We start from the raw sequence: 144,179 nt of genomic DNA, 5'->3' as shown, positions 1-144,179 counted from the left end.
CCAAGCCAAATGAGCCAATCAACCAATTAAGTTCACTCATTAGTGATGTTAATAGACTTGTTGAGCAGAGAGAGTCACAGCAATAACATGCTGATTGGATTAGACTTATTTGCAAGGAGACAAAAAAAAGTGGGAGGCTAGATTTGAATCACTATGTGGAACAAACTGAGGAGAGTGATGACATTAACAATCTGATATGTTGATTATGTTGTATAAATATAATGATAATAGTTAGCCTTTAAAGGAAAGCTCCATCAAATGGTAAGACTTGATTATTTTCTTGTTGAGAAATGACAATGTTTATTTTCTGTAACATAATGACAAACGTCTCTTAACTTTAAGGATTTATTTCAATGCAAACAATCATTCTTTCTAAAATAAAAACAAGACCCATCACCAATTGGAATATCCTCCCGCGATTAATTAAAATATCAAATAAGTTAGAAGTCGGGATAATGTCAGCCCAATTTCATAATAGAAATCCATCCATAAGACAGCTTATTATCTTCTGCAAAATTTTTTTCCCTAATTTGGACGCCTTGCCCTAAATTTTTATCCAAATAATTTTAGCCACCCTTGGGTTAGTACAGCTATAATGCATATCCCAGCAAAAATATGCTTTCAATATTATCAATACTCATTAAATCAAAGCCATTTTAAGAATGCTGTAAGAGCTTGATATTCTGTGATTACAGCTAACATTTCTACAATTACTTTTTGGTAACCACATCCAAGAACAGACACAAAAAATTTCCATGGTAAACAAATCAGAAAAAGTGCATACTGCACTCTTGTACAAGGGTGTATACTACACAATGTCTTTCTTTTTATATAATCTATAACAATAAGCCAGACATGATGCTTACTTACAAGGTATTTACATCATATTATACTCATGTTTGTACAGGAATATTAGTACATAATGCACCCACACTACATTATCTACTGATATCAGTGAATTATATATAAAACATCACTATAATCTTAGGGCAAACATGCAAAAAACATAATGCAACCATGTTATTTACATTTGAGTACTATTGCTGAGCAGTAGGTATGGCTTTAATATTGCTGAATGATGAGTCATAGCATATGCTATTTATGACCTGACCAATATAATAGACAATGCTTAGCCAATCAGAAGTTGGCATCACAGGCTAATCAAGAAGGCTGCAACCTAGTACTGATGTTGCATTACCCACTTTCTCACTATGTAGCTACTGTCAGCTACTGTCAAATCCCTACTTTCTCCATTTCAGTCAATAATGGTCAAGTAGGCATAGTCAGTCACACAGCACAATATGATCACATGATTGTTACTGTTGTATGGTTTTTACTTTGCAATATAAAGCACCTTGAGATGACTGTTTATTGTGATTTGGCACTACATAAATAAAATTGAAATGAACTGAGTTAGGCTAAACCAATCAAGACCGAGAAAAAGGCTGCATATCATTAGCATATATTATCAAAGCTTTGGCAGCCTGAAATCGTTCACATTGCTTATGCTCCACTTCAGATAACTACAGCCAAAATGTACAAAAGGTACTAAACATCCAGGAACATGAATATAGTGTTGCATACCATTGAAATACACATATGGCAAATTTCATGGCTCAACTACATGTGGTTTTGGAGTCTCCAGACCCAAAAGGTGAAACCTCAGGGATAGATTCCCAGATGGACAGATGCCCAGACGGATGGACAGACGCATGACTACAGTGTTGCACATCAGAGTAAAGAACACATATGCAAAATTTTATGGCTCCTTTTTAGAGTCTTTAGACCGGAAAGGTAAAACCTCACAGATGATGGACGGACAGACAGATGGTATGACAACAATATTCTCTTTATATTGCGCCGGGGGATAACAAAATAAAGTCATTTTATACCTAAACCTAACCAAACCTTAACCATAATGTGTCATTATAATTTTAAATTTCAGCAACTTTACACCAAAAAATTCGCTCCACTGATGACAGATACTGCAGCTCCAAAAATGCTTCTAAAATGCCATTACAAATGATGTTATGTCATTTCAAATGAATCCACTAAACGTCCAGAGTCTAACTTAAAAAGAAAATACAAGAGCAGTTAATTTCCCTTACAATTAATTCATTGTAATGCAATTTGGCTAATTTATATTTTATAACAGGTTAGCTAAAGCCTAAACTGTGGATAAAAGATGGCATAACCTCAGGGTGTGATTTGTCATGTGAGTGACCAATCACTAGCCTACAATCAGGTCCATAAGCATTTGGAAAATGACAGATTTTTAGCTTAGCTGTTTCAAAGAAAACATTGAGATAATTTCATAGCTGTAGCATTGGCAGCAGTGTCTGTAGGATGTTCTAATTCACATCATAGATACATCTATTAAAATTCTCAGACAAGTCTGAATCTTGGTACTCTTGATCTGAGGGTAAAGGTCAGAAGTCTAATTTTCTGAAGATCTTGTGAACAGTAACTAAAGGACAATCACACCTAGGATATTCAAATTTACACCATAAATGCATAATGTTCAATTTCCCAAACTTGTTCACCGGCTATTATAAAAGCACTTTGACCGCCACTCCCACCCTTCCCCTTCCCCCCATTACAAATCAAAAACAGCCAAGTGTTGGCACCCACTCAGCAGTGCTCTTGTTAAAAAGGAGGAATGATCTGGCCAGCTCAGCAATACCGAATGACCACAGAAGACAACTAAATACTGATTACAGAATTCTTTCCTATTGAAGAAAAAACAATGAATGTATATACAGAGGATTTATAACAAGGTTACCCTGGTTACACTCAAGAACAAATTAGACTAAACTTTGTCAGAAAGCATCTAAAAGTTCAGGAAAAAAAAATCTTTTAACAGAAGAAACCAAGATTATCTTGTACCATAATTATGGGAAGAGAAATTCAGAGAAGATAAGGAACACCTCACGAGCCAAAGCATACCGCATCATCTGTCAAACATATTGAAGACAATGTTATGGCTTGTTCCCCTATTGTTCTGTTTCACAGATTACTATGCAAGTTGTCATATGACTCAATAGAAGGTGAAAAAAAATGTCAGTCTAGTCTTTTTGTCTGGACACGATGAAGTGTCAGAAACACTGTATGGGCTATCATCAGATATACTCGACCAATTCTTGTACCGGACACTAAATTTAGGCCCTAATAGCCTATGACTTTTGAGTGAGGCAGTTTTTGTACTAGTATTAAAGCCACAAGCAATCATTTGTATAGCTTACATTACCCTACCAGTGTTTAAATTTTTCTGTTGTATATATCAAGAATGCTTATGCACGCTGTTTTGTTTGTGGTTCTGATGGAGATCTTTCTGTTAAAAAGGAGTTCCTCCTCTTCAATTTTGCCCAGTGCTGCACAGAAAATCCCAGTGATCAATCATTGAGGTTCTTTCTAATATTGTGTTTTGCTTGTATATCTAATATTGTATATTGTGCTTAGAGTATAAAGAACCTTGAAAAACCTGTTGCTGTGAATAAATAAAATTAAACTGAAGAGACTGAGAGAGAGAGAGAGAGAGAGAGAGAGCGCGAGAAAGAGAGAGAGAGAGAGCGAGAGAGAGAGAGAGAAAACAGAAAAAAAAAATCCTAACACAAGTATTATGAAACTTATGTGTAAGTTCAATAAAGAAGATCTGCAATCACTCATCTGCTTTCCTGGGGTTCAACTACAAGTTTATTCTTCACATTACTTACATTTTCACATGCCTATAAACTCAAAGCTGTTATCATTGCTCTAGTCCAATCATCTTTCTGCCCGCTTTCTTCAAGGCAATCAGCCTTCACTCTGCGTACTTTAAATCTCACCACGTATCTGTCATTCTCACTTGCAGACTCATTGGTGCAACCCCTCCCCTCTCCATCTCCACCTCACCCAAATCACTTAGTGCTCTGTCCAAGTCCATGGGCAAACTATCTAACATTTGTCTTGTTGTTTAATGCAGAACTGTCCACAAGATTTACATCATTAACAAACTAATTCTAACTATAATCTAACCTTTCCTAACCTTGACCGTGCCACATTTGTCATAAGCTAATATTGTTGACCCAAAGACTTAGAAAAGTGATTTCATTAGCTTCTTATTTCGTGGGAAATAATTTTTCTTTTCAGTAGCAATTAAAATATCACATAGAGCATTACATAATCATAATCCATAATCCCATTGATATGTTATCTATGGGATTATGGATGCCGTCTATGTTGTAGTCTCTGAGCTTTTGGTGAACAGAGAAGACACACTTTGAAACTTTTAACAACTAGAGGACAGTTACTAATGACTGGCTAAACTTTGGGGTCAAAGGTCAACTCTGATCTTCTTTGACCCCCAGAACCAAAACCCTGACCCTTGTTTGTCAAAAGACACTTGAATGCTACAAACATACGGTTTGTATGTTAATATTTCCAAGACCCTCAGCCACATTGTCAGACCCCTGTTATTGACCATCCATCAGCATTAAAACTTGACTGCTTTTTTTCCACTTTCCATCTTCGCGGAGGCTGGGCGGTTCAACATAAATCAATTAGTTCAGTTGATAAAATGACAAATCAAATTCACAGGCCTCATTGTGCAGTTGAATGATATGAATGAGAGAAATAAAGATAATGTTATGAACTCTGATTGTATGCTAATTTCTGGCATAAATCATGTTTGTGAACAAAGCTAAGGGACAGAAAGAGGCTACTATGACAAGGTGACAGAGGGTGGTAGAGGGGTGTTACTATGCAAAGAAAATAATCCATCCATATCTCCAAATTCTCTGGTTCATCTTTATCAGGATGAATGTTTAGAAAAATTAATATAAAGATATTATTCCACTAAAATGTGAATAATAAGACACAATGAAAACTGATGGTGGGAGTTATTTCTGTCTGTAAATATGCCTTCATTTTCATTCCACTCACAATCTGCTATTAAAAAAAATGGCTCAAAAAACAAATCCACACTAAAACAAAAGCTGCCATATGTAGGTGGAAATGGGGCCGATCAATATTTATGGTATGAAGATATAACACAAATGTCAGATCAGCTTGTGATTTCAAGAATTGAATTACTAGAAATTATAATGTTTTTGTTACATTTTTAATGCAGTTATAAAATACCACCCACTTCCTTCACTTTATCAACAAAGCTCTTAAAACTCCCTTACATAAAATGCTTTAACATGAACTAATAATTTGCACAGTAGTGTAGTGATTTGCATTGCTTCCTCGCAGCAAGAGGTTTCTGTGCATGTGTGTGTTTGTCGTTCTTGTTTGGCTTAAAAAAAATTACTTTGGTTTTAATTTTAACTTGGGAAAATATGGAAGCATTAAAATATCACTTTATTCAGTGCACTTAGTCAGTGCCTATGTGGTATCACAGTCACCTGGTTATATAAATCTTTTTTTTATGTAAGCTCAACTAATTTAGTTGGAATAGATAGATGGTAGACTGTGGAGAATTGAAAAAGAATCTTGGCAAACCTGGCCTAATTTTTGTACTCTCAAAAAGATATTTTCAGCTATAAAATTTCAATATATTTAGGACAAAATGTCACTCAAATGTCTAACAGAATGAAATGATCATATTTATATTGAAGAGGTCAGTGGAAGATGTCACAGTGTTATGACATTCTGCAAAAACACTTTTCTCGTCATTATGCAGCATCACAGTGAGGAACAGAAGAAGAGATTTCTGATGAAATTTCTGAATCAGTCTTGAAGATATTGATTCAGTATCAAGTTGAAGATGTGTGTGAGAGGTATGCATGTCTTGCAGTTTGTAGCCTCTTTGCTGTGACTGTTGTATTTGAAGCACTGCAATGGCTACAGTTGTCTTCTACTAGAATCAGCTTTATGGAAAGTATAGCAATATATATTTGAAATGAATGGAAATGGATGTAAAATGTAATTTAATTGGATGGTAGTGTATACAAACCCGCAGCAGCTCTAGTTTTTAAAAGTTTGTTAGTGGCCTTTTAACATTAAGTTGAGTTAGTGTGAGTCATAGTTTTATTTTCAAAATGCTGTCAAGCAAAAGTGATAGTACTGAAGATGCCACAGCATAGCCATAGAACTTTCCTTCGCCCACTCATTCAGTGTCATATATAATAACTGAAACAATTTAGGTTTTAGGGTGGATTTTGTATTCTTTAACATTTCTTTAACACACAGGTCTGCCATGTGCTGTGTTAAAGAACAGTCGAGTTAACAAACACATATTTTGCTTGTAAGCTAAGTATAGACATGAAAACATGCATATTTATTCTCCACCCACCGTTTACCTTTAATTCACTGCCTCAGATTACTGGAGGCCTACACCAAACTAAATGTCAATTTCAAGACACAAAAATGCGTGGATGCTCCTGTGCAACCATACAAACAACCGTGCACGCACACACACACACACACACAAACACACGCACACATACACAGAGTGGTGGGTGGGAAAGGAAATCCCCTCAGCATATTTGTTACCTTCAGCTATGAGTGTGTGTCTGACATTAAAGTAATCGGTTCAGCAGCATCTGGTCCAAGCTCGGGATTTTCCTTTCTATTCATCAACATTACTGAACACTGAACATTTATTAAGATGTCATTTTGTGAAATGAGTAAATCTAAAATTACATTTAATACTGACAGTTAAAGTGCAAATTAAAATAAGCTGTGCTTTAAATGTAATCTTTTAAGATACAAAATTTTTCCTCTATAACATGTATATATTGTACATATAGCATCTACCAGAAGCTCTAAAATAATAAACAAGAATGATCTGGAGGGGGTTTTCAGAAGATGACAGTAGAAGAAACTGGCCTGAGCTTGACCTGTTTCAGATGAAGTGACAAAGTTAAGAATGAATGTAAAAATTAATAGGTAACTGATAATGTTTTATCGTGTGTGTGTGTGCACGCGCGTGTGTGCGTGCATGCATCCATGTGTGTGTGTGTGGACTGCAATCATTCTTCCTTCAAAAAAATCCTTCTGTATATAAGGCTGCACAAGCCGCCCTAAAAAAAATAAAAATAAGCAGATCTGGGATCACTTATGCTGTATTGATCCTCCATCAATAAAGTCCTGACACACAGAACATTTAAGCCAGCTCTTGTTCCTTGTAACCCATTAGTTTACTGGTATTGATTTTGTCCTGACATTAAAATGCTTCTCTCTGTCTTCTTCTGTCCCTCTTGTTACCAGGAAATAAACCTTTGAATATCTACACTTTGTATTTCAGTCTTTTTAGATCCTTTCATTATGTGTTTTGGGACATTTTGGCTTTCTCTTGTTTTTTAGTTTATTGATTATGGTTCTGTATTCTAGTTTTTTTCAGGTTTTAGTTCTCATCTACTTCTGTTCTTGGTTTCAGTCTGGTTTGTGTTATTCCCTTATTCCTTAAATCTCTGTTTATTCCTGCCTCCCTCCGTGTCCGGCTGAGTCTTCATCTGTGTTTGTGGTTCGGTCAACTTAATCTTGTCTCACCGTTCCGTCGTTCTCGTCCTGTTTCACTATGGCAGCTGTTCTTCTATGCAGTTTAACTCTTCCCAAGTCATTATGTTATTCTCAGCTGTGTTCCCCCCCTTTTCCCCATCTTCTCGTTATCCTGTGTTTGTTTTATTCTCTCCGTCTTTTTCTTGTTTGTCGTGTTCTTGTTTTTACTAGAAGATCCCGGTTTTTGCATAATTTACTCCTGACCTGCATTTCTTTGTGTTTTGTAAAAGCCCAGCAATAAAACTGCATTTTGGGCCTACATCCTTCCTGTCACACAGCCCATCCTTTGACAGATAGTATTTATATATGCATTTCACATTATCTTTTATATAGTGTTTTGATGCATTTTCATGCCTCGTATGTTATGTTATATTAATTAATAAATGCTCTTTTATTAGCAAGCGTACACACTAAAAAAAACTTGTCACATTCATCTTAAAAACACAAAAGTAAACAGAGTGCAAACAATGGAGACCTTCCTAGTGAAGTTTCTGGTAACCATCTGCTTAACTTTCCTTTTTGATAAAGCTTATAGTTTGGACTAGATCAGGTGACCCTGAGCCGTTCTTTATTTATGCTGCAATAGGACTCGGCTGTGATAGGCTGGCAGCCTGTCCAGGGTGTACCGCACCTCTTGCCCTGTGACAGCTGGGATAGGCTCCTCTACTCTCCTAGGAACTGCAAGCAATCTGAGAACAGTAGTCTGAGAACAAACTGCTCTGTTGGGGTGACATGGTACTATGAAACCTAAGGTGCAGCTTGATTATTCAAGACTGTGGATGTGAGAAGAAGGATTTTACATTCAATTCTGGATTTAACAGGGAGCCAGTGAAGAGAAGCCAATATGAAAGAAATATGCTCTCTCATTCTAATCACTGTCAGTACTCTTGCTTCAGACTCCCCATTTACATGAACAAAGTGGAGTCTATTGGATAAATATGATTCAAACTACTATAGTGCAGTACCTTTTATTACAGAAGTTAATACTGTAATAAAATATTATGGTCGAGAATATCGAACACTGCACTGACGTCTAGCAAGACAAGCACAGAGATGAGTCCACTGTCAGAGGCCATAAGAAAATAATTTGTAACCTTCACTAATGCTCTTTCTGTACTGTGATGAATTCTGAAACCTGACTCTTCAACTCCTCTGCAGATGATCAGTTAGCTTTTCTATGACCACTCTTTCAAGAATTTTTGAGGCAAAAGGAAGGTTGAAGATTGCTCTATAATTAGCTAAGACCTAGCTGTGGGTCAAGTGGTGAATTATTTTTTTATTAATGCTTTAATTACCGCCATCTTAAAAGCCTGTGGTACATAGCCAGTTAATAAACATTGAGACTGAGTTATAGCAGGGAGTTAAGCACTTCTAATTTGAAGCTTTCTTTTTCAGAGGAGCCACAGTTTCCAGAGTCATGCAAAGTCAGGATGTAAAACTATTGATGAGATAATCTACCTCCATGAGAGCAGAGTTTAGGTAGCTGCTCTTCACTGTGTTGGCACCTGGCATTGAATAGGATAATAATGGAAGAATTACATCCTTAAACTTAGTTACAGCACTTTCAGAAAGACATCTGCTATGATGAAATGTATTCCCCACTTCTTTGTAATCCACTAAAGTAAATATAAATGTTATTAAGAAATGATCAGAAAAAAGAGGGCTTTCAGAGAATACTGTTAAGTCTTCAGTTTCTATGCCATATGTCAGAGCAAGATCCAGAGTGTGATTAAAGTGGTGGGTGGGCTCATTTACATTTTGAGAGAGGCCAACTGAATCTAATGGTTGGCTCTATGTGTTTGCTCTGTGATGAACCAATGACCTGTCCAGGGTGTAACCCCATCGATCACACTGTCAGCAGGGATAGGCTCCAGCATCTCCCACAACTCCTACAGCAGTTGTAAGAGATGCAACTTAAAAGCAGCAACTTTAATTTTATTTTGGGGAAATACAAAAGGTCGCACAGAGTCAAATCTGGCAAGTGGGGTGGGTTAGGGATAATTTTGTTGGTGTGGCAAAAACTTAAAGAAAAGAAAATACCCCTGCCTTTTACAATGTTCAGGTACAAAATATTATACTGGCAAAAACTGTTCCAAAAGTGAATTTGATACAGTTACATGTGTGGCCAGTGTTCCAACACAGGGAACTGTAGCTATACCTCACAAGCATGTGTCTTAATGTCTTAAATTCTGACAAATTTTCCTTCACCAAAATTTCAGTTTTGGTGAACAAAATTATAGTATTTGGTCTGTTACTTAGCACTAATTAGAAAGTATTTGTGTCTGTGCATTGCACCTATAAAATTTATGAATGCAGGTGGTTATACTTTAAGCATTAGCTTATAACTTTGCACTCTGCCCTCTCATCTTACTTCTGGCTCCAAAAAATTAATATGGCAGCAGCCAAAAGCTAATGTTGAAGCTTCAAAATACAGAGTCTGAAACCAGTGGTGACTGTCAAGGTGGCAATATCTATCTGTTATATGTGTTTTTTCTATGGTGATATTGCACATTGCAACCACAAAATTAAAACTCAGCATCTTTTCCTGGCCATTCAGGCCTCCAAAACACAGCACACAGATTGCAAACAGATGATTTAGCTAATTAATGTAACACCCATTCCAAAAAAGCTTCTAAATGAAAATAATTTAGAAGTACTGATTCATTTGAAAGAGGGGGGAAAGACCTGAGAGCCTCTGGTATCTGTACGTGGAACCAGCGGAGTATCAGGGCATTTACAGGAAGCTGAGTTACTCTGGCTGTTCACATTAAATTATATATGACTGACTGAGTCTCCCTCTCAAGTCAGAGGCATCACCAGCACTGGTAGAGGATTATTTGAAACAATGTGTGTTCAATAACTGAGTCATAGATCAACAACTCTGTTGACCCAACACATGTATGGCAGCTTCATATTGACCTGTAAACGCTGACTATCTGACTCAATGTCTTATTTAATGCAAATAAACAGTAATGTGAGTGAGTTAATGGAGCTTATCAGTGATGCACAACCACAGGGACGAAAAAAGTCGAAGTACAAAATTGCAGTATGAACATGTGAATTGCAAACAGCCCTCTTCTGTGCACGCACGCACGCACACACACACACACACACACAGAAGGAGAGAGAGAATGGGGAGTATAATGGTACATTGGAAGAATTTTATGTATTATGACCTAATGCATCACGCATAAAGAGGCTCTCCACTTCTGGTCACGCTTCCCCTCTTTTCTTTCCTCTCCACACCTTTTTTTCTCCTCTTTCATATCATCATTTTTCCTCATTTCCACTCCTCTCCATTTCTTCTACATTTCAATTCTCCCTTATCCTCTCCTCTCCTACACTTTTCCCTTCCGCTTCTTTGTTTTCCCTCCTACTTTGCTGTTCTCCTCTTTTTGTCTCCTTTTCTCTCCTGCCCTTCATCTCATTTTCCATCTCTTCCCTTGTCCTGTTTACCTCTACTCTCCCATTTTTTTATCTGTTCATCTCTCTCTTCATCTCTCACTCATCCTCTTTTCAATTTTCCTCTCCTCACCTTTCCTGCTTACTTTTCCGGCTTTTTCATAGCTCATGTTCTTCACTTCTTCTCCTTTTCTGACATTTTTGATTGCTCCTCTTTAGCACTCCTCTCTGTTTTTTCCTCTTTGCTTTTCTACCCACTCCTGTTTTCTTCTAATTTCATCTCTTCACATACTTGTTTTTACATTTATCACCCTTTCACATCTCATCTCTACTCTGATATTTGGTGCACTTTCTTTCTTTATTGTAGGGTCTCAAACTCACAATACAAAGCGCCTTGAGGCGACTGTCGTTATTTGGCGCTATATAAATAAAATTGAATTGAATTGAAGTGAAATTTCTTTCTTTCTCTTCACCGTATTTCCTCTCCTGCTCTCCGCAATTTTTCATCTCTTCCTCAATTTTTTCTCTCGCTCCTAATTACACTTTTCCTTTTCCCTTAACCCTTCACCTTAATACCTCTTCTGATCTGATCCCCTTTCATCTTTACTCAAGATGATTTTTATTTCTCATCTTTTTAAATATAACTCCCACACACTGACAGATCAAAACTTTGTGACTTAATAAGTGTATCAGTGGTAAGCAAGACAGTGTTCAAGAACTATATTTAAATTGTTGTGGAAATTTTCCTTAAACGCACTTCTTACCCCTTCCAGGTGTGCAGAAATTTATGAATTGGTTATCATTTTCCCCTGCAATCTTGCCTTAATTCATTGTCTCATTTTCTTGATTTCCTCCTCCTTCGCTCTTTCTTTCCATATCTTTCTCATACCTCTCCCCCTTTTCAAGCAGTTGCTCCTCTCTTTTCCTTTTTCTCCCATTTCCTTCTTTCTTTCAGTGTGGCTCTGTGGTGTAGTGGGTTACACATTTGAAAGGGTGGTGGTTCAATTCCATGATGATTGATGATGATTTGTTGACAATCCATCAGGAATGGCATCTGGTGTAAAATCAAACATGTGCAGCTGCCTGTTATGGAATGGGAGAGCAGCTGAAAATAGCCTGCCTTCCTTCTTTCAGTGTTTTTCTGCTTTTTTCCATTTCATCACACACTTGCATTTTTCCTTTGGCTTTTCCTCCTGTTGTTTGTTTTCCCGGTCTCTCTTTTGTCTCTTCATTCTTTTCACTCTTGTCACCTTCTTTTTTATTCATACTTCCTTGATGTGTTTCATCTTCTTTTTTGGCTACTTTCCTTTTATTTCTCCTTGCTTCCTTTTTTCCTACCTTTGTTCCTTGCCCCACCCACTGTACATCTAACACTTTGCTGTAATAAATGAATGACCTTTGACCTTCAATCTTCTTGATGCCCACGTCTTAAAACAAGTCTACCTTCAATTGCCAGTGTTGATGCTAACACACACACACACACACACACACACACACACACACACACACACACACACACACACACACACACACACACACACACACACAAAATCATACACAGAAAAAGTCCAAAAAGTTCACTTTTAATAACCGCTGCTGCTGTTGTAATATGTAATCTAGGCCTACCAACCCCCTTGCCAAGCACACACACACACACATCTCGGTCATGAGTGATTACATTATGTCTGCTCACTAATGATGCTGGCGGGTCTCGTGTTTCCTCCTGAATAAAATTGATAGGAAATCGTACCTGCCCCAACACTTTAACGCTGTTAAAGCAGCGTAGGAGCAGCTCATCTGCTCCCTGCTTTCATTTAGCTGGGGATGGGTTTGTGGGGGGTGGGCAGCAGAGGAGGTGGGGTAGACATCATTATCAGGTGTTATTATCAGATTGCCAATGTGTGTAGTTTAGATAACAGAGCAGAAAACGGGGGGTTGGGCTGGGGGATGGGGGGCTCCTAATGTTGTGACAACAGAGTAGGAGTGAATTAGACAGGGCTCTAACCTCCAGGCTGATAATAGCGCTCATAATTGAATGCCACTCAGTTGTACAGACACTAGTTAAACAACCAGCCCTGTCACAGAAAAGGAGAGATTTCTTCATCAATACAAATATATAGAGACATAATGTGATAGCAATCGCAACATTTCTAAACCTTTATTTTTACTTTATTTTTTATTTTACTTTAAGTCTAGGGTACTATTGTACATACAAATAACATTTAGAATGCTATATAAACTCATGTAACATATTGATTCTGTATGTTGACCCCCTTCTTCTTCTTCTTTTTTTTAAATATTATAAGGAAACAATTTAAAAACCATTAAATGTGTTAACATTAAAACTGGCCTGAGTCAAATGAATGAAACAATAGCAAGAAACAAGCAGCGACATAGGCACCACAGAAATGACTAAAGTGCATTCATGAGATGGTGATTTCAATTCTGTGCTTAGAAGGTGCTTACTAATGAACAGAAATTATAACCTTAGAATTTGGCTGTATATACTTCTGCACAGCTTGACACTGTTGGGGAGTAATTAACTAATTAAACTAGTTAAGGCAAACCAATTAAACTTAACTTGTGCAGTCACTTCCTCGTAGTTACATTTGTATAGTGATTCAAGTAATTAATTTTTTACTACACCTTTTGTGTAGTTAATTACTGAAACTGCAATGAATATGAAGTAAAAATGAAAAACAGCTTTATCAACTGTCAGTTAGTGTCAGTTAGTCATAGTGTTGATTATTTCTTTTTATCTCATCCATTCGGAGAAGTTGATGAATTACTCCTACATGAATCTAGTTTGTGGAAGGCAGCTGTCTGACTGATGGACTGCATCCAACCAAACTTTATTTCCCATCAGTGCTGCATACTATTTTATTTTTATTATAAAACAGTGGCCACCACCACCACCACACACACACACACTTCTTTCACTATGTAACAAGACAAATTGGACATTAAAATACTGTTTTCTGCTGCTTGTCTTTTATTCTTTTGGATATGCTGACAGCCTCTACATGGATGCATTAATCTTTCTGCACTCCTCCTGGATGAAGAATTGTAAAATATTATTACAGGTATAGTTAAAGAAATATCTACTTTCCATCCATCCATCCATCCATCCATCCATCCATCCATCCATCCATCCATCCATCCATCCATCCATCCATCCATTCTCTTATCCTTTTCAGGGTTGCATGAGGCTGGAGTCTATCCCAGCTATCATAGGGTAAGAGGCAGGGAACGCTCCATACAGGTCGCCGGCCTGCCGCAGGGCCAACACAGAGAGCCAGACAACCATTCACGCTCATGGGCAGTTAACCTAACCCCACTAACCGCATGTCTTTGGACTGTGGGAGGAAATAAGAGTACCCAGAAAAAACCCACGCAGACTCAGGGCAAATATGCAGACTCCTCACAGAAAGGCCCCAGCCAAGGTGGATTCACACCTAGGCCTTCTTGCTGTGAGGCAACAGTGCTAACCACCTGTAGTGTCTATAATTATTTACTATTAACTGACAATGAGGTCTGCTAAAGGAATTTTTAGAACCATTTTTTTAGCAACAGAATTAATAAAATACTATGAAAACAATTCACTATGCATTAAACTGTATTACTGGCAAATTCAACACAAATTATCAGTACTAAAAATAATTATTCTGCAGGAAAATGCTCCCTGTCAGTGTTATACTCGTTATACAGTATTAAGCCTACTGCTTAAGATGTTTAAGGCTGAGAGCATTTCAAACATTTCATCTGTTTAATCTACAGTAATGCATCATGTTTTATAAAATCATATACTTGTAGCAGCTGTCCTGTGAGGACCACATGTTGCTGAAAAACAGATGTTAATGAACTCAGATAAACAACCCTACATTTTGATTTTAAAGAAAGTTTAAAAAAAAATATTAATAACAAAAAAGCTAAATTAAAGGGTTTGAGCTCTGTGCAATATGATTAACTGTCAAGCTCCACAGGGGAATTAAAATATTAATTAAAAATGAAGGTGGTGTGTTGGCAGAACAACTGGTTAAACTTTGCACGTTTGGTCCACAAAGTGATTTCCAGAGACACTAATCTGAAAGTGCTGGTTGAGCCTGTATCTGTTCCACCGCTGTTTTATTAAGTTGGATTTGACATCTCTAGTCCATTATCAAGGCTTTCCTTGCTAAAGTGCTAAAGGAATTGTTGAACAGTTTTTTCAAACTCCTTTTCTGCATCACACATGTTGGACAAGATGGTTAGTTAGAGGAAAATGCATCTGTTATGATGATAAATCACAGAAGTGCATCTATTTGCTAATTGCAGCTTGTTCTCCATACAAAGCATCATTCGTAACTGATCTCACAGCAGTAAAAGCAGAGCCAGTATCAGCTTTACTAGCCTGCTAATCTCCCATCAGTATCCCGTCAAAGACCAGAGGTTTATCCACAATGAGCACGCGCAAACAACCAGAGAAATCTGGTTTTTCAGCTTGACAAGGTCCAGCCACTCTTAAAAGCAGACAGACATATCCATGACACACTACAGTTTCCAATGGGATCGAAGGCAAGTGGCCCTTCCTGCAACAATAACTAATTGTGGTCACAAGATGAGAGTGACGTAAAGGATTGATGCAAACAGGCCGGACGCTTTGTGACAGAACACTGTTTAAAAAGAAACAAGAGAGACGGCGTTCACTTTGGTACGTTTTAATTGCAGCAGTAGGAGCAGAGGCAAGAATGCTTTAATTGATCTCTCTAAACATCACACACAATTTTGTCAACCTCGCTGATAGATTGTACACTGTCACCACAGCATCCAGTGGGGAGCAATTGTGCTCAGGTGCATCCGGAGTCCACAATACCCCCCCCCCCCCCAAAGAAACAGGGTTAGTCTATAAAATTAGTTTGGTATTAGTCTGTTGATTTGCATGAACACAGTGATCTGCAATGGCTGTTTCAGCCAACTCCTGCTAAACTGCTATAAAATTAGAGAGAGAATCTCAATAAAATGAGTCCTTATGAACTTGGTGACAGGACCAGGCTCAGTGGGGGGCGGTCATCATGAATGGTTGGAAGAAGTAAGAAAAGGGCACAGAGATGCTACAAACAACAAACAGAACAAAACACAAAACAAGGGATCACAAATATGTTTGTCACTTTATTGTGTCAAAATTTAAATTAAGGTATTACCACATATCAAGTTGCAAAGCCCTTGTGTAATTTTAGAATACAATTATTTTTTTTCAATTATGATCTAAAATTTATATTACAAGGAATATACTCTTTTCCTTTAATGTGGTATTTTCTAGTAAAACTTATTCAGTACTGACTTCTGGAGCACTACTTTTGCTCATAAATAAATCTCCACACATGCTTTTCACATCACTGTCTTTTTCTGTTGCAATTAAGTAACTTTTTTTTTTTTGTCTTGTGTAAATCTTATCCAGGACGCCAAATCAAGAAAAACAAATCACCCTGCACCTGTGTCTTGTCATTAAGGAACCACAATTATACCATTTATTGGATTTCAGTGCCACAGGAGGACGAATCAAAAACCACAACAGTGGCATTAAGCAGAACTCGATCCAGCTGTCTTTATGCTCTTTAGCAAGTTTTAATTGGTGGGGAACAGGAGAGAGGAGCGCGGCAAAAACATCATTATAGCTGAAACTACCACAACAGGGTATTGCTGAGATTTAATTACACTAGGCTATTGTTTAATTTGCCTCTCAATGCTTCAATTAAACAAAAAAGGGAATGTGAGGGTTCAGGTTTCAGGCTCATCTGGGCAGGAGAGGAGAGAGTTTCCCCAGTGAAGTTCAAATAACATCACACAGTGGAGATCAAATGGATTTGTCATCGTTTGACTAATGACAGGAAAGAGGAATAAACCCGATTAGAAAATCATCAAGAATCCCTCTGTCTCTGCTGATCATCTTTGTGTGTGTTGTGTTTCTGCTGTAGAGAGGCCTCGGAGCCCATGCTGATGTATTTACTGTTTTATTGAATGGTGCAAATGATGTGATCTGAGGTTGATGGGAGCCAAATATAGCAAAATCTCTCCCTCACTTCATAAGAAGGGAATGTAAAGAAACTCTAACCATTTCCCTTATTAGTTTTGTAGTTATTCAATCTCTATCCCCTTTTCTTGTGAATAATACCCTTTAATCTGCATCCAAAGGAACATTTAGGATGTAAATTCATTCAGGGAGTAATAGAGAAACTTTTAGCACCATGAAGTGAAAGATTTTAAGACTCCAGCTCAGGGTCACTTTACAAATTTTCTTTGTTTTCTTTACTCAGAGAATTTGTATTGTCCATCCATCCATTTCCATGTTCATGTGGGGCTGAAGTATATCCCAGCTGTCATAGGGCAAGAGGCAGGGTACACCCCTGTTCAGATAATTTGTATTGTGTCATTTTTAAAGACTGGAGAGCCAAGACAATATGACCACCCCTGCAGAGAGTCCTTTTGTTCATTCCCAGGCCGCCAACACAACTCTGACCCTCCAAAGCCAGGCTCGCAAGACATCAAGACAACACATTCACACTCCTGACTTGTCACCTACAAATGCAGGTGCTTTGTCAGGATCCTTTCACACTACATTTTAATACACTGAGCACTCCTTTAATGTTTTTAAAATGCACTTTAATGCACTCAATCACACTGTAGCTAAGAGTAGCATGGTGACACAGTGGTTAGCACTGTTGCCTCACAGCAAGTGCATTCTGGGTTTGACTCTCCTGGTATGGTAGGATCTTTACGTGTATCCCACAGTCTAAAGATATGTGTGGTGGGGTATGGTTTAGAGCTCGGTTGCAGGGGAAGGGTCGGGCAGCGGGTTCAGGGTGTGGTGTCAGGTGAGGTTGGTGGGTCAGCTGACTGGGCTGAGGACGATACTGAGTGTTCTTTTCTACATGGTATAGGCTGGGAAAGAGAGAGGAGAGGACGTGGAGTACGAGTGGGCAGAAAAATCCACAAGGTGTAAAAAGAAATAAAAATAAAGCCTGAAGTTAACAACGCATATTGTGTCTGTGAGGTGTGTGAGGATCGAGTACGGACATTCTGTCATAACATACATGGTAGGTTAACTGGTGATTATAAATTGGCAGTGGATCTTCAATTTAATTTAATTTAAATAGTGCTAAATCACAAAAAACAGTTGCCTTAAGGCATTCTTTATTGTCAGGTAAACACCATACAATAATTACAGAGAAAGACAGAATAAAGCTCTGTATGAATACATAGATAAACGGGTCTTGTAGTCCTAAGTGCTTTGATTTACCTGGGGTCAACCATCCAATGATATGGATCGTGTGCAAGGGAGGTGAAAAAGAGAGTGAAGGCTGGGGGAAGTGGGTGGAGATGACTCTCGGGGTGAGTTGTGACAGATGGATAGCAACAAGAGTGACAGGGGAGGTCAGCTGGATGGTAGTGAGACCTTCTGTATGGGTTGAAAATGGTGACCCTAACAAAAAGACAGGAGGCAAAGCTGGAGTTGTCAGAGTTGAAGATTTTAACATTTTCACTGGGAGTGACCAGGATGGACAGGATTTAAAATGAGGACAGCTCAGCTCAGCAGTTGGAGCTGCCAAGCAGGAGGAAAAGAGGATGACCACAGAGGAGGTTCATGGAGGTTATGAGAGCAGATATCTAATAACTTGCTGAGTGTTGGTGTTGACAGAAGAGGATGCTTGGGATAGGGTGAGATGGAGGCAAATGATTCACTGTGGCAACCCCTAAAGGAAGTAGCCAAAAGAAGAAGTAGTAGTCTTAAGTGCTTGGGTTTGTAAGACTAGAAAATTCCAGCATCTTTGAATTTGAGTTAGTTTAAACTCTGTTAAAGGTTAAGCTTTAAGTCAGACTTTGGTCTTTCACAGAGGAGATTGTTATTACAGTCCTTGTTAGTCTGTTGCCACATAAACGGTAATCTAAGCTGTAAATAAGCAGGAGTCAGGAGACTCCTGAATTAGTCACAAAACAACTTGTCTTGCTCGGGCTGTGCAATTAATGGAATTTTGATTTTGATTTTGGCTCCAAACAATCACAAAAACAGTGAAATCAACAAAAAACAATTCTTAGAATTAGGTAGGGACAGTAGGGACATGTGCCTACCAAATATCAAATAACAGCCATTATGTCCTGATCAGTCACAGGGCATGATTAGCAAGGGATGGTAGGGAGATGCCCCTGCCAATAGTGGCTGTAATTAGCTGGACCCCAATTCGACACCTCCCACCCAGAAGCCGGTTTGACTCACATCATCCCTACCAATGTTAATAACAAAGCTTTTGAAAACATGCACAGCATCTGTTAGTATGTTGTGGCAGTCACTAAAATGGGAGCAAAGTTATTTTATTTATAACTTGGTCCTATTTCTTCCTAGTATTATTAGTCGTGATAACTGGCATTACCTTTCTATTTATTTATCTATTTAGTTATTTGTGTTTAATTATTTATATTGCAATTTATTTATATATTCTGTATTTTATTTATATGTTTATATTTTATTTTCAATCTAGTATTTATTTTCAAGAGATTATAGAAGTGCACTAGATTTCAAGGTATTCACTGTTGTTTAAGTGCAATAACTGCAGTGTGTTTTCAAGGTCAGTGAGTAATCCTGTTAAATAATTGTGGTTTCAATATTGACCAAAATAATCGTGATTATGATTTTTTCCATAATCGAGCAGTCCTTTGTCTTTCTGTACTGTGTGTTTGTACAGCACCTTTACTTGCTTAAGAGTTCAAGATAAAATCTGTCATTTTCAGATTTTCTGTGTTTTTTTGAAGCTTGAAAGTCCATCAGTCTTTTTGGATATCCTTGACAAATGTCTCTGAAGGATCAACAACAATGTTGTGGTACCAGAGTATGGAAGTGGCCAAGTTATTGGCAACCAAGGTCTTCCTCCCCACACTCCAAGCCCTGTCACCATTATCCGACCCATTAATAATTCTGCCTTCTAATATATGAATTTCTCTTTCCAGCTCCTCAAAGTGGTATATTGTTGACAGAAAATCCTGATTTGCATTTTTCCAGCTTCCCACCATTGAGCTAACCTGCCAAAGTCCTTTTTCTTTAGTTTCCAGTGAACACAGAAATCAGAAAAAGACTGAATCAGCTGCACATTAACTGTGCATACAACGCTTTTAACAGGATTTTCTTCAAGAGAGCAGAATCTCTGCCTATATGTCTCAGGATTAATATCACATGTATAAAGAATGGCTGCCTTAACCTTATCATAATCGTATCATCCTCCTCCTTCTGTTTAGCCTCTCTGGCCTCCTGCTGCCCCATATGTGACCGAAGAGGAGAGATCAGGTCTGATATTGTCAGCTCCTTACCTTGACCCTCAGGGCTATTTACCCTTCCAGAAGCTCCATTTTCCTCCTGGTCTCCATCAGTTCCTCCTTCTTAACCCATCTGCTGGCTTTGTACATCTCCTCAGACTGCTTTCACACTCCTTCCTCCTCTCTGCATGGTTCTTTAGAAACTGAAGAAAAAAAATGGTGGAACAAAACAACAACATGTTTTTAACAGTTTGATCCCACTCCTGACACTACAGTACTTATGGACCAAGCAGCCAGGAACATATAGGCACAGATATAATTTACAAACTGTGGGTTTTATTTTACCCAGTAACAGCCAAATAAATTATATAAACAAATACAAACTCATAAAAATATGCTATTTTATATGATTATAAGAAATCAACTAAACAAAACTTTACACAAAAGATATGCTTAACAAAATAACAGAACTCAACCAACTAACCTGCTCAAATGAGAGCACAACCTATATAGTAACTGAGTGAACCATTTTAAATGCCACAGGGGAAGCCAGACAGACAATAACTATATTTAAAACACAAAAAAGAAACCACCCCCACCCCTCCCCCCAGTGTGGTCCATTTGACTGCCCTCTGCACTTAAACCAGCTCCACCCTCAGGCCCCTCGTTTGCTCACACCAGGAAGAACTGGAGCAGCAGACAGGTAACTCAAGAAAACAGAAAAAAGAATTACCGCAACTTATAAGTCACTGACAACCCAATGTAAATCAATTATACACACATTACTTTAAATGTAACCACCCCTGCATGTCATAATACAGTATAATGGATTAACCACATTTAACTTTACTATTCAACTTCAGTAATTACAAACTAATGAGATGGGAGCATAAAACCCTACTATATTTAATTTATATAAATATGAATAAATAGCCTTGCAACTGTGTGGTTGTAGACAGCCATCATACTGACTGTGTGGCATATGTGGAAGATGAGGACCCAAATGCATGCCTCAGAGGCAGGCAGTTGTGAATGAACAAAAAGTGAGCCTTTATTGTGGCCGAGAACATGAACTAATAAACATGTCAAGGTGAATACAGAAACTAAAGCAAACCTTAACTGGGAGGAACAACTAACCAGGGAATATGAAGAGCACTGACAAGAGACAAGGGGAAGACTGAGACGATATATATTCACAGAGCGAACGAGGGGAGAAGAACAGGTGAACAGAATGACACTGAGACAAGATACAGAGGAACTGTTATGCTTTTGGTGGAGATAAGAACTATAGTGATGGGAGACAACATTTTTAGGGCACCTGTACTTGCTAGGCCTTAAAGGTGCCATACTGAGAGAGGCCAGTGAAGATGACAAAAATGCCTACATTGAATTGATACAGTTTTTGGAAAGCAAGTCTTTCACTCATTATGAGAGAAGCAGCAGATGATGGAAGCGCTGGAAGTACTGAAAGGTAACTGTGAGTGATTAGTCTTTAGTCTTTCTCTACAGAAAGCCACCAATGAGAGTGTTACAGACTCTATTATTATTCGTGCAGTGGAAGCTATTACTGCACTGAGAAAACCCAAAGAGGCTTTAAGTGATGGGCTGTTGATGGCTGTGATTCTGAAAGGTTTGCCCGAGTCATTTAAACCATCTGCAGTCCACATAACACAGAATGACAGGAAGATAACTTTTGGAGAGTTTAAAACCAAGTCAAGGAGCTACAAGAGCACAGAAAAATTCAACGCCAGTTCAACCGATGACAGTGTGATGAAGGTGAGTATCCCAGCAGGGAGGGAAGGTAAAGTAATGTTAATCTGCTATAATTTCAACCAAAAAGGGCATAAGGCCCGAGAATGCATGGGCAAGCGCAGCGGGCAGACAATTGTGTAACTTTTGAAAGAGGTGCACTCATAAAGATTAAATTGTAGATGACAAAATAGGGACAATGCAAATCAAGCACCCTGAAGACAACAAATATGCAGTCAAAATAAGGTTTGTGGACTGAAACAAAGCAGGCTACTGGTTGATCCAACAGCAACATCATGCATAAGAATAAGTTTAAGGAGGTTAATAAGGATTTGAGGTTACAAGAGCACTTTCTGGAGCTGGTTGATGGGGCGAGAACAAGCACTATTGCATTGAAGAGAGGTGCATCAGAGCCATACCTGAGAGACAGCAAGGGTCATCAGGCAAAAGCACCATTGAAAAAAGCACTGTACATGCCATTGTTTCCACAGGAGATCTTCTTTATCAAAGCAGCAACAGCCAGCAGAGCTTCAGTCAGTTTCTGAGAGGGGTGCAACCAACTCATTCATAAGAAGGTACAATCTTCAGCATCAAAGTGTATGACAGATTTTACTATCTGAACATTATTTGTAATGAAAATAATGATAGGTGTCATGCTTGTGACATTCAGACATGGCATGAAATTCTTGGTCACCACAACTAAGATGATGTCTCAAAGCTAAAGAATGCAAATCAAAGGTAAGATTGATAAATCGAGTAGTATGCACAAAAGGATATTTATTCAGTGTAGAAAAAGCGAGCCTGATGAAAGAGAAAAATCAGTACTTGATTAACTGACACTGATTTTTTTCTTGTCCTGTTGAGCCAGAGGAAAAAGATGGATTCAAATACACTACAACATTTACTGATAATTACTTGGAAGGAATGTTTGTGTACTATCTTTAGCCAAAAAAACCTGAAAACTTAACCCAGTAGTTTTTAATGTCTAATTAATTGAAATATTGGTTATGGTTAGGTATTTAAAGGTAAAAAATGATGGTAACCCCTAGAAAAGATCAAAACTAAGTTGACCACAATGTTGTCTTAAACTAAGGTGTGTCCTGTAATTAGCATCATATGTGTCTTCTAACTTGTAATCACTCAGTCTGCCTATATAAGGGGTGAAAAGTAATCACTGTGCTGTTTGGTATGGTGAACCACACTGAAGCTGAGGAGAGAGCTGTCTCAGGAGATGAAAAACACAATTATTGAGAAGATGTTAAAGGTAAAGGCTATAAGACCATCCCCAAGCAGCTTCATGTTTCTGTGACTACAGTTGCACATATTCAGAAGTTTAAGGTCTACGGGACTATAGCCAACCTCGCTGGATGTGGAAGACATCTGAGGAGGACACCACTGTTGAAAGCAAATCATAAAAAAGTGACACTGGAATTTCCCAAAATGTAGACTGACAAACCACAAAGCTTCTGGGAGAATGTCCTTTGGACAGATAAGGCAAAACTGGAGCCTTCATATCAGTTCTATGTTCACAGAAGCAAAAATGAAACATACAAAAACAACACTGTACCTACTGTGAAACATGGAGGAGGCCTGGTAAAGTTCTCAGGCTGCTTTGCCTCATCTGGTGTCTTGAATCTGTGCAGGTTATGAAGAGGTCTGAAGACTATCAAGCCATTCTGGAGTGAAATGTACTGCCAGTGTCAGAAACCTTTGCCTCAGTCACAGGTCAAAGGTTTTCTAACACGCTAATGAGCCAAACACAGCTAAAACACCCAGGAATGGCTAAGAACAAAACACTGGACTATTCTGAAGTGGCCTTCTATGAGTCCGGATCTCAATCCAATAGAACATCTGTGAAAGGAGCTGAAACATGCAGTCTGGAAAAGACACCCTTCAATCCTGAGACAGCTGGAGCAGTTTGCACACGAGGAGTCGGCCAGAATACCTGTTGGCAGGTGAAGAAGTCTCATTGAGAGTTACAGAAATTGCTCAATTGCAGTGATTGCCACAAAAGGTTCTGCAACAAAATATTTTGTTTTTTTTTTAAATAATTGAACCATAATTCAAAAGCAATGTCTGATTTTAATTAGATAATTTTCAGTAAATCTTTATTTTTTTCTATTACTTTTGTCAGTTATTTCAGTTATTCAGTGGGTTTTTCTTTCTTCAATGAAGGGGTACCAACAATTTTGTCCACGTCTGTAATGTGACTCGTGGGTCCCTGGCATGAAAGTCAAGACAACTTACTCCTCCACCTCCCTTTAAATCTCTAAATGCAGACTTTTTCCTCACCTTTTATTAAGTACATAAGAGAAATTTTCTGTTCGGAGACACAAAATAATATTGGGACATTTGTGTTCAGCAACACAAATTAAAGGGCTATATCACTAACTGCCATGAAACCAGGTTGCACAAACAGTACTCAAATTTGTGTGTTTTTACTTTCCTCAGGGCAAATGATATTCAGAACATTCATTATCTGAGCCGGAGCCCTGCTTTTTTCCCACTGTCCATAATTCTAAAACTGCTTTGCTGGTAACTACTGTTGCACCTTCCCTGTAGTCCTTATGTGACATTCTGGACTAGTAGCTTACTCATGTAGATGAAACTGATGTTATTTTCTTATATGATTCTGATTATGAATAAAAACAGACATTGTTACTCTAACAGACATGGCCATCATTTCTGATGTGTTGTCACTCCTGTTTTGCATCTTTCAAAGAACAGTGACACCCTGCGATGGATGACCTCAGTGTGTCTGTGACGAGACAGAATGGGACTTTCCTCATCTCTGAGCGACTAAGATTCTAATTTCTAAGATCAGCTTCAATAAACTCACATGAAAACAAAGGGAAAGCCATACTGAAGAAGGTTTTGGTAGCTGATATTAAATGGATGGAATGGTCTTACTCTGCCATAATTATAAATCACTTTCTTCAGTAGATGTATGTTTCACTGTCACAACTGTATCTTAATGATCTGATAAAGACACCTAGACCTCTCTCTACCTCATCTGGGGAAACAACAAGATATAAACTCTCAAGCATAAATGAACAACAAAACAAATTAGTAAATTTTAGCAAATTTTTGGCAAATTACATTGTGTAATTATTTATTTAAGCAGTATATGAAAAAAAGAATTACATCCTTACTAGCTCTATAGGTCTGTAGCTCTGGAGGTAGAGCAGGTCATCGACTATTTGGAAGGTTGGTAGTTCTGTGGGTGTTGGACTCCGTCAGGGCTGCCCTTTGTCACCGATTCTGTTCATAATTTTTATGGACAGAATTTCTAGGCGTAGCCAGGTGGCGGAAGGCTTCTTCCTTGGTGGCCTCAGAGTCTCATCTCTGCTTTTTGCAGATGATGCGGTTCTGTTGGCTTCATCAGGGGGGGGCCTCCAGCTCGCAGTGGAATGGTTCGCAGCCGAGTGTGAAGCGGCTGGCATGAGAATCAGTACCTCTAAGTCTGAGGCCATGGTCCTCAGCCGGAAAAGGGTGGAGTGCCATCTCCGGCTCAGGAACGAGTTCTTGCCTCAAGTGGAGGAGTTCAAGTATCTCGGGGTCTTGTTCACGAGTGATGGGAGGAGGGAACGGGAGATCGACAGGCGGATCGGGGCTGCTTCTGCAGTGATGCGGACGCTGCACCGGTCCGTCGTGGTGAAGAGGTGAAAAGCGAAGCTCTCGATTTACCGGTCGATCTATGTTCCTACCCTCACCTATGGTCACGAGCTTTGGGTAGTGACCGAAAGAATAAGATCCCGAATACAAGCGGCAGAAATGAGTTTCCTTTGAAGGGTGGCTGGCCTCTCCCTTAGAGATAAGGTGAGGAGTGCGGCCATCCGGGAGGGGCTCAGAGTAGAGCCGCTGCTCCTCCACATCGAAAGGAGCCAGTTGAGGTGGCTCGGGCATCTGATTAGGATGCCTCCTGGCCGCCTCCTGGGTGAGGTGTTCCGGGCATGTCCCACCGGGAAGAGGCCCCGTGGTAGACCCAGGACACGCTGGAGAGATTATGTATCTCGGCTGGCCTGGGAACGCCTTGGGGTCCCTCCGGATGAGCTGGAGGAAGTGGCTGGGGAGAGGGAAGCCTGGGCTTCTCTGCTTAGGCTTCCGCCCCCGCGACCCGGCCCCGGATAAGCGGAAGAAAATGGATGGATGGATAGTTCGATCCCTGGCTGCTCCAGTCTGCATGTTGAAGTATCCTTGGGCAAGATACTGAGCCTCCCAGTGCATTTGTCAGAGTGAGACTGTGTGTGTGAGACTGTTAGATAGAAAGGGCTTGTGTGAATGAGACATTCTGTATAAAGTGCTTTGAGTGATAATGTAGAGTGGAAAAGTGCTATATAAGAACCAGTCCATTTACAGGTTGTTCTTAATTTTTCACACACTACTTCCTCATTATGGCTTAGTTTTTGTTTGTTTTGGAGTTTGTTAGTTTTTTTAAATTTTGATAAATAATGACACATTATGACACATGACACACATGCCATGATTTTTTGGGGTTTGTTGTGATACCTGAAACATCAGAATTCAAAGCTTTCCTGACTTCCTATGACTGTATATATACACTAGATTGCCAGTATTTGCTCATCTGCCTTCACACACATATGAACTTGAATAATATCCTGTCCTTAATTCATACGGTTCTGAGAAGACTTTCCACAAGGTTTAGGAGTGTGTTTATGGGAATTTTTAACCATTCTTCCAGAAGTGCATTTGTGAGGTCAAACACACAGAGGCTCACAGTCTCCACTCTAATTCATCCCAAAGGCATTCTATTGGATTGAGGTCAGGACTCTGTGTAGGCCAGTCAAGTTCTTCCACATCAACCCTTTGCATTGCACTTGATGATGTAAGGCTTGGATGAGGCTGCTTGGCCATGGAAACCCATTCCATGAAGCTCACTATATACTGTTCTTGAGATAATCTGAAGGCCAACTGGGTCAGTTCCATGCTTTTTAAAACATGCAGCTTTAAGTTCTATTTTGAAAAGGCCTGATTTGGACCCTACTGAGCTAAGCAATTACAGGCCAATATCAAAATTGCCTTTTCTTGCTAAAGTTGTGGAGAAGTTAGTGGCTGGGCAGCAGACTATTTTCTTGATAAGTAAAAATAGCCTAGATAAGTTTCAGTCTGGTTTCTGCAAGATGCACTCTACTGACACTGCCTTGTTAAAAGTCTAATGATATATTGATTGCTATAAACTCTGGTCAGTGCAGTGTATTGATTCTATTGGATCTGTCATCAGCTTTTGACACAGTTGACCACAATATTCTGTTACATCAACTGCAGAATGAGATAGGAATTTCTGGAACTGTTCTTAAGTGGTTTTCTTCCTATCTGAGTAACAGAACCTTTTCATGTTTGCAAATAACATAATGTCCAAAGTCACTCCCTTGTTGCATGGTGTTCCTCAGGGTTCAGTCCTAGGCCCCATTTTGTTCCTTTTATACATCAGCCCCTTGGTAAGATTATCAGTGGCTTTAATAAGACGTCTTACCATTTGTATGCTGATGACATTCAACTGTTTGCTCCCTCAGTGACTCAGAATTACACAAGCTTGCTGACTTACTAATTGTGTGTCTTGCATTAAGGACTGGCTAGCTAACAGCTGCCTTCAGTTAAATTCTAGTAAGACTGAAACCTTGATCATTGCTCCTGAACAGAAAGTTCCTTGGATCAAACAGCACCTTGATTCTCTGGGCTCCTCTTCCCAGCCCAGCCTCAGAAACCTTGGTGTTCTGTTTGACCAGTCAATTTCTAGTGACAGACATTCAATGTTATCCAAATCTGACCTGGAGATGATTATTCACACTTTTATTTTCTCTCGTTTACATTACTGTAACTCTCTTTTTAATTGTTTTAAGAAATCTGCTGTCCTCATCTCCAGAAGGGCGCACATCACTCCAGTTTTATCCTCTCTACATTGGCTACCTGTCAAATTTAGAATTGATTTTAAAATTTTAGTCTTGACTTTTAGAGCTTTTAATGGACAGGCGCACACACACACACACACCCCACCACCAATTACATCACTGAACCATTGATCCCTTTTTCTTAAGGCCTTTGGTCCTCTCCCCAGAATGTCCTGATGGTCCCGGTTTAAAACTCAGGGTGACCTGTCCTTTTAGGTAGTAGCCCCCAGGTTATGGAATGCCTTGCCCTGTCTCTCCATGTGGCTGACTCTGTTGATTCCTTTAAAAATAGATTAGGACACTTTTATTCAGACAAGCTTTTAGTTAAATATTCTACTTATTGTTTTTATCAGCTGTTTGTATCTCTTTTACTTATCTGTGAAAGGTGCTACATTAATAAAGTTTACTTACTCACTTACTTACACATGAAATTTGGAGGTCTGTAGTGATTGACTCTGCAGAAATTTGGCGACCTCTGTACACTACGTATGCTCCTCAGCATCCGCTGACCCCCACTCTAATTTTACCACTTCATGTCTGAGTTGCTGCCATTCCCAATTGCTTCCACTTTGTTAGAATACCACTAACAGCTGACTGTGGAATATTTAGTAGCGAGGGAATTTCACGACTGGACTTGTTGCATAGGTGGCATCCTATCACAGTTCCAAGCTGGAATTCACCGAGCTCCTGAGAGCAACCAAATCTCACATACTGTATGGTTATAGAAGCAGTCTGCATGCCTAGGTGCATGATTTTATACACCTGTGGCCATGTAAATGATTAGAACACCTGAATTCAATGATTTTTGATAGGTGAGTATATACTTCTGGCAATGTAGTGTACCTTCCTATTCAGACAAGGAAAGACTCACCACAAAAAAATAAGTAATGAATGGACCTTATGTCATGAATATGACATGTAAGGAGTCATTGTAGACAGATGTGATGCAATAACAGAATTATAATATGGAGAAACTGTATGCTACTTAGTTTGAACAAAAATGATATCAACTACATGGTTAGCCGCGCTGCAGATTGTATGTGATTTTTAGTAAATGAGATAAAAGTAGGCAGCACAGTGGCGCAGTGGTTAGCACTGCAGTCTCCCAATTAGAATAACATCTGGAAGGCCTGGGTTCGATTCCACCTTGGCCCAGGCCTCTCTCTCTCTCTGTGTGGAGTTTGCATGTTCTCCCCGTGCTTGCGTGGGTTTCCTCCCACAGTCCAAAGACATGCACTTACTGGGGTTAGGTTAATTGGCTACTCTAAATTGCCCATAGGTGTGAATGAGAGCATGAATGTGAGTGTGAAAGGTTGTTTGTGTCTCTGTGTTAGCCCTGTGACAGGCTGGTGACCTGTTCAGGGTGTACCCTGCCTTTCGCCCTATGACAGCTGGGATAGGCTCCCCCCGCAACCCTGAACAGGATAAGTGGAAGCGAATGGATGGAGATAAAAGTGCTTCGTGTGCGGTTTAAACCTTGGCTGTATTAGGTAGCTATGTTGACAACTAGCTGCTTGATGAAATGTGCTTGAAAACTCAGCGTAATGCTTCTCATCCGCCTCTCTGCTTCTTCTGTCTCAGCCAGTAGCTGACTGAGTTCCTGCTACAGCAGAAAAGTACAGACCAGGCTATTATGGCTGACATGTCATCATTGCTGTCTTGTCCTGTCCAGACAAACAAAGACAGAGGATCTGGTTGAAGAGCTCAGACACCAACAGTGTCCTGTCTCTCTCAGCAGGGCCTCAGGATGCAGTAGAGAGCAGGAGCTACATTCAGTCCTATTCACAGTGGCAGCCTGTTGATGGAAAGCCTGTTAATGTTCAACCACAGACAGGAACTGATGCAGTTTTTCTGCCAGGGAATGTTGCACCCCTCTGCCTCTGTTTCATTTGTATATTCATCATTTGGTAATTAAAGTGGGTAGAAGATCTGAATAGCATAAAAAGGAATATTCTATCAATATTCTATATGAAAATACACATTTGACCCTACTCTTTGTGCCTGTTATATAAATGATAAATGAACTGGCATTTAAAGGAGACTTTTCTTGTCTTCCAGACCACTCAGAGCATTTTTAATACATTTTGGTGTCTCATATTAATGCATCATATTGTTTTTCAAGTTTTACAGGCAAGGGCAACCTATGACCCAGGAAGAATTTTTGTAATTTCCAAGGATAAGCGGAAAAAATTGCTGAAGAAATTAACCAATTACTGTTTCATTTAAAAAGGAATAACTATGCAATTTACAAGAAGGTCTGACTCTTTGGAAGAAATTAGCTTGGCTCAAGACTTTTGCACAGTACTATAGGTCTGTGTACAAACAGACCTGTCTATAAAAGATTATTAATGGCACTGAATTCAATTCAGTTGAACTGGAGCCTGATCTGTTTACCGGAGTCAAAATTATTTATTGTCAACTTTGACATTTTCCCACTTTCTTCTAAAATTTTAAAGTGGGTATCACAGTTGTGCTTATTTTTTACAATAACTATCCAGAACATTAATTACTATATATTAACAAAATGAAAATTTTATGGTATGTACCAAGCTACTAGATCTATAGATAACATCATCATCATAGATATCATTATACATCAATAAAATTTTGTGAATCAGGAAATAATAAATACAATAATAACATTTTTGATAGGCTGGGCTGGTTATCACTAATAAACAATTTGGGGTATTACTGTGTGTGGCTTTGCAGAACGTAACATAATGGCACTTCGTAGGACACATCACATTGTAACACAAGGACACCCCTTTAGTAGCACTTTTCGGTCTGAAAGGAGTCCGTAAACTTCTGAAATAGAAGCCATGAGACTGTGAGCATAAGCCCTCTACTGCTGTTGTCTTTAATGTGGGCTGCAGTACCTTGGTAACTAAGAAAATGTCTGAAAAGCTTTCTGTAGATGAGAGAAGCCTCCCTTTTAACATGTGTTTAAGAGTGATTAGGAGGATTGTGTCATGTGTCATGGGCCTCATAAACTGAACTGATACAGCACATTTTCAGCATACAGCCTGCACTCCCATTGATGTGCCAGTACTAATGTATAGAACCACAGGTAGACATCCATCTCCCATGTGACAGTCAGTACAGTCCACCCAGCCTCCTCACAGCTGGTAGCTCCGCATGATCTGTTACCCCCTACTGCTCCTTACGTCCTCTCTAAGAAGCGATTTGTCCATCCACTCCTGCCAAACTACACGGTGGTCCAGAGCAAGATACTGTTTCTCAAGATATTCTCAAGATATCAAGATATCTATGGTTTGCAGAGGATAATTCATGTCTAGTGTTACACTAAACTATCACACTATTACTGTCAGCTTAACATGGACTTCAGTACTCTTAGTTTACTGTAGCTTCACTGTGTGGCTCTGGTGATGGTAGCGTTGGTTACCACAGTCCAAATTTGCTGTTAAATGTATTTCAGACATATTACTGTGCGCGTGCGCGCGCGTGTGTGTGTGTGTGTGTGTGTGTGTGTGTGTGTCTCACCAGTGTACTCTTTTACCCCCAGCTGTTTCTTTTGTCCTCAGCCCCCTGTGACTGCTATTCCCCAGGCCTTACATAGTAAATACAAACAGCTCATTTTCTGTGTGTCATTATGCCAGTTTAACTGTTGTTCCTAAAATGTTTTATTAGTTTGAATGAGCATGCTTTAGCATCATTAATGCATTCTTTAGCTGACTTGATAGCACAAGAGGTTTTCCATGATTTTTTGTTCACAGTTAATCCAAAATGATGAGTAAGACTGACAAAAACTGTTTTTTGCCCAAAGTTGTCTGATATTTGTTTACCCCCCTAAATGTAGAAAGATGACATCAGTGTGCCATCACACATACAATGCCTTATATCATCCATCTTCCTGTGTCTTTGTGTCTGTGACAGGACATGACACAGCAGCAGTAATGTCCATGCATGCCTGTAGCTTTCTTCTCCAGCATGAAGTAAGTCAGCAGGTGCTACAACAGCCTCTAACTCTAAAGTCACGGGAAAATGAATGTAATGCTGTGTTTTCAAGATGAGCTCATTATATACAATATAGTATATATAATATTGTTTGTTATAATATCAATAATAATGTACTAGACCCATGGGTACTCAGACAAATAGCTCTGTGTCCCACTGCATTCAAACAATGAATCGAATTTAATCCAGTGTCAAAGCAATTTCCATAGCAATCCTACCGGGGAAACATGTACCAGGTAGAAATGGAGGCTACAGTGCTACAAAAACAACAGCTAATCACTGCTTTTGTTACCTTTTGAAGATTAGACTCTGGGCTGGGCTGGGTCAGCATACACTCAGGTTTAATGTCACTCTGGGTTCTTCACTAGCTTTGTATTAGCATGTTGTCTGTACAGATGCTTGCAAAGAGCTGAAACTGTGTTAGCAGTATAATGCAGCTGTTTCTGACCTGGATGCAGTTTGCACTTCACACTCTTGTCCTTTTGTGCAATAAAATAAAAAAATAAAAAAGGCCACATCTCCGCTCCTCAAAAAGGCATATTTGATGTTTCTTTTTCTTTCTTTGTATGATATTGAGATATCATACAGATATCTCAATAATTTGGGGAATGCAAGTAACTACATAACTGTAATGTGATTACTGAATTTAATACATTAATACATTACATTCCTGTGTTACTGTTACTGAAAAATGTATTGTGATTAAAAGCAATACCTTACTAATATAATCACAAAGTACACCCAAGACTGGTATCTGCTACTGACAGAAACAAAGAAAAGAGAACATATTTCTGGCATATTAGGTTCTCCTTATTGGTTCCTTGCTAAATCCAGTATACAGTACAAAGACCTGAGTGGTCAAGCCCCATCATATCACGTCATCCCAATAGAGCACTTCTCTCCCAGACTGCAGGCTTACTTGTGCTTCCTACAGTTTAGAATGTGAGGCAGAGCCTTTAGCCTTTTTTAGCCTTTAGCCTTTTTTGGAACCAGCTCCCAGTTCGGGTTCAGGAGACAGACACATTTAACATTAGATCAAAAACTTTCCTTTTTGATAAAGATTATAGTTAGGGCTGGATAAGGTGACCTGAAACCATCCTTTATGCTGCTATAGGCTCAGGCTGCTGGGGACTCACCATGATGCACAAAGCATTTCTTCTCCATTCACCTCTTTTCGCTTCCCACGTGTTTATATTGCTATTGTCATTAACTTTTATCTACTCTCTCCTGTAGTTTGTGTTTTGTTCTGTTTGTTGTGTCTTTCTATGCTCCTCTTTTGTGTCCCCAACTAGTTGAGGCTGCCTGGTTCTGTTGAAAGTCTTTTCCTGCTAAAAGTGAGTTCACTATCACCAAGTACTGCTCATAGGGGATCAGCTGGTTGTTGGAGTTCTTTCATTACTATTCCAGGGTCTTTACCTTACAATGTAAAGAACCTTGAGACAACTGTTGTTGTGAAGGGGCACTATATTAATATAAATAGAATAGAATGAATGCTGCTCTCTAATATTTATTTGACTGAAAAAAGCAACATTTGAACCCTTCAAGGTCTTCATCAGACAAAGAGTGGGGCAGACATGTGGCGATTAAGTAAATTACATTTTGTTTTAGATTCACGTCTGTCCAAATATGTCTCAATAATTGAAAATACAACATAATGCTCAAGAGCATTCACTCACTCTTCCAAATTATTGAATTCAAGTGTTTCAGTCACTTCTGTGGCCACAGGTGTATCAAATCAAGCACCTAGGCATGCAGACTGTTGGTGTGGAAGAGCTTGACTGCCCTGCACAGAGTCCTGACCGCAACCTAATAGAACACCTTTGGGATGAATTGGAGCAGAGACTGTGAGCACTTCAGGAAGAATGGTCAAAAATTCCCAAAAATCACACTCCTAAACCCTGTGGAAAGCCTTCCCAGAAGAGTTGAAGCTGCTATAGCTGCAAAAGGTGGGCCTATCACATGAGCAAAAGCGCTTGTATGAGCATGTGTGTGTGAATGGGTGAACGAAGATGTGTTGCATGAAGTGCTTTGAGTGCTCAAGTTAAAAAAAAAAGAAAAAGTGGAAGAAAAGTAGTATTTAAGAATCAGTCCATTAATTTCAGCCTATAAAGAGCAATATTTCTTATTCATTTAAGTGCCTTGAGGTTTGGTGCTATATAAATACAATTAAATTGAAAAATTTTATTTAACTTTCCTGACCAATTAAGAAAATGGAAAGATGACTGGTCAGTTCTTAACATGATGCATTTAACAAATGAATACCTCTAACAGGGAAGTGCCCTTTGTGGAGACTTAAATACCTCCCCGTGTGTGTGGAAGGTGTGTGGGAGAGCTGTGTGGGCTTTTCCCATGCAGAAGGACTCTAAAGACCAACCTACACACTCAGGATCCTGCCTCGCTCCCAACCATGACATCCAGCTGGAGCCTGTCAGCAAAACAGCCAACAAGGCAGAAACCATAGAAGAAGAGGAGAACAAGGAGAACAAAAGCTGCATGAGAGTGAGAATGTGAAGAAAGGAAGAAACGTGCATGATAAGGAAAGTGTGATGCAGACGTGGATGCGCAAAGTGTGTGTCGGTGTGGCCATCCTGGTGTGCAGAATAGGGCGACTCCTACGCTCACATTCTTCTGTATTATATGGAAGTCAACAGGAATGACAGTATGGACACACACATCCCCGTCAGTTGTACAGTGAACAGGAAGGGCAGAAGTACCTGTCGCGGGAAGATATGTGTAGGTGGTGAGGCTTTTTTCCCCTGAGTGAGAAACCTCAGTAACAGCAGCTGGGAGCATTTTGTTTACTCCTCAGGTCGAGGTGGTCTAGAACCCCACAGGGCAGGAGGAGCTTTTTCAAACAATATAACTAATACTTGTACATAGCACACTCAATAGAATTAATAGTGGGGAAAACTCGTACGCAAGAATTATATTATTAAAATTAGATTTTGTCACAGAGCCATTTTAAGTTAGGATTACAAGCGAGCTGACACTGCAGAACTTTAGTTTCATTATAACAAAACTGTGATTATTCAGCTTACCAAATATTACCCAAAGGACTTTTGGGGCTGCTGAGGCTGGACAAATACACACTCTGCACTACTGATAAATAGGCTTAAAAAAAAACCTACTATTAAAAATACAATGATCCAGATCTCTGAACTGTTTCGATTGTCTGAATTCATTTGTCATACAACTATAAAATACTCAAAACTTAGCTTCTTGAGTAGAATGGAATGGAAATGTTATCTCTGTAACACATTACAATACACATAGCCTCAATGTGTTTTTACATAAAAAGGCAATTTAGAATTACCAATACCTGATATGCATGTCTTTGGAGTGTGGGAGGAAGCTGAAACACCCAGAGAAAAGCTACACAGAAGATGCACCACAGAGAATATCCCCAGCCAGCCAGGAAGTTTGAACCTGCAACTCTTTTTTTTTTGTTGTTTTTTGCTCAGTAGTTAGCACTGTGAGATGACAGTGCTAACTACTGAGCTACAATATAGACCATGTAGAATAGGAATGTAGAGTAGTGATGCATGTAATATTATATGTAATATTATGTACATATTACCCTAAAGAAAACTAGCTACATAACTTAAAATCCAAGAATTTTTAATAGCAGTTTATGTATTTACATGGCAAGGAAACTAAAACTTACTATTGAACTTGTATTTTGCCCATAAAATGCATTTTTGATTAAAAAAAAATGCTGAAATATGCTTACACTTTTTAATGTATTGATTCCTATATGGCACAACTATATAATGGCAAAATTTCCACAGAATTCAGTATTCAAGCCAGAAGTCTTTATATTTCCACACTTTACCATCATGTTATTGTGTTTTCAGCATGACACTCCCCAAAGTGCACCCACCATTTTTTTTTATTCTCTGCAGTTATTGTACTTGTTCCATTTAATGGTTTACCAATATTTTTGGGCTTTTTCAGATGATAGATGGTTAACTGAAAATTAGGTCAAAAAGACCAGCTTTGAAGTTGCCTTCAAAGAGCAGGGTTTGTTCCAGAGTAACTGGTGCAAATAGGTCAGTTGTTAGGTAAAGGGCCTGCAGCATGCAAGCTTTTTATTCAAACTTTCTGACTTGTAGTTAACTTGTGCTCCCAGATACTGTCTATACATAAATACAGAAATGTAAAATTCAGAGAAAGTGACCAAAATGGACAAAAAGGAACCTGGACTCAAGCCTGTGCCTCCCTAAGATAACTTTGGTGTGGGTCTTCTTTTCTGACCATGTTAAGGAGACAGTTTGCTCTTATCATCAGACAGAGTCCGGTGGAGGTCATAATTCCAGGCATCAGTGCACAGCTCCTAACGCAGAGCTGCCACATCTCTGTATGCCCTCTTCACTGCTCTTCTCTTCTTTCATTGGTGCTCCTGTGTTGAGAGGCCACTACAGCCCAGCAACAATGACACCACTGTGTTATCAAGCTTTGTGTTGTATTTTATTCATCTGTACTCCTTCATCTTCCCATTCATCTGACCCTGTTCCCTCTCACACACACAGCCACCCTCCTCTGTTCTTGCTATAGATCCCCTTTCTTACACAAGCCCTCCCATCTCTTTCTGCTCTTTTCCTCAGTCTCTCTCAGTTCTATCTTTTAATTCAATGAGCCATGACTCAGTTCACATTTGCTGTTTGCATGGACACCTACGGAGTTCCTATCAGACGTTGGTAAGGGCAGAACAGTAAAGGGATGCTAGAAACACTGCTCCTTATAGGTCAGGCTGTTATTCTTAAGGTTAACCTAAAATGATAGAGAACCCACTAAATGTAACTTGTTCATTTAATGTCTATTTTTTGTTTGATAATACTTCAAACACACAATATTTTATGAGTAATTAACTCCCTGTAGATTCACTCACAGTTGAGCACACTGAGCAAAAAGGACTCTAAAGCCAAAGGTTCACTGCTGTTTCCATAATTGGATTAATCACAGAATATTAACTCTGCCAGCAGCTTTAATTTATTTTATGTCCCTGTTCTTATATTGGAACTATGTGCCAACAACATGTGTTTTAAAAACATAAAGGTCTTAATAATTTTCCGCTATAGAGGCAAAACCAATTATTTTCATTGTCAATTTCTCTTATTTTATAATTGATTGAAGGTGTATTAAAGAGGGAAATAAGCCCAAAATTAACACTGAAGCTGAGGTTAGCATATTCATGTAAAAAAACAAACTACTGCTGAGTTTACAGACACATGAGATGCTTCTACCTTTCTTTTAAAAATTACCAGATGCTTTTTAGAAGATTTTTTAGAAATACATAATAAACTGAAATGTCAACAACTATTCATTCAATACTTCTTATTTTACATTACACACATCCATTACTTACAGTTTTCAGGTCACACCTGAAAAAAAAAAGCACGATGTTGTTAATGTGTTGAAACTGACTCCAGGACAGCTTTGTAGTTACTGAGGACGCTTGAGAATTGAAGAATTTTCATCTGTTTTGTATAATCAGACAGGAAAAAAAAGTGTTATTTAAAAGCCAGAACATGGATGTGAATATGGTAGATGTCTCATTGGGAGGGAAGTACAAACTATATGAACTGAGCTCCACCTACTGGTAGCTACTAAACCCACTCCACCAAAATAAAGGACTATTACCAGTCATCCCCACAGCAGCTTTCATCAAAAAACATTTATCCAAACCGTTGTACCCATTCAAGGTTAGAGCTGTAAAGGCTCTAAAGGTGTCCTGTGACAATAGGTACTGATATGCTGGAATGGGGCCTCCATGTATAGGGTTTGTTTTCCCTGTATAGCTGCTCAATCAGATTTAAATCTGGGGAACCTGGAAGCCAAGTTGGACTCTGTGTCATATTCAAAACACTCTTGAACAATTTCTGCTGTGTGGCAGGGGACATTATCCTGCCTAAAGAGGCAACAGCTATCAGGGAATACTGTTGCCCTGAAGGGATCAGCAACAATATTTAGGTACATGCTACCTAATACTGCTGCAGACCACCTGACTGTGACTGCAAGTTTCAAACATCCACATAAATACAGGACCAAAGTGACCCTGATGTTTCAGAGATGCTCAAACCCAGCATCTACGATACACAATTTGGATACACACAGAGCCTTTCTTAAGCAAATTTTTCTGCTTCCAATAAAGCATCTTTGGGAATTTTCTGACATTTGGCAAAGAAACTGAAGACTTAACAGGATTCCCTGAAAGCCCCCTCCTGTCTGATCATTTCTTAGTAACATTTACATTTACATTAATGCATTACACAACAGTGGGGAATAAGTTTTATTACAGTGGAAGTCTTTCTGAAAGCACTGCAACTAAGTTCAAGGATATGATTCCTCCATTGTTATGCTGTTCAATGCCATGTGCCAACACTACCTAAACTCTGCTCCCACAGAGATACAGGGGTTGGACAATGAAACTGAAACACCTGTCATTTTAGTGTGGGAGGTTTCATGGCTAAATTGGACCAGCCTGGTGGCCAATCTTCATTAATTGCACATTGCACCAGTAAGAGCAGAGTGTGAAGGTCCAATTAGCAGGGTAAGAGCACAGTTTTGCTCAAAATATTGCAATGCACACAACATTATGGGTGACATACCAGAGTTCAAAAGAGGACAAATTGTATCCAAAAAACAACCATGGCTCCCCAAATCACGGCAGAATTAAATGTGCACCTCAACTCTCCTGTTTCCACCAAAACTGTCCGTCGGGAGCTCCACAGGGTCAATATACACGGCCGGGCTGCTATAGCCAAACCTTTGGTCACTCGTGCCAATGCCAAACGTCGGTTTCAGTGGTGCAAGAAGCGCAAATCTTGGGCTGTGGACAATCTGAAACATGTATTGTTCTCTGATGAGTCCACCTTTACTGTTTTCCCCACATCCGGGAGAGTTACGGTGTGGAGAAGCCCCAAAGAAGCGTACCACCCAGACTGTTGCATACCCAGAGTGAAGCATGGGGGTGGATCAGTGATGGTTTGGGCTGCCATATCATGGCATTCCCTTGGCCCAATACTTGTGCTAGATGGGCGCGTCACTGCCAAGGACTACTGAACCATTCTGGAGGACCATGTGCATCCAATGGTTCAAACATTGTATCCTGAAGGTGGTGCCGTGTATCAGGATGACAATGCACCAATACACACAGCAAGACTGGTGAAAGATTGGTTTGATGAACATGAAAGTGAAGCTGAACATCTCCCATGGCCTGCACAGTCACCAGATCTAAATATTATTGAGCCACTTTGGGGTGTTTTGGAGGAGCGAGTCAGGAAACGTTTTCCTTCACCAGCATCACGTCGTGACCTGGCCACTATCCTGCAAGAAGAATGGTTTAAAATCCCTCTGACCACTGTGCAGGACTTTTATATGTCATTCCCAAGAAGAATTCAGAATCAGAATCAGAATCAGAATACTTTATTGATCCCAGAGGGAAATTACTACTGTTACAGCTGCAACCGTTTCATTTAAACGAGTAAACCTAAAACACAATAACATACACTAAAGGCATAAAAATATAAAGACTAAAGAGATAATTTGACTATATACACATCTAAATCTATACACATATGAAACTTGTGAGTGCAAAAATTTTTAAATAGGTGTCATTATATATATATGCACAGTCCTTTTTTGTACAATGTATAAGTGTATGTACAATGTATATAGTGTATGTACAATGTATATGGAAATTTAAACAATTTTATGTACAATTGAATACTGATAAATGAATGACACTGATGAACCACAATGTCACCTATTAAGGGAGGAGTTATAGAGTCTGATGGCCACAATTGACACTGTATTGGCCGCAAAAGGAGGCCCTACACCATACTAATAAATTATTGTGGTCTAAAACCAGGTGTTTCAGTTTCATTGTCCAACCCCTGTAGATCATCTCATTAGTAGTTTGACATCCTCACTGCATGCAACTCTGAATACTGTGGCTCCTCTGTAAAGGAAAGCTTCAAATCAGAAGTGCTTGACTGCCAGAATAACTCACAAATGTGCAGCTTAAAGCAGATAACCTGTAGGCTGGAGAGAAAGTGGCATCTCACTAATTGAGAAGATCTTCATTTAGCCTGGAAAAAGAGTTTGTTGCTCTATTTAAAAGAAAAGCCCTCCATAAAGCTAGGACATCTTACTATTCATCACTGATTGAAGAAAATAAGAACAACCCCAGGTTTCTTTTCAGTACTGTAACCAGGCTGACAAACAATCAGAGCTCTGTAGAGCCCTTTCTTCACAAATAAAATTTTTAACAATTATTCATAATCATCTCACAGACATACTGTATCTTTGTGTACATCTACTTTTGGTACTGCTGTTATTTATTTAGACTCTTTCTCACTGAGTGATATTTCTGAGTTAACTTGAATAGTTACTTCCTACAAACCATCAGTGTGTCTATTAGACGCCATTCCTACAGGACTGCTCAAAGAAGTCCTACCTTTAATGAAAGCTTTGATCCTAAATATGATCAAATAGGCCAATCTCCAACCTTCCTTTTATCTAAAAAATTATTGAAAGAGTAGTTGTAAAACAGTAAACTGATCATCTGCAGAGGAATGGTTTATTCGAAGAGTTAAGCCAGGTTTCAAAATTCATCACAGTACAGAGCATTAGTGAAGGTTATAAATGATCTTATGACCTCTGACACTGGACTCTATGCTTGTCTTGTTGGACCTCAGTGCAGCTTTTGATACTGTTGACCATAATATTTTATTACAGAGATTAGAGCTTACAGTGGTTTGAATTATATTTATCTAATAGACTCCAATTTGTTCATGTAAATGGGAGTCTTCTTCAGACACTAAGGATAATTATGGAGTTCCACAGGGTTCTGTGCTAGGATCAATTCTACTATTCTATTCTATTACACAATACATGCTTCCCTTAGGCAATATGACATGATGACACACACCAATTAGTTAAACTGCAGGAATGTCTTAAAGACATAAAGGCTTGGATGACCTCTAATTTCCTGCTTCTAAATTCAGATAAAACTGAAGTTACTGTACTTTTGATCAGGATATGTTCTTCAGTGGACATATTAAACAAATGTGTAGGACTACTTTCTTTAATTTATGCAATATCTCTAAAATTAGATACATCCTGTCTCAGAGTGATGCTGAAAAGCTAATTCATGGTTTATTTATTATTTTTAGGCTGGACTATTGTAATTCATTATCAGGCTGTCCTAAAAGCTCCCTGAAAAGCCTTCAGCTGATCCAAAATGCTGCAGCTAGAGTACTGACAGGGACTAGAAAGAGAGAGCAGATTTCTCCCATATTGGCTTCTCTTCATTGGCTTCCTGTTAAATCTAGAATAGAATTTAAAATCCTTCTCCTCACCTACAGGGTCTTGAATAATCAGGCCCCATCTTATCTTTAAGACCTTATAATACCATATTACCCCAATAGAGCACTTTGCTCTCAGACTGCTGGCTTACTTGTGGTTCTTATGATAATTAAGAGTAGAATGGGAGGCAGAGTCTTCAGCTTTCAGGCGCCTCTTCTGTGGAACCAGCTTCCAGCTTGGATTCGGGAGACAGACACCCTCTCTATTTCTAAGATTAGGCTTAAAACTTTCCTTTTTGATCAAGCTTATAGTTAGGGCTGGATCAGGTGACCCTGAACCATCCCTTAGTTATGCTGCTATAAGCCCAGGCTGCTGGGGGGGTTCCCATAATGCACTGTTTCTTTTCATTCACCTTGTTTACTTTGTTTATACTACACTCTGTACTTAATCACTAGTTATTATTAATCTCTGGATCTCTTCCACAGCACATCTTTTGTCCTGTTTCTCACCTCAGCCCCAACTGGTTGCAGCAGATGAATGCCCCTCCCTGAGCCTGTTTCTGTTGGAGGTTTCTTCCTGTTTGGGGTGGCTGTGGCTCAGGAGATAGAGCAGGTCACCTGCTAATTGGAGGGTTGGCAGTTTGATTCTGGTCTGCATGCCAAAGTATCCTTGGGTGAGATACTGAACCCAAAGTTGCTCTCCAATGTGTGTGTAAATTGTAGACAGTAAGCACTTAGCTTATCTACAGATAGAAGTGCTTGTATGAATGGATGAATGCAAACATGTTGTATAAGTGCTTTGAGTGCTCAGTTAGAGTAGAAAAGCACTATATAAGAACTAGTCCATTTACCTGTTAAAAGGGATTCCCTTCCCACTGTCACCAAATGCTTCTCATAGGGGGTCATTTTGACTGTTGGGTTTTCTCTGTAATTATTGTAGGGTCTTTCCCTTATAATATAAAGCACCTTGAGGTGACTGTTGTGATTTGGCGCAATAGAATAGAATAGAATAATCTGGCTCAAGCTTGATCAAGCTTGCCCATAAATACTGCAGGTGACAATACAAGATATAGCACAGGTGCTTGGCCAGGGAGTGGAAAAGCTCCAGAGAACCTGCTGAAGTCCTCCTGGACTCAGAAGTTAGGCACAGATGCACACACCAAACAAACAAACCAAAAAACAAACAAACTGAATTTGTACCAGAATTATGGGAAGAGAAGCATGGAGATGGAGAGGAAAATCTCATGATCCAAAGACAACCGCATCATGTTGGAGGTACTGTTATGGCATAGGCATGTGTGACTGCCAATGGAACTGGGTTTATTGATGATTTGACTGCTGATAACAGTAATGAATTAATTTTGAAGTGAACAAGACTATACTCTCTGCTGGGATTCAGCCAAATACTACAAAAATGATTAAACAATGTTTCACAGTACAAATGAATGACTGACGGCAAAGGACCTTCATCCATGTAAAAAAACAATCCTTATATTTAAAATTCTATTTGTTTGTCCATTGACTTTGAGCCTCTGATAAAGGGGGAAATATGTCTAAAAATGGCTGTGATTTCCTAACAGTTTATGCAACACTTTTGTTAAACCTTTTAAAGAAAAGTTAAAAACCAGTTGCTTGATATAAAATTCCCTGTGGTGGTGTACAGAGGCAAAAGTATACAAATTGCATCACTGCCCAAATACTAACTGTGTTTTATACTGACAGGTACCACACAAACTAGATAACTGGCGTTATTTTGGTTTTAATCGGTGTATATTTAGGGCTGTGCTATTAATCGAATTCTGATTTCAATTTCAATTTTTGAGCACAAAAACACTGTAATCAACAAAAGACAATTATTAAAATTATTAAAATCATTTTGTCACAATATGCTCCGTATACTCTTTGCCCTGATTTATTCTGCAGTCTTGAGTCTTTGCGGCCCTACAACGTAACCTACATAAGTGGCCAGTGATGCTGCTGGCACTTATGCTTCTGCGGGTGTATTATGTCTTAATTACCATTAATCATCGAGCAGGAAATCTAAAATAATCTGCTAAGATTACTAAGAAATCTACTAAGACTAATATTTTTACAACTGCTGTGCCAAAAAAATCAGAAAAAACAAATCACTCATAAATTTATTTACAATTGGATTCTGTCACATTTTTCAAAGATACATCATGCAAAATGGCTCAGTTCCAGCCTTTTGCTACACTCTGGTAAAAGGCAAAAAGCACAAACAACTTAAAGTGTCTGCAGTAAAGAAGGAAAACACTTCTTTGTCAGAGAGGCTCTGATCTGTTCAAGCACTGAAACATCAGAAAAATTACAAATGGCACATAACAATAAAAAAACGGGAGAAAAAACTATAAACCCTGAAATAATTTCCAGTGATGACTCTCAGCAATACACATGGTACCTTCTCTAGTGTAAGTAAACCTGCTTTTCTTTTATCTGCATATTATTTGTGACTAAAACTCGTTAATTAAGTTTGAATTTTGAGAAATATTTACAGATGTCCCAATGTTGAATTCCACTGAATATTATGAAAGTTTTAAAGGAGTACATGCTCACCTCAAAGTAGCCCTGACTCGAAGAGACTGTTTATCTCCTACTACTTTAAAGTAACTCATATGCAGTCTCATTTTTTAAAAGTATGTTATAATTTGAATTGACCTATTCAGCCATTCCTTATTTTCTGTCATGCATACCTATAATGCTGAAGTATTTGTTGTTCATATTTAAAATGACCAAGTTTCAAATAAGGAGGTAAACATATGTAAAATTAATCCCACTGGGCAAAAAGCTCAGTCTGTAAAATTATGTTACTTTTTAGCTTTAAAGTTTACTTCAACCCTCTGAGGTCTAAGTGCTAGATGCTAACAAGTAATAGCTTTCTCAAAGCACCCCAATCAGATGATAGTGTGTATTTAGGAACAAAAAGAGATGGGAGCTAGAACAGAGGACGAACTGAGGGACTGAATAAAGGACCATTATAACATACACAAGTTCCTTTAAGGCTCTAAGCAATCACTGGAGATGACCTTAATCTTAACCCTATATTCTAGAGAAAGGCAAAACTTATTTTTCCTTTTCAAGTTAGTTTTAGTAAATAGTTTTCGGTGTGTTACTTTCCCTGATGCAATGACTGCCAAGAATATTTATTAGAAAAAACAAACATTGCATGTTCTAATTGTCTAGGGTTAGAATTAGGGTTAGAGTGTGGACTGTCAGATTACACTTAAACCTCAGAGGGTTAATTGTGAATCATGTAAAGCTACATTAGTGGAGTCCCAGAAAGAAAAAAAAGAGTTGAAAAAGCACATGACAGGTCCCCTTTAAGGTTATGATTCAGGTCAGCTAATTAAAAGGGACAAATATCCTGTTTGTGAACATTCTAGTACATTTTATGTAAGGAGTAAAGTTTATGATGCTGTGCATCATAAATATTACATCATAGTATAAATATTACAATATTACACAGTTTCTGATCAATCATGTTGTTTCAATTCTTCAGTGAAAGCCCAGTGTGGCACTACAGCAATTTTCCACCCAGACTAAAGGGGGTGAACTTCTGGGCTTGTTGGGCGCCAATCTCAGCCACGTACAGAGCCCCAGTCTTCAGGTCTAGGTCTACCAAGTGCGGCTTCACATCGTCAGCCAGCTGAATCACACTGACTACTCTGCATTGGCCAATCACACCTACAGGTGGTGCATCCAGCAGCGAAATCTGATTGGTGTTGAGCTGGATGACAACAAAGTATTTCTTGTCTGGGGTAAGCCGAACAGAATAAGGTGCATCCTCAGTGAAGCAGCTTCCCCATGTTCCCAGCCAGTCCCCAGTGACAGAATTAAAAACCTGGATCCTCTTGTTGCCTCTGTCAGCCACCCAGACCCTCTGAGCTGTGTCCACGGTCACGCTGTGGGGGATGTAGAACTGAGCTAGCCCTTGTCCTTTCTCTCCATGCATCCACATTACCTGCAGCTCTTTGGACAGCTTAATGAGGCGGTTGTTCATCCCCCCATCACCATCCACGATGTAAATTTCCCCAGAGTTGTGGACAAAGATCTCAGCTGGCTGATCAAATTGTAGGGGATCCAATCCAGAACCTGCTTTCCCTGGCGTTCCAAGCACCTGATACAAAGAAATCGACAACCAACAGAATGTTTTCTCATTCTTTATCACAATAAATACTTTAGAACCAACTTCGCACCAAATCAAGCCCTATATGAAGCATTCACCTGTAGCATCTTCCCTGATGGTGAGTACTGTTTGATGCAATGACCATACGGGCCATTGCCTACATCTGTGATCCACACAGTGGGGTTTGATGAAGCTGCATCTGCTAAAAATATTCCATGAGGCATCTCCAGAGTGGTTGTGTTCCAGGACATGAGGAAATCTCCATCTGTAGTGAACACCAGCACCTTGGGAACATTGTCACCTAAAGATAAGCAAATGCAAGCTTATATAGTACAGCATTGCATATACATGACACAGACTGCACATGTAGGCAGCAGCATTTAGCAAAGTAGTGCTGTGACTCTTAATAGATCTCGAGGTTTGATACAGTGAGGAATAAATAAGATGACACTCTTACTAACAAGAACTGTATGTGATATGTGTGTGATGTTGTGTTGTGTGTGTGTGTGTGTGTGTGTGTGTGTGTGTGAGAGAGAGAGAGAGAGGGAGGGAGACTATGTGTGTGGTTGAAGTAGTTTTGATTAAACTGAAAGCTGTGCTGAGATAAATTAAGTAAGGAACTGGTATGTACAGAGTCAACATACACACTAACACTGGGAGAAGAAGAGGAATAATCAACGATCAACAGCAGGAGAAGGCAGAGCTGCTGATTATTACAACATGAGCAACACAAGAAGAGGACTGTCTCCTCACTAGAATATTTTGGCACTGTAGTGAATATTTCTTTTTTCCTACAAATGTTGCTAGGTCATGCTGGACGGGATTAAACACCAGCTGAAACTTTGATCATAACCTGGCAATACAAACGTTGTAAAATCTGTAAAATTTAGGACAATAATAATGTACTCATCTACACCACTAAATACCACAGTAAAATGTCATTGCTCATTTAAAAACATCAATTAACATTCAGAAAACTTTACTTTGATGCAGAGGCAAGTCCGCAAGGGTTGAAATAACACTGCTGCCCCCGGTGACCTCACACCAATGTCACATTAACATTTTACACTGATGTACTGAACTACTTCAGTGTCATCAGATATTTGCTATACTGTTTTTTTATACTACATTTAATCGAGCTACATTCTGCGCATTGAAGCTATGTAATATGTTTGTTGCGTTTAAATTAACTGCTGTAACAAAAGAATTTCCTACCTTTAAGTCAAATAGAGGATCTTATCCTACTTTATTATAATAGATAATAAAATAATTTCTATCTGCAACAACTGACACAATAACTCATTAATGAATCAACAGTTAAGATCCAGTGATATTATGTGTGATTCTGAAAAGAACTCATTTGTCTGAGTACTTGTGTTAAATATATTTTGATGCTAAAAAACAAACAAACAAACAAAAACGTCTAGTCTCTTGCAGGATTACTAACAAAGCGTGTAATTACCTCTCTGAGCCACATACACCACACCAGCATACTGGTTGACTGCTACTCCAAACACCTCTCCAGTGAAGAGTTCCGGGTTCTTGGGCCAGCTCAGATCTAGCTTGTACAGGGGTCTGCCCAGCAGCTGGTAGTCGTGTCTGAGGCTGGAGCCGCCCGGTTGCTGACTGCTCATGGTACCGTAAAGCACCATCATGAGCAATACTAAAGACGCCATACTGGAAGCTATCAAACACGTATGACTTCTCTTTTTCATCAGCATCGGTGGTTTAGCTGCTGGCGTATACTTCATTTAATAGTCTGGTTCTAAATCTGCCAATATGTTGCGTACGCGTCTATACAGGACACACTGACGGAAGTCATCTAACGTTAGCTACGCAGCCTGCTACGAACAAGCAAAACCCGATATCTTTTGGTATACTACACCGTTAAAACCTCTTGATTATTTTATATGTTTGAATCCCACTTAACAAATACGATGCAGAACGCCACTTCCTCTTCCGCCCTAAATGAAAACAAAACAGGGTGGCAAGTGAGAAAGAACAACGCAAAGCATTTCTGTTTATTATATCACAATAAAACCATGTTATCAAAAAAGCAACAAAAGAATAGACATATCCGAGATCAGACATAACGCACTGATAAAGTTCAAATATTTAAAAAGTATACTTATAAGATATAACATATATATATTGCTATTGCTAAGGTTTTATTTTTAGAGGAAGCTCCTTCTATTTCTGGTCGCTTGACAGCAGAAGGAGGATGACGAGGATGTTTCTATGTGTTTTTTATGTGTGATATTCTTTGCTCATATTGGTAAATAGATTGTAGTCAACAGTATTTACAAAGTGGTTTCATATAAAATAAAGAAATTACCTGTTTTTCAGGTAGCTTTATGGCTGCATTATACAGTGTTCTACATTATAATCAATCAAATCCTTTTTGTTGCAATTTTTTGCTGCCCTTTTCCCCAGATCTCTCTTTAAAAAAAAAGAGAGATTTTTAATGTCTATGAAAATTTTTAACTCAATAAATAAAGAATATACAATTCATATTGCCACAAAGTGATTGCAGCTTTTACCTTGTGAATGGAATGGCTCAAAATAACTTTATATCATTTGTGAGAGATATGTTTGAAAGATTGGGTCATTTAGAACAATTTGGCATGACCAGTTGGGCTGTGAATGGGCAGGAGGGAAGTGAGGGGAAAACAGTATGCTTGAAGTGATACTAAAATTGTTTAATAATATATAGGATAAAGGTACAATCCCATCAATCTGGAAGCAAGCAGGTATAATACCAGGTTTGCAAATAATTGCTATTTATAAATGCAGACAGACTGCTAACATCAGTCTGAATGAGTCTTTGTCAATGAGCATAACTCAAGGGGACTCAACTCAACTGTCTGCCAGCTGTTTGTGTTCTGGTTAGATTCCTATGGAACAAGAAGGTCGCTGAGCACAAATGTAAGAGTTAAATGTGAATTTCTGTTAAGTGTGAATGTCTATCTATGTAGACAGCAACAGATATATGATTTTTGACAACTTATCACAGCTAATTGCTATATTATCAGAAACAGATTGCATGTAATTGCCAACTTGATGCTATTCAATCGCAGACTGATATCAGACTGACTCTAGCTTACGGCAACATTTATGCCATGTTTAAGTGACAGTGTTGTTATGTTTTACAATCTAATTTTGCAGCAAAAAATAACTGAAGTGAGATAACTGAATCTTACTAGATAAAACAGATGCTGACAAAGTTTAAGTTTGAAGACATAATACTGCAGTTGAAAAAAAAGTGATAAATCACAATATTGCTATATTCAGCATATTGCAAAATGTTAAAAACTGCATTATCGTGAGTGAAATATTGTGATAGTACCATATCGTGGGGTTTCGGGTGATTCCCATCTCTAGTGCGGTCCTTTATTATTTAACATAATTAACAATTAATTTTTGAACAGACTGAGCAAGACATAGGAAAATCACTTTATGCTGATGACGGGGCACTCTGCATAAGGGGTCAAAATCAAGAATACCCCATAAATAAAATGCAAACTGCAGTATCAAAAGTGGAAGAATGGGCAAATAATTGGACATTTAAACTGAAAATTGAAAAATCACAAATCATCTCTTTTTCAAAATTCCATAAATCAGCAACCCATGAATTTATATGGACAGACATTTGAACAGTGGCCTGTGGTGAGGTTTCTAGGAATGTTGAGAATGATAAGAAGCTAACTTGATGTTAACATATTAACAAAGTTAGAGATGAGTATAAAAAGATTAATAATGTATTGCAATGCCTGTCAGGAAAAGAATCGGGAGCAAGCAGGACAGCTCTACTAAACACTTAATGGGCTCTTATAAGAGCAATACTAGATTATGTATTGCTTATATGCCTACAGCAGAAACTGACCTCAAGAATCTTGATGTTGAACAGGCACAGCCCCTATGAATCTGCAGCAGAACATTCAGAACACTACCAGTGTCTGCAATGCAAGTGGAAATGGGAGAAATGCCCCTGCGAATTAAGAATTAAAGTGACATACTGGGTGAACATAAAAGGTCATAGTAGGGCTATAGAGTATTTTACAGGAATGGGTTAGAGATGTCATTCCTTTGTGTTTCTGCACATGTAGGGGGTGAAGGTGGACCTGTTGGCAAAAATTACAGCAAATTAAAACAGAAGTACTGTTACACAAAGACGTGGTTAAAAATATCATTAAGAATCATCCATCCATCCATCCATCCAGCCATTCTCTTCTGCTTATCATGTTCAGGGTCACGGGGGAGCTAGAGCCTGTCCCAGGAGACATAGGGCAAGAAGCAGAGTACACCCTGTACAGGTCGTCATCCTGTTGCTTTAGATTTAGTGGCTTTGTTTAAAGGAAAACAATCAGAAATTTACACTGGGGAATCTTGTAGGGACTGTACCACAGAATGTATGCAGTCCTTTATTTCAACATCTCAGAATTACAGAACTGATGGAGAGAATATTGTTTTTTTGTTTGTTTGTTTTGAGGGGGTCTTGTTGTTTTCCCTACTAATCGCTTGCGCACACTGCTCTGCAGTAGGTGGCGGTAATGCACCTTTAAGTTGGTTTGCCAACAGCCATTAAAATCCATAAAGAAGAAGAACAACTGACCAACCAAAACGGAGCTAGCGTAAGTCAGCTGTGACGTCACGACGCTGCTTTGGCTGTGCAGTGGAGGAGATTGTTGTGTTTCCTTCAGTAATTTTCTTGTCATTATTATTTTGAAGATTTTTAATCCTAGTGCGAATGACAGTCTGTGAAGGACAGAGGCACGTTTCATGTAGTGTAAACCGTCGAAGAATCATCTCCATGGAGGTCGTGGACAGCCCGCTCAACCTTGTAAGTTTGATGTTGCAATAAAAGGCTATCCTTACAGTCTCTAGGAGCTACCATAGAGTTAGCGGCTAGCTTTGTTGTTAGCTTTGTCTCGGAAGTCGGATGTTGGAGCTGTGACTGACGTTACTCATGAGTTGAACGCGTTCCAGTAGTAGAGTCGAAAAAGCAAGGAAAAACAGGATTTGTTTTGGTCCTTAGCAGGATAGTCATTCATACATCACTAGCAATATACAGCGCAATGTTGTTGTTTGTTTGGTTTGGTTGGGGGGCTGCAGCACGTTCATTTCATAGACAGAGCCTGGTCAGTGCTCTGCGTATGGCCTTTTCCATCCAGTGAAAAATACACAGCAGTGACTGTATAGATTAAAAGTTTTACTACTGTTTACGTTCACTACCGCCATCTTGAATTGTTAACTTAGGGTTGATGGGGTTCCTCTGACTTTGAGTTTGAAATCCAACATAAGTGGGCGTTCCAGTAGAAAATTCGACTTCTGACTTAAATTGGAACATTCCGGTTGCGTCCCTTGAGAAGATAAGCACAAACCGGTTTGGCTTTGGAAAGCAATACTGTAAGATTTTTTTTAAACCATTGCTGAGTTAAAATAACCAACGATACGTTAACGTTACTTGTTAACATGTGTGGACGGCCTGTTGGTGTTATGGTGCGTTCCATTTTTAGTGGGAATTTTTGAGTTTCCAGTCAGAATTTTCAGTCGGAACGCCGGACTTCAAACCCGGAAAGGTGGAGGAGCCTCACCTACAATGCCCGTAAACATTAGTAATAAATGGAACACATCAATAACCACTTAGCAGGTTGTCTAAAGATACCACTATTTCATCTCAATGTGTCGTTCCCAGTGACATTCACTTAAAGACGACTTATTTTTTTGTATCCAGTAATATAAATTCAGCCCAGTTTTTTTCCAATATCAACTTTATACAGATGAAAAGTAACACCAATGAGATACTAGTTCATCATTCTCTAGAACAGGGAACGTCAATTGGGGGCCCGCGGGCCACATAAGGCCCGCCAGAGCTTTCCATCCAGCCCCCCCGAATAGTAATGCCACAGGTACTGTACGCCAATCAATCATGTAATGTCACAACCTGTTAAATAGTCTCTGACTAGTCTGAATTATCAAAAGCCTCCAAACGCCACTTCCCATTGCCCTATATGCCTCCATGTCCCTAGAACCAATCAGAATTCAAGATCGGACCATATGACTTTAAGCATTTTTCTGGCTGCACCGAGGAGCTGGCTTTTGTTGGTGGTGATCTGATTGTAAACACAGCTGAAGGTGAGTCTAGCCTTGTTTTGTGTAGAAAACATGTTCGGTGATCAAACTTGTCTAACTAAAGGAAGTAAAAGTCGTAACGAGATTTCTGTCGTGAACCAGCGGAAGGATCGTTATTGGCTGCCGAGCGTACTCCCAGGCCTACGCAGGGCTCCTGTCTACTTTCCTGTTAGGGTCTTTCATACGGTCTGCTCGTAGGGGACCAGACGGGTAGGTGGCTTGGCAGCCTAGTATCTACTATTCTGTTATTGTTAAAATAAATGTGCTGCCATTTTGTGCCATTGTGGTTGTACTGTGTGAATCTATGTGGAAATGTTTTTATTATAGTCTGATATTTGCCTTTTGCCTTCATTCACACTGGACAGTGGACGGACTGAAGATTTTGCTGCTTTTGTCTCAAAACAAAATATTATTATTTGTTAAAAAAAAAGTAGGTAAATTACTATATTACACATTTTTATATTACTACATTTTTGAAAAAAAGGCAGCTTATCATTGCCTGTAAAATGAAATTGCTAAAACTTACCATTGGATCCAGAAAAAAAAGCTCTTTTAAAAGAAGTGTCCAGGCAGATTTAGAAGGTTTTGCATCTGAACTCTTCATATGTTCCTATATTCATTAAAAGAAAATCTACAACAAAAACGCCTCCTGAAAAGTAGATTGTGCTCTCATGTAACATTTTATTGTTTCCTGTGCTCTAGAACAATAGATCTTCATAAAATGCTATGAAAGGGATTGAGAATGGTTTCTTTGTCTTTGACATTAAAGTTAAGTAAAACTACCCAGTTATGAAGCTTAACTTTAATCTCAGCCAAACTGATTTCCTCAGAAACAAATGAAACACTGAAATAAACCAAACATCAACCCTTACATATCATTAAGTGAAGTGAAATATCTATTTAACTTCCACTCAGTGGCAAAATGATGTACTGGGAGTCAGGTGTTTTTCCAGGTATAGAGAGCCTAGATGGCTGTTGGATCAATGGAGACATCTCCAAAAACACTAGAGAGCACTTTTGCAATTAAGCAATATCTTAATAAATCGAGCAGATATTTAAGGTTTGCACATTTACATTCTCACCTGAAAACATCTTAAAGGTTTATTTTGTGTCACAGAAACATGGATTTGCCAGTTACTTGAATTTAACATTGGGAAACTCCATTTAACAGATATTTTTGGCCATATCTCAGCTGAAAAAAAAGATATATCCTCATTTGTTGCAGTAAGAAGCATGTCACTGTTGTTATAATGGACATGTAGCATTTGATCGGGATATGATGCAGATATGCAAATATGACGTTTGATTCTCTATCAAGCCGATCACTCAATCCCCCATTATCTTTTTTCTTTTAATGAGAAAGTCATGTGTTTCTCATAAGAGATGAAGTTTTTACAAAAAAATTAAAATGACCATAAAATGAAAGCTTTTTTTAGTTTAACTTTTTAAATAGGACCTATGTGTTATCGCTGGGTTTTTGTGCCTGCCACCACTTGTTGTTGTTTAGTTTTTTTTTGTTTTTGTGTTTTTTTTTTTTTTAAGAGCCACAAGTTACCTTATATGGATGAAAGTGCTAATTTATCAGGTAATGCTAGCTTTATTAGCAAGCTGCATTCACAAACTATACACATGCAATGAACAAACACATCTGCTAATTAGCACTACGTAACACGCTAATGAAATATTACTATTTCACTCACCAAAACTGATGCACAACCTTCTGGAATGGTTGGCAGAGCAAATCATAATAATAGTGAGATAAGCCATTAATAATGCTCCCAAAGGCAGCGTGATGAAATCTAGTAGTAGTATATTCAGCCAAGCAAATTCAGCTGCCTGTGTCGGAACATCTGTTAATTATAACGGTCACACCCCTAACTCAGTTATCAATTATAAAAAAAAATTCACCCCACTCAGATTTAGTATGCGAAGGGAAACTATCCAGAGTCCACAACAGTTTTTGAACCAGGCTATATATGCTTTATATGGAGATTCACTCCCTTTTACAGCCAGTCTCAAGTGGACCCTGGGCAAACTGCAATTTTTTGGCACTTAAATGTTGGCTTCATTTTAAAGTTTTTGAGGTTTCCCATTGGTCGCAATCATCTCACCAAGATTTTCTGCCTTATTGTCCAAGGACCTCGTTTTCCCAGTAATGATCACAGAAACACACAGTTTATATTTCCTCCTCCTGGGGCTTCACTTAGCTCCAGATCTGAAACTCCATCACCTCAGTGGGTTGTCCAGGATTACAATATAACTACTAGGGCAATCAGATGGTGAAGATTCTCTGTTAACAAGAAAAAACAGCCAATAAATCATAAAAATATCCATGTTGTAGTGCTTAAAGTGAATTCTACAAACAAATACATCATCTGATCGTCACTCTCAAACCATCCGAGTTTATTTTCATTCCATAGATGTTTATTGTCACATATGGCAAAAAGGTTTTTACATTAAAAACAGAAAAGCCAGTATATACAGTAGATTTGGTATTTTTGCATCATCTATTATCCATGGTTTTATTCCAGCACCTCTTTGTATTATTGTAACATTGTCTTCTTGTTTCTGACACAATTTCTGTGCACATTTACGCTCTTCAGGCTCACCAGCAGTGCAGAAATGCTGACCGTTTGGTAGCTGTTGGAAAGTATGAAGAGGCCATCTCCTGCCATGGAAAAGCAGCAGGTAGTTTGTTTCTTTGACACTACAACCATTTTCACACACAAACTCCTAACAGTGTCAAATGTCTTTGACCATTGTCCGAATTTGGCCTTTAATATGTTCCCGGCCATGTTGTACATTGCTAATCTGTAGGTGCTGTTAGTCATTTAGCCTAAACCCTGCCCGGGGAAAAACAAAACTCATACTCTACAAAGAAATTCTTTGTAGTAAAATGAACCCAAGTGTTAAAAACAATAAATACTGCCCACTACAGCCATCCTCTGTGCTTCTGCAGCATGCTTTTTTGATCTTAGATTTTTTCCTCCCAAGGGAGGAAACACTTACAATTTAGTGAAGCACCTAAAAGACCGACATCCAGATCTGTTTAAAGAATTCAAGGTGAATGAGTTTCAGTTCAACATCCCAGTCATTATCCTTCTTATGTTATACTGAATGTTACCATTTTGTTGAGACAGCTGGCATTGCTGGCAAGTAAAATCAACTATGTTCCATAGCCTAAATCAAGGATCTTCAAATCTAGGCCCTGAGGGCCGGTGTCCTGCAACTTTTAGATATGTCTCTGCTTCAACACACCTGAGTCAAATATAGAAGTCATGAGCAGGACTCTGGAGAACTTGACTGCATACTGAGGAGGTAATTCAGCCATTTGATTAAAGTGTGTTGGATCAGGGACACATCTAAGAGCTGCCCTCGAGTCCTGGATTTGAGGATCCCTGGCCTAAATGGTTCCAGCGGCTAATGTCATATAAATCCCTAAGCTATCATAATTTAACTAACAGCACCCTAACATTTCAATCTGTCCCGTTGTCCTGTCAACAAAGTACAATATTAATATAAAAAAAAAGACTGGTCTGCCACCACAATGTCAGTGATTTAACAGCTTTTTAATAAAGGATAAAGAAGATTGTGTTTGAGTACATGGAATAATCTTTTATTTTATGCCTTAGTTTAGGTTGAGTACAGCTTATTGTATTTATTACTTGTGACTGTTTTCTTAAAAAAATTATTTTAGTATGGCACATAAATGCACTGAAAGGGTTTAGTTTTTTTTACTATTAAAACACTGCAGTTTCTAAAATGAACACCAGTGAGCATTTCATTTTAAAGACCTGTGTTTTTTCTCCTTTGTAAATTTATTATTGGTCATTAATAAGACAAAAGTGTATGTTATCCGCTTACTCGATTAATCACTGCAATAATCGATAGAATGCTCGATTACTAAACTAATCAATATCTGCAGTCCTATTGGGGTTTTTTTTTGTTTGTTTTTATATCTTCACCCGACACTCATTGTTGAATTTCCAGTCCAGTGATGGAATATGGAATAGAATGGAATAGAAAACCAACACAATAAATACTGTGTCCCTGGCCTGTCCTGTTATGATGACTGTATATTAAGCTGCACGTTACATGCAGTGTACTGTGTGTTAGAAAGTGTGTATTCTAGCACTGCTATCGACTCCCTTGTTGCTCATCTCTCTCTATCACTGTCGCTCCCAGATTTTCTGACTGAGGCAATGAAGACAACCGAGTGTGAGCAGGTAAGACACACAGTTTCCTGTGCATGTGTGATCAGTGGAAGAATGGTAGTGAAACCTCTTTTCTCCATCATGCAGTCATACTGCCTGAGATTAGAAAACATCTTTAACACCACCTCTAGTATATTGTAGGTGATCTAGATCAGAGGTCCCCAACCCCTGGGCCACGGATCAGTACCGGTCCGTGGGTCATTTGGTACCGGGCCTCACTTAAAGACTAAATAATTTGCATTATTTCCATTTTGCTTATTATCTAAGTCTGAATGATGTTTTATTTTGAAAAATGGCCGGGTTTTCTCCGTTACTTCCGTCTATGACTCCCTCCTGACGTGTCAAGATGCTTGTCTTGGTCACGTGATACGTCACCACTAAAATTAAACCCACAAGCTTCGCTGGTTCCCGCGCCTGTCTAACAAAATAGGTTGGTTGACCTACATAACGCTCGTATAAATATTTGAGTGCTCAACAAGAGTAGAAAAGCACTATATAAGAGCTAGTCCATTTGCCATTTATATTTAGCAACACCGGGGATAGCAGTGAGGCAGACACAGCCAAGCTTAAGCTGACACTCACCGGCGCTGGACACCGCGGCTCTGCAGTCACTCTCCATGTGAAATCAAAGCTTCCTGTTTACTGTAAGGATTCTGACAGTGTATTGGTGTGTTCCGGGATACGTGAGGCCAAACCCAGCCAACCCACAAGCTAGCAAAAATGAGTTGCAGAGAAACAAGCTCAGGGCTCACACTGATTCAGCGTTAAGGTGAGTTGTATTTTTCATGTGCTTTATACAGTAAAAATCACCTAAGTCGAAGTCGCACAAATCGGATTTTAGCTCTAGTCGGAAGGTTTCTGTAGGTCCTAATGAAATATCTGGTCCCATTGTAATATATTTCCAATTAAATGTGATTGCATAAGTCTTTAAGAGTTTAGCTAAGAGTTTATTGCTAAAGCCCTCCTCAGCTCCCATCTGCCCATTTCCATGTATCGGTTTGTTCGTATTGTATTTGTATTTGCAGTGTATCTTATTCTGAAGGCATGTTTAAACGTCACCATGGTGACCAGAGAGCGTTGTGGCGTATTTATCTGCCACACCTTAAAGACCGGTCCGTGGAAATATTGTCTAACACTAAACTGGTTTGTGGCTCAAAAAAGGTTGGGGACCACTGATCTAGACCCCAAAGCAGAATTGAAACCATGAGACCTTGAGAGAGTTGTTTTTTCAAAAAACAATATTTCAGTAGATGAAAGAAGTGTTTTTAGAGGTTTTTCTAGACATATTTATTAAGGGGCCATTTTTAAATGAGTTAAAATGGTCGAAAAGGTCTTCAGGTAGTTCCTTCATTTTTTTTCTTTAAGGTAGATATCAGGTACGATGGTTCTGTGAATATGGACTCTCAGGGTTGTAGCTAGAGTTAATCAAGACAGAATACATGTGTGTGAATGAGAGGGTGGCAGGTGTAAAAGTGAAGATGCAGGGGGAAAAAAAACACAGAGAAGATTCATGGATGCAGTGAGAGAGGACCTCCAGCAGGTCTGTGTGACAGACAAGGATGTTAGGAATAGGGTGAGATGGAGGCAGATGATCAGCTGTGGTGGTCCCTAAAGGGACCAGCCGAAAAAAACAAGCAGCTGTAAATAAAAACTACATTAACATATAGTCTTCATGGCCCTCTTTGCGCAAGTATAGGAACCTATTTCTGTTCATAGAGATGGATATGATGAGAATTTTTATCAGCACTGCCACCCTTCATGCTGCCTGTTTTGTGCTGTGATATCCTCACTCCACGCATTAAGTATTAATCTTTTAAAACAAAAAACACACAAATCTTCAGAAAATTCAGAACTCATTCATTAACCCTGCCTGTTTACCAAGGCTTTTTAGTTGTTTATCTCTTGTATCTTAAGTAGTTGTGTGAGTGCCATGGCTGGTGCTGACGCTCTCTATCTGTAGGCTCGCTTGTCCATGGAGCTGCAGAGGGACAGTCACATTAAACAGCAGCGACTGATCCAAGAACGCTGGAAGAGAGAAGCTCGGCGGGAGGCAACTAAGACACGACTTGGCCTAGCGCTTCCCGGGCCAGGGCTCATTGCCAAAACTTCATCCACAGGCAAGACCCAGCCCTTCGTCTCTCCAGGTCTCTTAGCTGCAGAGATGGCAGGAATTGGCGAGAGAGAGTACGACACCTTACTCTACCAGCTTCAGACTCGACAGACTGGAGGAAGCCAGATGTTGACTCCAATGTGTTCTGGCTCTAAAACCACTAAAGATGACAAAACACGACTGGAAGAACAACAGACAACCATCGAAAACTTGCGGCTCCTGGTTGATGACCTGACAAACGAAAACCAGCGGCTGAGAGCCGAGAACAAACGGCTACAATTGGAAAATATGCGGCTGCACTCGGAGGCAGCTGACTTTGTGGAGCGCTCTGAGCTCTGGGTACTCCCACAAGCAGGTGGTCCTGTGGGAACTGGAGTTGGACAAGCGGGAGGGAGCACACGGAAAGGAAAGGAGATTGCAATCCCTCAACTGCCACCACTGGAAATGCCAGCTCAGGAAGATCTGTGTCTGGATGACCTGCCTCCACTGGAGCTGCCAGAGGATATCCGTGAACTGCAGGAACTGCTAGACAGGGATAAACTGTGATAAGACAGATCTCTCACATACATGTGGTTCAACCAATATGGGTTTTGATTTAAGATGCCAAAATACTACACACTGAAAGCTACGAGCTCAGACACATGAGACCTCTGGTCATGTTGAAGGTGGGCAGATTCTCTGCACTACTAAGAGTCAGAACACCAGACAGTCCTTACAGAACAGGTGCAACCAACAAAAACATCTGACAAGGGAGAGTAAGTGATAACACTACTCCCATTAATACAAGGCAGATAAAGGAACCGTTCACTCACAAATAATGCCCAAGAGAACGTCAGTGAGTTTGTATGTCACCATGGCTTACAGTGAGCTTTGTTTAGGGAAGGGGGAGGAAAAAAACAGACGTTGACAGGAATATGTTCTTACTTTAAGGTCCACTGAGCAGGTTTTTCCAAAGCTTTCAGGTTTGTCTTAGTCTTTTACAGTATTGTCACATTACCCAAATCCCATATAGAGCATTTGATGACAGCTTTGTTCTCTCAACAATAACAAAAGAGCAGATTATAATGGTTCCCACAGATTTAGACTTTATTTGTGGTGTTGGGGGGGGGGGGGGGGGGGGGTGTATGTGCAAGTGTGTGCATTATGAAAGTAGGCACCCGCAATAGCTTTCCTAAAATAATTATATAATTCTGTTTATATGTTCTCCTCTCCTGTGTACTTTGTGACACATAACTCAGCTGCTCTCAAATAAAACTAATCCTGCGGATGAACTCCAACATCTAGGACTTGTAGTTTTTGTTCTGCTGTGTATCCTCTGTGAGCTCAGGATAGTGTTACTTGAACGAGCTCTCCAGCTGCTGGAATTTCGGATAAGGTGCAACCCTCCAGCTCACAGCTGATGTTTTGAATTACCAATTTAATAACTGAACAACTTGTGCAGCATCATTTTGGTGTTCTGAAACTTAGTAATAATGCTTTTATAGTTGTAATCAGTGGGAATAAAGGCTGAAGCACACACAGTGTGATAGAGCCAGATCCAGCCACAGTGACACTCCCAGCCACTAGGTTGATGGGTTGGTATATTCTATAAAGCTGACAGACATCGAGGTTTGCAACAGAAGTTGGATGTTCACATGTTTACTTTGATAATGTTCTTTAAAGAGTGGCATGATTCTGAAGTAGATAATTGTGTGTTTTTGCAGTCTTGTTCAAACATTTAACAAACTGTGATCTGCAATTTATTTCCTATTTTCAAGCAAAGTAATTTAATTAATAAATATTTGTAGTCTTAAGCATTTGCAGTGGAGCGCTCCAGTTCAAATAAATCAAATTAGCTAAGGTGAGGCCTCAACCAGAGGAATTGTATATGCAATGATTAGAAAGGACTATTGATGACTCATTCAAGTCCAGTCGCTTTTATCTGTTTTTGGTTTCTACCAACTCCAGGAAAAAAAAAAAAAAAAACTAGTGGTTGTTTCTCCCTTCAAGTCTGAGCCTTCACACTGTGTTAACAGCTTTGACTGAGCTAAGCAAGCATTTAGGTTAGAGCATCTACTTGAGTAAGACAAGTGATTGGCTGATAACAAGGAACAAAAACAACTGAGTCTGAGTGCATGTGGCATGTGCACGCACACTATCACACACTTTGATGAACATTTGTACAAACTCATGTATTCAAACTTAAAGAGTACATTTCCTTACTGGAACTATAATGATATGAAGAACTGGCTACACAGGGCATTTTGCTGTATTCACAACCTATGCAAACTCATTCACTAAGCAAGCCACATACTCATTGTTTGGCCTAGCTGTCTATTGATAATTGATTCTCACTTGTAACTCATGGGCAGAGTTCATGATAAAAGCTCAAACTGCCGGCTATCAGAAATCACAGTGGCCAAAACAGCTTCGGCAGCCTTCTGTTGCCTTGCCAGCAAACCAAACCGGTGCTTTGGACAACTTTTATGCACTGTGGTGGCAGTTATACCGCTGGATCTTCAGATAGACCGAAGCAGTTGTCTTTTGATTTGTGTCTAAAATGACACTGTCCACCAGATAGGTGAACACTCAGTGACTAAAAGCAACAGTTCTAAGAAAAGAGATCTCAGCTCTTCCAGCTGCTGTTCCACCCAGGCTCTTAAAAGAAAAGCCCCGAAATCTGTCTGCTAGCTTTCCACTTGCTGCTGTTGCATCAGAGCTTTGTTAAGATGTTGCTGAAGATATGCCTACTGCTGATGCTTTACTTTAAAAGCACTCCACTTGCAAACCATCTAGAGCTGTTTATCTTGAAGCAACTACAGGGAAATGTCAAGTAGCAGTTGAGAAGTTGCTCAGTAAGTAGTGGGCCAGGATGTCACATGCACATGATGTGTAATCCAAAAGTTCTGAGCATGGGCCTATAAGGCCCCTAGTGGAGCAGGTGACCCGCATGCTACATGGACACCACAGAGGCCTGGGTTCAAGTCCACCCTGGGCCGTTCACTGAATGTCATTCTCTGTTAGTAAAGGTCTAAAAATGAAAAATCTTACTGGATTTAAAACTGGCTGATCTCCTTTTCAAGATCATCTCTTTGCACATCCAGACCATTTTCAGCATATCTGCTATTTTTTAGCTCACACTATATAGATCTCATTTGGTTCCATTGCAGCTGTGCCTCTAATGGATGCTGGATCTCCTTCAGTATGTCAAAATGGCAATCCTTCAGTTTAGGAGGTGGACAAAGTCATAAAGAGGCAGTTGTGCATTCACTCTTTCTTCATCAGACATCACAGAACATTACAGTAGGACAGTGTCAACCTGGGCAGCAAATTCATGGTGCACAATGCAATGAATGCCCCCAAAAATGACAAGCACTCTCGTAGTCTAACGTCCCACTTCATGCTCAGCCTTCAGACCTGAAAATGGTGGACTGGAACCCCAGCTCTCATCAACAGTGATGATCCTTCACATCGATTTCTGGCCAGTTTGAAAACGATGGAGAATATATCAGTTCTATTTCCTCTATGGGTCATTTGTAAATATTGCAGAGTAGTACCACAGTTGATGGTGTCCCATCTAAGTTTAATACAAATTTTTAACAAAATTCAGGAAAATTAACAATACAAAATTGTAATTATTTTCCATTCACTGCCAAGTGAACATCAGAGCTTGTTTATTAAACTGATCACCAAGTGGAGCTAATTCTGGTGTGGATTTTGCTCTGAGTTCAGATGATCTCTTTTCAGAAATAGAACTGATTGATAACTTAAATGAAATGTGTTTTTTTTATGATTTGTGATTTGAAAGTAACCATTTGGAAGACTGATGTCCAGTGCTGTGAAAAAATTATTTGCCCCCTTTCAGATTTCTTATTTTTTATTCTTTGCATATTTGTCACATTTACATGTTTCAGATCATCAAACAAATTTTAATATTAGACAAAATCCATTTTTTAAATGATCATTTCAATATTTAAGAGGAGAAAAGCTGTCCAAAGTCCTATGAATTTATCAGCGAGAGAGTAATAATCATGGTCTCAGTATAAGAAAAAATAATTAATAATATCAATATAAGGACTCACAAATGTCAGTAAATAGATGCTGAAACCATCAGAATGGACGTGAGGGAATGAACAAAGAAGTGGACAAACTAGAGAGACAAATATGTTTGTCCCTGAAAAAACTGACCACAACCAAGAGCGAGGACTCAGGAGAGAACAAAGTCCCAGGATTTCATTTGTTTCTATTGGCTGGCAAAAACAGGACACAATTGTAAGTTAATGAACACATGTACCTCGCATAAGCATAAATGTCGACAATGATGTCAGCCACTTGCATAGGTTACATCCTAAGATTCAGCACAGAAGTCTAAATCAGCCCTAAGGCTTTGGGACTCCAGCAAACCACAGTGAGAGCCATTAGCTACAAATGGAGAAAACTTGGAACAGTGGTGAACCTTCCCAGGAATGGCCATCATAGCACATCGACTCATCCAGGAGGTCACAAAAGAACGCAGAACATTATCTAAAGAAATGCAGGCCTCACTTGTCTCAGGTAAGGTCAGTGTTCATGATTCAATAATAAAGAAAGGACGGGGCATCCATGGGAGAGTCTCAAGGCAGAAATCACTGCTGACCACAAGGAACACATAAGCTTCTCTCACATTTGCCAAAAAACCCCAAAACACCTGGCATAAAACTAACAGAACATTTCATAAAAGAACATCATACCAATAGTCAAACGTGGTGGTAGTATGATGGTCTGGAGCTACTTTGCTGCTTCAGGAAATCTTGCAGTAATTGATGGAACCGTGAATTCTGTTATCGACCAGAAAATCCTGGAGTAGAGTCCAGCCATCAGTTCATACCCTGAAGCTCGAGCTCCCTTAGATTATCCAGCAGGACAATGATCTGAAAGTCAAAAAAGCTGTATCAAGGCTTCAGTGGCTTAGTCAAAGTCCAGACTTAAATCCAATTTAAATGTTTTGGCATGACCTTAAACAGGCTGCTCATGCTCAAAAACCCTCCAATGTCTCTGAATTGAAATTAAGAAAAGTGGGCCGCAGTAATGTGAAAGACTCACTGTCAATGAACACTCATGACTGATGCAGCTCATGCTGTCAAGGCAACAGTTATTAAGTTTAGGTGCCCCCCCCCCATCATTCTCCCAGTTATCATTTAAAAACAACAGTCTCTTTAAAGTCATCATCACATATGCCCAGGATATACAGAGGATTGAAACTGCTTTACTTAGGTGGAAACATAAATCTGAAATTTTTGTCAGATATCAAAAATTGTTTGATGAGCTGAAAAAAATTTAAATTGATGGTCCCTGCGCAACTACAACGAGAGCTTGGTCCGCATTGCTGGCCATAACTTGGACTTGTTTCCTGTGGGTGTTGGAGAGATTATATCTCTTGGCTGGTTTGGGAACGCCTCGGTTTTTCCCGGATGAGCTGGAGGAGGTGGCTGGAGAGAGAGCGAGAGCTCTGGGCTTCTCTCTTTAGGCTGCTGCCCAGCCCTGGATAAGCAGGAGAAAATGGATGGATGGATGATCTGAGACATGACAAATAAACAAAAGAAAGAAAGGGGGCACATAGCTTTTCTGTACTTTGGAAGGCAGAAGACTTCACTCTGCTCTGTGTTTTACTGAACATTTGTGTTGAATAGAATAGAATGCCTTTATTGTCATTATACAGGATGTACAATGAATGAGTGAGAGCTGTCAAGGGTTTCACCAACGTGAGGTTTAAAGGCCATTTCAGGTACCTTCACTAACTGTAACCAACATTTACATGTTGTATGTTTGAGCTTCATATGTTATGCTGCCATTTACTGGTACATAAAAAATAATAAAATATTTGATGGTCTAATAATGAAAAGCGTCCAGTGTTTCCCTAAAAAAAAACAACATTAAAGCAGGGCTTTGTGAGGTCAGACATTTTTGCCAATAATGGCACTGAAAAACTACTCAGTGTACCTCTTTCATCTGTATGTTAAATATTATCTAAAGACAAACAGGTTCACAAATGTCCCACTTAAAAAAGTTCTGAAAGAAGCCAAATTTTAATTTATCCTAAGTGCCATGGTTGTGGTATAGAATTGCTAACACTGCTTGTCAGAGATTTAAAGGCTAAGGCTTTTTGAAGCATTAAAATAAAACTGCAGACATCAGATCCAAATTTCTGTTGAAATCCATTCTGTAAGTTTTCTCGAAGGCCCGCAGCCTCCTTTCCACATGGATACTAGATACCTGATCACATCAGGATGTTCCCCTCATTTCTGTTTCCCTGCTGGAGGTAGATGCTGAAACTTTCAGAACTATCTTGCTTCCCATCAGCCTGTGAAGGAAGCAAGATTTCATGTTGGTATTTTGACAGGATCTGATTCTGAACCAGTGTTCATTTTTTTCCCCTTTACATCCTGCAGCTTAAAACATACAAGATGTGGTAACAAAACAATTAGATGCACAAATACGTGCATGTAGTGAAACTCAGTCTCTGCATTTATCTCATCACATGGAGGGGGCCACTCCCCTTAGGGGAGGTGTTTGGTAGGAGATATTTATTGAAGTGTAAAAGGCAAATGCATTCAATAATGACTTGTCAACAAATGTCTATTTTTACACTTTCATGCAAATTCCAGCGAGAATATGATGCCTAGTTTGCGCTGCTTTAACTTTACAGCTGGGCTTCATTCAGGTGTTTTAGACTCTATGGTTTATATATATCAAAGGCATTCCTTCTGTATTGCACTTACAGGATACTTAAATAAAAAAATTGTGAAAATGTGGTGCTTACACCCAATTTGAACATAACCTGCTCCAGACTATGTTGAATACCACAGTGATCCAGCCAAGTACAACTGTTGTATTAAATGTGCTATATAAATAAACTTGAATTGAGTTGAAGCAAAAAGATTTGTGACAATGAAAACTGACGTTAAGGTTAGCAAGCATTACTCTTGCTTCGTAGTACCCTTCAGAGGAGGACAGTAGAGTGTTTTCACTTCACCATACTGTGTGCAGAAGAGTCCTCTCTGCCTTTATTGGTTTACTCAGGGATCCATTATACAGCTAGAGTTATTTGTTGGGACGCAGATAGTGTATCCAAAATGCAGCATTGGGTGACATCCACTGTGCACTTTCTTGAAAAATCAACAATTGTGTCGGCTGGTGTAATAAGTTCTGTTGTGTCAGACCTCGTAATGTGAACCCAGCTTGCTGTTACACCAGTGGTATTTGGGGGTTCAGTGTCTTTGCCAATTAGTGGACAACACAAACTTCTGATCCACAGCTGGAACTCAGTCATGAAGCATGATGCATTAAGCTCTTGTTAAAGATGTGAAATTTTAAGTTTACACCAAAATTGTATGTGAAAACATCTGAAATTGGACTTTTCTTCTGTACTGTTGCTATAGTGAGTGAGTATAGTAGTTTGGACCCTCAGCCCACAATCCTAGCAGATCAGCTGACCTCAGTGCTTGCCCAAATTAGCTAATGTCTCAGCTGTTACACTTCTGCACATCCAGCTGGTAAATCTCTTTTAAGCTCCTTTTTGTTCACAGTGGCTGGAAGCTGCTTTGCAGCAAACCTCCACCTCCTGTGTCTGACTTAATCAGTGGCAAATCTGTTGTCACTGATTTCTTCCCGGTCCTGTGCCATGTCTTGCTGCTGCAGTTGGAGGCTGGGAAATGTGGTCTCCCTGCCTTACACCTGCATGAGTAGAAGGGTAGGGAGGCCCCAGAACATAAACATACTAGAAAATACAAATGAAACCACATAGAAATAACTCTTCTTTTAACTATATTGGTCTTGACTGAAACAATTATAGTAGGACACCATGAGTGCATTTGATCCCTGAGACATGGACGTTTGATAAATGCAGAGGTTGTATACCTTAGCTTGCTACAACATCAGTGCCTGTTATGTTAAGAAGAGGCAGACTTTAAGAAATCTTGTGAACCATTGTTTAACCGCTTAAGTTTACATTAACCATAAGAATATGGAGATAAGTAGCCATGTAATGTAAAAATTAGGCTGTGAGTTCTTTTTCCTTCTGTGCTCCTCAATTTTTTTTAGAGTCACCACCTGTCACTGCCTTATACACACATCTAGACAATTAAACAATCACTGTGCACAGTGGATGGGATCTACCTGAAGCCTGTCAGCATCCAGTATTGGTTTTGTTGCAGTTCCCATATCAGACAGTGATCTATGAGCAGGGCATTTTCTAAATTGTTCCCCAGTAGAAAGCAGTAATACTGGGAAGGGGGAAAGCCTGTCTTTTTCAGCTTCTGCAGGACGTTTAGACGTGCTCTCTCTAAATAGACTCATCATTGTCACTGATGAGTCCACCACTGTTGTATTTTCTGCAAACTTGATGAAGTGGTTTGAGCTGTGCTTGGCAATACAGTCATGTGTCAGCAGGGTGAACAGCAGTGGGCTGAGCACCCAACCTTGGGGGACACCTGCACTGATGATCCTGGGCTATTGCTGTCTTTTTGGGCAGCGGAGACTCAAGGTGGTTGTGTGGGTCATCTATCAGAAGGTCAGTGGATCAATCCCCGGCTCCTCCAGTCCATGTGTCAAAGTATCCCTGGGCACGATACTGAACCCTGAGTTGCCTCTATTGCATCCATCAGTGCAAGTATTAGATAAAGTGTTTAGGTATAGATAAAGTCACTATATGAATGTGTTAAAGTAAAGGTGCTATGTCCATTTACTGACAGACTGGGGCCTCTAAATGAGGAAATCCTAGTAGCCTCAAACACACCGACTCTAACTGGAGAGAAAATGCCACTTCTATGAAGACCTAAATGCCATAACAGAATAATAATACCCAAACTAATTAATTCATTACCAAGCTGCCTATTGCTATTTTTTCTTAGTTACTAATGTTAAACGTCCATGTGCATAAAAATGATACTGTATTCACTACTGCAGATACTGACTTTGAGTTTAAGAGGGAAAATAATAAACATGACAAGACTGCTTTTTGTTTTTTTAACTTTAGTGAGAATCAGACTTTAAAAATAAACACATTCTGGCTGCTCTAATTAAAAAAGTGACTCTGTGACAGCTCAGTGCAGATCCTTTATGAAAGTATGAAAGATTTCCTTTATTTGTGCTTGTGGCGGCAGAGCTGAACCAGTCTATTAGTGCTCTACTGCCTGTCCATTAAGCAGTCAGGATCCACGAAGAATAAGTTTCTTCAGTGACCTCCTCTCCCAAACAGCTGGAGATGTGTCCTGTTTGCAGCCAATCACAGATCCAGCCTTCCTGATCAGCTTATTCAGTCTGTTAGTGCCACCAGCTCCAGTACCGCTTCCCAGCAAACCACAGCAAAGTAGGGGAGACTGGGACTGATTGACTGACAGGTTTGCTGGCACACTGTTATTCTCCAGGCCACTGAAAGGTGCAGTCATAAAAATCTAATATTGAAATGTTTGCCCTCTTGACCCGATCACATCTATTTATTCAAACCAAGTACAAGTACAAAACATGACTTTGCTGAAATTATTGTATTCATTAATCATTTGTGAACATTAATGGTATCAGATTTTTTTTTTTTGAGATCTAAATCCTTCAGTGGTTTCACTATTTAAACTATCACATGAGAGAGAAATATGAGAGTGCTAAGTGTGCCAACCAGCCCTGCTTTCCCCTATACTTTGCTTGAAACATTTTGCTGCAAATGTTAAAGGTTCTTAGTTTCCTTGGGACATTCAAGGTTCTATGTCCCAAGGAAACTAGTCTTGTAGTCAGCCTCTGTGTTGGTCTTCCAGTTCAGTCTGTTGTCAATGTTGACACTCAGGTACTTGTATTCCCTACAATCTACTCCAACATAACTGAATATTTAGTTAGATGAAGGCATCCAAGTCAAGTACAAGTCATAAAAAGTGTTCCCTTTATCTGTGTATACATTGTACATGTCTAGAATTAAGTGCTGTATATTCTCAGCAGCAGTACTACTACTACTACTACTACTACTACAATAATAATAATAATAATAATAATAATAATAATAGACAGACCACATGATTTGTTGCTCTGACTGTAATCAGGCATATTTTATTTTATTACATTGAAAATTATAATAATAATAATTCACACACCAGATGAAACAACCCCAGCCACACGCTTTGTGTGGGTACATAAAGCTTTGGTGTCATTAGTCAGTTACAATCATTAAATGGACCCACTGATGTGAACAAGTTTGGCTTGTTGCATCACAGCAAAGGACAAACAAGAAAATGACTGCTTTAGGACAGACATCCTGCTGAACCAGAAGCACTCTGACATATTGGAAGGAGAGCGTTTCTGCCAGAGAAACGATAAAAATATAAACCTCTCTCCCCGCAACATAGCAACTGCACAAGGAATCTTCTGCAGCCTCCAATCAAGCTGCACAACAAGCCACACTTTCAAATGCTATGAGGAGCTGTTAGTATTAGCATCTATCATCAAGAATGGTTAAGCCATCCCAAGCGGTGCACCTTCCCACAGCCAAGTAACATTATATAGCAAGAACAGCATAATGATAAAAAGGTTTAAGAGGAGGTATATGTGCAAAACATGTGGTTGCAATATAAAAGACCTTTTGATCATCACACACAAAACACAATCCAGAAAGCAAATCTTCAATGCCACTATGAAACAGCTTGAAATTTACAACCAAGGGTGTGATCAGGACACACAGAAATAAAAGCACAAGTAAAAAGCAGGAAATGAGAAGAGTAGGAGCTGCAGAACTTTGTAAATGCTGAAATGCTCTCACAGAAACCCAAAAGAATGATTCTCTTATTCAATTGTTTTTTCTACTTTTTCTATCTGTGTTCACCCCCTGCCCTCTGACAGAAGAGACAGTGCTCTCTAAATGAACTCAAGTGTTTCAGACTCAGTTCTGCACGTGATTCTTTCAACCCTGCTCTCTCCTAACATTCAAATGTTCATGTCTGAACTGTCAATGTTGTGAAAGGGAATGTTACTTTTAAGATATCCCTAAAACTGGTCTCCATTAGTACACTGAGCATCCAGAAGTCAAGAATCCAAAACTAGTAGCACAACTAGAAACAAGCTGATGAAATGGCTAAAAGGCAGCAGAAGCAAAACTAGTGCCATATTTGAGGTTGCTGAAAGAGTCTGCAGCTGAAACTAACAGCTGTCATAAAATCATAATTAGATGACTATTATATGGCAATAATAAAGACTTTGGATTTGTTAAAATGCATGAGGTTCGCCATTCCAAATATTAAAGCTAGTAAAGTTCAACATTTAATATTATACTCTGAGGACGGTGATGTGTCACTTTGAGCTAAAAGTCACAATAAACTCAATCCAACTGGGTGGGTCCATTTTTATATTACTCATAGTCACATAATCCAGAATGCTGCTAATAAAAACTGTATAATGTGTTATCAGATATTTGCGCTTGTTCTGCTGCTCTCACATCGACACATGTCTGGCTAAAGCTTTAAGAAGAGTCACGGGTTGAAGTAATTAATAAGGTATAATGTTTAAAATCAATATAATCAATAAAATCAATATATTTCATGTAAACATCTATGCAGAACATGTTTGCTTTTAGTGTCAAGCGATTCCAGCCAAGCACACAATAGTTGAGGCCCAGTCATATTTTGACTTGTTTGCCCCATATTTTGGTCTTTCCACAAGAAAAATAAATGATTGAACTAAAAAGACAAAGCAAAGGTCACACTGGTGGAGGCTGAACATGAACCAAAGCGATTTTCCACACTCTTACTGATGGTTTTCTCTTATGCCGTGAGGAATAACATCACGGGAAGTGATTAAAACTCTAGTGAAGCATGACTTACAGGTTATGTACTCCTCACAGAGGATGCCTTAGTAAGTGGCATGTGTTCTGTAATATTACACAAAACAGACAGCTATCTAAAATCTAAACTAGACACACATATGAAAAGGTCTACAATACTAATGAAAAACTAATAAAACACACATTCCACACCGAAGACATCATGTACTCCATCAGACCAAAGAAAAATAAAAGTCTGCTGAGAATAAGCTTTCTAGGAGCCACTGCTTGTAATAAATATGTCAGCAGAAAGGTAATCATCGAAGAGCTCAGCAGGGTGAAAAGTCAGAGCTGAAAAACCAGCTGACAGTGCCATCCACCAATCAGCAGAGGGCTCAGCTGTGTGTATACGTATGTGTCAGCAGTAATCTCTTCACATTCCATAGTTAACAGAGCTCAGTGCTGGTCTCTTCTTGCCTTTAAGCTTCAGTGATCCATAACGAGCCTGGTGACAAAATGTAAGTAATACACTCATGAATATGCTCATACAGTCGAGCGCTTCAGTGCAGTTGACTCTGAGACAAGGATTTTCCGCCAACACACACATACAATCTCCCCTACAGCAGTGCTCTTGTTTTATTCATATTTTTATGTCCATTTTCCCTTTCTGAGATATTTTTGTAGACAGAAGTATGGAACAGGACACTTACATCTTTGCGAACTCTGGATCGTGAGATCTTGACACTCTGCGATCGCCTCAGTCCTTTCTGACTGACAGCCTCGTCTTCAGAGAAGGTTGGCTCAGCCTCTTCATCTGTCCTTTCCTCAGGCTCATAATAGTACTCTGGAAAACAGACACATCAGCAATCACCAAAACACACAAATCAGCCATTATCATCATTGGAAAAACCATATTTGCACTTTTTATGAACATATAAGTAAAAAGTGTTAATACACATAAGAAAAACAAATGAACATGAAATCTGTGAAAGCCATCATGTTCACATAAAAAAAAAATGTTGACCATTTTCCATTCAAAACAAAGTAGGAGGAAGCAAATGCGTAATAATTCCTACCCCAATCTAGCTCATCTTATAGATCTGGTTTGATTATACAATCTGAAATATACGTATATACTATAAATAAATGCATATCTAACTCACAGTCTCTTCTTATATTATCTTTATACACTGACTACTATGCACATGCTCCTCATTGTTGACTTTCCACAGCTCATAACCCCTTCTCTGTCTGCAAACATTTTTTAATATTTTCTGGTAACAGATTCTTTCTTGCTTTTTTATGTTACCCCATATCTCCACACAGTAATTCAAATAAGATAAAACCATCAAACAGTATAAAATATGCAATGATTTCTGGTTCAGAATGTGCCTTTTTTTTCCTAACACAGTGACACTCTTTGCTATTTTTGCTTTTGCGTGTCTAATATTAGGCTTCCAGCAAATTTTATGATCTAACATCACACCCAGAAATTTATTCTCATATTACTCACCCCTTTCTACACATATATTATCTACCATTATTTGTACTTGATTAGTTACTTTTTGTTTTCCAAACCACATAACCTTTGTTTTCCTCAAACGTAATGACAATTTGATAATATCAAATCAGTGTTTCAGTGTATTTATATTTGTTGTGATTGCGTCTAAAGGCTGCTGTAAACTCACACCTTAACAAAGATGATTGTATCATCCCCAAATAATGCAAATTTTAGTATGTTTAAATCTCTACATATGTCATCTATGTAATTTTTGGGCCTAGCACTGACCCCTGAGGAACTCCACAATTTATATCCATCAAGTTTGATTTGTATTCACATATTTCTAAAAACTGCTGCCTGTTTCTTGAATAGCTGCTCAAAGAATTAAGTCCAACCCCTCTGATAATGTTGTCTATAAATATTCCTGCTGCATATCCTTTTTGTCAATAGAATTTGAGATTTCTTTAATTCTAGTAATGCCAAAGATGTTGATCTGTGTTTTCTGAACCCTTATTGGCTGTCAGTGATCAGGCTGTGTTTCTCAATTAAATCATCTAATCTCTAAAGAGTTTTTTTCCAGTATCTTAGAGAATGGAGAGAGCAAATAAACAGGCCTGTAATTTGTAAACTGGTGTCTGTCCCCTATTTTATATAAAGGTATTACTTTAGCTACCTTCATCTTTTGTTTTGGAAATGTACTGGTCTGAAAACACAAGTTACAGGTGTGTGTTAGTGGTTTTTAAATTTCTTCAATAGCTCTTTACTGCTGTCATATCAATATAACTCTAGTCAGTTGTTTTATTATTATTACATTTTTTAACAGTTTCTATGATTTATTTTCTTTCTACTGCTCTAAGAAAGTGAGGATTTCATCCCCCTAGGTTTCCCCCAATATTTGTCAAACCCATGTTTGACAAATATCCCATGTTTACAGAAAATTAATTAAAACCTATATCTTTCATCTCTTTTATAATTCTGTCATTTTTAATAAAATATTCAGGGTAAGCTGTATGAATTTATCAATCTCTAATAGTATTGTTTAACCTTTAATATTGTTTTTATTTTCTTTACTGTTTTATTATAATATTCCTTTTTACAAACCCTCATAATATTAGTTTATTTAATAGTTTTTATATTTACTCTCTTTTTTTTTAACAAATTGCCTGAAAACAGGCATTGCGTAGGCATTTTTCTCCCTTTAGTGATCTACTGATTGATTGTTTTTGACCACTACTGCATCGCCTTATTAAGAAAATTCTTGTCATATAATATTTTGAATATCTTTAAACATTTATCGTATGCTTTATTAATAGCATCCTCCTCATAAACCTCCAGTTGTTTTAATAATTCATTTTTAAGTGCATTAATTTTTTTCTTTTTTTTTTTCTCAACCTTTTCTTTTTGCCTCAATTCAGTTCAAGTCAATTTTATTTATAGCACTAAATCACAACAGTCTCCTCAAGATGCTTTATATTGTAAGGTAAAAATGGTACAATAATTACAAGAGAAAACCCAACAGTCAAATGAACCCGTGAGCACTTGGCGATAGTGGGAAGGAAAAACTCCCTTTTAACAGGAAGAAACCTCTGGCAGAACCAGCCTCAGGGAGGGGCAGTCATCTGCCATGACTAGTTGGGGTTGAGTGGAGGGAGACAGGGAAAAAACACACTGTGGAAGAGAGCCAGAGATTAATAACTAATTATTAAATGCAGAGTAGTGTATAAACACGTAAAGAGTGAAGAGAGGTGAGTGAAGAAGAAACACTCAGTGCTTCATGGGAACCCCCCAGCAGCCTAGGCCTATTGCAGTATAACTAAGGAAAGGTTCAGGATCACCTGATCCAGCCCTAACTATAAGCTTGATCAAAAAGGAAAGTTTTAAGCCTAATCTTAAAAATAGAGAGGGTGTCTGTCTCCGAAATCCAAACTGGGAGATGGTGCTGAAACCTGAAGGCTCTGGAACCACAAGTATGCCAGCAGTCTGATAGCAAAGTGCTGTATTGGTGTGATATGGTACTATGAGGCCCTTAAGATAAGATGGGGTCTGATTATTCAAGACCTTGTATGTAAGAAGAAGAATTTTGTCACCCTCTTAAAAATAATGGTCCAAGTAATTTTTTAACAAAAGTTTTAGGTTTGCCTAAATCAGTCAATAAATTTTCAATGTTTCAAGTGTTCAGGTCACCTAGACACACACACACACACACACACACACACACACACACACACACACACACACACGCACGCACACACACACACACGCACACACACGCTGTTTGTAGAATTGAACGAATTTAAGGTGTGAATGAGAGAGACAACTGCTCCAGCAGAGGTCAGCAGACACCAGTACTGCTGTCTCCCTCCTTGGCTCCCCTGCCATAAAAGTACAACAGCATAACCTCAGAAAAATCATTGTTAATAATAACATCTGCAGCTGTTTAGCAAATTGCAATCAGCTTATGATTACAGCTCATGCTTGTGCATCTTGTGCAAACTAGCCTTGGCTAAAAGACATAAAAGACATACACAAGACTGCCTTGCACTATTATGTTGCACTATTATATGTACTGTACGTGCTGTACACTTAAGTATCAGTATAATGACAACAAAGTTCATTTGGACTTGACAAATGAACAATGCCAGAAACAGTCCAAATTAATAAATTGTGAAGCCCCTGTGAAGCTGATTGCCAAAACATCACAACTACAGTGCAGCCCCAATGCTCTAATGCTGCCCGTGACAACAGGAGCTTCCTGCATCCTCTGTGTCATCCTCAGATTTTTGGAGGGATATCTATTGTTGAGGTTCTGGTTACCATGCAAATGTAGCATTATTAATAGCAAGTATTAACAATATGGTGAAAAGAAATAACTGAGCAGTCTCTCGTCCATTATATCTTGAGAAATGGATGTTATAAGAAGTCACCAGTAATAATCCAGTGTGACAACGAAGAAAATAAACAGTTAAAAATGTCAGAAAAAGAGCCGGAGTAACTGTAACAGGCTACATGGGCCTGATATCTGAACAGCAGTGTAATTTCTATTTATTCTGGTTTTAGCTCCCACTAATGTTGTCAATGGCATATTGGAGTCTCTGAGAGCTCCCCTTGTACTGTCCAGAGCTGAAAGCTACTCTCTCTCCCATTCCCGTTTCAGACAGAAGAGGCTGGAATAAGACACAGACCAGCTCACAATTCCTATTCCCACACAAGAACAAAAAACAAACAAAAAAACTGAACACTATATGCACATGCATATAGTGTACATGCATGTGCATATAGTGTATGAGCATACAGTGTAACACAAAACTTCCTTTTAACAGGAAGAAACCCCTGGCAGAATCAGGCTAATTTCCTGCTCTCACGTTCAATTCAATATTAGACCCCAAACTGTTTGATATTTTGAAGAATCAGATTTTATCCAACTTACAGATTTTTTACAATTCAGATGAAATTCCATGGGACATTTCAATCTGACTTAGGCAACTTTTACTGTATGTTGTAAAACAGCTAACTGATCATCTGCAGAGGAATTATTTGGCTATGCACCACAGGCTTTTAAGGTGGCAGTAATTAACCTATTACTTAAAAAGCCAACACTTGACTCAGCTGTCTTAGGTCATTATAAGCCAGCTTCAGTTTATCTAAAAAAAAAAAATCTTGAAAGAGTAGTTGTAAAACAGCTAACTGACAGTAGAGAAACAGCATTAGTGAAGGTTACAAATGATCTTCTTATGGCCTCTGACAGTGGACTCATCTCTGTGCTTGTCCTGTTAGACCTCAGTGCAGCATTTGATACTTTTGATCATAACATTTTATTACAAAAATTAAGCATGCCATTGTATTAAAGGTACTGCTCTCCAGTGGTTTGAATCATATTTATCTAATAGACTCCAATTTGTTCATGTAAATGGGGAGTCTTCTTCACACACTAAGGCTAATTATGGAGTTCCACTAGAACCATGGAGTAAACAATGACCTGCCCATTTAATGGAGTTGCTAGAACCAGTTGCTAGAACCAATTCTATTTATTTAAAGGTAGCGCCGTTGTGAAACGGTTGCATGACCTCAGACATCTGTCCCCCCCCCGGATGGATGTTCTGTTAACTGCAATTTCCCCATTTGTGGGACTAATAAAGGCATTCTTGATTCTTGATTCTTGATTCTTACACTATACATGCTTCCCTTAGGCAGTATTACTAGAAAACATTGCATACATTTTCATTGGTATGCAGATGATACCCAGCTTTATCTATCCATGAAGCCAGATCCATCCATCCATCCATCCATCCATCCATCCATCCATCCTCTTTCAATGCACATATCAACCAAAAATGTAGCACTGCTTTTTTGCATTTGCACAATATTTCTAAAATTAGAAACATCCTATTCTATTGTAATTCATTATCAGGCTGTCCTAAAAGCTCCCTGAAAAGCCTTCAGCTGATCCAAAATGCTGCAGCCAGAGTACTGACAGGGACTAGAAAGAGAGCAGATTTCAGACTGCTGGCTTATTTGTGGTTCCTCGGATACTTAAGAGTAGAATGGGAGGCAGAGCCTTCAGCTTTCAGGCCCCTCTTCTGTGGAACTTCTGTAAAACTTTCCTTTTTGATCGAGCTTATAGTTAGGGCTGGATCAGGTGACCTGAACAATCCTTTAGTTATGCTGCTATATGCCTAGGCTGCTGGGGGGGTTTCCCATGATGCACTGAGTGTTTCTTTTCATTCACCTCTTTTTACTGTATTTACACACAACTCTGCATTTAATCATTACTTATTATTAATCTCTGGCTCTCTTCCACAGCATGTCTTTTGCCCTGTCTCTCTCCCCTCAGCTCCAACCAGTTGCAGCAGATGACTGCCCCTCCCTGAGCCTGGTTCTGCTGGAGGTTTCTTCCTGTTAAAAGGGAGTTTTTCCTTCCCACTGTCGCCAAGCGCTGCTCATAGTGGGATCATTTTGACTGTTGGGTTTTCTCTGTAATTATTGTAGGGTCTCTACCTTACAATATAATGCACCTTGAGGCGACTCTTTTTCTTAGTGTATAATCATTACTACAAATAATTTTTTCTTAGGTCTTCATGTATACATAGGAACTCATACTGTGCCGCCATATGCTTCCTTATATATCTGACTAGCATATAAGCTCTGCCTCCTGTTTTTTTGTCAGCGCCACTGTTTCAAAACCATATATCAAGCGAGGGTCTAACTACCATCTTGTAAACCTTCCCATTCATGTTTGCTGCTATCATGAATGCCCCCAAAATTACAAACTCCATTATATGTATTTCCAATTCACTGACTACAAATTCCAGTCTTGAATTGTTACATCCCTTTCATACACATACACACAATACTGTTAGTAGATCAATTCATTGATGGTTTGGCTATGCACATCAGATTTGTTGATAGTAAAAATAAATATGGAATGTCACCAGTTACTTTTTAAGTGCACTAAAAGGATGTCAGATATATGAATGTCCTCCACAGCAGTGAGAAGCACACGAAAAAACAGTTGTTAGATATAAACATCTCTCTTCCCTTGCCTGTCTTCATCTCGCTATAGCTCCTTCCTTTCTGGCTGAGCTGAATACATAATACATTCTTTCTTTCGGTATGCTAATACCAGCTACCAGTCTTTCTTCCTTACATTCACCCTTCCATCGCTTCTTCCAATTCACTTCTCTTCCATCCCCTACATCTCCATTCTCCTCCTATACATTCATCTTTGTCCTCTCCTCCTGTCTCTCTCCATGCCTCACCTACTGGCTGTATTTGTGCGCGCGTGTGTGTGTGTGTGTGTATATGAGAGATCACGAGAGAGAGACAGAGAACATGTCTTTGAAATTCCACTGGCATCCCGTGCAACCTTATCTCATCCCCTGTCTACTGGGAAGTCATCTCACACACTCTCACTTTACGCTGCAGAGTGCTTTCATTGAAATGCCAACCAGCCTGTAGTTCTCATCAAAAGGGACAAACACAGGGGGGAAAGTACAAAGGTAATAAGCGCATGTGGTTGTTTAACAAAGTCATAGTCTTCCCCTATTTATGCCTTATTATTAGGATTTTTTTTATTTGGTATTATTATTATGCACCGCAATTAAATAATTTTATCTTATTTATGACTTATTTATGTCAATCTTCATTAAATACTATTTTTATATTCAGGAAGTAGGCCTAATGCCAATCTCCACCCTAATGCCTAATTGCACACAGATAATAAAGTGAGAGCTCTACTTATAAGATAGTCCCATATCTATGGATTCTGAGTGGATGTTTATCTGCAAACACATAATAAAAAAAATTAACTATCACTGGAAAGAGTGTTACTGATCCACAGAGTGTTAATTAATGCCTTAATCTAGTCAGATTGTTGCAGATACAGTAACAGCAATCAACATAATGACATCAGGCTCTTTTTCCTGTCTACAGCACTGGGTGACCCTTTTAAAGGTTTGATCTGAAGGGGAAAAAAACATGTTTTTGAACAGCTGTGAGTATTATATTTGAGATTTCAATCCTGTAATAGCACAAAATTTGTTTCACTATGTTTCTCTTATTAAATTCTTTAATATGCAATGTGCTACTTGGACTCAATATGCTCTCATGATTATGTGGTCATAATTATAACAGAAACTCCAATTCTTAGTGCTGGACAAACTGGTGAAAACTATGCAAATAATAAGTAGACGTAGTAGATACTTAGGTATGTGCACTATTCACTCTTTTTTGTTTATTTTTTTTGTCACTGTAGTTTGAATGTGTGTGTGTGTGTGTGTGTGTGTGTGTGTGTGTGTGTACCATTTCCGTCAGTAGCGTCAGTGCTGCGAGACCTCCTGACAGCAGGGTTGGCTGAATGGGAGCTGTACTGGTACAGCTGGTTTCCTCTGTCGTCCTGCTGGTCTATCTGTGTGAGGTCATGCATACTCAGGCTACGCAGCTTCTCAGTGATGGCCCCCTGACCCTGCAGCACACACAATACTAAATATTACATCACAAGCAAACTGGAACTCTCAGAGATCAATGGGACAAACCATGCTGATGTAGTGTGTGAGTGACAATTCTAGCTTCCCACAACACCTAATCATACCATGATTATCTGAATTATCTGGTATTGTCTGTATACTTAAAATTAAAAAAAAAGTGTGGCTGTTCCATATTACAGGCTACAGTCATATAACTGAACTCTATTGAAAAATCTATCAGTTACTGTTACAGAAATTGCTTTTTAACTACTAAAAATTCCAAGCAAAGATATCCATGTAATTTTAACTAGTGTTAGTTCTCATTAAAGATATCTACAATTTCTCACTAGTCAAAATGTTAATTCTGATAGCAATAACTCATTTTATATACGCAGACATGCCTCTGTAGTTAGAAATGTAAAATAAAGTAAAGGTGCAATTAGCCAACTTGATAGGGATTATCCAGTAGCAGACCAATTCAATGATATGAAAAATTAAGTTTTTGTGGTATTGAACATGTTTTGGCACCACCTAGGAGAGGAGATAATGATTTGTTACTAAAGAGAAAAGAGACTTTATGGATATTTTCCTTACAGACATTGGCACCTAAAGGATACAACGATAAACATGCTAAATGTAATGTTATAGTTTCCTCATGATTTTATTTTTTTGTAGGAGGCATTCTGTTCTGTATGTTATTTGTACAACTTGCTGTGTTTTTGTACTCTTTGAGTACTGTATATAGTCAAGTTAAATGAAAGGACAGTATACACTAGTGATAAACATAAATTCTATACTTGTGTTGTTAATAGATCTAAATTGTGTGTAGAATGTCAGCTGAATGCCCCTGAATTCCTCTTTTGATGTGTGTATATAACTGACAATACATGAAGTGATTGTTCATTGTCTTAAAGGCCTTATGGATGTTTTATCATGAAACTGATGTTTTTATTAGTCTCATTTTTTGATTATTAGCAATAAACACGTGTGAAGTGTTCATCAGTTAGTATTCTGTCATTGGATATTGAATTCTACCTGCTGGAGCAGATGTGCAGGTGAGAATACCAGGAGACAAGAAACCTTTTGCATAAAAGGACAAGTTCACATGTTTTTCAAGTCTCTAAATCAACAATCAGGAACTCAAACACTGAAATAGGCTTTGCTTCCTGTAATGATTCTCCTTGTTCATACTAGCCACTAAATGATCGCTTCCCAATGAGGTTTCTGTGTAATTAATAGGGGCAAATCCTACAGTCCTCCTTCCCACAGCTATAATAACAACAGGCTTCAGCACTCTAACGCTATGTTTCCAATGCAACTCGATAACTAATAACTATTGGACACACACAATTATGTTGACAAGGACACACTTATTGTGAATAATGAAATACAGAAAATATTCAGGTTATGGATGTCATGATGAAGACGGTGCCACAAAAACATTTCACAAAAAACCAACAGCAAAAAAGTAACAAACAAGTGAAAAAAAATGGCTAGTATATATAGGCTAGTATATACAGTATACAACATTATATTAGGGCCAATGTAGGTTAAAAAAAATCTAATTTATTTGGCAAGAAAAAAAACTTGAATATTCTCAAAATCCTCAAGTCATATATTTGCAATGAAAAATACAGAACTGTTCTTCCCTATAGATGTAATCACCAATACAAACTGTCCTGCATCTGTCCACTGTTAAGCAGTATAATTTGTTGAAGCTATAATACACTATAATGAAAGAAGTTTTTGATATTCATTTATTTTTTGTTTGTTTGTTTTGTTGGGGGGGGGGGGGGGGGGGGGGGGGTTAAACATACAAAGCCCCTAATATGTTCTTGTTAAAATGAAATTAAGGTTTCAACAGGGGTTAAAAAATACTCAACACAGTAGGGGATATAAGTGAAATAAAGAATTAAATAAAGAAATAGCAGGTTGTAAATAATGAGTGAAATGAACTTGCAAGCACCATTGAGTTGATGTCTTAAACAAAAGGAAAATCTAATTAAAACTGATAATTTTCAAATAGCAGGTCTGGTAAAAGAACACACATGGATAAAAATCAAAGGGTAGGTAGCATGGCAGCAATGGACCACTGTGCTGTATGAAACAGAAGGTGAACATTCTGTCCATGCTGCTTACACTGACTGGTTTTTACCTCCCAGAGCAGCCTGCTGAAGCACAGAAACCCTGAAGACACAAGGATGTCAGTGCAGACAGAGAAAAAAAACAAAGGTCACAAGGAAGGAAGGAAGCATCCTGGTGCAGACAAATACTGAGGTTTTTAGCATTTCTAACAATAATGAAAAAGTCCAGTAGAGGTCTGCAGTTTTTCCCACAGGACCCAAAACATTCACAAACCTGCATTTTAATGACCTAGAAACACACAATAAAGAATTCACAGTATGAATACATATTTAATGAGACTGAGGTGATAACAGGTCTGTAGTCACCTCTTTTAGATCCAGCAGTGATAGGGCACATGTCCAAACTACACAGTTTTCAAAGATTTGTTTCACCAACAAAGGGTTATCTGAGATGCGCCCCTCTACTCTAATTCCTGAACAGCGATTGGGTTCTCAGTCACTTTGAAAACCGAAGTAAATATTCTGCCTTCTTTTCAGGCCAGTGATGCTGTATTAGGCCTCATAAACACGAAAACCTAAAGGACACAGTTGAAACATTTTCATGATACAATACTGAGTTCTGTGCAAGAGAAAAGTGCTGATGTTTTTACAGGGTTTTCTACAACTTAAATGTCTCTGGAGCTTGAAAAACCTAAATGTATATTTGTTGCATGGCTGTGCTATCCTAAAAGCAGTAACAAGGAACAAACTTTTCCAGCGTAGGCCATGTTCAAACTGTAACTGCTTCATTTTTGAAAATTAGCAAAATGTTAACCAAGAGCTACTTGGATGACAAGAATTTATTCTGATCTACAATGGTATGCTTTGATATTATTTATGCATAGACTCGTGCTGTACAGGCATGTCTTACAGACAGAGACCTGGGTGATTTATGTCTCTTCTAAATTTGGACAAAACTAAATTAATGTTATGTGATTTGGCCCTAAAAATCTCAGAAACATGGTGTCTAATGGCTGCTCCTCCCTGAGCCCAGTTCTGCCGAAGGTCTCTTATTACCCAACTCATTTCACTGCGCAGCCACACAGACGGGCATTTTAGGAATAATTTCTCAATACAGTAAGGCACTTGAGAAACATAGCAATGAACATTTACATACACAAGGCATGCCAAATGGACATGTGGACAACATGGACAACAAGATCAGCAACGCCTGTAATTCGTATTCATGTTGTAGTTACTTGTAATCAGAGGTAATGTGTCTGTTTTATTCTGAAAAGGGGTCAGGTCATATAATCATCATATAATGATTTCTTTTTTTGTTGTATTTCTTAGTTTTATTATTTTCTTAATGCTTCATGTCCACACATATCTGGCCTCTTCTGCACTGTAGTCCCAGAGGAAGAATTTTGCTTTATGCTCTGTGAAACTGACAAAAAAGCAGCCTTGAATTGTAAATTTGGTGGTGCATATGGTTGCCTGAAATGTTGCTTTCTCACTCTGTAAAATCCCATTCTAGGCAGCCATGGTGTAAATGCTGAGATGCATTTGTAAAGGAAATCACGGCTCCAGGCTCAGCTGAAATCTTTTAAAGTGTTCTCTGAGCTGTTTTGTTCAGACAGATTGATTTTATGTGCAATACAGATGGTTTTATTGTACAAGCAAAGGTTAATCAAATTCCCACTAAAACACAAGAAGCCTTTAAAGGACCTGAAAAAGCACTGTTACTAACCCTGTGATGATAAAACATGCATGGAGAGGAAAGAAGAGAGAGGCACAATTCTTCCAGATCTGATGGGGCAGCTTATGCCTGCAAGAGTCCCTGTCTATCCTTAGACGCCGAGAAAGAAAAGAAGGCTGTCTACAGTCACAGGGAAAACTGCACAAGGAACAGCAAAAACTAGCCTTGGTGACTAGCTGTGTATAAATATTTCATCAAGGGTTTAAGCTGTCACTTGAGAAAGCCAAAAGAAAAAAAGAAGTTAATTTAAACTTGAGAAAAAGAATTGTTGATGTTTAGAAAGCAGGAAATGGATACACAAGTGTCAAGAACTAGAGTGAGAAATATCAAGAAATTCAAAGAGTGCTAAACAGTACAGAGCAAGCCTGGCAGGAAGGTAGGAAGCAAAACATTTCAAACACTCTGGAAAGAAAACAAGTGAGAGATGTGCCTAAAGACCCCAGAACAACTGCCAAGACACTAGTGAATGACTCAGCCAAGTCGGGAATTGTAGTCTCAAAGAAAACAATCACTAGAACCCTGCACAGGAGTGGACTGTGAGATTGCAGACCAAGAAAAACTGACGAGACACCTTCAAGCCAGAGTGAAGTATACTAAGAACAACCTGCAGAAAGATCATGCATATTGGAAGCATGTTCTTTGGTCAGATGAGATGAAACTAGAGCTCTTTGTTGAATAGAAAATGTTTATGTGTGGAGAAAGAAGGGAGAGGCATACAACCCAAAGAACACTGTCCCCATATTGAAACATGGTGGCGAGTATTATGTTGTGGGGATGCTTCAGTGCATCTGGAGCTGGGAATCTCAAAGTGGGAGGAATCATGAAGAAAGAAGAATATGTGAAGATTTTGGAAGTAGTCAGCAGCAAAACTGGATCTGGCTGTCACTTTATCTTCCAACACAACAACAACCCAAAACATACGTCACTCCTGGTGAAGAATTAACTCCAGAAGACCAAAGTGAACATTACTGACTAGCCTGCACAAAACTCTTGACTTGGAGCCCATTGAAAATCCATGTGGTCAACTGAAGACCAAGGTCTCTGCCAGAAGACCATCAAATCTGGAGGAGCCTGAGAGATTTGCCAAAGCAGAATGGGGTGGGACTGCTCAGGAGACAGCGTGAGACTTGTTGAAAACGACAGATCACTGCATGCTGTTACCCAGCAAAAAAGATACATAATTGACTTCCTTGTTCTTTATTTTTTAAATGACATTTTCATAGGGGGGCTAATAATTCTGTCCACATCCATAGTTACCCACACTAGCTCAACTCACTTCTCTCCAACTGGAAATATGGATTGAGTGATTAAAGCAATCAGACCACAGTTTGAGCAAGATTACTAGTATTGCTTATTTTTTTAAAGAATGAATTTGCAGCTGATATATTGGAGCATATTTTTATTTGTTCTAATATTTATAGTATTATTTATTTTATTACCCCACCCTGGTGGGAAACGGGTATTGTTTTTGGTATGTTTGTTTGCTGACAAAATTGCAACAAAATTACATCCCTTGATCAGAAATGTTTTGCCATAACTGGGTCAAGCTAAAACAAAATTAATCCAGAAAATTAAAAATAAAAAACTTCCCTATCTTTGTCCTTCTGGTGTCAACGGACGTGCCAGCATGTCCAAATGACGTTGTCAATTTAAGATTTAAGAGCATGACTGAAAGGGTGGCGCTTAGCAAACATCATCCATGACAGCTTGTTTCCCTCAGGTAAACTAACCGAAACATTCCTGTACAAACATTAACAGGTATCAGTGACACACTAACTCTAAAACGTACCCATCCAGAGCTGACATCACAGCTCCAGAGTGCCGGCGTGTAGATCTTGTAACTTGACATGATTCATTGTGTTTAGCAGTGGATCCACACTGCTCAGGATTACCTCGGCAAAGTGAAGCCTGACAAGAGATCAGCTGGGCTTATCTGAATCACTCAGGTATTCACGCAATGCTGATGAAACCAGTTCAAATGCAATTTATTTATATTGAGTCTGCAGGGATAGCATCTGAAGGATAGCCAGGGGCTTTGGAGACATGCACACGAGCACATCACACATCGTCAGATATATCACATCATCAAGTGAAGATCTCTTACAGGATTGGCTATTGATTCATCTCCCATGCACTCATTCATGCACCAATGCTACAATGACTGTCTCTGACCTCTTACATCTGACTTAGCAAGCTAAATATAGACATTCTGTGCCCACAGGCTGAATCTGGCAAAACAATCTGCTGGATTTGTTTTACTGTACAAAATAGACAGAGGGAGCTGTTGCAGGCAAAGAGAGCTGAAGCTGACACAGAGCTGAAACAAAGTGAACACTGTGTCAGCCACGCTATCTGAAATAAAATTGTAATATTAATGCATTAGTGAAAAAAAAAACTAACAAGCAAAAAGAATAGAATAGTGAGTGGTTCAGAGACACTTGCCTTTACAGCTGCGGTGACTGCAGCAGTAGCTGCAATGCTCAGTCCCTGCTTGCCAAAGTTCACCATGGTCTCATAGCTTCTCTCTTTGGCCTGCACAATATAATCATCTATTTCCTAGAAGAAGACAATCAATTACATTTCTCTAGAACACAGTTTAATCAAGTAAAAAGCAGTGTGACTAACATTCTCAATGAGGAGAATGTTAGCGAGGTATATGTGGATGGATGAATGATCGTACCCTCTCTCTGGAGGACAACAGAGGATGCAGACACTTCCTGTAAATGAGACTTGCACCTCTGGTGTAGGGAGACAGCAGCCAGATCACAAAAGCTATCTTTATCTCATAGTACAGAGGAAACCTAGACATGGACACACACACACAGACACACACACACACACACACACACACACACACACACACACACACACACACACACACACACACACACACACACACACACACACACATGGGAGCATGTTAATACTAACCTTAACCCATGGTACATAATTGTCCTTTTCCACTGCAGGAACCAGTTTAACAAATATGCAGCCACTCCTGTTCTCCGCCCAAATTGTAAACTTTTTCTGTTGTGCACAGCTCTGCATGTTTTTTTTAATCCTTCAAAACTGTTGGACTGCATAGTTCCTTGACACATCCAAGCACTTGCTCTGACTTCCTGGAAAAAAATGCCAATCTGACATTCACACCCAAATTACATAATAGCCAGCTGTGTGGAGATGAGAGAAGAGGGAGATATTATACCTTGCTTAGCACCTTCTTTTTTTTTTTTTTTTCCTTTTCTACATATCAACCATGATCATCATTGCCTCATTGTCTAAAAATGTCTGTTCTTACAACCATTTTTAAACAATATTCTCTTTTCTCTTTTGTGACATGCTCTTCATTTTGTTTTCAAGTGTGATAATTCTAGACAACTTCTTGATTCCCCCTGTGGTCAGACTTTTCTCTTTTTAACTATACCTGAGTGAGAGGTGCCCTCTCTGCACCTCTCATTCAACATTATTCTATTTACTGATGAATCAAATTTGACAGTATGGTGAATTCATGTGCTGATAGGTCAGTAGCAGAGGTATGTATTTGCCTATGTAGAGTGAAGTAATATGATTAGCATTATACAAAGACGTGTTTACATGCAGTCCTCAAAAACAAGGAAATAAAAAAATCAACAGTGATGACACTATGTACAGGTTTAATGCTGATTAGTTGAAAAAAGTGGGCATAAACTAGAAAGGGGTGAATAGCAGAGTACACCATAATATTTCTCATTTCATTTGGCTAACTCAGTGGTCTGCCTCAACATATCAACATTAAGAACTGACTGTTCACTTTAGTCTGTTCAGCAAACTGGCTGGTGGGCTCCCAGATTGGGCAATTAGTAATGTGCAATGCTGTCTGCAGTACCCATGCATAGCTTTTTAAAATACTTCGCACACAAGTTCTTCCAAGCAACATGCCATAGTTCCAGGTTTAAACTGTCTCTGTGTCACATATATAATCACAAATTGACTCAATGATGTTGAATCAGGGTCTGTGGGCATCAGACCAACAGACAAGAATCTAACCCCTAAAAATCTTAACATTGTTCCTTGTAGCTGAAATAGCATAACAATCATAACAGAAGGGATAACCAAAATCAGGTTACGAATTGTTAAGTTCCTGCAATGGAAAAGGACTTTCCTCCACATTCACCCAACCCTCATCCTCATTACCACAAGTTCATTCTACCTACAAGACTAAAATTCCACATCAATATAATTCATTTCAGCAAGAAAATACTCGTCTTCCATTCCCACAGACAGAGAAGATATGAGAGGGCTGGTAACATTAAGAGGTTTAGATAATGTCTGAATAATTGCTGTGCATTTATGTTTAGTATTCATGAGGCACTTACCATGCCAGTGTTAGATCAGTAATGGTCTCTACTACAGTGTAGAGGGCAAATACAATCCAGTACATCATCCATCGCACCTATACACAAAAAAAGAAAGACAAAATAGCTTGAGTTATTGTTTTAAAGGAACCCTGACCATTAAGCATGTAGAACTTATTAACATTCAATTTAAACCTGACATAAAAATAATTGTAAATTTATAAAATTTGAAGAAAAAAAAATCCTTTATTCATAGGGTGCCCAGGGATCTAACTATCGGACAACCACTAGTGCTAATAGCCATGCCCACTTGCTAATTGTGGTAATAGCGAACAGTTCTGATAGCAAACCGGTGAAATTCTCAGGCCAGCACAGCACCAGGCGATCAACCAATGGCTAGAACCCTGGTGTCCATTTTTGTTTACAAGTTGACCTAATGCTATCTGGGTCATTACGTCAAATGATTGAAACGGACTGGGACCCAAACTCTGAACCAAACAGTGAGATAAAAAAATGTATTCTGTGCACACTTTTCGGTTTGAACCTGAACATAAAGAAAACAAGGAAAAACCATCCTGGACATCACCCAAACGGTAAATAAAAGGGAGAAAAGGGTGCAGCAACTGCACTTCTAACCAGTTGAGTGTTATAAACAGCTCTGCTTCCTGTCATCAACTGTTAAAGGGAAGCATATGGATCAAACTTTTGTGATTATATTTTATGCTAAAACATATTCACCTATCAGCAATTTCAGAAATGAACATCAACCATCACATAGTCGTTTTACTTTTTTTTTTTTTTTTTTTTTTAAATCCAGTTCAATTTCATGCTCACACACGTAAATGTGGTCAATTATTACTGGCCTTGCTTTAAGTAGCAGCAACAACCAAAGTGGATGGTTTACTGCTCAGCAGGAGAACATCAAATATTTCTCATCCTTTACATTTCTTAAATTGATTTTCATCGCATTCTGTGGGCATTTAGACTCCTTGTAGGAAAAAATTATAGGCATGACTTTTGGATTTTTTTGGTCACTTCTAACCAGCGGCATCTATGACCCCCCTCGTTTAACTGAGTGCATCAAATGGGAGAAAAGCGCTGCAAACTACGCGACTTGTATCGCGTAGTTTTATCATGACTTTTATCTGCAAGCATTTTTCTGCTTCTTTGTGCTTTTCTTCTACACAAGACAAGTGTGAGGACTAATCGCTCCCTTGTTTACTGTGCATTGTAAATTACAACCAAAAACAGCTCAGTGTGGCATTTTTAAAAATATTTTGTATATTTCAGTCTGTTAGACATAACAACTAAAGCTCTGGAGTGCCACCATTTTTCATCATTGAGTAATAGCGTGCTTTGTAGCTCACGGTTTTATTAAATGTATTAAAAATAGGAAGATTTCCTCTATTTTTTCTCCTTTAGTAGAACAGGACATTTATAGGACATTGATACCCACAGATTGAAATAGTTGGAGTTCCTTTTGAAATGCAAAAACTTCAGCTGTAGTACAACTTGATGGCAGAAACTACATTACAAATCTTATTACATGCTACATAATACTGTAAGTGCTTCTGAAACACAAGATTTTGAAATTTATCAATACCTTGTAATTTTTGCTGATATTCAAGTCAATCACCTCAACTGGTAAAAGAAATTTTTGATTGAGCAGAGCATTTAAAAGTTGTTCTACTAAGAACCCTGTTCTGAACTGTTTTAACAAGTGAACATGGTTGAGAACCTCAGTACCTAAATTTTAGCTACTTTAATAAGGTGTCTATGGTGTTGTTCTTTCTTCTTTTTTTTTTCCTTTAAGCCTATGCCTCTTCTCAGGCCAGCAGCAGTGAAGGGTAAGTAAAGGTTGAGGTCTTTTTTTCCTTTTATGCTGTCCTCTCTGGTCTTTCCTTCATCCCTGTTTAAGGGCTTTCCAGGCTCTTCTGACTGGATTTCCATATCAAAGCCAGCAGTTCGTGGAGGCAGGCAGGCAGACAGTTGCAGGCTGAGGTATTAGCCAGATCCAGGGCGCTGCCACATGACTGAGCACACTGACACTAGCTAATGAAATGTCAGGGTACGTGTGTGGGTGGACGAGTGGCGCTTAATTGTGTCCGTTTGCAGTGAAGTTTGCCTACAGAGAAGGGTTTTCAACTACCACGATCATGTTCACGTGCAGTCCTCCAAAATCACAACTGCACATTGACGTGGATGACGCTGTGCATCGGTCAAATGCTAATTGGTTGACAAGTGAGACAGAACAGGGAAGAGAGCGACAGCAGAGTTTACCAGGAAAAAACAAAAAACTGTATGAAAAGTACAGACAGTGGCTGCAGTCAAACACTTTTCATTGCTTTAAACAGTGTTTCACTTCAGCTCTTTGTATGCTATCACTTCGTTCTTCCTGCCCTCACTCCCAACCACTCGCAGCACATGGCTGCCGCTCCCTGAGCCTGGTTCTGTCGGAGGTTTCTTCCTGTTCAAAGAGTGTTTTTTCTTCCCACTGTCACCTTCCCACAGTACTTGCTCGTATAGGGTCTTTACTTTACAGTATAAAACAGCTTAAGATGACTGTTTTGATTTGGCCTGCAGACACACACTGCAAGCAGACAGGCAGTGCGTAACTGCCCACAGGCTGCTAATGTGCAACCCCCACTGAACCACTGTTTACCCTTTAGAGGGTAAACAGACGAACATACATTAAGCAAATGCTATTACCAGACTACGCTGCCTCCACCTACTAGTTAACTGGTGACCTCATGGTGAACTTCCACCATAGTCTCTGTCTCGGTCTCACTCTGTCTCTCTCACACACACACACACACAGTCTCAGGCTCACAGGAATGATAAATGTAAAGAGAGTGAGTTATTCTGTGAAAGTTTTGCAAAAATAGTACGCCAAATACCCTTCCCCCCCAAAAATGTAACACAATCACCAAAAAGTTAAGACTCTAAAGATCATCCATCAAAATCCATTGCGATTTACATTTGGTGTTTTTCCAAAATATATGTTTTGAAGCTTTTTTTTTTGCCTGTTATGACTGGAAACTTTATGAAACATAGTGCAGCTTATGACAATGGCTTATTCAGACACTTTTGATTATATTGAAGTGAATTCTGCCATAACCAGAGTCTCTTCCCAAATTTCTATTATATGAATTTTGAGGATTGTTATTTTGACCATAATTTTGTAACCTTTTTACTGATTTAAAAAAAAAACAAAAAAAAAAAACAGATTTGTCTTGAATTGTTCTATTTTTGGTAAATAAATAGGATTTAACATTATTTATTTATTTATTTATTTTTAAATCAGGTGGCTGTTTAATTTATACGTTTCAATCTCCTTCTGCTTCAGACTTCCTAACATCTTCTTTTGCTTTCTATCTCTACCAGCATTTTTCTCCTTTCCTTCCTCCTTCATTTCATCAGTAGGAAGGACATTAAGATGTCACCTCAGTGAAATATACAGTAGCCATTTTGCCTTACTGAGGCTACAGTAGACATTTACTGGCCCCTTCTCTGAATAACTGTTTTCCATTAGAAGACGAAATAAAAACATAGTATATCAGACATCAACAGCCACTAGGCCCACTGGTAAGCCTAAAGTTAGGTAAAGAAGCTAAAGGTGGGCAACAGTTCAGACCACTTTAATGTTATTTCTAAGTGACTTTGATATATTTTAAAGAAATTTGAGCAAATTATACCCAAGTACCTGATTATCCATCCATCTATCCATGCATCCTAATTAAATGCCAGAAACACTGAAATTATTCAGCTTATCACTTAATTATCAAATTGTCCATCCATCCATCTTCTTACACTTATCCAGGGCTGGGTTGCAGGGGCAGCAGCCTAAGCAGAGAAGCCCAGGCCTCTCCAGCTCATCCAGGGGACCCCAAGGCATTCCCAGGCCAGTCGAGAGATATAATCTCTCCAGCGTGTCCTGGGTCTGCCCCAGGGCCTCCTCCCAGTAGGACATGCCCAGAACACCTCACCCAGGAGGCGCCCAGGAGGCATCCTAGTCAGATGCCAGAACCACCTCAACTGGCTCCTTTCAATGTGGAGGAGCAGCGGTTCTACTTTGAACCCCTCCGGAATGGCAGCACTCCTCACCCTCTCTCTAAGGGAGAGGCACCCAACAAGTTCAACAAGTTGTTGAACTTGTTGGGAACAATGACGGACAACCTAAGGTCTGAGATTTTCACTAAGTTTGAATCAGTAATATCAAAGACTGTCAAGAAGGAAATTGCAACTATTATTAAACCACTGGAATATAAAGTTGCCCAACAAAAGGATATTGTTGGTGACTTGGAGCACTTGGCTACTGATCACAGCGACCAGCAAGCTAACTTACAGGCTAATGACGCTAAGCCATCTGCTATGGCAGACATTCAGAAATATGAAGACTTGGAAGCACATTCGAGGTGCAATAAAATCCACTTAGTGGGGCTGCCTGAGAGTGCTGAAGGTTCATGACCCACAGCATATGTGGCTGAACTTTTGAAAGATCTGCTGGGTTTGGATCAGAGGCCCATGGCTGACAGGGCCCACCACATACTACGAGCAAAATCTAAGGAAGGGGAATCTCCACGGCCAATGATAATTAACTTTATGCTTTTTCATGTTTAAAAACACCATCTTACAACAGGCCCAGGCTTCCTCCTGCCATCCAACTGCAAAAGAATCCATATCTTTCTGGACTTTTCACCATCTGTGGCCAAGCAGAGAGCAGCTTTTGTGTGTGAAGAAAGAGCTTCGCACATGTGGCCTCCGGTACCCTGCCATCCTGCACATCACCACGTCTAATGGCCGGACCCACAAGTTTAAGGACCATGACCAGGCTCTGCATTGGTCAAGAAGAAGCTCAAGTCCATCAATAGGCATTTGATAGAGTGGGATTATTTTTATTTGTTTTGAGGAAATTTGGATTTGAGAAAAATTTCATCTCATGGGTAAGATTATTATATGCATCTACATATACTAGTATGAGATCAAACAGCATCAACTCAAAGTATTTTCCTTTATATCGCTCCACTAGGCAAGGTTGCCCACTGAGTCATTTATTATTTGCTACTGCAATGGAGCCTTTATCTAGTGCCTTGCGATCTCACCCAAATATCTATGGTGTAACCAGAAATACCCACAGACTATGAAATATTTCTGAAACCTGTCTGTTCACTAAGGGGGGCAACCTCCTCCATTTATACATGATCTATAAACTCTGCTATAGCCCTTCTATCACACTAAAAACAATTTGGGAGGCAGATCTGGGAGAGATGATCTCTGGGAGGGTCTGGGAGGAGATCCTAATGAGGGTTCACAGATCCTAAATCTGTACCACACATAGTTTTATGCAATGTCAGATTTTACACAGAGCCTATTATACCAAGGCCCGTTTAGCGAAAATGTTTGATACTGTGTCTCCCTTATGTGATTGATGACAGCAAGCTACAGCAAAGTATACTCACATGTTCTGGAGCTGCCCTTTCTTAAACTCTTTATGGACAGAAATTTTCAAAACTCTGTCTAAAGTGACTGGCCAGGGTATTGCCCTTAATGCCTTAGTAGCCTTCTTCAGTGTTTGGCAGTCTTTCTCCTATAAAAAGAAATCTAATAGCCTTCATAACTCTGCTGGCCAGGAGGCTAAATTTACTGAAGTGGGAATCTCCCAAACCTCCTACCCATACGGCTTGGATGAAGGAAGGGTTTTATTGAATTAAATTGGAAAAGATTAGGCTAACTCAGATGGGTAAGGCATCAACTTTCGATAAGACTTGGAAACACTTTTTTGTTGTATTTTCAAGGCAGAAATTGCAAAATTACAATGGACTGAGCATCACTTAGTATCACTTTAAACACTTTAATAGGAGGCAGTTTACATATCTAATAGAGAAAAAACTATTTTATTTTTTTCTTTCTTCTGTTTCTTTCTTCTCTTTTTTGAATATACTCGGATGTTCGGGAGTATATCGCTCCTGTGGCAGTTTTCTCTAGTATTCTGGTGAGGACAGGTGCCAAGGGTGGGGATGGGTAAAGGTTTTTGCTACAGCTGACTGCCTACTTTTAGATTTGTTATCTCTTTGAACCTGATGTCTTCTGGTTTTCTGTACTTTGTTATAAAATCTAATAAAGACAATCTTAAAAAAAAAAATTCCTGTTTTTGGGGTTGCCTTATTGTTGCCCCTTTAGTGTGTCTGTTAATTTCATTAAGACTGAAGCAGCTGAAACTTATTAACAACCTCCTCTGCAACTTAACTGACTAGATCAATCCTAGAAGTTTAATTATGCTATACTCTGATTAAAAAGTGTTCCTTTACTTTTTTGAGCTGTGTAGCAACAGTGAAGAGGCTATGAAGGAATCAGGGACAATGGACAATATTGCTATTTTGAAGTGAATGGTATCCAGTCTGATTAATGAAGGGAAGTGAGGAGGGTGGAATTACACTATGGAAGAAGTAGAGGCTGATTTAATCACTGAAGATTGTTTTTACTTTTACTGGATAAGGTGGGTAAATATCTGTCAGCATATACCCAGGCACTGTAATGTGCACATTTTCATACAGTGAACAAAAAGGAAAAGGCTGGGCCTCTGGAATGAATTTCAAGAGCCAACTTTGTCATGAACTGAAGTAACCTCTGACAGGGTGTGCTGCAGCTAAAGACACACTTAAGCAGCAATGAGATTGTTTCAGCTGTTGAATAGATGCTGTATTAAAATGATTGCACACAAGAAATCTTTCACGTGTCAGCTTGAAAGTGCATATATTGAAACAATATGTATTTAATAGTTTTAGTGAGATGATAAGGAAATGCTGGCTTAAAAAAAAAAATGGCTGGTTCATCCTGTGGGGAGATTCAATCTACAATCACTAATTTAAACAGTAGTCTGATTTTACTTTATTTTATTTTGAAAGACCACAACACTTAAATACATGCCATTAATACAATAATAGGCATAAGAGAAATCCCAAAGGTAGCCAAAGAAAAGTCCATTATAGTTAGTAGGGCTGCAGTTATCTATTATCTTATTAATCGACTATTCTATTGATTATTCTGTTGATTAATCAAGTAATTGGATAAAAAATAATATAATAAAACAATATATAATATAACAAAGCTGCACAATTTAAATATTTTAAAGAGAAAAAACACAGGTCATTTAAAATGTACTGCTCAGTGGTTTCCATTTTTCAAAGTGCAAATTTCTTAATAGTTTAACTCCATACAACATCTGTCAAAAAATAAACACTTTCATTATATTTACATGCCATATGAAAAATCATATTTTTAAAGAAAACGTTTCCTTAAATGCAAAAATAAATAATCCCAGAACAGTTCGTCTGCATGTTATTTTAACTTCTGTAGCTTTCCTACAGATTATCCAGTGTATAAAACAAACTGTGGTGAATGGATGCAGCTGCAACTTTTACATTTCTTCACATTAGAGTTTGAATAATCAATAGTGTCCCTCTGTGCTATTGCATTGGCATATTCAAATAATGATTTCTCAGTGCTCTAAAGACAAAACTTTTACTGCACTGTGATGCACAATTAATGGAAAGAATATTTATATTAATATCATGATAGTGGTTTCAGCTGTAGCACGCCGTTTTATGAGCAACTACTGTATACATATGAGTTAAAATGTTTCACAAGCACTGGATTGTGCAATTCCAGATCATCAGTGATCTGGAATTGCACAATCCAGGGATAAAAGCTGGGATTGCAGTGTTTTAAGCTTTTACAAGCATTGAGGCTTGTAAAAGGTCTTTCAATACTGCAGTGATATCTAATGATCTTCATTTCCAGCTATTCCTTTATAAATCTCTGCAAAGAACAGATGATACAAGCCCGTAAAGGCAGAGATCTACCAACAAAAGCAGACAATGTGGATAAAGTGAAGGAGAAAAATGGTGAAAGGTGGCTCGAAGCAGTCAGATTATTGCGCCTCAGCCTGGGAGCGGGTGTGTTACAGCTGTATGTGAACATGTTGCTAACTCGGTGGACTGGAATTTCACTTTCATTGGCATTAGTTACATCACCCAGCTCCATAGCCAAAACACCTCCAGGGCCTTGCATCTATATGCATGTATATGGTCTCATTCAAACCATGCTTCAAATAGTTAATCACTTCTAAGACATGTTTAACATTCTGCTAATCCAAGGATTTTGGAAAGCAAGTCTATGTCTACAAACAGAGGTAGCTTGACCCCTAAACGAGTAATAGGTGACACACAGAAGAATGTCTAAGATATCAAGATGAAACAAACACTATTTAGGGCCAATATATTTACATTTTTCTAGGAGAAGAAATTAATAAGTGTCTATTATTGTAGCAAAACCGCACGCGTGTGTGTGTGTGTGTGTGTGTGTGTGTGTGTGTGTGTGTGTGTGTGTGTGTGTGTGTGTGTGTGTGTGTGTGTGTGTGTGTGTGTGTGTGAGAGAGTGAGTGAGCGAGAGAGAGAGAGAGAGAGATCAGGTCAAGGAAAAAAAGGAAAGTAAATCAGGAATAATGTTTATGAACTTACATATTCCTTGACATTTTTAGTCTTGACAGCTTTGTAAGAGTAGTATGCAGGATACAGAGTCCCAAACAGCAGCCTGCACAGAGACAGAACACAAAACATTAAGCTCATCATTTCAATTTATGTCACAAATTAAATAAACACAAATACAAATTTATTAGTATTTGTTTTAGTAAATTTGTAAATACAAATTTTAAATACAAATGTAAATACAAATTTACTAAGACTGACAATCCTGGACATGCAAAATACTGCTGCAAAGTTCTCTGCAGTGTAACACCACTGATATTCTTGAGAAAATGCTTTCCTTTTAATCAAACAAATTCACATCTTTGAGTATATGTTCAATAGCCATATGCAGGCCACTGAAGATGGGCCTTTTCACTGTTTATATGGTACAGTAGATACTGTATGCACAACCAGTGCTACAACTTTATACACACCGTGTTTCACATTTACAAGAAGAAATCTTTTTGAAAACGCCTTGTTTTTACCAATACATGCGCTGCTGAAAGCCTGCAATGCCACCAGATTTACTTCCATCTCACACTTGTTAGGGTGATTTTACACTCAAACCAAAGTGGTAGATAAGTATATAACTCTACAGGCATGAGAATGACACAAATAGTGGTTTTCACAAAGTTTGCTGCTTCAGTTTTTATTATGGCAATTTGCATATACTCCAGAATGTTATGAAGAGTGATCAGATGAAATGAAAATAACTGCAAACTCACTCTTTCCCATGAATCTGAACCAACTCCCCCAAAAAAACATTTCCACTTTATTTCAGTCCTGTTACAAAAGTACCTGCTGACATCACTTCAGTGATACTCTTGTTAACACAGGTGAGAATGTTGACGGGGACAAGGCTAGAGATCACTCATCATTAGTTAGTGTAAATGCTGTTAAGATTCACATTATTGTTATCCTTCTCTGCAGTTTTCAGTCTTTAATTCCTTCTGCAATGCTTTGTGCTACAGAAACCATTCTGGTATTAAAACGTTCAGATTTTTCTGGAGAAGTATGCTGCTACTTTTCTTTTTTCTAACTTTTATAATTTTAAAAGTATTTTGCTTTTTATTAATTTCTATTTTACCATTTGAAATGAATGGAGAATGTTTGAAATCCTCTTCAAACCCTCCCTATTTGAGAGTTAGTTCAGCGTACTTTGAGCTAGAGAAAAAATTCCAACTTTAAATGGGTCTCAAGACCTTGAACTATTCAGGTAATCTCGGTTTGTTAATCACGGTTTTTCAAACAGTGACAGGTTATTTTTTTAACTTTTCTGAAATTTCAATGAATTTCTATGGAAGGTTTTTAGAGTGGTGGGCTTGTTTCAACTCTGTTTCCCCTGTACTGCATTTATTTCAGTTCTACATTTGATGTTCTCCAAGTTTTTCTGTTTACCTTTTCTTTAAAAAAAACAAAAAAACATCAATTTGAGCAAATCAAGTTCAATTTAGGTATACTTTTCAAATGTTTTCTCTTTCAGCTGCTTAAGCTCTTTCAGCAAATTAAGATTCAGGTGTTTTAAGCATTTCTAGGCACTACAGCTCAAATCTTTCAGCTTTCAGCATTCACATTGCATTTTCAGCAAGAAATGCTTTTTTTCTAGTTCTGATTGAGTTCAAATAGCAGACTGGATGCTTTAAAAGGAGGGTGGTTCATGAAATCATTGGTCTTCCTCTTTTTACCATGGTTACCTCCAAGGAAACACATGCAGTCATCACTGCTTTGCATAAAAAGAGCTTCACAGGCATGGGTATTGCTGCTAGTAAGATTACACTTAAATCAACCATATAATCGACTCATCAAGCACTATGTAAGAATGGTTTGCTATCAGTCAGGATTTGGCCAAGAAGTCGATTGACAGCATGCCAGGGCGAATTGCAAAGGTCTTGAAAAGGAAGGGCCAACACTGCAATTATTGACTCTTTTCATAAACTTAATGTAATTGTCAATAAGAGCCTTTGAAACGTATGCTTGTCACTATACTTCAGTATACCATAGAATCATCTGACAAAAAGATCTAAAAACTTTGTGAAAACCAATGCTTTTTTTGGTAATCTCAAACCCTTTGGCCATGACTGTATATGCAAACTAAGGCTAACATACAAAATTGTAATTTACTGTCAAAGGCCATCATCTTTTGCATCTGAACAATGTGGGGACTTATTTATATGCCACTATAATGGAGGGTTGGGTCCTCCTGACCCAGAGTCTGAAAACAACTGGAACACATGACTGTAATGTAATGTAATGCAGCAGCATTTGAGGCTAACATGGGCTTTGGTTCCAGTGCAGATTTCAACACTACTCCAAAGTGCTACACTCTTTGTTCTTTTGCACCCAGGACTAGCTGTGTATAAATAAGATTTTCTCTGCTTGAAACTGAGTGTTTTGGGGATGTGGTGTCTGTTCACCATAGAAACCTTGAGTTTTTGGTGTGGTTTTGTCAGTTTAGTCCTGCTAACTGCATAGCCCCTTTCTGTAAACTGAAACTGGATAGAAACATGTAGTGTTTTTTCTACTGGGATCTGTAGTCAAAATTTATCTAAATGTAAATATTAGAACATTTGGGCTCCTAGCTTCCCTCACACACCAGTTTTTATTTTGCATGTATTTTCTTGTAATTGTTCAACACCACTGTTTAATTTCAATCAAACAGTCAAGATGTGCTTAAAGTGCAGATGTTCAGCCTTAATTCAAGGGATTTAACTAAAAATACTGCAATAACTGTTTACGAATTACAATTATACATAGTCTTCTATTTTCAGAAGCTCAAAACTAATTGGACAAACACTGGATTAGCACACTACCTGAAGAATGCTAGAAAAAAATAGTGTTAGATTCAATAATGCACAACTGAGTTTACCAGCTGTTATCCATGTCTGTTTTTTTCTCTCTTTCTGCTTTCACAAGTGCACAGTGTGTGTGTGTGTGTGTGTGTGTGTGTGTGTGTGTGTGTGTGTGTGTGTGTGTGTGTGTGTGTGTGTGTGTGTGTTCGATTCAGAATGCAAGATAAATGACTACATCAATTTAAAGTGGGACACTCCTTCCCTCCGCTGTCTCTTTCTTGTGCACCTCCCCCTCACGCTGTGATTGCCCCGTCAACTGCACAATGTGTTCTCTGCAGAGCTCTCCACTATGAAGGAGCTAGATGTGGAGTTATTCAGCAAGAATACACACTGACTTCATACACATAAGTACACACAGCTTCTTATTTGGTAAGATGTTTGTCAGCTGCCATCAATAATACTCATGAGTGTACACACTATAGGCAACACTGATTACAGTTACTGAAAGATGGGAACAAATCAGTGTGGTTAAACTACATCTGTTGTAGCACAATTGCTTTAGTATCATTTAGCTTTTACACAAGTTGAAGATGGACTCACTGGACTGTAGAGCTCAACGTACTGCACACAGAAAAGGGTAAAGTGTAGTATTTAAAAAATAGCCATCATGCATTGCATATCACATTTATTGAAAACAGTATAAAAATCACCACCAACTTTTCCTTGCTTTGTTTTTGTAAAAAATAAATAAATAAACACAGCTAGACTTAAAAATGAAGTGCAGTAGTTTGAGAGCCTAGCTATATCTTCATTACACAAGATAGTTTCAATAAATGCATTCTATTGATTTCTTGTTTAAATTCCTAAGAATGATTAGCTGAGTAGGGGATGATGGATTTTATGAAAAGCCACATGGATGGAGAGCTCAAGCTCAACATGAAAAACCTGGACTTTCATTGAAGTAAGCTTGGATTTACAGATAATCTCCTATTACTAGTGACTGGTGCCAAACCAACTATCTCCCTCCCTGCTCCCATCTGCCGTCCTAACAGCTCACTAATAAGTCTAAGTTCCCTTGTGTGCTTGCCTATAAGTCTACAGTGACTGTTAATCTAATGTTCTTCAATATAGCTTTGACAAGGAATGCACAGATTGGGATATTCTCCTAACATAATCAACCAAATTCCTTCCAATTTAATTCCATCTTTTTTAAAACAATTTTAAAAAGTTATTTCATTAAAAAAACTTTTTTGAAAAAATTCAAAAAAACTGCTGTTTTTAAAAAAAATATTTTCAATATTTAATTTTGGTTGCATGGTTGATTACACCTTTGTCATTGGCTTAACAAATGCAGAAGTGATAAATATTGATAATTTGCTTAATTGTCTAGTATTTTTGGTTCTGACTAGAGAGGGCGGCACTGTCTAATGGCACAGTTCCTATATATGTGTAGCAAGATCACAGATGAGCTGCCACATTTATTGCAAGAGAAGTGTAAAGTGAAAGTACACTCAAGAATACAGCAACTTGGCTTAATGGCTCAGTCACACTAGAGTTAAAATAGCATGGCAACCCTCCAGGTGATGGTATTACATTTTTTTCGTATTCCATGGTCAACTTCAAGTAGCTGTGGCAACCAACTAGTTAATTCAGGGCTGCAACTATTGATTATTTTAGTAATCGAGTATTCTATCCATTATTCCATCAATTAATTGAGTAATCGGATAAGAAATATTTTTGTCTTATTAACAGTTCATCTGCATATTTTAACTTCCATAGATTTACTGCAGATTTTTCACTGTGTGAAACAAATAGTGCTGATGGAGGATATATTAATGGGCAGACCTTTAAGGTGGCAGTAATTAAACTATTACTTAAAATGCCAACACTTGACCCAGCTTACAATTAATTCTCCAACCTTCCTTTTATTTCAAAAATTCTTTAGAGTAGTTGTAAAACAGCTAACTGATCATCTTGAGGGGGGTTTCCCCTGGACGGCTGCTTGCTAGCGTTAATAGCCGCGCCCGAGTGCTAACTGTGGCAATAGCAAACTGGTAAAATTCTCAGCCCAGCGCAACACTATCTCACATCAGCACAGTGCCAGACGATTAACCGCTGGCTATTGGACCCTGTTGTTGTACTCGGCCCTACAAATCTCAGTAACATTATGTCTAACCAGATACTTACTCTGGATGGCATTACGTTGGCCTCCAGTAAGACTGTGAGAAATCTTGGGCTTATTTTTGACCACGATATGTCCTTCAATATACATATTAAACAAATATGTAGGACTGCTTGTTTGCATTTGCATTTCTAAAATTAGAAACATCCTGACTCAGAGTAATGCTGAAAAACTAGTTTATGCATTTATTACTTCTAGGATGGAGTATTGCAATTCATTATTATCAGGTTGTCCTAAAAGCTCCCTGAAAAGCCTTTATTAATCCAAAATGCTGCACTGAGAGTACTAACAGGGACTAAAGAGCATATTTCTCCCATACTGGCTTCTCGACACTGGCTTCCAGAATTGAATTTTAAATCCTTCTCATCACATACAAGGTCTTGAATAATCAGGCCCACATTATTCTAAGTACCTCATAGTACCAAATCACGCCAATGCAGCATTTTGTTCTCAGATTCCTGGCTTACTTGTGGTTCCTATGGTATTTAAAAGTAGAATGGGAACCACAGCATTAGGCTTTCAGGCCCCACTTCAGTGGAACCAGCTCCCAGTTTGAATTCAGGAGACAGACACCCTATTGACTTTTAAGATTAGACTTTTCAATAAAGCTCATAGTTAGGGCTGGATCAAATGACCCTGAACCCTCTCTTAGTTATGCTAAATAGTCCTAGGCTGCTGGGGGCTTCCAATGATGCACTGAGTATCTATTTTTCATTCACCTCTTTTCATTCTGTTTATACACCACACTGCATTTAATCATTAGTTATTATTAATCTCTGGTTCTCTTCCACAGTGTGTCTTTTGTCCTGTTTCTCTCCCCTTACCCCCAACTGGTTGTGACACATAGCAGCCCCTCCCTGAGCCTGGTTCTACTGGAGTTTTTTTCCTGTTAAAAGGGAGTTTTCCTTCTCACTGTCACCATAGTTAGTCATCTGATTGATGGGGTTTTTTCTTTATTGTATATATATTGTATGTTGTTTACAACATAAAGCTCCTTGAAATGACTGTTGTGATTTGGTGCTATATAAATGAAGTTGAATTGAACTTAATATATAAAAGCAAAGATGTCGAGCACCTATGTCATTATGTCAATATTTGTGGAGAAATTTCTGAATGCGTTTCAAATCTATAAGGTTCTGGCTGGACTCTAAATGTAAGCAGTCAATGTGAAGTCCTGTTCAATTTGAATTTCTGTACATGCAGACGGCATCAGAGTTGCAATTTTTGCTGATTATCATGGTTAACCGTCGTATTATCACAAACAGTACATAATTGGCAAATTACCCCCCATTCAATCACAAACCGAAAACAGACTGATGATAGGCTGACTCCATCTTATTGCTATTTTTTTGTCATCTCAACAGCTTTGAAGACTGAACCTGACTGTGAGTGGTCTCAGGCCAGGTCCCCATCTTCCAAAGGCATCCCCAGACCAATACAAAAAGCCACAATACTATAGACCTTTAAAGAAGTGATGATGAGCCCATCACCTTATGTTTGTGTTAGGAGACATTACCAGAATATCTCTAAAGAGTCCTGGGGATTTCCTGAGGGTAAGTGCCTCACTGGGGAGCTCCCCTATGAGCTACATACCTTCAAGAGCTATTACTGTTTGCATTTACACACTCCACAGTTACACCAATGTGATATATTTGTCAGCTAGCATATCGCATAGCATCAATGACATAACAATATCAAGATCCAAAGCGTGCTTGTTGTGTGTCAGAAAGGTCTGGCACTGAATAGAAATTATTGACAAACTCTATCTTAACTGTCAGAGATGGAAAGCAGAGAGAGCCTAACTAAGTGTAGGCCCAGTGACCACAAATAATTGAACATCGGAGTAGAGTTGTCACAATACTAAAATTTCAAACTTGATACAGACACCCATGAAAATACTAAATACAATTATCTGGCAACAGCATCAATACCAAGCCATCTTCAACTCTTCCAGTTGGCACACAACTTCATACACCACCGCTGTAGTCAGGCATACAGCCCCTTCTCCCAGTAGTAGCCGAACACATGAACACAGGAGCTGACGTTCACAACACTGAATACACTACATGAGGAACTGAGAGGTCAGCAAAGCTCTTGTTTCACCAACACTTAAGACTTCTAATCACAGAATCTACACACTGACCATGTAAAAAAAAAAAAAAAAAAATCACATAATCTGATAATTACATACTACAACTACATGAATGAACAGCTTTCAAAGTCAAATAAAGCTTGTAAGGGAACATGGGAGCCTTTAAAGTCAGTTTTTGCCTTATAAAAATCTCCAAACACACAGACTTGATGTATATAGTCTTGTATACAGACACACTCCCTCTGACCAGAGCCACTAACAACCACAGCAGTTTATAATCCTACTGTTGCTATAGAAACGGCAAGGCAAACAAGGCTTCAGACTTGCTCGTCATGTCTACACTGCTTCAGCTGCGTTCTGTGCTTCCTCATATAAAAAAGTAGAGAAGCATACAGCTGAGCCACTGGCTCCAAAAAAAAAAAAAAAAAACTTTGTAACTGAATCCCATTCCTCTCTTCTGGTGGTGTGTGGGTGTGTTTATAGCAGAGAAGAGAGCTGCCAAGATGACGACTTAGACCCTGAGCTATCCAGGCACACAGAAACAAGAGGCTGCAAGGATGCTGCTCTGGTCTCTCTGAATGGTTCTACGGTCCTGCACTATAGCTGTGCAGGATAGTGAAACACTAACACTATTCTCCAACACTGTAAGCCTGTGTTTGGCTAGCAGGTCTTACTCATGCTAATGAAGGGTGACTGTTGGTACTGCGGTAATAGTAGATATTTGTGTTTCATTTGCTACCAATTTGCTTTGACTGCAGTGAGAGCCACAGACTCTCGCTCTCTCAAACACACACACATACACACACAAACAGATAGTTGGGCTTGGTGTGAAGGAAATAAATAGCCATGCTCAAAAATGACAACAAGCAAGTGTTTAATCTCTCATATATGCTGCCACGTAGGACTTGGTTTTCAGGTTCATATGATGAGAAAGACATTTATTTTGTAACAAGTACATGAATAACCATCTTGGTAGTGGACACTATCCACCTTAAGGAGCAGTATGTTATTCAGGAAAGTGGATGTGGGTGTGTAAGGTTCCTCCGGGATAATAGGACAATCACAGGCAGGAAAACCAAACCTCCAAAGTGGATGTGTGTCAGCAGGAGTCACCTGAGCTATTTCATACAGAACGGCAAACATGTTACACTGCTCAATAAACTTAAATGAACGCTTTTTAATCAGAGTATAGCATCAAGTGAATTAAACTTCTGGGATACTTATCTAGTCAGTTAAGAAGCCGAGGGGGTTGTTAATCGGTTTCAGCTGCTTTTATGTTAATGAAATTAACAACAGGTGCACTAGAGGGGAAACAATGAAACAACCCCCAAAGCAGGAATGGTTTTACAGGTCACTGTGCACCCCTGCCAATGAGGATCAGAAGAGAAAGTTTCTCCACAAACACACAAAACAAGTTAAATGTGCACTGAAATGTGCAAGGCAAGGCTCCTTCCTCATGCTAAAACTGCCATCTATCCATTTCCTTTATATTCCTCCTCATTCCCCCTCATCTCATTTCAACACTCACCCCCACCCCTTCCTCTCTCTAAATGCAGCTGAGAAAATAGTGTTTTTTTGATGGGCCTTCACTCTGGGCTGCAGGTCAGTTTCCCTGGCTTCCTGACATCGTACACTACCAACAACCAGATGGAGGAAAGAACAGAGAAACACAGAACAAGAGCGGTATTTAGAAAAAAAAGAAAGAAACAGGACACAGGGAGGAGGGAGGAGGGATGGGAGACCCACAGAAATCCATCAGTTGAGCTCTCACCATCTGGTTTGAGCCTTAGGAATAAGATTTTGATTACATGACTTTTCCCCTAAAAAGCACAGTGATAGATTTGTTGAGAGAACTGCTGCAGCACAAATGGGACTGGTTACCATCCAGGTCTGTACATCCCCAGAGTCAGTGCTCATGGGGTAGGGGAAAGGAAAAAAAAAAAAAAAATCAATGAATTAAAAATGACTTAGACTTAAATCATTCAAGAGTCAGGACTCTAACTCAGTGGATTTCCATACTGGGTATATAATCTCCCCGAAAATACAGAGGTCAACAAAATACCTCTTAAACAGCCATTATAACTTTCTTTCAAAAGGACAATTCTGGTTATTAAAACTGTCATTGTTTAGAGCTTCTGACAACAGTGACATTGCTATCAAAGTCCAGTTGGTCAAAAACCACAAGCAGGTATACTCTGACAACAAGACAGATCATCAAAACCACTTCTGCATCCACTATTTGGATACAAGCTGAAATGGATAGATAGTATAGGCTTAAAATTATATGACAATTTTTCAAGGTATTTTTGCTGCCATATGATAACTAAATAATACTACCCAACACTGTCTTTTTGACCACTTATCACTGCAGCTTACAGTCTTGAGAACAATGCAAACAATAAAGCATCAAACTTTACCAAGACCATCATCCAAAGCAAAAATTAAGACACTACTACTGACTGTATTCGTAACCATAATGCTAAACACTATGTATGTTTGTGCCACTGCAGGGTATGTGTGATAGTCGTACAGAGTTGTACTAACAATAATCTTAGGGCTCATTGATGGTCAGAGTGCTCACTGATAGTTTTGACTTTTTAGCTTTGTTACGTCTGTAAGGGTATTGTGTGTGGGTGTGTCTGTTATATGCTAATTTGTCTGTGCAGGTGCTCGGGTTCGATTGGTGCGGTGTGCTCCCGCCTGCTGACGGTTGGCTGCGATAGAGGGACACGCCCTACTTAGGAGGCTGGAGGGACCACGCGGACCCGAGAGCATCATTTGTGTCCCCAAGCGTTCAACCAGCCACCATACTAAACATATGTTCTGTTCCAGAGTGGGTAGGGGTGAGCCGCCAGTTTGTTTCTTCAGTTTTCTCCTGTGTTGTTATAGGTAGGGAGGTAAGCAAGTGTCATTTGTTTTGTTTCTTTTTGGTTTAGGTTAGACGCCGGATCACGGTAGTTTTTAGTTCCTGTTTTGTTTATTGTTTTGGCCTGGGCTCACCCTGATGTGAATCGCTCTGTGTATCTGTCTGTGAACCAATAAAGCTTTGTGTATATATATTTGCATAGACGGTTGTTGTGTGGCTGCTTGGGTCTTGGGGGGCGAATGGTGTTCTCAGTCATGTTGCGCTCCGGGCCCCTAGACGGGTCGTAACAGCTTGTTTTGCATTAGTTCAATATTGTCATTATTAGGAGATCACTATTACATTTTGCTTTAATAGATGGGTGTCCTGAATGAGACTGTTGGGGTCCATTCATGCCTGCTAAGCCTCACCTCCACTACTTTAAGTCATTAAACCATAAGAGTCCTTGAAGAAAATTTTATTCAGAATTTCAAAAATTCTGTTTTTAATTATAAACTTATTCAAGAACTTTTCCAGAACAAAGAAACTGTGACACCCATGTCACACTGGGTTCTTATGATCTATTATCTGTTATCTGGCTAAAATTATGTCTTAATATTAAGGTACAGACCATCCAAGAAAAAACTGTGCAGTTTATAAATGCAGCTGGCTAACAAGATAGTAAGCATTAGCTGGTAGCTCAGCACTACACGCTTAACAAATGCAGTAAAAAAAAATACCAAATAAAAGGTTGAAGCTTCAAAATGCAGATTCCAAAACCAGTGGGCGACGTTACAGTCGCTACAGCCATCTTTTTATACTGTCTATGCTAACTAGCAGGCATTGGAAGGGTAAACCACTGTAATATTAGATGGTAGTGAACAAAAAGGAGATCCATGCCAAGGCAGCTTGACTACAGCCATCAAAAGGTTCTGTGTGTAACTCCAATTCCCAAAATGAGGTAAAACAATTCTGACATAGCTGTGTGCAACAGTGTGGGATGTTAGGTTATCTTCAGGGAACAGTTTAATTTTTCCCATTTAATACTGAATAGTAGTTTTGATTGAAATGTCCATCTGTAGTCCATGCTTGCACCTATACACACTTTGAAATTAATGTGAATGAGTGGAGTGGCCACACTAATCTCAAAACGAGAAAAAAGAGAAGTATATGAACATATTATTCTACAGACGTGAATACAAATAGTTGTGTTTATTAAAGCGCAGTTTAAAAAGCTTACCATTTTATAGCCATGAAAACATTACCTGAGCTTTTCACCAACCAAGTATTTCTCAGTTGTTATTTACTCAAGTATCATGAACACCTGTCATTTTGTTGCAATCCATAACCACAGGCCAGTGATTCATACATCCTTGTGCAATCTTGTTATACCTGTAGAATTGAGCATGCATGAAACCACCCTGTATGACAGCGTTTACATGGCTTTTAATAACTGCTGCTTCCTTTTTTTGAGAAAACAGAGGTCCACATTCTTTGGACGACTATTAGTGTTTTCTTGGTTGTGCAGCTCTGAATCAGACAACTAAAATGTCTTCATTACTAAACTAAAAGAAGACTGCAACTAAGAGCAAGAGCTGCACACAGAGACTCAGAGAGAGGCACAATAAAACCCCAAATACTCTGGCACACAAACTTGCAGACTGCAGGGCTGCTGCCTAAAATTAGATTCGAGTTGAAAATCAGACTTTGTATTTTTTCTTTTCCACTGCTGCACAACCAGACAAGTGAAAAAGTTGCTGGAAAGAAAGATGTGCCGAAGTGGAAAAGAAATGCCTAAAAAAGGGGAGCTGCGGCCCCTTTTTTTTTAATATTATTCATATAATCCCTATTATCTGATGCTGAATCAATACCCTTAAAACGGAACAATATTAACTCTTATTAACTCTTCTTTCACCACTGTTACACTTCCAGGGTTTGCCCCCCCCTTCCCAGTCTGGGGAGGTCAGACTACAACTTGATGAACCTCAGCCCCTGCTATGTGCTGATGGTGAAGAGCCAGCCTGTGACCACGTGGACAGTGAAGAGATGGTCTGAGGAGACTTAGAAGGCACTGCAGGACTGCTTTGAGGTGACAGGCACTCTGTGAGCCACACGGAAAGGACATCAACGGGCTCGCAGAATACATCACAGACTACATTAACTTTTGTGTGGATGCCACTATCCCAACCAGGATTGTTAAATGCTACCCAAACAACAAGCTGTGAGTAACAAAGGACATTAAAGCTCTACTTAACAACAAGAAGAGGGCCTCCAGAACTGGAGACAGGGAGGAGGTGAGAACAATTCAGAGGGAACTGAAGACAACTATTAGGGCGGCTAAGAACAATTAAAGTAGCAAGCAGTGATGACCCATTGATGCCAAGAACTGCAGGCCAGTGGCACTGACGTCAGACGTAATGAAGACTATGGAGAGGCTCATCCTGGATCAGCTCCGGCCCATATTCCAGCCATTTCTGGGCCCCCTCCAGTTCACCTATCAGCCCCGCCTGGGAGTAGAGGATGCCATCATCTACCTGAGTCTACGCTCACTTGGACAAGCCAGCCAGCACTGTGAGGGTCATGTTTTTTTACTTCTCGAGTGCATTCAACACCATTCGGCCTGCTCTTCTAGGTGACAAGTTGATAGTGATGCAGGTAGACACCCCCCTTTTATCCTGGACTGTTGACTACCTGACTGGCAGACGACAGTATGTACGCCTGCAGCACTGTGTGTCTGACAGAGTAGTTAGCAACACTGAAGCCCCACAGGTAGCTATCCTCTCTCCCTTTCTCTTCACCCTCTGCACCACAGACTTCAGCTACTGCACAGAGACCTGCCATCTTCAGAAGTTTTCTGACGACCCTGCAATAGTTGGATGTGTCACCAGGGGTGATGAGGATGAGTACAGGGCGACAGTGAAGGACTTTGTCGCATGGTGCAAGCTGAACCATCTAGAGCTCAACATGACAAAGACAAAGGAACTAGTGGTGGACCTGAGGAGGGACAAGGCACCGGTGACCCATGTCCATCAGGGGAGTCAGTGTGGACACTGTAGAGGACTACAAATATCTGGGAGTGCACATTGACAATAAACTGGACTGGGCTAAGAACACTGATGCACTATACAGGAAGGGCCAAAGTTGTCTCAAATTTTTGAGGCACCTGAGGTCCTTCAACATCTGCCGGACTATGCTCAGGATCTTCTATGAGTCTGTGGTGGTGAGTGCTATCCTCTATGCTGTTGCATGCTGAAGCCCAGTCGTGGTGATGAGATTTGTAGAAGTGCGTCGTGTATCAGCATCTGATGCAAAAGCATGCAGTGGATAGTATTAAACAACCGCATGCTGATTTAAAGGCTTTTTCTCAAATTCAGATATGTTACTGTCCAAGCAATAATGCAAATTACCACTCTAGCTACAATTTGTAAGGGTGTATGTGGTTGATATACTATTATACAATTTAGTTTACAATTTCCTTAAATATCCATTCATCCATCTCTTCCGCTTATCCTTTTCAGTGTTGCAGGGAGGCTGGAGCCTATCCCAGCTGTCAGTGTGAGGTAGGGTACACCCTGTACAGGTCGCCAGCCTGTCGCAGGGCTAACAGAGAGACAGACAATTCACACTCACATTCACACCTATGGGCAATTCAAAATCACCAATTAACCTAACCCCTTTAACTGCAGGTCTTTGGACTGTGGGAGGAAAAAGAAGTACCCAGAGAAAAGCCATGCAAACAGGGGAGAATATGCAAACTACACACAGAAAGGCCCTGGCCAAGGTGGATTCAAACCTTGGACCTTCTTGCTGGGAGGCAACAGTACAAACCACTGCACCACTGTGCCAACCTTAAATATTATAAACATAATTTCAAATGAACAGAGTGAAAATCCCAAATGAGAACGACTCAGGATGGACACAATTATGGGTCTAAGTCATGAGGGCCAATGACACACCTTCTTCCTGTACTTTGAGCCCAGTCTTGACTGCCCATGGTGAACCAGTATCAACCTGTGACAAAGGTCTGTTAAAAGACTGTGTTCATTATACTGTAAAAGGCTTCACTAGTTAAAAAGGATTGACATTTATTATTTCCCCAGAGGTGGTCCTAATCACCATTACCTCGAGTTATTTCATGGCTGTTCTGTGAATGTATGCAGGCAAAGGACGGAGGAGAGAGAGACAGCAGAGAATGGTATAATGTCGGCTCCTAAATTCCCATTTTTCTTACCAAATAAACACACCTCGGATATCACCAACACATTGAATCCGACTCATTCACAAGTAATATATAATAAACATCCAGTAACCAAGCAAGTTCACTCAAACTCATAAGAACGCCCTTCTTCCTGTGTCCTGACAACGTTGTGCTTAGGTTGAACTGGGTATGGCTGGCTAATTATATCACCACGATGACAGCTGTACCTGACACTCCTCCACAGAGGAACATGTAGAGGCTTGTGAAATTCCATTTCACCGACTTTAGGAAAGTTACTTTTGTTTTAGGGCTGACTCACCAGGAACCTTGATGGCTATGATTCACAAACACGTTAGCATTAGCTTTAGACAGGGCTAGATAGCTTGCGGCCTCACAACTCTAAATATCATAAATCGAACAGCTATTTAAGTTTTGTTAACGTGAACAACGTTGTTGTCGTTTTCGAACGAATATAGAAATTTAAAGAACTTAATCCTTAATTTACCTTAAGCACGCCAACAGGTTAGCCAAGCAAGCTAATAAACATCAGCTGTCCTCATTTTTTCCTCAGAAAACAAGAAAAGAGCTGTTTAGTTCTCCTTTAGTTTTCTCTGTACTTACACGACGCATCTCGAAATAATCCAGGACACCATGTCTTCTGTCTTTGCAGGTCTGTGTCAGCGGTAGAAGACAGCCCCAGTAGCAACGTTAAAAACCGATCCCGTACCGCTGTGAACTTTTTCAGCCCAAACTTCAGTAATCGAATCCGGGAGCAGCTCGTCGCACATCAGCTAACTAACACGATAGGAATACCTCACTGCAGTGTCTTTGGAGTCATAACTAAACAATAAAGCGCTTATTCCAAATATTCCTGTTGTTTCGATGTCCCACCGGGTTTCCTTCTTCTCTCTCTCTATTTTGCTACTCAGTTCCTGGCACAAGAAAGGTGCTCAGATAGGCGCTGACATCATCAGGAAAAGAAAAATCTCCTGCACATACTATTGGACGGTTCAGTCTGTTTGCGACAAACCCGAAATTGTAATTGGTTGGCCACATTTGCCCACGTGACACCTTCCTTCGAGCAAGGCAGCGGAGTTTTAAACTCAGAGATTGCTCTGCCGTCGCTTTGCAGGGAGCTCTAGCCAACCACGAGGGAAATATTTTTCATAACATGAAAATGAAATGGAGCTCCTTTTTTTTCATTCTTTCTTTTTTTAATCTTTGACTTTATCGTAAAATAGTCATGGAGCTTCTTTTTAAGATCTTGACGTGGGTGGGTTCAATCGTCAGCAAATGTGCTTAGTATGGGCAAGTGACAGAAAAAGAAATACCTTTCTTCTACATGTCTGTAATTCATATACATACACAAAATACATTTGAAAACCTGTCTACAGTCTATAAATGAAAGCATGATTGTGAATAAGGGGTACATAAATGTTGGTAAATAAAGAGCTCCAGTGATTGCTATACATTAGGGTAAGTTCACATTAACTCTTTTATAAAGTCCAGTGGTCCAATTAAGAAGTGTCTGTTTATTGTTGTTATGCAAATAAGCATTTTGTCATCGAATAGTTTCTTCTGCTGCACTTTTGGTGCTTCAGTGCTTCCACATTTGGAAGAATTTGGAAGAATGTGAGCAATTCATCCTGCTTCCACTATCAACAGTCACATCATCAATAAACACTAGTGACTGACTTCATTGATAGCCATACATAGCCATGCCATAACATTGCCTCCACCATATTTGATATATTATGTGACATGCTTCAGATAATGAGCTGTTCCTTTCTTTCTCCAGCCTTTTTTTATTCCCATCATTCTGGTACAAACTTATCTTGGTTTTGTCTGTCCAAAACCTTTTCCAGAACCGTGTAGGCTTTGTTTTCAGGCAAAATCTAATCTGGCCTTCTTGTTCTTGAGTGTAACCAGTGGTTTACACCTTGTTGTAAACCCTCTTTGCATGACCTCAGACATCTGTCCCCCCCTGTCTGTGTTATGTTTTTGTTTTGGATGGATGTTCTGTTAACTGCAATTTCCCCATTTGTGGGACTAATAAAGGCATTCTTGATTCTTGATTCTTGATTCTTGATTCTATATTTCCATTCATGAAGGCTTCTGGAGTTGTTTTTCTCAACCAAAGAAAGAATTCCACAGCCATCCACTTTAACTGTTTTTGTGGTTTTCCAGGCCTTTTAGTGTTGCTGAGCTGCTCTGCACATTCCTTGTTTTAAATTATGTATCAGATTGTTGATTTGACCTTTGCTATCTCTACTTCACTTGCATCAACATCTTTTTGGCCGTCATATTGAGAGTTCCAGTGAACACCTACCAAATTCAAGTTCAACACTTGAAATCAATTCCAGATTTTTTTTTAAATCTGCTTAATATTTCATGGAATAACAATGGTCATGGTCAACTGAGGGCTCACTTGACCATGAAACTGCTTGGTCTGGTTTTCAGTCAACTGTCCAGTTACTTTTGAGCCTTTGAAAATGGGGACTATGTATAAAAATAGCCACAGTTAACACTTTTGTCAAACCCCTTGAATAATAGCTTAAAGTCTTCAATCACATCTTGATTGTTTGATTAAAACTACAGTGGTGGTATTCAGAGGCAAAATGACAAAAATTGTATCACTGTCCAAATACTTATGGACATAACTGCAGCAGTTGGCAGACACAAACCCCATCTGTCAGCTTTCAGCATGATGCTTCTTTGTCTGTGTGACTGTTTTATGTCTAGGAAATGATCATCTGAGCACATATAGGTATCCAAGCTTGTATGTGTGCAGCTATGAGGTTGTGCCTTTATATATCAGGATATTTGTGAGCCCATGCAGATATGCTGGTGTATTGTGTATGTATGTGCAGGCATGTGGATAAGAATGGGAGGGGGCTCTGGTTTCATAGCTACTTGTTATTCATGAAGGTGGCTGCTACAGTGTGTAGCACAGTGAGGGAGACTCCCAGAGGAGCTTCTCTGGTCACACAACCCGTCTGGGATGGCATCACAGGATCACGGCTGCACAGAAAATACCTCCTTACCAGACATTCAGCTGCTCACCAGTAACTGTTTAATGTCATACAGAGTTGCAAAATGTAATCAGAAACATACACATTTGCAGACAAATCAAAAAGACCAAATGTATTGTATTTTGAAGAGCAGCCTTTAGTACAATGCAGGTTACATTACACAAGGTGCTTAGGTATTTGTGAGCACACTACAGTGTTTGGTTAAATTTTTCCCTCTGCATTACAGTAATTGATTTCCTGTTTTTTCTTCTGAGACTTGTGAGCCAAGAAGACTAGTTCACTGGGCCCCAGTAACACATGTACCTGTTCTGCACTCATGGTTCAATAACATTCAGAATTATCGTGTGAATGGTGGGACGTAAGAATCTGTCTGTTCCATCTGCTAGCTTGGAATAAGTTACTGAAAATATGGCTCAACAGTATCATACCAAAACCCTTCATGTACTCAAATCAGGGTCAAACATTAGCTTCAAAGCCTTCCATAAGGACATGTTTTAGAGGTTCTTTATGTAGAATACTGTTATCTACAAAGTGGATGAAGTGGTCACATCAGATCGTAGGAGGTACTTTTGTACTTTTCACTATTATCGCATCAGTTCTAAACTGTGCAAACAAACCACACACAGACATTGTACCAGGTAGCTTGCAGGTTTAAGACCATTTAATGTCTAATCCAAATGTGAAAGTGGTCCCTGGAGCTTGGACCCATGGTTTTGAGGGGTTTTTTTGTTGTGAGTTCATAGTTCCTTTTGTTTTGAGAATGATTTATGTTTTGGTTATTTATGAGTTCTTTATTCTTTGCTTTGTTGCTTTACATTGATATCTGTGGTATTGCTTTATATGTCAAGCCTTCAGTTCTTGTTAGTTTAGTTACCACTTTTGTGGAGTTTGTTTTCTGTTCCTCCATCATCTTGTCTCTGTGTTTGTCGTTTGTCTTTCAGTGTTCCCTGTGTCAAGTTAATCTTGTTCCCCTATTTAGTTGTGTCTTACTTCCTGTTTTATTTTGGTAGTTGTTGGTGTTTTCTAGCCTGTATCTAGTTTTACTTCCTTTGTCATTTTCTTAATTTATTTCAGCAGTGTCTTTTTACCCCAGGTGTTTTCATGCTCCCTTGTGTGTGTGTGTGTGTGTGTGTGTGTATGTGTGTGTGTGTGTGTGTGTATAGCTTCAGTCCTTGTCACTGTCTGTCTTAATCCTGTGTTCGTTTGTCTTCGTCCTGTTTTGAAGACTTTGAATTTTGTTGATTTTTTTTTTTTTTGGGGGGGGGGGGGGGGATTCTTTTCATGGACTTTGGCTTCAAGCTCAAATAAAAGGTCAGTTTGGTTGTTATCCTGTGACAGTCCTGCATTTGGCTCCTATTCCTGCTCATCCATGACAGATGGACAGTTGTATGCTTGTATGTAAAGTACATAAAAGAATATTACAATATCTTGAGCTCACCCCCCCCTCCTTTTTTTTTTTTTTGCTTCACCAAAGGGGAACTCTAAAAGCTATGCTACATTGGATCAGTGGTATTAGGTAAAGGTATGTATGGAACAAGTGTTAGTTGCTAACTTGAGCAGCTTCTCAGTCTGCTGATAATTTTAGTGAATATTTTAAATAGTCTTTTAAAATGACTGTCTTACAAATAGACTCTACACTAGCAGGTCTATCCTAATACAAAGATGTAACATTAAATTCCTGAAAGTTTTTGTTTTTTATTCAGATGGTGAAACCTTACAAAAATGAGACAATATCAGGAAAAATTGGAACATGTCACATGCTTTTCTCCTATGATGAAGCATGTCTCTCAAACATTGGGAATATTAGTTATGATGGTAAAAATTATAAAAGGCAGGAAAAAGTTTTGGAAGACAAAGCTTATATATCTATAGATATCATGCCAAAAAAAGAAAAACCTTAGTGTTCACCTTGTTTTCAGTCTTTTTACAAAGCTGGACTAAACACATCCTTATTCCGGTCATAGGAGGCCACAGTGGTGGCCTAGGGGAGAAGAAGAGGGTTCGTCACTGAGAGGACCCTGGTTCAAATCCTCGGGCTGGCATCACTGTGGGTCCCTGAGCAAGCCCACCCCCCCAGGTTGCTCCCCGGGCGCCCTTTGGCTGCCCCCTGCTCCATGCTGTGCTGTGTGTACTACATACTCCATGTGTGTGATGGGTTAAATGCAGAGAATGAATTTCACTGCATGTAAATGTATGTGACAAATAAAGCTCTTCTCTAAACCAGTGTGCTCCTAGTGTCAGTCACAAACTCAGATATAGGGAGGGTTAGGTCAGGCAGCAAATGTGACTCATTGAGAAAAGGATTTTTATATTGGATAGGTTGGGGCCCAGGTTAACAGAGACTGCCTCTTGTGCTGCTGGCCAACAAGGGTACCAGTGGAAACTACACTGTTGGCCAAAAAGGAGAGGGGAAAGGTGTATTAGGAGGCAGCCAGAGAGAAGGAAAGGCAGGGTTGTGGAGGTGAGAGCAGGGACTTTAAGTGTAGTGCGTAGGATGACTCTGGAAATCAAGAAGAGGAAGCAAGTGAAGGCAGATATAAATATTAAATGGTGGAAGTCAAAGAAGGAAGAATATTGCAATTCAATTCAATTTTATTTATATTCACCAAATCACAATAACCAGTCGCTTCAAGGTGCTTGTGGAGTTCAGGAAGGAGTTGAGATGCACTCTGGGTGGTAGGGAAGAGTTACCAGTTGACTGGGTGGTGAGGGAAACTACAAAGAAGGTGTTTGGCGTATCCTCTGGACAGAGGAAAGCGGACAAGGAGACTTGGTGATGGGATGAGGAATATTCAAAGGAAAAGGTTAGCCAAAAAAGTGGGATAGTCAGGGAAATGAAGAAAGTATACAGGAGTACTGGGAGGTGTATTGCAAAGAGGTGGAAAAGGCTTATAGTGAGTTGTATTTGAGGCTGGATACTAAGGAAGGAGGAAGAGTTGTATTGATTGGCTAGGCAGAGAGATCGAGCTGGAAGGGATGTGCAGCAGGTTAGAGTAGTTAAGGATAGAAATGGAAATGTCAGAATGGAAATATAAAAGATGAAAGTACTCTGAGGAGTTAATGAATGTAGAAAATGCAAGATAGAGGAGGATGGATGGAGGACAGTTAGGCCCCATTTACACGAGAACAATCCAGTGGAAATTGTATCATTTTTCCATTTTTAAAAAGTAACTCGTTCAAATGGAAATGTTTTAAAAAAGATCGCTGTTCACACAGAAATGCTGTAGTTCCCGTGCTAGGCCATAAATTGGTGGCATGTATTTAGGAGTCATAACCATAGTGTGCATGTGCCAGTAGCCCCAGTTTTCAACAACACTCCACTTGGGAACCTGTTTTCAAATTGTACTGTTTTCAGGGACTCCTGAAACCTGCTGATAGGTGGCAGAGTTGAAGATGCTAAGATTTTCATTGGGTGTGGACCAGGATGGACAAGATTAGAAATGAGTGTATCAAAGGAAAAGCTCAAGTTAAACAGTTTGGAGACAAAGTTAGAGAGGCAAGGTTGAGATGGTTTAGACATGTGCAGAGGAGGGATGGTGAATATACTGAACAAAGAGCTGCCTGGCAGGAGAAAAGAGGAAGATCACTGAAGGTTAATAGAGGATAGTGAAGGATATCCAGAGGGTTGGTGTGACAGAATAAGATGCTAGAAATAGGGTGATATGGAGGCAATGGACGACACAATAGCCACCACACTTCATCTGGCTTTCACACACCTGGACAGAAAAAACACATATGTTAGGATGCTGTTCATAGATTTCAGCTCAACATTCAACACCATCATTCCTCAGCATCTGATTGGAAAGCTGAGCTTGTTGGGCCTGAACACCTCTCTGTAACTGGATCCTGGACTTCCTGACTATGAGACCTCAGTCTGTCCGGATCAGCAAGAACACCTCCAGCACCACCACACTGGGCACTGGATCTCCACAGGGTTGTGTTCTCAGTCCATTGCTGTTTACACTACTGACTCATAGCTGTACAGCAACGCACATCTTTAATTACATCATAAAGTTACATCATAAAGATGACATGACCGTGGTGGGTCTCATCAGCGAAAGCAGTGAGTCAGCATAACAGAGAGGAGGTGCAATGGTTAACAGACTGGTGTTTAACAGACACTGTTTCTTTTATTCACCTCTTTCTACTGTTTTTACTTCACTCTGCATCTAATCATTAGTTATTATCAATCTGTCTCTCTTCCACAGCATGCCTTTGGTGCTGACTCTCTCCCCACAGCCCCAACCAGTCGTGGCAGATGACTGCCCCTCCCTGAGCCTGGTTCTGCCAGAGGTTTCTTCCTGTTTAAAGGGAGTTTTTCCTCCCCACTGTCACCAAGTGCTTGCTCATAGGGGGTCGTTTTGACTGTTGGTTTTTCTCTGTATTATTGTACCTACAATACAAAGTGCCTTGAGGCGACTGTTTGTTGTGATTTGGCGCTATACAAATAAAATTAAATTTAATAGGTGTAAAGTCTCTTAATGTGGATAAACCAAAGAGATGGCCATTGAACTTAGAAGGACACAGAGTGACCACTCTCCACTCATTGATGGCTCCTGCATGGAGATCGTCAAGCGCACCAAATTCCTGGTGTTCACTTGGCAGAAATCTCACCTGTACCATAAACAGAAAGTCCAACAGAGTCTCTACTTTGGAGAAGACTGAGGAAAGCTCACATTCTACAGAGGAACAATCAGAGCATCCTGAGTAGCTGCATCACTGTCTGGTTTGGCAATTGTACTGCATCAGACTGCAAGACCCACCAGCACGTAGTGAGGACAGCTGAAAAGATCACTGGTGTGTCTCTTCCATCTCTCACAAAGATTTTTACCTCCTTCGTTCGCAAAGTTCTCAGCATTGTGGATGACCCATCTTACCCATCACACGGACTTTTTAATCTTTTACGCCATCTGAGAGGAGGTACCACAGCCACCGCACAAACACAACCAGACTGCAGCAGCTTCATTCCACAAGCATCAGGCTCCTGACTCCAACCTGAACTGATGGACTTGGACACACACAAGCATACACACATATAACAGACTGACCACACACACACACACACACACACACACACACACACACACACACACCACACACACACACACACACACGATAAACTGACATGCACACACTGCGGACTCTGATACACATGCATACATTATGGACTTACACATACATACACACATTCACGTTGGACTATGGCATACATGCATGATGGACTCTTGACACACAACACACAGCCTTTTTATTGCACTTCTGTGATTAGTGCAAATTGCAATAGTACAAATTTAGAATCTATGCTGCTAAAGGTATATTAATGTGGATTGTCCATTATACTGTCTTCTTCACTGATTACTTTTTAGAATAGGAGCTTTATGTGTATTTATTGAAGTCTGTTTTTTTTTTTTTTAATTATTGCACTGTGTACTATATCTGTCTTGCACTTGTGTTCTATGTAGCCCCACTGGTCCTGGAGAAACATTGTTTCATTTCAATATGTACTTGTAGATCTGAAATGACAATAAAACCTCAACTTAAAGATGGTGTGTTCCACGGTGAGCAGCTGAAAAAGGGCTAAACACAACCTTAACTGCACACTGAGATTTGTTTTCATCTGAATGACTCATCCAGGGGGAAGAAAGCTAGTATGCTGATACTACAAATTGTTGAAGTATTGCTTTTAAAACTGTATCAATATGGAGTGAGCATGTTCTTCTGCAAATTTAAGGAACACTCTGTGTTAATAGTTTCAAAGCCTGTGATATCTTTATCAGAGCTGACCAGCTGCCCAGGAGGTGTTGGTCAAAAAAATTACTTAAATATTAAGTGAAAGCACAATTTAAATGACTAGAGCTGGTAAGTACAATGCAATACTGTATGTATATTCAAATGCAATAATGTCAGTGTCACTACTTCAGCTAGTGCAGTGCCCTTCCTTTGAAATTGCTCTTTTTCTTCTACCCACCTTTGCTCTGTCCTGCCTTCTTCCTCTTTTTTCTTCTTCTTGCCTTTTCCTCCTTGTCTGTCCACACTATGACTGCATTTCCTCGGGATCTTTTCCCATTTCATTCACTGTTGCAGTCTTCCAGTGCATCTCTTCCATCCATCAGTCATCAAGCTCTTTCTTTCACTCTTGCATCCCACCAACCTGGCGATTGCTCCAGGCTGATTGCTACATGCTTTACATGCAACTTCTACAGTGTCCTTAAGATGCCTCCATGCCATAGATACGCAAGCATGCAAAAGCACACAGGCATGCAATCCTCCACAGAGACACATGTGCAAAGGAGACTCTCAAGCTTTCCCTCTCATTCTTCTTTGCTCTGCTTTACAATCCTTCTCTTGCTGCCTTCACTGCTCCTTTCTCAGTCTTGCTCCTTTATAGCCAAGTAAGGCCTGAGTTAGACTTCTGTGGTGAATCTTTGTAGAGCCTACGATGTAATTTATGTAAGTGGCCAACATCGTTGGCGACGCATGCATGTGCACAGTGCAGTTTCCCAGTGTTTCGACATATGGTGCCAGCAAATAAAAACAAATAAAAATCCCCCCCCCCCCCCATGTCTCTTGTTGTCTCTCAAGTTTATCCACTTTTTCTCTCACATACAATCCGACAGTTTCAGCAATCTCCCTCCAGGAATTTGCTGACTTGAGTGCTTGTATTGATGCTGTGATTATTATTCTTTATACTGAGACGATGACCTCTCTCTAATTAAGTTCAAAACCTGCAGCAAAAAGTAGCTGGAAATACACAGGAGGAATTGATGGTACTGAACAGGCCAATCACAATAGTTGGGGCTGTGTTGATGCAATGTGTAGTTATGTTTCGAGGGAGATGCACGGCAGGTTACACTGTAGGCGGAGACAATTAATTAATCTCTTATCTCTGGTTGCAGGGCTTCAGAGGGGTTTGTAGTTAGCTACGGTGTAGATTTCCTGCTGAAGCATAAATCTCCAGTAAGCCTCCATGGAAGACATGGAGTAAATACATACGTCAAGTTAAGATTCTGAGCTATACGTTCACATGCCATAATGTGAGATAAGATTGTGTGAAATGGAAAAAAAACCCAGCAGATTTTATTGAAGTGGCTGATATGACTTTACAGTATTTTGTGCTGGAATGGTGGTTTAGAAGTCTGCTGTAGCCTAATGTTTTTTTTTTTGTCAAAGTGCCAAATTATGGAAATCTTGGTATTTATGTAGAAAGTGTATCATATTCTATTACAGTTACAATAAGTCTAATCAAACTAGAATTGGACTTTTTTTTTTTTTTTTTACTTTAGAAAGGCTGTGGATTACTTAAATTGTTTCATATAGTCATTACTGTCAAGTTTTCATTTTGATTTCATTTATTTTTTAATATGACATATTAATAGCGTCACAGACACCCCCCGCCCCCCCCCCCCCCCCCCCCCCCCCCCCCACCTTGCTAGCTGTTAAAATAGTTTAAAAAACAAACAAAAGAGCCTTTCATACTGGTTAAAAATCAAAGCTTTATTAAAATGGGGACAATTATTAACATAACTTCCAACAGTTTTGCTGTGCGCTCCAGTTAATCCTGTTGTTTTACAGTAGACGTGCAACGTTAGAACGAACAATAGCCCCACTATTACACGGATTAGCACAGGGAAAGGTTCACATTCACTATCATCGACTCGACTCGTGGCGGTCATCGTAGTATAGCAAAATAGTACCAGTGGATTCGACTGAGCGGAGGGACACAGTCGTGCTGCGGTCTGTGAATGTCTTGGGAAAGCGGAGAAACACGAATGGATGGCGGCTGTGCTGCGGTTCAATGTTCCACCGTTTTTTTTCAAGTGGAGGAGAAAAAGCGACTGACGCTTGAGCGGGTGGAGACTGCTACCAATTTAAATCCCCCGGGTCGGTCTTTTTCAGCTTTCAGCAAGACTAACTTTTTCTCCCCCCCCTCCCTATCCGTTGGATTATTTAGAGCTGTTTTAATGTCGTTAGGTTACAGGTCCTGCAAGGGCGTCGTTGTGGGAAGTTTATCGGGGGGGGGGTTTTGACCAGCAAAAGGGCCATGGCAGTCGAGGCTCGGCCGGAGTGTCGGGAAGCGGTTCCTCTGTGTCAGCGGTGATGAGCCGCCTGAAATTGGCGACATTGGTCGGTTGGCCGTGGAGGACCGTGGTTATACGAGCTGTCACCCATCGTGACGGCGACAATGCCGAAACTGACGGTAAGGAAAATGCTGTCTTCTTGTAGCTGGTCTGTTACATGCAAAGCAAATGGGAAAATCTGTGGTTGGTGGCTAGCCAGCGAGGCAATGTTGTAGGCTTGCCAGGCGGAAATTATTTTGCGGCTTTCTTTCAGCCTTTTCAAGACTGGCTTATATCCACACTTGTTTAGTAGAATATTTGTTGTTGTTACGAGTATAAGTTTGACTTGTTTCGACATAAGCCAGCAAAGTTAATGTGTGGTAGGGTAGGCTGGCAGCGGGATTTATGGAAAGCGCTCAGCTTATTTACATCAAATCTTCCAACTTCTGTCTTCCATTAAGCATTTGCTGTGGCTAAGGCTGACTACGTGGTGGTAATTATTCAGTTATTGCCAAGAGTCCTTGAAGCGCAGTTATGTGTAACGTCTTCCAGCCAGAAGGGATATTGTCGATTGACACACAATCAATGCGTCAATGAGAAGCACCGAGTGACATTTGAATGGGTCATGTAGTCATTCGAGAGCGGCTGCGTTTGTGAAAGCTGTGTAGGAATTTGAGTCCTCAGCGACTTTAATCTGCTTTATACTGCAAATCAGCTGACGAGTGTGAAGTTGGCTTCTAGATTTACTCCCGTGTTACAAATGTTAAACTATTCTATTACCCCGTTGATTACTGGCCACCAGTCATGTTCTTTGGGCATTTTCTGTGGCCCCTCCGACTTGCACAGGGGCGCGGAAATGCTAGGATTTCTAAAAACTAGAAGTGACTTGCGGTAGGTAGAACAATGGCCATTTGTCTTCAAGTAAATATAGTTGTGTGCGTTTTCAAAGGACATGCTGTCATACTTCTGTCACACAGTAGCCGAGGTTTCCCGCTACATGTGTAATAACTGCGTTCTTAATAGTAGCTAGGAATATACTGGTCGGATTTTTTTCTCTCCCTCTTTTATGAAAATACTTAAAAAAAAAAAAAAGGATAACATGCCAAAACGAGCAAACAATGAAATATTTGCCCTGACAAGCCCTTGCCTGGCTAATGCACACTACTGTCTCAGTATACAGTGCCTTTTCTTTTGTTCACAGAATCGTTTTTGACTGCCTATGCAGATAACTGGCAAAAGCCCCAGCCCAGTTATAATTTGATCATTTAGCCTGTTGTCATTGTTTATATGTTCCATTTTATAGAACAGTAAATCGTCTGATTTTATATCTTCCAGCAAATCTGATCAACTGATGTCACAGGGCTCTATGGCAGGGTTATTCTTTGTGTCTGATTTAATTTACAAGACATCTGGGCTAGTTTATTTCTTGAATATTTTTCTGTGTATTTTAAACCTTAAAACATGTTCAGATGTCTTTGTCCTGTCATAGATGTAACTGATAATGCTTTATTTTTTTTATTAGAGAGTAGACAAATTCCTGTTGTCACAGCTTCCTAGCTTTTTTTTTTTTTTTTTTTTTTTTTTAAATCAAATGGTGAGGCAGGCAGAATGATGTGACATAATTGCATGAATCAATTAGTGTAATAACCAAACACTTATGGCACTGTTACCTTGACTATATCTAGCATTATATGCTTTTTTTTTTTTTTTTTTTTTATTGCACAACAGCCATGTCCTCAGATTCCTAATTCCCATGTAGAATTAATCCTTCTGTGTGATCTGACTTAGGCAGAGAGAGTGTTCTGGTTTAATTCCATACAATGTGGCCACAGTCTCATTAGCAGGGGGCTTAACTAGCTGGGTGAATACAGTGGAGAAGGATTTGAGAGTAGATTAGAAGAAATGTGTCAAGCCAAGCTGCCAGGCCTTTGTCAAGTGTCTGGTTAGATAGGCCAGTAGTGCAGATTTACATTTATTATTCAATAGATACCCTATAATGTTCTACAAGTTGGTCACAAATGGAGATATACATGAAATTATAATACATTATGTGTAATGTATCAAATCTGTTGGATCAAATGAACAGCAATTAACAATCCCATTGGTAGCTTGTTTATAAAGTGCTGTATTTCTTGGTTTCACTGTCTTCAACTAGCTTGTAATTAAACAGAATGAAATTTGTAAAGAGAAAATATATTTGCTCCAGCTCTGTTCATACCTGCTGTTACCGTACATCCCTAGTGATCTGATCACAAGTGGAGAGGTGTGATGCATTGAGATGTGACTGCTCAGACCACATTCCAAGGTGTTGTTGTGTTGTGAAGTGGTGTGGGATACATATTAATTTGGTTATGCCAATCCTGCACCAGGTTGTGTACTTGCAGCTTCTATAGTTAATTTTGAATAAGTCTTTTTAACAATTGTGTGGAAAGATAAGGAACTTTAAGTGACTGTGCAACCTATGTGTTTAGTCATGGGTTGGCACAGGGTATGCTTTGGAGATAATTGTGGGTTATTTACAGAAGTCTTTAAAACTGTGTGTGAGGGCTGAAACTAGTTTTGAAAATTGGTATTTGGTAATATGTAGGCTACATTATTATTCGCATAAAGAATGGTGAATTCAGATCTGATCATAAGTGTGCATGTGAAGAAGCATAATGCCAGGTTTGAATGACTTGATGTAGAGCTGTCCATTTATCCCGTGTATGGCATGAAAAAATAAAGTGAAACTTGTGGGTATTTTGAGATCTGCATTTTAGATCAACACTCATAGACTGGGTAAGTGTGCCTGTAAGATGGAAAGAATTGTTCAGGCATTGATCGTCCACACTTTCCTTTATCTTTGTGGGATTTTACCAGGTTAGTGCTCAGTGTGATGCAGTTCAGGATTGTGATTAAAATGGTGATAAAATGATAAAATCTGTGGACTGTTTTACAGAGATGCTACTATCATTACTATGTCAAGATCATTTACGATCTTAAATAGACATCTGGTCAAGCAAAAGTTTTCAGTGGTTTCCATAGGTTATGTTAGGTTATATTTATTGCGGTGGGGATGGGTGCATGCATGTGTGTCAAAAAAGGAGGCATGCACACACACTAAAATAATACTGTTTATTGTCTTCAAATCTTTCATTTACAAAGTATTTTGACAAATCAAGTAATGTCTGCTTCAAGTGAGTCTGTTGTCCTGCAGCTCAACTATAGCTTCACTATCTTAGACTACAGCTGGTAGTCCTTGTTTGGATGTGTGATGTGAGTAAACTTGGAATAGGGCAGTGTTTCTCAAACTGTGGGACACAGGGTCATGGTAGGTGGGGCACGAACAACCTGGGAGAAAAGACGCGCGGAACAAATGTTGAACATCAGATTTATTCTCATGGCCGCACAAGGAGATAACATTAGCATACGTTAGGTATCTTGGCAGGTACATTAGCATAGCGACTTGTGAAATTCTCTGTCACTGTGTCTTTGTGTACATAGAGCAGTTGTGCCACCTTAGAGGCGTGAAGAACCACTGGCATAGGGGCACATGAACTAGATCTCCACTTTTTAATGGTTAGTGACCCTTGCCAGAGTGGTTTGTACACACAATTGTTTATCTCTTTAGGAGCTTCTTTTTGCCCAATAGCAGCCCTAAAAATGGTGTCATTAAACCTTAATCCCCATACACACAATGTCATAACTATTTAGTTAATAAGCTACAATCTGCATCTGCTTTGAAACTGCCTGTTTAGTGATACATTTGTGCTGCTTATGCTGAATGAATAGCTGGAGGGTTCAGTCCAAGTTTACTTTACAGCTCATGTCAGGCTCTTGTTAGTTCCCAGTTCATTTGGAGTCTCATTGAGTGCTTGCTACCTGAGAAGCCTGAAGTAATTTTAATTAGCTCATTTTCTAAACAAAGAACATTTTTCAATTCTGGGATGATTTAAAAAAATAACACATTTAAGAAAAATCCAGAGTATGAAAATAAGGCTACGTTCACACTGCAGCCTGAAGTGACCCAATTCCGACTTTTTGTGAAATCCGATGTTTTTTTGCGTGGTTGTTCACGTTTCCAAATATATGCGACTTGGATGTGTGTGTGAACAGCAGACGAACCTGAAAGTGTCCCGCATGCGCAGTAGAGGACGCGATAATGTCACATGTAGCGAGCGTGCTCAATGTTTGCGGAAGTCACACGTTTTCTTTCCCGCGTCCGCGTAACGGGACGCAGAATAGTGACATTTGTCGAGTATCAATGACGTGCAGGTTGGATAAATGTGACCTGGCCGTACACACACAGGGCGCATTTGAATAGATCGGATACGTATCGGATTTAGGACCACATATCCAAGTGGCCTGGGTCGCATTTGAAAAAATCGGATCTGTGTTGTTCAGACTGGCATGAAAAGATCGGATACAGGTCACATGAGGGTGAAAAAATCGGATTTGGGTCACTTCAGGCTGCAATGTGAACGTAGCCTAAGTGACCCCATTGATGGCTTTGTGAGAGATTCTGCATTTGACCAGTATTGGTGCTGCAAGCACTTTGAAACAGAAAATGGAGGTTACTCTAAATGGAAATGAGGTAAAATTATAAATATTAAACTGAGAGCTGCAAATCTGTGCAGCACTGATATAATGCTGTATAGACACTGTATATTCCCCATAGTTTTCAGTGGCTTGAGGGACAGTGATACATGCTGAAAGAAAAAGGGAAAGCTCAGCAGCAAAACCCTACATTGGCACGTTAGGCATAAAATTGACAAACTCATCTGGATTCACAGTGAATAGAAAGAGCAGGGTAGCCAGGTCATTCCCTATAGGAGCTTTTGTTTTCCATTACAGCCCACTGTGTTGTGTGTACAGTAGCTTTGCTGCCGGTTTAAGGTTGCAGCCTTGGGTTCATCGCTGTGTGGCTAATCAGCAGAAAACGACAGGCTATGATTGGGAAAGAACCTTCCACATACATGCATGCAATCCATGCACGGGTGTTGCAATTCACGAAGTCTGTGTTGGATCATGAATAACATTGCTGAGAATTCAAACATGCAGAGGGAATAAATGTGGCAGAGGAGATGCTGTCAGCTTCTTGTGTAAATGTATAGTTCGGTTAGTCCACATGAAATGACCTTGGTATGTCTTATTGTACAGTATAGAATGGACTTTGATTTGAATTCTTTGGCTTGCTGTTCAGTGCTTTGTGTACATTTCAGTGCAAAGTGAAAGGTGTTCAACACATCTGTCCAGTTTATTTATGACTAGATTAATGGACACCACTGTGTGTGCATATGAGTGACATGGCATTGGTTTAAGATTTTTTTTTTTTTTAACTGTGATCATTAAATTTGTAAAATATCAAATGTTGTGATAAAGATTTAACTATCAAATCAAGCTCTGCACCACTGTCTGCTCATCTATACAAAAGACTTAAGTGCACTGATGCTACTTTCCCACCGCCGAGGAGCTGGTGTTCGTGCCAGTGCTGGTGCTGGTTTCAATGAACCGGCGAAATGCTTAAGAATGGCCCGCATTTTCACTGCGTTTCTGTGAACTGATCCTTTACGTATGAGTGTGGGTGGGTCCTCGTCTGGACACGGAAGCCGAAGCGCACAAACGTGGGAGAACACGCTCCCCTTTCTTGTGCTGCGAATACGTTTTACGGTCCAAACCAAACTACTGCAGCATCTGTGTGCAGCACAGAGGTAAACACAGACAGCGATTAGAGCAAGACAACAAGTACACACTTTGCGTCCTTTTATCTGTGAGATGAACTGATACACAGCAGCAAGTTCAGCCTTAGAGCCCAACCTAATTCACAGCCGTGAAAATCGCTTCACTTTTCTCATGTAATATACATGTAATATGGCAGAAAACTTTATGTTGAGCCGGCAGAGTCACGCCCTTCTGCCACTTTCGTCACGTTCTTGGTTCGAGACCAGCTAGTTTGCGGGGCCCAAGTTGAACTCGTTTTTTGGCCGAGCACCGAGTGCTTCCGCAGTGGAAAACCCGCCTAACGGTTCAAATGAAGGTACCGGCTCCAGAACCCTGTTGGTGGGAAAGAGGCTTGAGAGAACTTTGCTGGACAAACTGACGCCATTTCTAAATAATTTTTGCATTCTGTTCTGTTAAAATCTCTAAGACTATCAACATTCTAAATTTGGTTATAATTGAGTGTGTTAAAAGATGTTTGTGGAAGAAAAGCAGCACTATTGGGGCTTTTGCCTGAGCCACACAGAATGCAATGCTGGAAAAAAGTGCTGCTGGAGGGTGAACGGAGCACTATTAAGACTTAAAATATTCTGCAAATTCTTTAGAATCTCAGATGAACAACTGAAGTATTGTACTAACTCTTTCAGATTAATTCTTTCATTTCATTTCAGCCAGGGCACTAAATGAAACATGTAGAATGGTTGTATAGCTGTTTTTCTTTATCTATGCATCGAGTTACATTATTGCTATTTGACATCCAAGTTATGAGGTGTCCGAGCGGTGCGGTAACTGGATACATGAAATGTTAGTGGTTTGTTTTCTGGTACCTAAGGAAACAAAATGTAATCTGAAGCCAAGTCAGGCTGGCTGGATATACCCTTCCCCCAATGCTGAGAACATGGGCACACACACACAGACACAACACGCACACAAACTAAAGCTCCACAACATCACATTGTTACATAGAGTAGCCAGAAAGTGCTTGCAGGCTTCCTAGATAACCTCACATTTCATTGACAACAGTATATTAGCCTCTGCTACCCAGCAGCTGCTACAGCCTCCTGCAGGATTTTGCCAGACCTCAGTGGTATATGCTTCTGTTCTTCTAGTCTGGTATGAAATGTGTATTTTAGAAATGTATATAATGCTTAAAAACATGATTTTTTTCCCTAGAAATTTGACAACAGTGCACACATGGAACACTCAGGATCTGTCAAAACAACTGCCATCACCAGAGGCTTAGTGCACATGAAACACTACAATAATAAGCATAATTCACACCTTGGGTACCTACTCTGAAAAATTTACAGATTGAACCCTGTGAAATTGGATTAAAAAAAGTGTTTTAAGTTAGTTTTTTGAGTAAGTGCAGCACCATCTTGTCCCTGTGCAGAATAGGACATTACCGGGTTGGTTATAGCTCATAGTGTTACATTGGTTTACCTTAGCTATCTAGTGACAGAACCAAGTAGAAAACAGGGAAACTAAAACTTAAAAAGCTGTGGCGGTGTGGGATTGTGTCGCTAGGGGTGTAACAGTACAAAATTCCATGGTTCGGTTCATTTGCATACATGAAATTAATTCTGGTTCAAATGATGACTAAAACAAATGACTTAAATTCCTTTTAAACAATAACAAAATAACTTGCATAGAAGCTACATTTGACTAGAAAACAAATTAAAATGAAGTTAAAAAAAAAGATCAGTGGATCAGTGTCTACTACGTAACACCTGAGAGGTTTATTGTTTCACTACTAAAACACAATGCAACACATTTTCAACACAAAATCACACTTTCCACTGATAAACAGTTTAATTACATTGTCACATCATATGAGCTTATCCGCTAAGTGTATGAGCCATCCACAACATTAGGGCCACTTCAGAGAAAGGTTCTGTAACACTGGCTAACAGCAGCTAACTGTGGCAAAAACAGAAGTGGAAAAGTCCTGGAAATCCTCAATAGCTCACCTCAGTATCACTGTCATCAGACAGAAGTGTGCTTCTCTGACTCACACTCACTTCAGGCTCTCTTCACAAAGTTTTACAGCCTCCTCCAGCATAGACGTGGAAGCTTCATGAGAGAAACAGTGATCTTACAGTCTACACTCATTAGATAAACACTGGCCAGAGTGAGAAATTGGGAGTAAAAACGTAAAGTATCATGCAATATTTAATGAATGCACATCCTTTTTTATTCCTGATTTATTGATTTGGTAATTATTAAAATATGACAAAATGTTGTCTGCAAAAATGTTTCATACACAAACAGCAGTACAAATATGCCAGCCAGCCATGGCTGTTATGGGTAAATGCAAGGCGATGACCACTATGGGCTACAGAGGGTTAAAACACAGACTTGAATATATTTATATGTGTTTTTTTTTTAATTTTGTTTTGTTTTTTTCCCCCTCCAAAGTACAATAACTGTGTGATCCGCTCACGGTTCGGTTGATTGAATTGTGGCTTCTGTACCGTGGTGAACCGTTACACCTCTAGTGGGCACAGTTATTTTTGTATTTCCCCTAGCTGCAGCAATGAATTTTATGTTTAAAAACCAAGAAAAGACTATTCATTTTCACTTTCTCTTAAGCAGTAAGTGGGTCATTGATTGCTGGCTGCAATTGGCTGTAATTCTATGGTTTGTAGAGCAACTTTAGAACTTTAGAAATGAGGACTATGTGGAGGAGAGGCTGCTTGAGTTGGGTGCACTGGTGGTTTGCTGGATTAACAAGCTCGAGTCAAATGCTGTCCTCTGTGGTGTGTGTGTGTGTGTGTGTGTGTGTGTGTGTTTTTTCCGCCCAAACATACCCAATCACTTTACATGGGCATCACACCACAACCATAGCTAGTTTCTTATAATGGCACAATGGGGAATTCTAATATAGATTAGCATCACTGCAAGAATGAAAAAAAAATCACCACCTTTAGTCTAATTCAGTTACTTTTGGGCTTTGTTTTTCCTCATTCTAGAATGATGTAATCCACTCACTGAGATGTGGTCAAACAAACAAAAAAAATCCTCAGCAATTTATCAACAACAAGTTTGTCTTTTTTTAAACAGGCCTTTTCAAACAAGTCAAAGACAAATCAAAGTGCTTTATTGACAGTGGATGTAAAGGATTTTAGCCTGTGTAAAGCTAAAAAAAAAAAAAAACAGTAAAAAGAGTATCACAAATACTTCATTTTAACACTAACATTTAAAAATGGAATAAAAGTGTGGTAGCAAAACAGAAAACAAATGACTGACCACTCTCTGAACATGGACTTAATGTACACTATACAATATGAGAAAGTTGTGCACACCAAACAGTTCCCATATAAGAATTTTTAACTATATAATTTTGAAAACTTACACAGTTTACATTACATTAATGTCAGACACTGCTCTCCTGCTGGTATACTGAAATGGCGCCAAGATTTTTTTTTCCTCTGCTGTGCATAAACTGGCCTGGTGTGACTTCAGTCTTTTCTGCCAGCTACTGTGAGACAGCACAGTAGATTGCTGGCTAACTAGCAGGCGTGCTAGGAAAACCAACTATTCCAACAGTAACTGTGGATATGAGTGTCAACTTAAAATTTTTGACTTGTTTAGTGTTAAAAACATCACTCTTCTGTTTTAGATGCTAACAAGTTATGATATAGCAATTATTAGCAAAGGTTAGAGTATCTGCTGTTGATGGGTTCTCTGGAGTCTCCAGATGGACATTGTTAAAAACTTCAAACACATCCCTCACAGGAGAGCAAGCAGTGCACAGCAGCTTCCTGCAGATTGACTCCTTTGCCACTGGCCATCGCCATTGCCCACCCTCTCCATATCTCCTTGCAGCGCCGTTCTTCTGAAGCTATTTCATTTAGAACTCTTCCTCAAGCTTAATGCTATAAGTGGTCTGCGTAGTTTATTAGCAAACACCTCTTCTTCATTTTAATAGTCTGGCTCTCTTCCACAGCATGTCTTTTCTCCTCCACTCACCCCCAGCTGTCATGGCAGATGGCTGCCCTCCCAGGGCCTATTTCTACTGGAGGTTTCTTCTTCTTCCTGTTAAAGGGAGTTTTTCCCTCCCACTGTCGCCAATGCTTGCTTATAGGGGGATGTTTTGATTGTTTCTCTGTAATTATTGTCTTTACCTTTATAATATAAAGTGCCTTGAGGTTCCTGTTGTTTATTTGGCGCTATCGAAATAAAATTGAATGAATGACCTAGTGACATAGTCAGTGATGCAACATCAATATGGTGGCAAGCTAGAAAATTACTATCAAATGAAAACTGATGTAGTCATGTTTGATCTAAATTTTTCTTAAAATTTCTTAGAATTATATTACACTTCTAATTTTGTGCTGTTTCATGATCTCTATAAATGCAACCACACTACATAGACTGTGGTCATTGTTAGTACTTTTTTTTAACTTGGAGTTCTACACCTTTATTCCAGACTCATTAAAATCAGTTAATGAAGACATAATGTGAATGTTGTGCAATTTGGAGCGTAAGGTAATAAACTGGCTCCACATTAACCAGCCTCAATGACCTGTTTTTCACTCTGCAGGAAGGGTTTCAATATGGATATGGTTTTCAATAATGAAATCCTTACCACCCCAGTCAGTATCCATTTAAAGGATAACAATGCATGGCTGAGCTTTTTGGAAAACATTCTGAGACCCTCTCACCATAGGCATCAGTCAACATCTGCATACGCATATTGTTTAGGTCAGAATCTGATTTCAGAAGATTATTTAGAAGAAACTACAGAATGCATTTACAACAGTCACTATACATGCCAGGGCCAGCCTAAGTAGCCTTTGTACCTTCTGTGCGCTTCTGGCCAAACTGCTGAGATCTGTAAATGTCAAAATTACCCCAGATTATTTTGCACTTTTAATATGAATTTGGTTTACTATTCTGGTGGGATGACATGATTCGATTTATCAGTAACTGAGTATGCTGAACTGTTTGGGTGTTTGGGTGTTCTTCAACAGTAAAGCATTCAGGGAGGAAGCACAGACTGTGACTGTGCCTGAATATGGAATGAGTAAACCTTAATTTGTCTGACTGCTATCTCCATCACACTGTTTTAAAAACCGCCTTTGTGATCACGACTACTGTGAATGAAAATTCCTGCTTCACTGATTTGAGATAGGAGGAAATGAAATACTATACAGTTCTGACTAAGATGTTTTGACCTGAGCTCACATTTGATGTCTAAAATTTCCATTTTTGATATTTTTCTTAAATTCTTATATACAGTACCAGTCAAAAGTTTGGACACACTCACCCATTCATATGAATGGGTGAGTGTGTACTGTTGCTGGGATTAAAATCAGTACTATAGATCAAGGCCACCGTGGCATACTATAACTCTCTTAAAAGCAACTCCACTAATATTCAGTACAATGTGTCTTTTCATAAATTGAACTCCAGACTCATTTCAGTCCAGCTCTGGAGCTGCCCTGTGTATTTTTGAACACTGCTGTCAGGGAATACTGGCTGGGCCCTCTAACTAGACTGTTTTACCAAAGAATGTGAGGGAAGCTATTTTCATGTAGTGAGTAATGAGGAGATTGTGCTCATTCAGTTTGGAACATCTCCCAAATGGATTGATGGATACTGGCTTGTATGTGTCCATCTTTTCTTTTGTGTAGAAAATGAGAAGTCACCTGCTGCTGGTGTTGTATTCAGTTTATTTTAGGAACACAGGCTGAGTGAAGTGTACTGTTTGTCCGCCACCTGAAGTAAACCTGTAATCCTGGTTGTTCATAGCTCATGTTGGAGTAAGCTTCGGCTAATAGAATGTTTCCTAACCTGTCTGTATGATGTTCCTGTCTCCTGTCCTCACTGCAACCAGTTGACCCTGAAACGTAATTCATTTAATCTTGTCATCTACTAATTCATTATATTAAATGTGTGTGCCAGTGGGACACTACAAGGCATTAGAATGACAGCTGGCATGCTGCTAGTCTCACCAGATGAATTTTAAACAGGATCAGAACACTTAGTTCTCTGGAAGCAAAGGAAAGAAAGAGAACATACTCACTTGATAAGACCATGATGAAAAATATAACCCTCATTATGTATGGCAGTAGCTTTTGCTGCTACCACCACTATATGGCAAACAGCTAGATTGGCTGTCCTAGCTACTGAACCCCTCTACCTTGTTATTTCCAGTTGGCTGTTTTGCCAGTTTCCTCTTATTTCCTGTGTTGTTGTTTTGCCCGATTGGTGTATACATCAAACTGCCTGCCTTATCTTGCATAGGATTCTTTCGTGCTGCCAATACAGCTTGGACCCATTGGGGCATGAACATGGCACCATGTCATGCTTGTGCTGTTGTCAGGTTTGTTCTGCAGTTCTTTGTGATGCAGGGGGATGATGTTTTGGGTGGTATGGTTAATCTGCAGCAATATTTAGGTGGGTGTTTTATATTAAACTATATCTATATGAATGCTAGCACCTAAAGATTACCTGACAAAACAGTGTGTTCTAATGAGCTGATAAATGTTACCCTATAATAATTTTGTATCATGTTTCTAGCCAATGGTTGATCGCCCACTGTGCTGGGATGAAATGTCACCGGTTTACTATCATTGGCAGAAGTTAGCACTAGCAAGCAGTTGTCCGACAGCTGAGGTAAACAGTGGACTGACAGCCTACATTTACTATAGATGAACAGCAGCCAGAGTTGTCCTACGGAGGCCACCGTAGCTAGAATTACGTGCTTGAATTGGGAGAGGTAAGAATACCAAATTCAGTTGACTGCAATCTGCATTCTAATGACATCTAATGGTGTGAATTTACACTGTATCTTTATTAATATGGCAACTGTTGTCAGTCTTTGCCCTCATTTGACTTTGTAATAATTGTAATAATTCATTTTTTTATTTATGTAGTGCCAAATCACAACAGTGACCTTAAAGCGCTTTATACTGTAAGGTAAACACCCTACAATAATACAGAGAATACCCCAACAATACGATGACCCGCTATGAGTAAGCACTTGGCGACAGTGGAAAGGGGAAAAACCCCTGTTTTACAGGAAGAAACCTCCGGCAGAACTGGGCTCAAGGAGCGACCAACTGGGGTTGAGGGGAGGGAGACAGAATAAAAGACATGCTGTGGAAGAGATCCAGATGTGAATACTGATTAAATGCAGAGAAGTATATCAAACAGAGTGAAAAGAGGTGAATGAAGAAGAAACACTCAATGCATCATGCGCGCCAGCAGCCCTAGGCAGCCATGGCCTATTGCAGCATACTAAAGGAGGGTTCAGTGTAGGGCTGCAATGATTCCTCGAGTAGCCAGAATGATTCGATTATTAAAAAAAAAAAAAACCTCTTGTTGTTGCTTCGATGCTTCGTTTAAACTCTGCAGTGCTCAGGTGTCACCGTGTAAGCGGAGCATTTCACCCACATTAGCAGAATTAAAGTCCTCCATTTCTGCGACGATTTTGTCATTTGGAAAAAAAAACGACCCTTTAACACAGAGTGGCTCATTGCTGACATGTTTTACCACACCTCCACTGCTACACCCATGTGTGTGTGTGTTTGTGTGTGTGTGTGTGTTGTGCATGTTGTGCGTTTTGTGCTCGCTGTGCTGAGAATTTCAGCTGTTAGCTACCGGAATTGATCGCTATCACCACAGTTTGCTAGCGGGCGCCACCATTAACACTAGCGATTGTTCAGTAACAAAGGGCAGCAGCATATGTTCCTGTAACTGGGAAACAGCTTGAGGAGCCAACTGATCAGCAAGTGTTAACATGAAGAAATTAGAACTTTGTAGCGGCTCCACCTATCGCTGTTTGTTTCACACAGCGAAAAATCTGCAGTTAAATTACGGAAGTTAAAATATGCAGATGAACTGTTAATAAGACAAAAGTATTTCTTATCCGATTACTCAATTAATCGATGGAATAATCAATATAATACTTGATTACTAAAATAATTGATAGTTTCAGCCCTAGTTCAGTGTCACCTTCTCCAGCCCTAACTATAAGCTTTATCAACAAGGAACTTTTTTAAGGCTAATCTTAAAAGTAGAGAGGGTGTCTGTCTCCTAAATCCAAACTGGGAGTTGGTTCCACAGAAGTGGGGCCTGAAAGCTGAAGACTCTGCCTCCCATTCTACTTTTAAATTGGCATGGTAAGGTACTATGAAGTCTTTAGGAGTAGAAATTAGTCGCCTGGGTCATTCCTAGTCTTAGCACAAAACCCTGTGGAGCTCCATAATTAACCTTAGTGTATGAAGAAGACTCACAGTTTATGTGAACAAACTGGAGTGTATTAGATATTCAAACCACTGTAGCACAGTACCTCTAATGCCTATGCTCTAATCTCTGTAATAAACTATTATGGTCAACCGTATTGAACGCTACACTGAGGTCAAGCAGAACATGCACAGAGATGAGTCCATTGTCAGAGGTCATAAGATCATTTGTAACCTTCACTAATGCTGTTTCTGTACTGTAAATTTTGAAACCTGACTAAAACTCTTCAAATAAACCGTTCCTCTGCAGATGATCAGTTAGCTGTTTTATAACTACTCTTTCAAGAATTTTTAAGATCAAAGGAAGGTTGGAGATTGGCCTAAAAGACAGCTGGGCCAAGTGGCTTTTTAGGTAATGGTTTAATTACTCCCACCTTAAAGGTCTGTGGTACGTAGCCCATTAATAGAGATTGATCATATTTATGATTGAAGCATTAATTAAGGGTAGAATGTCTTTGAGGAGTCTTGTAGGAATGGGGTCTAATAGACATGTTGATGGTTTGGAAGAAGTAACTATTGAAGTTAACTCAAAGATCAACTGGAGAGTCTACATATCAGTAGTATTTAAAGTACGTAATGTCATATCCTTTCATTTCGCTAAAAAGTTGCAAACCTTTCTATATCTGCTGGATGCTTTTAATCTATGCTGCTTTTTTTTTTTTTTTTTTAATGTAGCGATTTTATGCTTTGTTGCAGTTTAGGGTTATGCCCTTGGACAATGATGTTGAATTGGTGTTAGATAAATAAAGGAGAACTTGTCAAGACAATTTTTAGTTCAGTTCCTCATTATCATGAGATTCATAATAACTTGAGTCTGCCTCAGTATAGTTTCATGTCAGACCTCCACATATAACCAGTGCTTGAAACACAGAAGTATCTGGGTGGTGGTGGTGTGTGTGCCTAACCATACAAGTTAATCCTCAGACTTCTGCACACTTTGAAGAGTGTGTGTGTGTGTGTGTGTGTGTGTGTGTGTGTGTGTGTGTGTGTGTGTGTGTGTGTGTGTGCGTATGTTTATAATACCTTGTGGGGACAATTTCCTGACATATACTACGTTGTGGGGACCAATTGCTCCTTGTGGGGACTGGAACCTTGTCCCCACAAGGGGAAACCCTGTTTTGGGTCAGGGGTCAGAGTTAGGGCTAAGGTATGAATTGAGTTTAGGTTAGGGTTAGGGTTAGGTATGTGATGGTTAGGGTTAGGAAAAGGGTAAAGGTAAGGTTTAGGCTGTAGAAATGAATGGAAGTCAATGGAAATTCCCCACAAAGATAGCAAAACACACTTGTGTGTGTGTGTGTGTGTGTGTGTCTGTGTGTGTCGTAGCTACATTGATCTATCTCTATCATGAAATAAGAGAAAATGAGAGTATATTTCTGACTGTTGGTTTGATTTTTTTTCTTTAATTAAAGCTTAATGTTACCCACCTGTCTTTCCTCCATTCTTCATGATGTGCTCACAACACAATGTTGGGAGATCACACATTATAAATTATGGAAAGTAGATAGTGTTACCCTAATGGGTGCATATTAACCTCATCCTACCCTGTCAATGATGCTATCAGTCATTTGCGGGACACATCTAAAAGCTGCAGGACACCGGCCCTCGAGGCCTGGATTTGAGGATACCTGGGTTGAGCAGACCGACCTTACAAATTCTGACTGTAATTTTTTGGAGGAAAACATTTTTTTGATAAAGTACCAGTCAAAAGTTTGGACACACTCACCCATTCATATGCAGGGTTCTAGCCAGCAGTTGATTGCCCGGTGCTGCGCCATGCTGAGGATGTCTTGTGCTGGGCTGACAATTTCACCTGTTCTCTATCGGAACTCTTCACTATCACTGCAATTAGCAAGCACCACACCTTCGCTGATACCAGACTGATTTGTTTTCTCTCACTAGATCACTGCACTATAGTGTTATTTCACTGCAATTTTCAATCTACTACTGGGTATGGACAGTTTCGTTCACAGTGTGCATGCGTGATCTCGTGACAGCCCTGTTCACGTTTGATTTTGCGTGGCTACAGAAAGCAAAATGTGACCAGTGTTAAAGCGAGGGGGAAAAAGTGGAAAAGAGGGGCACAAAGGACAATTTTGAGCTTCCTATCAAACATAAATTCCCAGAGTTTCCAACTTAGCGGTTTTATTGATAGATTTAGCAACTTTTCAGATACCCCCCGCCCCAACGACTTTTTTTTTTTCCCCAAAAAGTGACAAAAACTATTCATATGAATGGGCAAGTGTATCCAAACATTTTTCTGGTACTGTATATTGGCAGATATTCTTGTTTAATGTCTTACATATGTGTATATACAGTATGAATGGGCGAGTGTGTCCAAACTTTTGACTGGTACTTTATACTGTTTCATGGAAAGTGAAAACTATACTGTCATTGTTATAAATTTTACTTTGCTTAGTGTGTTCATGGATTAAAACAGGGGCAGCTTTTGATTCAGCACCACTGTTTGCTCAGCAGTGACGCTACTCTTCTACATGTGCTTCAAACAGTGCTGGGAGGACTGGAAACAATTGAGTCAGATGCTTTGCTGGCCATATTATGTGACAACATGTTCTAAACAACCCCATGCATCATCTTCTGCACTATGCCCCCAATGTGATTTTTAGCCAGCTCCAAAATGAAAGATAGAAAACAACACTCTGAATGTATTTCAGATACAATTCTTTAGGGAATAGAATTCTGTAAAATTTTTGTTTTCAAACCTTATGGCCGCTAGTATCATTAAGACACAATGTAAAAGTAAACTTTTAACTACTAGGTGTGCTATTTGTAAGTTATTGTATGTACTGTAGTGTCAAATTGTGCTGTAAATTTAAGTATCATGAAACCTGGCCCCAGTTTTACAAGGTGCCAGCTTCTATGTGAAAAACTTTTATCTTATATCTGATAACATATATCAGAAGACAGGGTGTACTGTAACTTGATTTTTTTTTTTTTCATTTGATTGCCGATCTGTTATTTTACCATTAAATGAGTTTGAATTTCTAACCACTAAAAGGCATTTTAGACCAGGAAATGCATCTCAGGGTGTTCTCTGCCCCTGACCTTCATAAGACTTTTGATCAAAAAACTTCCGACACTTCAGCTACGTGCAGTATGTCTTAGACTGACTGCCTGGGGGAGCGCAAAGCTGTTATTTTAATAATTTGGGACTTCTAATTCATGATGTTACCTTTGCTGTTTTCATTTCTATTAGACGATACAGCAGCAGATAAAACTGCTGTTTTCACTTATCACACTGATTTGTGCTGATATCAGCCAACGAAACTAAAGCAGACTCTTAAATGTTATTTCTTTATAAGCAGTGATGGATTTCTTTGTAAAGCATAATCTGTCAGATTAATTCAGAGGATTGGCAGTAGTACACTGTGCTTCATATTTTGTATCTTGTACTTGACATAGCAATGTTTTCATTAAATTTAAAGTTTACATTTTAGTGGCTTTAAGTCATATGTGCTTTGTTTCTGATCACAAGCTCCTTGATTTGGTCTTTAAATTAGTCTTGACCTTAATTCCTTGTAATCAAAATAAATGAAACTCTCTTTTTCAAACCCATAAAAATATGATTATGAAAGCTCACAAGCTTTCAGAGAAAAACAAGCTAGCAGAGATTGGTTGGCTGCTATTATGTCCTTTAAATCTACACACTGGCATAGTGAGCCTGGCCTTCTGCTGTTGGTGCATGACTCACTAGTTGGCATTCTGATAGTACCGAAATACAGAGTGAAAACCAGAGAGAGGGATGGAGAGAGAGATGAAGGGAGGAGAGTGACTGTTATTTGAAAAATGAAGGGATTGAGTAGAGAGAGCAAGAGCTGTGTACTCTCATTAGGCACTTGGTTTTCCAGCCAGGCTCTCTGGCAGGGAGGGAAAGAGCAAAGGAGGAGGGAAAGAGAATAAGAGAAAATGGGAATGTGAAAGACTGAGAGAGGGGTTGCTTTCTCCTCTGTCTGGCCTCTCTCCCATAGCAACAGCGGCTTAGCCACGTGAACGCCAGTTCTTTGAGTTCACCCGCTGCACAGAACTTAACTCCTTCAGTGCCAGATTATAGCAACATGGAGGCAGAGAGCATAAGATACCTCCAGACAATATAGACTTACAGATTTTTGATCTGAGTGCATCATCTTAACTGACCTTAATTAATTTTATCCTTTTCAACTGCAGTGTCTTAAATTTGTATTATAAGAGAATACGAGTCATACAGATACAGAATATTTAATACATAGAAAGGATTTCTTCTATGTTCAGTGACTGCAGTATTATACGTTGCTGTACCATCTAATAGAATAAAGAGAATATGGTTACAGAATAGCGTCATACAAAGTTGAATGGAATGCATTATATAATGCAGTGGTGCCCATGACATTTACACGATTTATTGCCAACAATCCTGTAATGCAATGCATCACTTTACAGATGCAAAAATGACTTTTGTGCAACTGATTAGCTATCAGTAAAATGCATAATGAAATATGAGTTTACTGTGCCTAATGACTGACCTGCTGAGTGTCTTGAACACAGTGAGTAGTATAGAGTGGAATCAAATCCTGTGTCATGGTGTGGACTGAACATCATACAGAGTAGATCAGAACAAACTTGTGCAGTTATGTTGAGTTGAAGTGGTAAATAATTCCACTGTAAGGATGAAACAGTGGGACGACTGTTGACTGGAGAAAGTATGGGCCATAATTGCTTTCTGTGGATTTCTTGCTGGTCAGCTTCACTGTCAAATGAAACACAAACTTCACGTTGGAACTAAACTACCATCACTGTGTACCAGAGACGGTGCCGTTGGGTCATGTGTTTATTAATAAAAATGACCAGTGGAAGTTAAAAACATGGTATATGTGAAGACTTAACCACTTCCGTCAAAATTGAGAATATTTACGGAATCCTTTCCACACATACTATATGCTAATCAAATCATTTAGCATCGTAATCCACTAATACCAGTTTCTTCTGCCTGGTCTGAATAATCAATGTGTTGTCAAAAGCCTCTAAAGCAGGGGTGCCCAAACTTAGGACCCGCGGGCCGCTTCCCGGCCATGCCCCCTTCTGGTCCGCGAATTGATGTCAAAAATAACATAAGTAGGTGTAGGTGTCCTCTCTCTCTCTCTCTCTCCCTCTCTCTCTCTCTCTCCTCTCTCTCTCTCTCTCTCTCTCCTCTCTCTCTCTCTATATATATATATTATATATATATATATATATATATATATATATATATATATATATATATATATATATATATATATATATATATATTTATATATATATATATATATATTTATATTATATATATATTTATATATATATATATATATATATATATATATATATATATATATATATATATATATATATATATATATATAAAATAAAGCTCACAGCCATTTACTATAACATGAATGCAGCTCAAGGGTTGTGGATTTTGGAAATTCAGTTTATTTCTGTAGGCTACATCAAACTGACTCCTAACATCAACTACTATTTTCTGCCTTAAATCCCTGGTACATAAATTAAGAGAGAGACCATCACTGTGTATATACTGGGATAAAGCAAAATGAAATGTGCTTAAGTTTTGATTATATGAATGGGCTATTATGATCATTGTCTGGAGATCCTACAGCAATTCTTGCACATCTAACAATATAAAGAACTCCATTGTCTAGTGCTATCCAGGAAAAGAGCTTGATCTCCAATTCACTAGAGTGGAGCAGAAACATTGGTGCTTGTTTTCATCTTTTCACCTTCCCCTATTTTCATTCTGTTCTTTTTGTTCAGCAGCTAGCTAACTCTTTCCAGATGGTATAGCGTTTATGCCACTCCTCTTCTCTTCTGCTGTATCCATAAGAGCTAATCCACATGACTATGGCCCACCATTGCCAGTTGATGTCCATATCAGTATTTGACTTATTCTTTTCTTTTAAATGCATTACCACAGAAACAGTTCGTGAATTAAGAACTAACAATACAACATTCTTATCTGATGCAATTGTAAGCCATTTACTCTTACCAGTCCTTTAGGGGTGTAACAGTACATAATATATGAACAATCTCCAGTCCACTGGGACAGTGTGAAAGGCTTACAATGTACAACTATGGTAAAAAGATGTCAGAAATCAAGTAGTGGCTAAATTTAACATTTAGCCTTTGATTCAAACACTAGAAGTGATAGAGAATGTATTATGTGGCTGTGAAGACTGAGTTGTGAGATGTTTTTCCCAGTTTAAACAAAGTTTTAATTAAGTTTAATATCCTAGCCACTTAAAATCTTTTCTTTTTAGTTATTATTTAAATTTGTCTTGATATAATTAAAACTGGGCATAGCCTGATGCACCTTCTTCCGTATATGATCTGATCCAATGCTTGGCTGCTGGTATCTGCCGATACTGAGTACGGATCCAGTGCTAGTGTTTAAATGATCAATAATAATGATAAATAATAATCCCTATCCCTCACTGTGAGAGATGTTGGGAATCATTCCTTTTAGTAAGGAAATGTCAAGTTCAGCTTAAAAGGCTTCCCTAACTTTGTAACATAAAATATAATATTTAAATGCATCCAAGAATATACACTTATTGAATTTTTGGTATGTATTAGTGAAATAAGAGGAAAACGGGCCCAGGATAAATACACTGAAAAAATAATAGACAGTGTTATTTGTCTAATTTATTTGCACTGGTACTGGTGTTGTTTGGGATTAAAGTGACAGTCACTGGACTGCAAACTGCATTTACAGTCAAAATATTTTCTTCTTTTCCTCGTCTCACACGTGTGAATCTAACAGGGCACAGCTGAAGTGAAATGATCAACGGCATTAACAACACCACGTTTAATTATCACAAGTATAGTTAAAGCTTATGAATGTTACACCAAGCCAATATACTTTTAGCTTCTTAGGTCTGACTTAACATAATGAGTGAGTGAGTGAAAGAGGGAAAGCATTGTCATGTCAGCTCACCTTGACCACAATTTGGAGTTAAGTCAAAAGCTTTTGTAAACATACAAATAGAAGCTGTTGGCATGGCAGTGTGAAACTGCTGTCCCTCTACTTTTAGCTTTCTGCATGCTGTATTAAGCTTTGCTGCTAGCTGCTTCTCCTCACCCACAGCCCAGTGGAACCAGGCTCAGGAATGGAAGTAGGGATTCTTGTCTCTTCCTTCCCATTGAGGCCAACAATTAGGGAACTCTGAGTTTCTGAGTTGAGTTTCTCTAATGTTAAAAGGCCTTCCCTACCGCACATCCAGGCTAAGAAACAATTTCTTCCCAAGGGCTATGAGAACATTATACAACCACTGAACTGGTCATTCACCCTGCTAATACCTCCATCACGTGCAGTAACTCTGATTATACTCTACAATTACCTGCCAAACTGCTACCATACTGCTATCACTCATACACATCCATACTCAATAAATATATTCATTATTCTGATATTTTCCCCAGCTGTGTAAATAAAAATTTGCGCATGCATGATTTATTGTACAGTGCTTTGATTGTGCTGTAGCGATGTATTACAAAGTGCGTATTAAAATATTTAGTTGAATTTTTTGTTAAATTTTGTTGGGCATGATTTTAATTTCTGAAAAGCTGAGGAGTATTTCTGAGAATTACAATTGTTCTGCTTCAATCATAATTATGTAATGAGTCCTATTTGAATGAAAAAGCAGTGGTTTCATGCTGTAAATTCTGAATAAGTGGGCCCCATTACCTCCACAATATTTGGACTACTAAAGACTGATGTGTAGATTAGCTTTGAAAACTGATGTTGCTTCAACCTTGGTGTGAGTAGATTCCGTATTTGTGTCTCAGCTGGAATGTGAACTCCAATTAAACAAGTTAACTCTTGTTTCCTGACAGAGAAAACATTCCCGCCCAAAGAACTCCTCTCATTCTCAAGTCTGTCTGTCAGTGCTGTTCTTTCTCTCTCCAACAAAGCAGTGTCTCTCCCCACCTGCCAAAAATGAATGTTTTTTCTCTAATAAATAGGATAAGTGGAAGGAATAGATGGATGGATGGAAATATTCTTTTGTTTGGTTAAAAAATTTTTAAAAACTTTTTTTGAATTGAGATTTTTACCAGCTATTGAGACATCTTCAGCTTCTTTTGTACAGTCAACAGTCCAAATACTTCACAAATGATTGATCACTTATCAATGAATTCTGTGCATGTGGAGGAATCAGTGGATTGTCAGTGGATGTTTTTTTTTTTTTTTTTTTTTTTGAGCACAGATCTTTGCTGCTGCAGTGTCAATACTACTTTTTTTCCCCCCAACTTGTGTACTCATGGGTTAAGGTTATTAAGACAAAGTTTCAGTCACACTGTAAATGGAGATCAGAGTTAACTACTAGAGATTTGTATAAATCCTCACATCTGCTGATGCATGTAGTAACTGCTAACAGAAAACTGTTGCTCAACTAAATTCCACACATGCCAGAACAAATTTTACTACAACCTCATTTACCTAATCTCACACATTAATACAAGTGCCTTTTTTTCCCCTGTGCCTAAGCACCTTGTCTAATGCTCACTTTCCAATGGATTCATTGGGGGCAACTTGGGGTCCAGTATCTTGCCCAAAGATATTTTGACATGAAGACTGAAGAAGCCAGGGACTGAACCACTGACTTTCCAATTGGTCGATGACCTGCTCCACCCCCAAAGGCTCCAACCAGACTTTTTTATAGTCTTGTATAATGCAGGTCCCAGGTTGGAGATTATGATTTGAAAATGCCACGAGTGCCCTGATTATGCTAAACTGAGTAACTTAGCATAACATTTTACTTAGACCTCAGTCACACAGGCTTAGAGACTGGTTGGTGACCAGCTGCCAGCAAGCACTTGGCAGCTGGTTGTGGAATATGGTTACGAGTGTCACTGACTGGTCTCTAAGCCTGCACAAATGGGGCTTTAACAATCAATTTCACAGCGATTATCATCAACCTCCAGCAACCACTTGCTACAGATCGGGAAATACACATTTTTCCTTTGTGCCTGCTGGTGGCTAGATGGTTGCCAACAGGTCTCCAGGCCTATGTCAATGAGGCCTTTTACATACAGTATATATTGACGTCATTCAAACTTGTAAGGTAACATAATGGTGCATCGGCTTTGTCAAAATAAACTGGAATATAGCAAAGCAACCAAAGCAGGTGTAACCATAGTCTGCACCGGGATGTGGATGCTAGCAAAGAAGAAACCAAGATTACTGCTCTTAGTGCTGCTAAGCTTGCAAATCAATCTGTTGCATGTGTTTGTAACATTATGCCCAGAGCAAATGCCACGCATTTCACTGACATTTAAACATGATTTTATTAATGGGGAATGCAACTAACAGCTACAAATGATTTGTTTGGCCAGTGTTTAACTTGAAGTGTGCTCAGTTTTAAATGTTTTGAGGGTTTTCTGTCTGTTAGAGTAGTTGACTAGTCCTGGTTTCAAAAGCCACATTGAGTATGATGCTTTCCATTCATAATGGAAAAATTATTTTTTATTTATCTATTTTATATTTTATTTATCTGTTGATTTATAAATGTATCCAAACTCTGTAGCTGTAGTAGCTGCACTTGTTACTACATAATTAGTATTTCCCATCTTTGTGCAGCCAGTCAGTGTTGCAGTCACAAAACTGTCAGTAGGGATGTATATGATTAATCGACTAGACTACTAATCATTGCTATTGTCACTAGTCAGACGTTGGTTAGCCTAATTGTTAAGATTTGAATTGATGCCCAGTGCTGTAAATGGTTGTCCTAAAATGTTAGGCAGCCATCTGTCACCAGAAGTGTTGCAGCCCTAACATTATTGAAAAAAGCCATAACTCTGTCTTGGCCTGATATTTTTAATTAGGTGTAATATTGTTAGTTTTTGAAGGTTTACAATGTAACCTGAAGCGTGCCTCCTGAGAAACACCGTTTCCTTCATTTCTGGCTACTTCCCTCAAGTTTGTACAAAGAAGTGAAAAAACTTGAGGGACAAATGTGTTTGCACCTTAAAAAAAAACTGACCACAGCAAAGAGCAGGACCCAGTTGGAGAGAAGTCCCAGCATTTTATTTTTCTGTTGGTTGGCACCGCATGTAAAAACACCGGGACCTGACCAAAAGGTAATCAACACATGCAATACACCTGCACAGGTGTAAATACCGGCAACAACATTAGTTACGGAGGTTATGTCATAGCTCTACAAAGAGTCAGAGCTGAAGTCTGAATCAGGGGTAAGCTGGAGGAGGAGGCTGGGGGAGAGGAAGGTCTGGGCTTTACTGCTCAGGCTGTGGAAGAAAATGGATGTATGGATGTTTGTATTGTATTGTTTTATTATCATTTTAGATTTTAACTGTTATTGAGATGCGTGTTGTGAATTGTAGAACAATGAGCATCGTTCATAATAACACTTTTAAGTTGCAATTTATTCAT

At 39.2% G+C, this 144,179-nt stretch overlaps 3 protein-coding genes across 4 annotated transcripts; 1 reads left to right on the top strand and 2 right to left on the bottom strand.

Annotated features, from left to right (window-relative positions):
* Positions 1 to 43,231: 43,231 nt before the first annotated feature.
* On the bottom strand, positions 43,232 to 47,208 carry LOC115797758 (NHL repeat-containing protein 3). Its single transcript, XM_030754249.1, has 3 exons — positions 46,714 to 47,208; positions 45,350 to 45,552; positions 43,232 to 45,242 (listed from the first exon to the last, which is right to left on the bottom strand). The coding sequence occupies exons 1-3, from the start codon at positions 47,000 to 47,002 to the stop codon at positions 44,643 to 44,645; spliced, it is 1,092 nt and encodes a 363-aa protein (XP_030610109.1). The 5' UTR covers positions 47,003 to 47,208; the 3' UTR covers positions 43,232 to 44,642.
* Positions 47,209 to 49,903: 2,695 nt separating this feature from the next.
* On the top strand, positions 49,904 to 58,795 carry nrbf2b (nuclear receptor binding factor 2b). The gene is made up of 4 exons (XM_030755081.1): positions 49,904 to 50,091; positions 53,987 to 54,071; positions 55,569 to 55,609; positions 57,558 to 58,795. Exons 1-4 carry the CDS (start codon positions 49,999 to 50,001, stop codon positions 58,251 to 58,253), a joined length of 915 nt encoding a protein of 304 aa, XP_030610941.1. The 5' UTR covers positions 49,904 to 49,998; the 3' UTR covers positions 58,254 to 58,795.
* An 8,932-nt stretch (positions 58,796 to 67,727) lies between these two features.
* On the bottom strand, positions 67,728 to 109,659 carry reep3b (receptor accessory protein 3b). 2 transcript variants are annotated; one of them, XM_030755305.1, is made up of 8 exons: positions 109,328 to 109,659; positions 94,598 to 94,670; positions 86,100 to 86,176; positions 84,425 to 84,545; positions 84,187 to 84,300; positions 77,759 to 77,921; positions 70,170 to 70,303; positions 67,728 to 69,964 (listed from the first exon to the last, which is right to left on the bottom strand). In XM_030755305.1, exons 1-8 carry the CDS (start codon positions 109,357 to 109,359, stop codon positions 69,893 to 69,895), a joined length of 786 nt encoding a protein of 261 aa, XP_030611165.1. In that variant the 5' UTR covers positions 109,360 to 109,659; the 3' UTR covers positions 67,728 to 69,892. The 2 variants fall into 2 exon arrangements, with proteins under 2 accessions (XP_030611165.1, XP_030611164.1); XM_030755304.1 differs by lacking the exon at positions 109,328 to 109,659 and having other exon boundaries at positions 94,598 to 94,708.
* Between the last annotated feature and the right edge of the window lie 34,520 nt (positions 109,660 to 144,179).

This window comes from Archocentrus centrarchus, chromosome 19 (genome assembly GCF_007364275.1).
Source record: "Archocentrus centrarchus isolate MPI-CPG fArcCen1 chromosome 19, fArcCen1, whole genome shotgun sequence".
Taxonomy (NCBI): domain Eukaryota; kingdom Metazoa; phylum Chordata; class Actinopteri; order Cichliformes; family Cichlidae; genus Archocentrus; species Archocentrus centrarchus.
This window is presented reverse-complemented; position numbering and strand designations above follow the sequence as displayed.

What these genes read in the sequence shown, in the direction of transcription:
- LOC115797758 (XM_030754249.1), bottom strand. Translation starts at nt 47,002, where the DNA reads ATGAAGTATACGCCAGCAGCTAAACCACCGATGCTGATGAAAAAGAGA. An exon ending in GGTGTATGTGGCTCAGAGAG is followed by an intron (nt 45,553 to 46,713) that starts GTAATTACACGC and finishes GCTTATCTTTAG; the next exon opens with GTGACAATGTTCCCAAGGTG. An exon ending in CATCAGGGAAGATGCTACAG is followed by an intron (nt 45,243 to 45,349) that starts GTGAATGCTTCA and finishes TCTTTGTATCAG; the next exon opens with GTGCTTGGAACGCCAGGGAA.
- reep3b (XM_030755304.1), bottom strand. Translation starts at nt 94,708, where the DNA reads ATGATGAGCTTAATGTTTTGTGTTCTGTCTCTGTGCAGGCTGCTGTTT. An exon ending in TGTTGTCCTCCAGAGAGAGG is followed by an intron (nt 84,301 to 84,424) that starts GTACGATCATTC and finishes GTCTTCTTCTAG; the next exon opens with GAAATAGATGATTATATTGT. An exon ending in TGACGCTACTGACGGAAATG is followed by an intron (nt 70,304 to 77,758) that starts GTACACACACAC and finishes TCTGTTTTCCAG; the next exon opens with AGTACTATTATGAGCCTGAG.
- nrbf2b (XM_030755081.1), top strand. Translation starts at nt 49,999, where the DNA reads ATGACAGTCTGTGAAGGACAGAGGCACGTTTCATGTAGTGTAAACCGT. An exon ending in CTGCCATGGAAAAGCAGCAG is followed by an intron (nt 54,072 to 55,568) that starts GTAGTTTGTTTC and finishes TGTCGCTCCCAG; the next exon opens with ATTTTCTGACTGAGGCAATG. An exon ending in AGACAACCGAGTGTGAGCAG is followed by an intron (nt 55,610 to 57,557) that starts GTAAGACACACA and finishes CTCTATCTGTAG; the next exon opens with GCTCGCTTGTCCATGGAGCT.